General features: G+C 43.9%; 3 protein-coding genes and 1 long non-coding RNA gene across 6 annotated transcripts; all 4 read right to left on the reverse strand.

The window, feature by feature from the left end:
- Positions 1 to 38,762: 38,762 nt before the first annotated feature.
- Positions 38,763 to 72,961, reverse strand: LOC120047143 (myelin-associated glycoprotein-like). The gene is made up of 8 exons (XM_038992677.1): positions 72,646 to 72,961; positions 70,233 to 70,493; positions 41,768 to 42,028; positions 41,329 to 41,631; positions 40,935 to 41,034; positions 40,172 to 40,274; positions 39,725 to 39,778; positions 38,763 to 39,011 (listed from the first exon to the last, which is right to left on the reverse strand). The coding sequence occupies exons 1-8, from the start codon at positions 72,959 to 72,961 to the stop codon at positions 38,850 to 38,852; spliced, it is 1,560 nt and encodes a 519-aa protein (XP_038848605.1). The 3' UTR covers positions 38,763 to 38,849.
- On the reverse strand, positions 68,677 to 69,808 carry LOC120047571. Its single transcript, XR_005476904.1, has 3 exons — positions 69,794 to 69,808; positions 69,400 to 69,499; positions 68,677 to 68,739 (listed from the first exon to the last, which is right to left on the reverse strand). It is a non-coding gene; the product is annotated as an uncharacterized LOC120047571 (long non-coding RNA).
- Positions 72,962 to 94,821: 21,860 nt separating the features above from the next.
- Positions 94,822 to 107,087, reverse strand: LOC120047572 (myelin-associated glycoprotein-like). 2 transcript variants are annotated; one of them, XM_038993103.1, is made up of 10 exons: positions 107,042 to 107,087; positions 104,537 to 104,905; positions 103,931 to 104,227; positions 103,216 to 103,473; positions 97,784 to 98,044; positions 97,345 to 97,647; positions 96,951 to 97,050; positions 96,188 to 96,290; positions 95,741 to 95,794; positions 94,822 to 95,027 (listed from the first exon to the last, which is right to left on the reverse strand). In XM_038993103.1, exons 1-10 carry the CDS (start codon positions 107,085 to 107,087, stop codon positions 94,866 to 94,868), a joined length of 1,953 nt encoding a protein of 650 aa, XP_038849031.1. In that variant the 3' UTR covers positions 94,822 to 94,865. The 2 variants fall into 2 exon arrangements, with proteins under 2 accessions (XP_038849031.1, XP_038849032.1); XM_038993104.1 differs by lacking the exon at positions 95,741 to 95,794 and having other exon boundaries at positions 94,866 to 95,027.
- Positions 107,088 to 126,312: 19,225 nt separating this feature from the next.
- On the reverse strand, positions 126,313 to 135,907 carry lsr (lipolysis stimulated lipoprotein receptor). Of its 2 annotated transcripts, XM_038994259.1 has the most exons (11): positions 135,659 to 135,907; positions 133,973 to 134,302; positions 133,644 to 133,763; positions 133,047 to 133,103; positions 131,544 to 131,690; positions 130,588 to 130,791; positions 130,314 to 130,373; positions 129,870 to 129,998; positions 129,137 to 129,467; positions 128,544 to 129,018; positions 126,313 to 127,275 (listed from the first exon to the last, which is right to left on the reverse strand). In XM_038994259.1, the coding sequence occupies exons 1-11, from the start codon at positions 135,696 to 135,698 to the stop codon at positions 127,240 to 127,242; spliced, it is 1,929 nt and encodes a 642-aa protein (XP_038850187.1). In that variant the 5' UTR covers positions 135,699 to 135,907; the 3' UTR covers positions 126,313 to 127,239. The 2 variants fall into 2 exon arrangements, with proteins under 2 accessions (XP_038850187.1, XP_038850188.1); XM_038994260.1 differs by lacking the exon at positions 133,047 to 133,103.
- Between the last annotated feature and the right edge of the window lie 8,272 nt (positions 135,908 to 144,179).

Below are 144,179 nucleotides of genomic sequence, written 5' to 3' on the forward strand. Positions count from 1 at the left end.
CTGCTACCATCTCTTATGACCGAAAATAGCTTCTGGACATCAGAACAGCGATTACTCACCTTGAACTGGACAAATCATTTTTCTTTAATGAGTCGGACGAGATGGATTTACTCCAGACACCCGAACAGGCCCTCATCCCCGTCATTCGCAGGAGAAAGAGACCGAGATATCGCAGAAGGAGGTCGGGGTGCCTTGTAAGGTTCCGGCGATGAGTGGCTAATCTGCCTTTACCATCGGTACTATTGGCCAACTTACAATTGTTGGATAATAAAGTGGACGAACTATAAGCACGCATATCCTACCAACGGGACATTAAAAAGTGTAATATCGTATGTTCCACCGATTTGTGGCTGAACGACGACATGAATAACATACAGCTGGCGGGTTATACACTATCGGCAGGAAAGAACAGCAGCCTCTGGTAAGACAATGGGTGGCGGTCTATGTATATTTGTAAACAACAGCTGGTGCACGATATCTAAGGAAGTTTCAAGGCTTTGCTCGCCTGAGACCACCTTTAGGCTGTAGACCACCTTTACTCCACACACAGAGACGCGAACAAAGCTCTCCCTCGCCCTCCATTTGGCAAATCTGACAATAATTCTATCTTCCTGATTCCTGCTTACAAGCATAAACTAAAGCAGGAAGCACCAGTGACTCGGTCAATAAAAAAGTGGTCAGATAAAGCAGATGCTAAGCTACAGGACTGTTTTGATAGCACACTGGAATATGTTCCGGGATTCATCCAATGGCATTGAGGTGTACACCACATCAGTCACTGGCTTCATCAATAAGTGCATAGATGACATCGTCCCCACAGGACTAAGATCGAATCGTACTACACCGGCTCCAACGCTCGTCAGATCTGGCAGGGCTTGCAAACTATTACAGACTACAAAGGGAAGCACAGCCGCGAGCTGCCCAGTAACACATGCCTACCAGATGAGCTAAATTACTTCTATATTCGCTTCAAGGCAAGTAACACTGAAACATGCATGAGAGCATCAGCTGTTCCAGATGACTGTGTGATCACACTCTCCCAAGCCGATGTGAGTAGGACATTTAAACAGGTCAACATTCACAAGGCCGCAGGGCCAGACGGATTACCAGGACGTGTTGTCCGAGCATGCGCTGACCAACTGGCAAGTGTCTTCACTGACATTTTCAACCTCTCCCTGTCTGAGTCTGTAATACCAACATGTTTCAAGCAGACCACCATAGTCCCTGTGCCCAAGAACACTAAGGTAACCTGCCTAAACGACTACCGACCCGTAGCACTCACGTCTGTAGCCATGAAGTGCTGTGAAAGGCTGGTCATGGCTCACATCAACACCATTATCCCAGAAACCCTAGACCCACTCTAATTTGCATACCGCCCCAACAGACTCACAGATGATGCAATCTCTATTGCACTCCACACTGCCCTTTCACACATTGACAAAAGGAACACCTATGTGAGAATGCTATTCATTGACTACAGCTCAGCGTTTCACACCATAGTGCCCTCAAAGCTCATCACTAAGCTAAGGACCCTGGGACTAAACACCTCCCTCTGCAACTGGATCCTGAACTTCCTGACGGGCTGCCTCCAGGTGGTAAGGGTAGGTAACAACACATCCGCCATGCTGATCCTCAACACGGGGGCCCCTCAGGGGTGCATGCTCAGTCCCCTCCTGTACTCCCCGTCCACTCATATCTGCATGGCCAGGCACAACTCCAACACCATCATTAAGTTTGCTGATGACACAACAGTGGCAGGCCTCATCACCGACAACGATGTGACAGATTAGAGGGAGGAGGTCAGAGACCTGGCCATGTGGTGCCAGGACAACAACCTCTCCCTCAACGTGATCAAGACAAAGCAGATGATTATGGACTACAGGAAAAGGAGGACCGAGCACACACCCATTATCATTGACTGGGCTGTAGTGGAGCAGGTTTAAATCTTCAAGTTCCTTGGTGTCCTCATAACCAACAAACTAACATGATCCAAGCACACCAAGTCAGTCGTGAAGAGGGCACGACAAAACCTATTTCCCCTCAGAAGACTGAAAAGATTTGGCATGGGTCCTCAGATCCTCAAAAAGTTATACAGCTGCACCATCAAGAGCATCGTAACTGGTTGCATCACTGCCTGGTATGGCAACTGCTTGGCCTCCGACCGCAAGGCACTACAGAGGGTAGTGCGTACGGCCCAGTACATCACTGGGGCAAAGCATCCTGCCATCCAGTACCTCTATACCAGGCAGTATCAGAGAAAGGCCCTAAAAATTGTCATTGACTCTAGCCACCCTAGTCATAGACTGTTCTCTCTGCTACCGCACTGCAAGCGGTACCGGGGTGCCAATCTAGGTCCAAGAGGCTTTTAAACAGCTACTTCTCTCTGTTTATTATCTATGCATAGTCACTTTAATAACTCTACATGTACATATTACCTCGACTAACCGGTGCCCCCGCACATTGACTCTGTACCGGTACCCCCTGTATATAGCCTATTGCTATTGTTATTTTACGGCTGCTCTTTAATTATTTGTTACATTTATTTCTTATTTTTGTAGGTATTTTTCTAAAAACTGCGCTTTTGGTTAAGGGCTTGTAATCATTTCAGTGTAAGGTCCCATGTGACAACTAACATTTGATTTGAACAAAGTACTGAGTAAAGGGTCTGAATGTAATTTAATGTACATTAATGTACATTTACATTTTCCAAAATTTCTAGAAACCTGTTTTTGTTTTGTCAGTATGGGGTATAGTGTGTAGACTGATGGAAAAAAAACGATTTTATATATTTTAGAATAAGGCTGTAATGTACAAAATGTGGAAAAAGTCAAGGGGTCTGAAAACTTTCCGAATGCACTGTATATGTTGTTTATACTCAGTTATTGCAGAGTTTAATAAACTATAGTTTTATAAAATCACCTCTTTATAAAACCCATTGTTTCATGATTCGGACTAGGCCCCTTAGTTCCAGTGAAGGGAAATCTTGAGGCTACGGCATACAATGACATTCTAGACGATTCTGTGCTTCCATCTTTATGGCAACAGTTTGGGGAAGGCCTTTTCCTGTTTCAGCATGACAATGCCCCCGTGCACAATGCCCCCGTGCGAGGTCCAAATAGAAATGATTTGTCGAGATCGGTGTGGAAGAACTTTACTGGCCTGCACAGAGCCCTGACCCTCAACCCCATCGAACACCTTTGGGATGAATTGGAATGCCGACTGTGAAACAGGCCGAATCGCCCAACATCAGTGCCCGTGACCAAATGGAAGCAATCCCCGCAGCAATGTTCCAAAATCTAATAAAAAGCCTTCCCAGAAGTGGAGGCTGTTGTGGAGGCTGTTACAGCAGCAAAAGGGGGACCAACTCCATACTGATTCCCATGATTTTGGAATGAGACGTTTGATGAGCAGGTGTCCACTTACTTTTGGTCATGTAGTGTATTGTCAGTTACCACATTTCCATCCACAACGTTTATGCTGGTAAAGTCATACCGTTTAAAAAAATAATAATGCCAACTGATGGAACCAGGAAGTTTTGATGATACAATTTTATAAATGCAGACAGATCATTTGTACATTCAACATGGTGGGATATCTTTGTGTCGGTAAAAATGTATTATGCGAGAAATAGCAGTGGAAAATAATGCACTGATTATATCTGCAGCAAGTCAGTTTGGTGGAAACGTGTACATTTTATTCCGCATGAAAATCTGTCGCCAATTGGATGGACACCTGGCTAGTGGAGGAAAGAGTAGAGCTAAAGTAGAATAGTGTTGGACCAATTAAACAAAGTGTTTTCCTACCAATTAATTTCTTTACACTTCCCATAGATATCCCTGGGTCAGAGAAGAGTGACGTTGCAGTCTATCCCTTGATAATTGTTGGTCTGTTCCTCATCCTTATTAATGTGGCCCTCCTTGTCTATCTGACCAGTGCTTGTAAATGGTAAGACAACATTACAATCCCACAGTTTCATACATGGGGACATATGGCATAAGGTCAGGTGCCAATGAAATGCTTATCACTGTTATATTTAGATTTTTTTATCAATAAGTTATGCAAGGTAGGACTGTCTGAGCGAGGTAAATTATAGTCAAGGAAAACTTTAAGCTCCGTTTGGCTAACTGAAATTTGCAACCAGAGAATAGCGGTTAGAGAGGCGAACCAGTAACCGGAGGGTTTCCGGTTCGAATTCCAGATCCGATGAGGAAAAAGTCTGGTGTGAAGTGAGCTGGCAACTGGAGGGTTGCTGGTATCAAATATTTGATGCCATTGCGTGCCCTTGAGCAACCCCCCACAACAGCACCCAGTGGCAGGTTAGTGTTTTTGGCCTGAATCTCATTCAGAGTGGTCACCAGCTGAAATGGTCAAAAGTCATAAAATGTGATTTTAAACCGACTTAACCCTAACCTTAACCACACTGCTAACCCTAATGCTTAACCTAACCTTAAATTAAGACTACAAATCTTTGCAGCTGACCCATCTAGTGAAATTTGCTCCATTCTGTAAATGTCAACCTGCCGCAAAGTGTGGCAGCCCCCCCACATCTCTCCAAAATATTTCTGTATGTGTATGTATGTGTGTCTTTCGGAGGGGTTGGGTTAAAAGAGGAAGTCAAATTTCGGTTAGACCTTGTGTGCAACTGACCAATAAAGTGATATTAATCTTAATAAATTGGCTCTAAAATCATGTCAGTTAACAGTGTTTCTGTGACTTAAATAGCAAAAAGGTGAACAGAAGATAGTACCTACATCTCATTGGACAAAGCAGACAGGTGTCCCGAATATGACCTCATCACCCCAAATCCCCAATGATCATCTGCTTGTGATAAACTTCTATTTTATTTTAGCATTTGGTTCAGAGGCTTGATTTAGCTTTTTTATTTCAATTCCAATTATTTTCTATTGCAATACGTTGTTTTTTTGTTTTTTTGTTTTTTACCCCTGAAAGCATTTTTATGTGAATTAATTCAACCACTTTTTCAGAATAATGTCACAGGATTTTTGCACACAAAAAAAAATCTATTATAAACGAATTGTGTAGTATTTTATGTAAAAGCACATAAGGAAGCTACCCGTTTTTATCTTCCTCATGTTCAACTATGTTGCAAATATTATCAAGTGAAATGGAAATGGTTTAAAATAAAGCTTTGTGTGATGTAGCTACTGCAAACAATGAGGGGTGGTGTGGGGGGAATAACTGTTACATACTGTATCAATAAAGTAATACTAATACATGGAGATATAGAATGTATTCAGGGTGTATTTTCCATACTGTTTTGGGTATGAGAGAACAGATAAACTATATAGACAACAAACTGAACTAGTCACATTCTCTGTTGTTTACATTATTTATTTGTTGTTTGGAACCAAAGAAAGATGGCTTTGCTTGAGGCGGGACAGACTTGTAAAATAAAGAGAATGATCAAACATCATCACAGAGCTCTTATTGTCATTAAGTAATAACAGTGCTAATTTGCAGAAGGATTGCAGAATTCTGATCGGAATTATTGTGTCAAAGATATAAAAAAGAAATCATCACAATAATAATAATGAACACCACAAAGTAAAGAAAGTACAAATCTGCTTTACAACACACTATGTGACAAACAAATTAGATAAGACATGAACAACGCTTCTCCATTTTGTTTCCAGGTTTAGAAAGAAATAAACCCCCCATGAGGCGTTCAAGAGAACTGACGACAGTAAGTGTTCCTAACCGGATATCCATATTGGCGTGTTTCAATGTTGGGTAACACATCTTGAACGCTCTGCCATTAGGTCTAGTGACTTAACCATGTCAGAGCAATTACATAAAATATGTTATTAACAGTCATGACAACTGACATAAGCTTGACACTGTCATGGCACAAATCTTTGCTTCAGTCAGTTTATTGGCGTAGCATACCGCTAGCCAACTCATTTACATAAATACCAATTTGTGTCATGACAGTGTAAAGGGTTGTCAGTATTTTGACATCAGTTTTCATGACCGAAAATGACATGTGTTATGTTATGACAGCGTTATGTCACCCTTATGACAGAGAATTAAAGTGTTACTGAACCTGTAACCGACTTGCCTGTCTAAACCATTGTTGTAAAAGTGAGCATGTACATACCGTAGTGTATTTACACATATGGCTGACAGCATAATAGTCATGCAGGGTATTTATTTACAATAAGTATACTGGTATCCTTTTACCCATCCATATGCAGCGTATTAATATTTTATTAACAGTCATTGTTATTTAGTGTTGCCATTAGTGAGCTTGGAGATTACATTACATGAGTTGATCAATTATATTTGAATAGCACAACCAACTGGTATAACAGCTTCAATGATGTGCCACTCAAATGCCTCATCTGATCCAACCCTATAGGATTATTCATCGATTTCACACTTCACAACCATTGAAGAAGACATTTTGTGGGAAGCGGTCTCAGGTAAAGTGATCTTTTGAAACAGCCACAGTGATCAGTGTTCGCTGATCTTTCAGCACTGTTTACATACACACACACATTGTCTCAACGAGATACATTTTTGGCCTGCTGTGCGAGTGTTACAGTGGAGTCATGTATGCCAGATTGATCCAAAAATGTATTCTAACCCATTGGTTCCCATTTAAGGATAAGTTAACACTTCCCCTTAGCAAAACAGAGAAATCGTCCAAAAATACTAGTAATTGAATCATGGGCAACGGCATAAATAGAACATTCTGTGTTACCCCGGCATATTTCCTCAAGAGCAAAACACAATGCAATCAGTGCTTATAATGCATAAAAACAAAAAAATCTGGCCACTTCTTGCACGAGCAGAACCTTGTGTTCGAGGCTCGACAAACCTCTAAGAGTATCCATCTTCTCTCTTTATATAAAATCAAAGAAATATTCATTTCTCATCATCATCAAAAGCCACGGAGTCACAGCACACATCACTATTGAACTATATGTGGGAACAGAATATGTGAGAAGAAGATGACTGGCTTCAATTGGATGTGTACCAGGCCTGACGTTTGTTGAACACTGGTCAGTGTTGACAACCACTGGATCAGGAAGAGAGAAGAGATCCCTCATTTCCTCCAGATCCAGGGTCAGAAATAGAGATAAGAAAAGAAAAAGCACAAAACACACCCCTTTCCCTGACACTTCGACTGGCTGCGGACACAGTGGAGAAGAACTATAATGGACGGATCTAGACAGTTAGTCTGGTATCCAAACTGATTGCGTTGAGTTTAACAGGAAAACTGGTGAGTGCAGCGTTCAATCTGGTTTAACCAGGCTAGCTATGAGTATGATATAGGGTGACATACAGAAGGGGAGCCCCAGAAAAGCAATGCCAACAATTAACGGTGTAGAGATGGAAATAGCAACATTGAATCTAGATGATACAGTACAGTACAGTAACTAACACATTGCACCTGTTGTGAGGGAATTGTTTGACTATGAACAATAGAGTAAGAGCTGGGAGACCGACAGCTGCTGATAATACAAAGATCATTTTACATTGTCCACTGGGCCGTGTTCTGACCCTGCAAGTAGCTACCAGCAGTCCTGGGTGGCGAGATGTAACTGGGGTTCCCCTTGGAGGCTTGGGGGTCGACTAACTTGGACGTCATTTGAGATGATTCAGGGACGGGCGGAGATGATGGGGGTTCTTGGTGTGATGGTGAAGGTTGGTGATGGTGTCTACGGGGGAGGGGGGAAGAAGTTTGAAGAGGGGGCGAATGACGTGAGGAGGGGGGCAACAACATGGCTGCCACTGTGTCCCGCGGTGACGATGGGTCAGGGAAGGATCGCGATTCATTTGGCCTTGATCTCGGTGTAGTCGCTGCCGTCATCCCCCCTCCCTGAGGCCCCCCCATCCCTGGAGCGCCCCCCCAGAAACTGCAGGGCGGCGTAGTTCAGCTCTTGCCTCTCCAGGTCTGCCATAGAGCCCACAGGTTGATAATCCCCGTCTTCTCCCTGTTGAAGGTACGGAAAGAGAGAAGGCCCATTCAGAATCACAGGTTATATCAGCACAGTACCACCAATGCCATTGACACCTCAGAACATTCAGAGTATAAAGGGATAACATGACAGACATTGAGAGAGGAGAAAGGAGGGTTTGTAGTTATTGGTGAGCAGAGGCGTAAAACAAGGAGATTGAGGCGGTTTAGCATATCCTGTTAGTATCGAGGCAGCCGTGCAACAGTAGTCGTGGAAATCAAAGACAATACAGCACATGGAAGCTGATCTCAGACAGCAGACGACTGTGGGCCAGATCTGGTTGTTTTGTGACACATACAATGTGGCTCAGTTCTGGCACCACAATGAGTCATATGGCCCAGATCTGGTCCGAATGTAGGAGATGCGAACTGGGGGAGGGTTGGCACTTTGCTTATGGGCCATCTCTGGCTTGAGTTATGTGGCCCTAACAACTTCCCATAGTTACTTTTGGTCTGAATGTGGGCCACATTGCCAGGCAAGGTCTGGACATTTCATGCTACAGATCCACTTCAGGACCGTAACACCAACCACACCAAGTGGTTAACTGGGTAAAATGGTAAGTCGTAATATTGTAGATTAGAGCCAAATTTGGGCCATCGTATAATTTTGCTGTCTGTGATGTGTGAGGGATGCTGTCTACCACTGGGACTTGGAGTTGGGATTGGGGCTGGGTTGTTTAGGAACCTTACCGTGCTCTCCTCTAGAATGGAGTTAAACTTTGAGCCCAGAAGCTCTGTCTTAAGCTGTGCAAGAGTAAGGGAAGAGAAAACAGAGACAGAAGAACGCAGAGAAGCGATGAAGCAGAAAACAGTGGTTTGGAGAGGCTATGGTCGCAGCTACACCAGTGGTACTGTGATAGATAGCTATAGTGGTACTGGGATTCTCAGGCTAGGCCAGTAGTTGGCTGGGGAAGTTTACATTTTCTCTTTAACATAAGAGGTCATATAGGTTTTTGATTATTTATGAGTATCTCCACGGAATGAACCTGACTTTACATCAAAAATAGGACATGAATTGAACGGGTATAGTATAGTTTCAGTATCAGCAACGGGTAAGCTATCATTCTCCCGTTTAAGACAGATCTGAGAATGGTCATTATCATCATTATAGTCATCATCATCATCAACATGTCTCACCACTTTCTTCCTCAGACATTGTTTGTCCTTCTTGACTGTGCTGTAGTACAGCGCTGGGTTCTCCAGTTTAGAGACCAGGTCCTGCCCAGGGTTGCCATTCTCTCTGGGGGGTGGAGTTACAAGATCAGACTCGGTCTCATGGCCAATAACTCAGGGCGACACTCCAAGCCTGGGCATCCATTTTAAAACAAGGGCCTGTTTCCCAACGCAGTTAATAATCTACAGGCCTATGGTTCATGGTTGTGGTCGACGTTCATGGTTGTGGTTATTGTTTCATGGGTTTAGTTGCGGTTGAGCCGGCACCCTCTCTTGGAGCGACTTTCAGTAAAAGCTTTTGTCGGAATGTGATGTATTGGTATAATGCTGAAGCACCTTAGTTAAGTAGGCTACCGTGGCTGTATTTTTAGCATAGCAGGTCAAGGGTACAAAGCAGTATCAAAGCAGGGAATTGAGCCTGCAAACTATAGGCTACGGTTAGTCTGGCTTGCTAACCCCACTCCACCAGGCAGCCATTTTGGATCTCCATCTCAGAGGATTTCAGAAATGGGACTAGGGATGGCAAATTAATTGAACTCGCTCTGGCGTTAGCATAACTTATGACTATGATTCTCAAGTCCGTTCATCGATCAATCATTCACTCATGAATACACAGAGGTGTTTTAGAATGGATGGCTAGGCTGAAGTGTTTCCTTATCGTCAATTCAAACAGGAAATGACCTGTACCTGTAACTCGCATCGACCCCTGTCACAGTTAGTGAAGGGTGGATACTCACTTCTTGTTGTTATGGCCCACATATCTCACTGCTGCGATGATGAAGGCGATGACAGCCACTCCACCGATGGTGCCAACGATCACTGCCATCATGTACTTCTCTAACATCGGACAAGAACATCATATTGAAGACAGTGTAGAAACATAAAATACTGTTTAGCTAGGTCCTGGTACTATAACTTATTTACATTCAGGATAATGCCATTGCCATACCAAGCCAATGGGGTAGCCAGTTTATGTTCTTACTTATACAGTCAATCTAGATATCATATAAAGTTACTACACTTCTCATTTCAGTTCAATCGCTCATGTATGCTTGGCTATACAACGTATAGCATTTTAATTGTATGGATTTGTTTCTGTGTTTAACCATAAACTTGAACTTGTGTACTCACTCTCCTGCTGTAACTCCAGATGAAAGCTCTCCGACCCGTATATGTTGCTAATGCTGCAGTGCACATTGACAGCACCGTTGCCCAAGCGCTCACCCTTCTCCCGTAGTTTTATCATGCCCGTGGACGTGTGGCCGTCCGTGTGCGTGTAGTAGTTGTAGCGGCCGTCCGTGTCGTTGATGGTGATGTTCTTGTCGGGGAGGTAGAACTCGATGATGGGCTCAGGGTTACCCGTAGCCATGCAAACACACTGGACTCCCTCCCTCACTACCGTGCACTTGGACTCTTCCAGAAGGACAGGGGCATCTAAAGAGAGGGTGGAGGTAGGGGTATGACTGACATGTAGAGTGGGATGACATGGTGTAGCGTGGTGTAATGTAGGTGGTACAATACGATATGATACCATATGTTATGATTCCACATGACATGATGACCCACTCACATTCCACAGTGATGTTGAGGGAGCTGCTGGCTCGTCCGTGTTCGTTCTCTGCCAGGCAGCGGTACTGTCCGTCTCCCTGAGGGGTGAGCTCCAGAAGCTCCAGCACAGACACCTCCTCGGCCGTGATGGTGCCCACCAGCTCCCCGTCCTTCACCCAGGTGAGGGTGGGTGCGGGATTGCCTTTGGTGCTACATTGCAGGGAGATGGAGGAACCTTCCAAAATGGTCAGGGAGCCATTTACCACTGGCTCACTGGGAGGATCTGCAGGGAGGATAGAGAGGGGATGAAAGGTAGAGTTATATGAGGAGAAAGAAAGGAGTTAAAATGTTTTACTGTGTATAAACAAGAGCAAGAAGCTATGGGCCAGGTTTATCACATGACTAATACATCGTTATATACAGTGGGGGGGAAAAGTATTTAGTCAGCCACCAATTGTGCAAGTTCTCCCACTTAAAAAGATGAGAGAGGCCTGTAATTTTCATCATAGGTACACTTCAACTATGACAGACAAAATGAGAAAAAGAAATCCAGAAAATCACATTGTAGGATTTTTAATGAATTTATTTCCCGGACCCGGGTTTGGGAGGAATTAGAGGTTAAACAAAGGAAAATAAGGTCAGGAACGTGACAATAACTAATCGATCATATTTCAACCAGACGGTAAACAATTCAATACAATAGAGAAATAAAATGTTGAGCTACCACTTTTGCGCGCAATAACTAATCAAAGGACACCTGGCTATCCACTGACGCGATTTGATAAATCTCGCTAATTTTTCAGAATAAAAGCTTGAAACTATGTCTAAAGCCTGTTCACAAACTGTGGAAGCCATTGGAAAAGGAATCTGGTTGATATCCCTTTAAATGGAGGATAGGCAGGTAATGGAACAGGGATTTTTCAAAATAAGAGGCACTTCCGGGTTGGATTTCCTCAGGTTTTCGCCTGCAAAATCAGTTCTGTTATACTCACAGACAATATTTTGACCGTTTTGGAAATTTTAGAGTGTTTTCTATCCTAATCTGTCAATTATCAATTATATGCATATTCTAGCATCTGGGCCTGAGAAATAGGCCGTTTACATTGGGAACGTTATTTTTCCAAACATAAAAATTCTGCCTCCTAACGTCAAGAAGTTAAGGGCTCGAAAGTCAATACACGGGCGCAGACCTCCCTCCTTCTTCTTCACAAAAAAGAAGCTTGAGGAAGCAGGTGAAGTGGAGGACCGAATGTACCCCTGACGCAGAGATTCGGAGACTCCTGGGAAGTGCAGCGTCTACCTGGAGGTTTATCGCACAACCCCCCCCCCCCCCCCCCCGACGATGGGGTGGTAATTGAGTTCTTCTCCTAGAAGAAGGCGAGAGCCAAATCGGCATATTCAGGGGGAATGCGCACGGTGGAGACCTGGTCTGGACTTTCCACCGTAGTAGCACCAACGGAATCCCCATAACACCTCCCCAAGCACTCTCGCGACCACCCTGTGAGAGCCCTCCGTTGCCATGAAACAGGCTAACCAGGGTAGGCCTAGCACCACGGGAAATGCAGGAGAGTCAATGAGGAAGAGACTGATTCTCTCCTTGTGACCCCCTGCTTCACCATGCACAGGAGAGTGGTGGCCTCCCTAATTAACCCTGACCCTATTGGACGACTGTCTAAGGTGTGAACTGGGAAGGGCTTAGCCACTGGAACAATGGGGATCCCTAAACTATGGGCAAATGATCTGTCTATGAAATTCCCAGCAGCGCCTGAATCGACGAGCGCCTTATGCTGGGAATCCGGGGAAAACTCAGGAAAGTTAACTTGCAAAAACAGGTGGGCAACAGAGGGCCCTGGATGAGAATGGTGTAGACTCACCTGGGGTGACGCCAGAGGGCCCTGCCTGCTGCCTCAACCCCCAGAGGAACCAACCCGACACCGACCGGCAGTGTGCCCTCTGCAGCCACAGATGGTGCATGTGAAGGCCCCTCCTCCGGCCTCCCTAAGCGCAGCAGCTCCATAGGCACCGGAGCGGTGGTGCTTGGAGAAGGAACCTACAGAGCTGCATCTGAACGTCCGCGGGTGGCCAGCAGGTTATCCAGCCGGATGGACAGGTCCACCAGCTGATCAAACGTGAGGGTGGTGTCCATGCAGGCCAACTACCGACGGACATCCTCGCGCAGGCTGCAGCGATAGTGGTCGATCAGGGCCCTGTAGTTCCATCCCGCTCTGGCGGCCAGGGTCCGAAAGGCCAAGGCGAACTCCTGGGCACTCCTCGTCCCCTGCCTCAGGTGGAAAAGACGTTCACCCGCCGCTCTACCCTCGGGCGGGTGAACTCCTCAAAGTGGTCCAGCACCGCATCTCCTTCTACCCACACGGCGTTGGCCCACTCCAGGGCTTTCCCCGACTGGCACGAGACGAGGGCGGACACCCTCTCACGTCCCGAAGGAGCCGGGTAGACGGTCACCAGATACAGTTTCAGCTGCAGCAGGAACCCCTGGCAGCATTCCGCCGTCCCATCAAACTCCCCGGGAAGGGCGAGACGAATCCCACTGGGACCGGGTGCAGGAGAGGCGAGTAGTGGAGACCCCTGTTGTGCTGGGCAGGGCGCTGGAGGGACTCCCTGTCTCTCCCAGCGGTCCGTTGTCTGGACGACGCGGTCCATGACGGCGCCGAGATGGTGGAGCATCGCCGTATGCTCCCAGACGCGCTCCTCGACCCCTACAACAGGGGCACCTGCTACTGCTGACTCCATAAGCGGTGTGGAATTCTGTCACGATGTGCGCAACTGGTTGCCGGGAAGTCAGGCGCAGGAGAGCAGAGATGGGTGATAACAGGCGCACTTTATTCATGCCCAAGGAAAACAGCAATAACGCCCAAAGTACACAAACGGTACAATTAACAAAACACACGGGTCAAAAACATACCCAGCGCAAACCAGCCTGATACGAACCACACGTAACAAACAAACAATTCCAAACACAGACATGGGGGGAACAGAGGGTAATATACATTTATTCAGATGAGGGAATGTGAACCAGGTGTGCGGAAAACCAAGACAAAACAAATGGAAAATGAAAGGTGGAGCGGCGATGGCTAGAAGACCGGTGACGTCGACGGCCGGAAGTTGTGACAATAGCTGATATGGCTGACTTGCTTAAACAAATGTGGTTTCTACTGATGTACAAACTATGGCATAAGGGAACGATGAGCGGATAAGAGGAAATCCGTTATTTCGATTAAGACATTAATGAGCGAGCTAAGACCGACGTAGTCAATATAACTATGTGTTCAGCACTTTTGAAATGTACAGCAACATAATTCAGAACATGGGTTGTTCTTACAGTATTCTACCTGTACACCAAGTCAGAACTGTAGGATAAATAAAGGGGGCATATAAGCAGACAATGAAAGCTCTCACAATATTCGATAATGACATTTCTCTAAAACAGGCTACAGGCTACATGTGCACCACCAAGTCAGATCAGTAGGCTAAGTTATGAGGGGGAAAGGGAACAAATTATTAGGGTGAGGCACATGGGCTACTAACAGCTTACTACACAACATACACTTAGTATTACTTTCTTAGATACAGTATACAATGCTCCCTGGCATATTACATTATTTATGCAGCAGCATACAATGCATTTTTGGACTCACCTTGTTGTGCTGTGCTCACTTGAATAGGAAGGTGGCACGGTGGTCCTTCTTATGGGAAAATTTTGTCATCAAACTTTGTCACCAAAGTCTGGCATTCTCTGGATTTATGGTGCTTTTCAAGACAACTGGGAACTCTGAAAAAAACAAGGTCGAATCATGATGTCAGTGATCTTCAAGTCGGAGCGCTAGAAAGAGGCCCGAGTTCCCGACTCGTAATTTAGAGTTGGATGACCGTTCAAAATGTATTTTCCCAGTCCGAGTATTTTTCAGAGTTCCCAGTTGTCTAGAACTCACTGAAGTCTGCGATTTCCCAGTTCCGAGTTTCCAGTTGTTTTGAAAGCGTCAGAAGTCATGCTGAATTGACAACATTGCCAATGTTTTCAACCTTTTCTGGCCCATGGTTTTGCATGTGAATGTTTTTCCTTTTAAGCTTGGAAAAAAAGACCCTCAAACCCACACTTGGACCACACACCCACTCCACTGAATAGCAGGCTCGTGATTGCTTTGCAAGTTAGCCACTGATTCCTTCAAACCACTCGCTGTTGAATTTGCAATTTCTAACTTGTTGTGTAACTCTTATGTCCAATGGTCGTGAGTACCGAAATGTTTTATGTATAATTTCTCTTCATATGACAAGGATTGAAAAGGATTGCAAATAAATTGTCAACTTGATTCATGATGATGACGGCTTGTCTAGCTTGCTAGATAAGATTTTGAAAGTATGATTTTGACATGATGTGTCCAATCAAAGCTGATGTCGTGTCTTTGGCTATGCCGGATTAAGTGTTATGACATGCTATTCTATAAAATACTTTCTCCGTAATTAATATTACCTGATTGAACTAATCATGTAAATGTAATTAACTAGAGAGGAGGGGCACCACAAAATAATATTTATAGAGCTGTTATCTCCCGAATAAACTCTTAAAGACCTAGTAATATTTTACATCAATAGCAGTCAATATTAATCGTCACCTTATTTCAGTCTCATCTGAAAGTTGTAAATTCTTGGTTATCTTCACGAACCCTGGTTAACAAGTTGAATCAGCAATACAAAATTGTGTTGAATTATTTATTTACTAAATACCTAACCAATCACACAGAATTACATATACACAGAATGAATCACACCTTGATTACAAATTACGTCATAAAGGAAAACGTCCCTAGCGGGCGGAACAGATATGACAGCTTGTTACACAAAAGAAAAGGGGCTGGGTTTGAGTGAAAGAGCGGGAAGACTGAGGAACAAAGGGCGAAGCTGTGCTATCGTAAATACAATATCTTATGCATTCTAAATTACCGCCCATTTGGAAAAGGAAAATGCAATAAATATTTACTCTGAGCTGCGCTTCGGTAGGTTGGTGGTAGATGGATGGCCGTGTTGCCCAACCGGATCCTTTGTCCTTTGAAGAATGTCTCTGCTGCTGCTGCTGGGTGGTAGACGGGATACTCTGTCTGTCCTAATTTACGTTTGCAGCTGCTGTTGCTAACTCAACGTCTAGGAGGTATCACTTCTATAGTGAATAAGAGTTCAAATTTCATACCATTCGCAACCGAAGCTCATGCTGAGGTTGGCTTAGTTCTGTAGTTGACATGTTATCTGAACCATTCTGACATCTGAATTTTCGTCAATGGCTTATATAGTGGAGGGAGAAGGGTGTGTCTGAAAAGTTTATAACCCATGTCTCTTCACAGGGGCGGGCCACTGGTTGAGCAGAGCCCTAAACTTATGAAAACCCAAATCTCTTATTTGGATGCTAAAATTACATTTAATCTCTTCACTAAAAATGTCATATTCAAACATTTGAATTAAACAACAATTCCATGTGAATCCGATACCTCTGATGTGGAGACTTTCCACAGTAGAGTTTATGTCATTCTATCATTGATGAGAATGTGCCAGATGACAACCGAACTGACCATAATATACCTTAAAAGTACCATCGCATATGTTCACTTGGTCGGATTACCAGAATATAGTTCATTTCCCCCCAACTTCTAATGTTCCCAGAATCTCTATGTTAACCAAAGGGGTTTTCTAATGTCACATCAGTAGAGTAGGAAGAGGAAAGGGGGGGGAAGAGGTATTTATGACTGTCATAAACCTACCCCCAGGCCAACGTCATGACACTGATTTGATATCATTTTATCTGTAGCCAATGACCTTGAGCCTTCTTGGATGGGCATTTCTAATGTAAATCTATGGCAGCACCCAATGGGCTTGAATTTTCGAGCTCTACCCATAGATTTTTCGGTGCCGTAGTGTCCCCATGTGTGACAGAACACTGAGCCAATTGTGGCTTAACTAGAGAACATTACCAAACCCTACGCTCCATATTTTCTGCTGGCTGCCCCACCACCACAGAAAGGACTGAGTTAGACTGAAACACCTGCATTTTGGAGCTGCCTTACTCAAGAAAGCAGAAAAGATGCCATGTTTATTAACTCAATTATCTATTTTTTTTACATTGTTTGCATACTGATATGTGACACGTATTCATGTCAAAATAACATCCAAAACAAATATTTTTTTTTGCTAAACAGGTAAGGCTCTGGCCCACCTGCCTTGAAAGACGGGTCGCCACTGGATAGTGGACTCTAGAGCCCAAAGGCCGGTTGTAGCACAGGCAGAGCCATTGAGGACTTAAACTATTTTGAAGTAGTCAACTGGGTGGGACTTCCTATGGGTTAAAAACTTCTTCAGGATTGGTGGCTCCTCTGCGGGACAGTTGAGCTAACATAGGCTAATGCGATTAGCATGAGGTTGTAAGTAACAAGAACATTTCCCAGGATATAGACATATCTGATATTGGCAGAAAGCTTAAATTCTTGTTAAACTAACTGCACTGTCTAATTTATAGTAGCTATTACAGTGAAATAATACCATGCTATTGCTTGAAGAGAGTGCACAGTTTTGAACATGAAAAGTTATTAATAAAGAAATTAGGTACATTTCGGCAGTCTAGATACAAAATGTTGAACATAACTTTGCACATACACTGCTGCCATCTAGAGGCCAATATCTAAATTGCACCCGGGCTGGAATAATACATTATGACCTTTCTCTTGCATTTCAAAGATGATGGTACAAAAACAAACAAAAAAACGAGTCAGCAAAAAAAAAGATTGGTAAGTTAGTCTAGCGGCCAGCTATCTAAACTTGTAGTTATCATGGTTGAGTTATCGACCGAGGGGGCCCCATTGATTTTGTCAGTCACTCTCACTCAGATATCATATTAAAAGCTGCAAACTTTTCTCTTCACCCTATGGCAAAATGTGTATAATTGCAGGAGGCTAACTATAAAACTGCTAATGTTTCTCTCCGCCCCATGGGAAAATATGTGAATTTGAAGCAAACTTACTTTAAAACTGCAACCTATTCTTTACACCCCATGGCAAAATGTGTAGAAGTGCAGGAAATTAACTCTAAAACCTCATTTTTTTCTCTCCACCCTCAAGAGGGGAGACGTAAAATGTTGTGCTCGCAAGGTGGTGGAAACAACATTTAACTTGGGGCCTCCAAAAGGATAGGGCCAGCTCTGACTTCATGTGTGGGCATGCAGACCTCTGAGCCACTGCGGCCCCCTGTGATGATTTTTTTCTTGTGGCCTCCACCCCCATCAAAGTTGCCCATTCCTGATTTATACAATTGGTAGCCTATAATTACTGTTGAATGAAATATGGTAAGTTGGAAAAAATACTATTTATACATTCTTTTAACAGGTTTCAGAGAACAAACAAATGAAAATACAAAAAAAAGATTAAGTGAGCTAGTGCCTCAATGTAAAACAATACTGCAATAATGCACACATATGAATAGAAAAATAGTCTCATAAACGGGTAAGCTGACAATGTCATTAAAACGATACACACGCTTCAATGGGGCAGAAGGCCGTGTGTTGTCATGATTCTGGATGGCCAGATATCTAGCAACAACGACACGAAGCTGCCATGTGGGGAATTGTAGGTGGCTCGTTTCAGGAGGTTTAATGTTGTTCGTGAAATGTATTTCTTTTGTGTGTTATTTGCTAATTTGGCACAAAATAAAATGCTACCAAGCTAACCAGACAACTAACAATGTATTTGAGAAAAAACATGTGCTCATTGTACAAATGTATTTATATTTTCAAACATTGGAGACTAAATATAGTTTACATGTTGTCAACAATCTAAGCCAACCCAGTTGTACTCCATAGCTGTACACGTGTCTGTTTTGTTGCTAAACAACCAACCCGTCTATAGCACACAACTTTTAAAAGCATAATGTACTATTTTTCTTGATTCATTTCATTTGAGCTCTCTGGCTAGCCCAAAATGAGAATTCTTAAATAACATTTTGCCAACATTTTCGCCAGTGTATCAGTATTCTATTTACAGAAATATATTGATTACATCCACACATACTACCTAATATCCCCACCCACTTGTCAAATCAAAATGCAAAAATGAAAGGAAAGAGGAGAAAAAAAAGAAATGGTTTGACCTCTACTTTTCCAAACCACATCTTTGCCAATCCTTCCTCATGGTGACAAAACACAATCGTTACAAAAGTAAAATGACACTTCCTTGAAAAACTTTACAAAAACATTACCAAAATGTCCTTCTATGTACAACTAGAAAATATTCTTATTGAAAATGGACAACCACCAGATACATACAGTACCATCTGACACAGCGCTGTAAAATAAAGCGTTTACCAAAACTATTAACTACAGTAGTTTCAGTTATTAAACAACATCTCTGTACTATCGTAAAACATTCAAACTGGATTCAGCACATGAGGAAACAACACCAAAACTACAGTAGTTTCAGTTGAACAAAAGTCCCATTATCAACATAAAACTTTCTATCTTGATTCAGGAAATGATATAAGAACACATGGCTATATAATACTGCATGCTATCCCCCACGTTTCTAGCGAAATTGCTGTGTCACTCACCACCACCCATAATAGCCTTGACGTTGGAGTAAAGCGTTGTATCCTCATCTGTCTCTGCTGCTGGCTCGTTCTCCTCCTCGTCCATCACTCCACTACCCTCTCCTCCATCTTCATCCCCTTCTTTCTTCTTCTCTCGTTTGATTTTGGCGTACTCTGACTCTGTGGTGGTGGTCTCCTTCTCTGCCTCCTCAGGAGTCTTCTTCTTCAGTAGGGAGTAGTTGATAGTGGCGTAGTGCACATCCCCTTTGGCAGAGTTTCCTGCAGCTCCACTGGTCTGGGGTTTTGTGTTTTCAGCTCCCTCCATCAGCACCACCTGCAGAGGGGTCTGTTCGCCCCGCACAGCCTGTCCTGCATCCGTCTAGGGAGTCGATTACAGAAAGCACTGTGTTAGGAATCTTGTTAGCTTGGTGGTCCAAGATCTGTTTATGCTGTCAATGCTAACAGAATGTTGGTGAAGCTGAATGAAGAAGGAAACTGGTACTGCACCTGTTGGTCTTCACATGCCACCATCGCCAGGTTCGTTAAAGGGCTTTTGGAGTCTGAGTCCTTTGGGATCCTCTCTTTGCATCTAGGGAAAATATTATAAATAAAATGTCTCAATAACTATATGTTGGAGGATTTAGCAAGCACCTCCATTACAACATGGTGCAATGCATTGTAACTTTTGACATATCTGATACTCTTGATAGGAAATATGAATTTCTAAAGACAATCACCAACACTCATGTAACACTAACTGTACTTCAGTAATAGAATGCATGTACCTTTTACATTTCCCTGTCAAACACAGGAAGATACAACAGATGGTGGCTGAGAAGGCTGCACCAATCGCAAATGCAGCAATCAGTGGTGGGTTCAACAGCATAGCCAAGATGTCTTTAGACACTTCCTCTATGAAGAGAACAAAGCATGTATGTTTTTAGGAGTGGCTCACAATACTTTGTATCCTCTGATTTTCTTTTTAAATGAAATAATAACATTATATTTTCTCACTCTAAGCATATAAATCCTCTATGCTACATACACAATGGGTGGGATTGGGAAGCTGTTGCTCTCTAACAAAGTAACAACTTATACCTTTACCTCCTTGCTTTCCTTGGCTCTCTTTTTGGGTGACTTGCAGCTTCTCTCTCACTCTGCCCACTTCATTTGTGCTGACACACTCCACAGTAGTGTTGGTGTGGTTTCCAACATGCATCCTGATGGTGGTGTTCACTGAGGACCTCAACACTGATTTAGTGAGGGAGTACTCCTCAGTGTTAAGCCAGCCTATGAGAGGTAAGGGGACCCCCTGACTGACACACACACAGGTCATGAACTTGGCCTGGATGACACACCCAGAAGCATTGAGAATCACTGGATGGTCTAAAGAGAGACAGAGGGGGAAGATATATCATGGACAATTTCAAGTAAACATGTTTCAAGCTATTTTTAATCAGGTTTGTACAGTGTTGTTTGTACTCACACATCACAGTGACAACAATGGAAGCTGTCAGAGTCCTGTTGAGGTGTTGAGCTTTACACACATACTCCCCTGCATGTTCTCTTGTCATGTTAGAGATGGTGAGAGCGGCCAGTCCAGAGTTATTCTGTTCCAAAGCTGTTGTCCCATTCTTACTCCAGGTGATAGATGGTTGTGGTGGGTAGCTGTCAACAAAGCAAGACAGATTCAGGGTATCACCCTCTCTCACTGTGTTACTACCAGAGATCTTGGGTTCCTTCACATCTAGAAAAGAAAGTATATAATCAGTTAATCATGGTCATGAAAAATAACTGTTGAAGCACAACAAAAGGTTGGGTTGTTCAAAGTAAGGTCAGATGATGTAGGCTACTTACGAGTCACATTCAAAGTCACTGTCTCCTCAGTGGTGATGTTCCCTTTGAATGTCACTTGGCACGTGACCTTGGTGGTGTGGTGCTCTGCTGAAGGTGTAAAGTTCAAAGTTGAGAAGTGGGTTATTGGGACGCTGGTCAGATCCTCTCTCTTTTGTATAGTGGTGTTGTCTCTGAGCGCAGTGATGTTGTCTCCTGTCCCTCTCCCTCTCCATGTCCATGTGATGTGAGGAGGAGTTCCAGAGCAGATCCCCGGGGCGGTGCAGGTCAGGGTCGCTGGTTCTCCTTCTGTCAGAGGAGGAGTCAACACTGAGGGCTTCTGGGTCAGAGCTGGAGACAGGAAATAGAAACACAGACTGAGGCCTAGATTCAATCAGGATCGTGGAAGATCCGCACAATAGCGTGATTTACATTTAGAGGCAATGCTCCCGTATTAATGGTAAATGCACATGTCGGCTCAATAGGAATTCACCTTTACATTTAAGTCGCGCTATAACATGGATTTTGTATCCATGTAGAAAACAGCAGAAACATATACTCATATAAATTATGAAATCATAGTGCCGGTTTAGAAAATAAACACTTTGAAATGGGAGACTTGGGGAATCTTGGGTTTTGTAAATTGGATCTACGTATGTTGCAGTCAGTGTACATGATTAATTACACTAAAGTAATACTCATGTCACTGTAACTAACAGTAATAGTTATGCTGTACCTTTCACTGCAATTTTCATTTTCTCTGGGGATGTAAATTTACTTCTATTTCCCCTGTTAAATGATCCGGACAGTCTTAATTGATAGTCTCCGTCATCAGTCTTAGTGATGTCGTTGATGATTATACTGCAGTTCTTCTTTGTCAGGTCTGTCTCCAGTAGTGACACTCGACTTCTATAACCCTCCTGAGCTATAGAGGAATTCTTTGAGTGGAAAATAGAGTCCGTTTCGAGTTTAATAGAACATTGTGCATCAGGGCATTTAAACCATATTGCTGTGCGAGCAGTGAAGTTATCAGGGTGAGTGAACGAACATGGAATAACAGCACATAGTCCAGCCTGTGGTGTTATCTCTGCTGGACTGAAGGTGATGTTGATTGGTGCTGGAGGGGCCTTATCTGACGGAGGGAAATTAATACAGTCATGAGTAATACAAGAAGCACTGATACTACTTCACTTGTTCATTAAAAATAAATATGACATAGTATCTGTTGGGATGTATTCCATATGTATACTAACAATAGTAGTGATAAAAGGACCTTACTTTGGCATGTGGTTCTCTCTGTCAGAGAGAGAAGTAGAGCTGCCCAGATTAGGACCCACATCCTGCCTCTACTGCCTCTATGAATCAACCACAACACCGGGGTCTCTCTCCTCTTTCTCTAATGGTCACTATCTCTGCCTCTGTCTACTGGTCTGGAGCAGGAGACAAGTGTGAAATAGAATATGAAATGGTGTTGTGATAATAACAACATATAGCAATACACATCGGATATGAATATTTAATTACACCTTTATGAGTGCTACATTGGCATTCATAACAATCTTCTTAGCACTTTTATTCAACTAAGATGTATTTTGCTGTAATGCATAGAGAGGATGTCAAAGAAACATTTATGGTCACAGTTCATATGAATGCTTTCTTCACAATTGCTCATAAATATATTGAACTACATTCATAAATATTTATTCCTATGCTATTTAAAGCCTTATGAAGCAATGTGTTTTAATTCCATAAATTAATAATATTACCATTACATTACATAGCCATAATCAAGTTTTAACAGTCATTCAATGTAACGAGACAAAAATATATAGTGGTTCATTAGCTTGTCTTTTGATCCATGCAGAGAATAAGACTGAATCAGCACATTACCTCTCTCTGTGTGCTCTCTCTTCCTATTGACTGTGAGCCCTGTGTGAGTCTCTGATGGGTGTGAACTGTCACTTCATGTCCCCAGTCTGTTACTCCTCCCTCTAACCTGGTGCAGCAATCCAGGAAGTCCCTCTGTACTGCATACCACCCAGCCATACTGTACTATATCTAGACCATAATCAACCCAAAGACATCAACTAACCCATCAAACCCCACCAATCCACACCAATCAACCAATCTTGATCAATACTGCAATCCCCTTGCCTTGTATATTCAGATGCAGCTTTATTTCACTATAAGAAAGTTTCTATAAGATTTCTCTTAGAAAATGTGTACATATTTCAAGATTGGCTGTTTGTAACATGTGCATGTGAATTATATGGAGAATGCCTTGCATTGGATAGAGACAAGCTAGCAATAGTCTCACTGTTTTTGATGCCCTCTGTGGCAAAGGGTAAGAATATGCAGGGTAGGGTTAAATGGAGAAGACACATTTTGGTTGAATGCGTTCAGCTGTGCAACTGACTAGGTAATCCCTTTATTATCAACGTTAGAGGCTACTGGATTGTATTCAATATATTTTCATGATGGTTCTATACCACAATCTTTCACGTAAACAGACATCTCAGACCCACTTTTGAAGTGTAACGAGTATTACCGAAGGTGGCTTCCCTTCCTGTTCGAGTGGCGCTCGGCGGTCGTCGTCGCCGGTCTACTAGCTGCCACCGATCCCTTTTTCCTTTTCGTTTGGTTTTGACTAATTGATTTCACATGTTTATTGTTTGGTTGTTAGGGTGGTGCTATTTAAGTTCGTTTAGCCCGTTTCTGTTTGTGCGGGCTTGTCTTTTCTGTTTTGTATGAGGTTGTTCGTGTATGTTGGGGTTTTCCACAGTCTGGATTTATTTTCCAGTGTGTACTTTATTCAAGTCGGATTTTTACGCCAAATGCTTTTGACGTTATCCGTTGTTCATCTGGTTGGACATTAAAGAGTGGTTTTTCCCCATTACCTTTGCTCTCTGCGCCTGACTCCTTACAATTGTCCTCATTGATCACAACATGAAGAGTGATGATTCCTCTTTCACCGTTACATTATGTTGACTTAAGAACAAGAAGACATGGTAATAATGCAGCTGATCACAGCCTGAAATGGAAGAAATGTGTTGCAACAATGCCTGATAAAGTATCAGTAATGTGTAAACTGTCAGATGAATTTCAGTGTCATTGTGTAGTTGTAATAGAAGTGCATGTAGTCATAAACAGTTTAGTTCCTCTTCACACTTTGTGACTGTGATATTTGCTACTTTTGTTAGGTTGGGTGTTACTTCCCCGAAATACTTACATTTAAACTCTACACCATGTTCCTTGAAATATACAGTGCCTTTGGAATGTATTCAGACCCGTTAGCTTTTTCCACATTTTGTTACGTTACAGCCTTATTCTAAAAGGAATTAAATAAATAAAACATCTCATACATCTACACACAATACCCCACAATGACAGGGGCAAAAAAAATGTTTTTATCAATGTTTGCAAATGTATTAAAAACAGAAAACAGAAAACAGGAAACAGAAATACCTTATTTCAATAAGTATTCAGACCCTTTGCTATGAAACTCGAAATTGAGCTCAGGTGCATCCTATTTCCATTGCTCATCCTTGAGATGTTTTTACAACTTGATTGGAGTCCACCTGTAAATAAATTCAATTGATTGGACATGATTTGGAAATGCACACACCTGTCTATGTAAGGTCCCACAGTTGATGGCGCATGTCAGAGCAAAAACTAAGCCATGAGGTCGAAGGAATTGATTGTAGAGCTCCGAGACAGGATTGTTTCAAGGCACAGATCTGGGGAAGGGTACCAAAAGATGTATGCAGCATTGAAGGTCCCAAAGAACACAGTGGCCTACATCAGTCTTAATTGGAAGAAGTTTGGAAACACCATGACTACCTAGAGCTGGCCACCCGGCCAAACTGAGCAATCTGGGGAGAAGGGCAAGATTCTCTAGTCTGATGAAATCAAGATTTAACGTCTGGAGGAAAGCATGGTGGTAAGAGCATCATGCTGTGGTGATGTTTTTTAGCTGCAGGGACTGTGAGAATAGTCAGGATCGAGTGAAAGATGAACGGATCAAACTACAGAGAGATCCTTGATGAAAACCTACTTCAGAGCGCTCAGGACGTCAGACTGGGGGGAAGGTGCACCTTCCAACAGTACAATGACACTGGGCACACAGCCAAGACAACGCAGGAGTGGCTTCGGTACAAGTCTCTGAATGTCCCTGAGTGACCCAGCCAGAGCCCTGACTGGAACCTGATCTAACATCTCTGGAGAGACCCTAAAATAGCTGTGCAGCGACGCTCCCCATCCAACCTGACAGAGCTTGTGAGGCTCTGCAGAGAAGAACGGGAGAAACTCCACATTTACAGATGTGTCAACCTTGTAGCTTCATACCCAAGAAGACTCTAGGCTGTAATCGCTGTAAAAGGTGCTAATCAGATGGCGCCGGAGGGGATGGCTGCCGTTTTATGGACTCTTAACTTCACTAGGCTTCGGGGCAGCATTCGGAATTTTGGATGAAAAGCGTGCCCAAATCAAACTGTCTGCTACTCAGTCCCAGAATATAGGATATGCATATAATTAGTAGATTTGGATAGAAAACACTCTAAAGTTTCCAAAACTGTTAAAATAATGTCTGGGAGTATAACAGAACTGATTTGGCAGGCGAAAACCCGAGGAAAATCCAACCAGGAAGTACTATTATTTTGAAAGGTTGTTTTTCCATTGAAAGCCTATCCACCATACAAAGACTTAGGACCCAGTTCACGGGCTCTGTGCCTTCCTCTACATGTGACCAGTCTTTAGGCATTGTTTCAGGCTTTTACTCTGAAGAATTAGGGAGATACACCACTTTCAATCAGTGACCAGTGGAAATTTCCATTCATCAGCCATGCGCCCTGATCGTGAACGCGCCTTTCTCGTTTCTCCTTTCATATTGACAAAGCTTTTGTCCGGTTGAAATATTATTGATTATTTATGACAAAAACAACCGGAGGATTGATTTTAAACATCATTTGACATGTTTCTACTAACTTTTATTGTACTTCTTTTGACTTTTCGTCCTAGAATTAGTGCACGCGCCTTCTGCATTCGGATTACTGGACAAAACGTGCGAACAACAAGGAGGTTTTTGTACATAAATGATGGACATTATCGAACAAAACAAACATTTATTGTGGAACTGGGATTCCTGGGAGTGCATTCTGATGAAGATCATCAAATGTAAGTGAATATTTATAATGTTATTTCTGACTTCTGTTGACTGCACAATATGGCGGATATCTTTTTGGCTTGATTTGTCGTCTGAGCTCCGTACTCAGATTATTGCATGGTTTGCTTTTTCCGTCAAGTTCTTTTTAAATCTGACACAGCGGTTGCATTAAGGAGAAGTGGATCTAAAATGCCATGCAAGGGGCCTCCCGGGTGGCGCAGTGGTCTAGGGCACTGCATCGCAGTGCTAACTGCGCCACCAGAGTCTCTGGGTTCGCGCCCAGGCTCTGTCGCAGCCGGCCGCGACCGGGAGGTCCGTGGGGCGACGCACAATTGGCATAGCGTCGTCCGGGTTAGGGAGGGTTTGGCCGGTAGGGATATCCTTGTCTCATCGCGCTCCAGCGACTCCTGTGGCGGGCCGGGCGCAGTGCGCGCTAACCAAGGGGGCCAGGTGCACGGTGTTTCCTCCGACACATTGGTGCGGCTGGCTTCCGGGTTGGAGGCGCGCTGTGTTAAGAAGCAGTGCGGCTGCGCTGTGTTAAGAAGCAGTGCGGCTTGGTTGGGTTGTGCTTCGGAGGACGCATGGCTTTCGACCTTCGTCTCTCCCGAGCCCGTACGGGAGTTGTAGCGATGAGACAAGATAGTAATTACTAGCGATTGGATACCACGAAAATTGGGGAGAAAATGGGATAAAAATTTTAGAAAAAAAAGAGAAAAAAAAGCCATGCATAACAGTTATATCTTTTATCAATGTTTATTATGAGTATTTCTGTAAATTGATGTGGCTCTCTGCAAAATCACCGGATATTTTGGAACTACTGAACATAAAGCGCCAATGTAAACTCAGATTTTTGGATATAAAATTAACTTTACCCGAACAAAACATACATCTATTGTGTAACATGAAGTCCTATGAGTGTCATCTGATGAAGATCATCACAGGTTAGTGATTTAATTTTATCTATATTTCTGCTTTTTGTGACTCCTCTCTTTGGCTGGAAAAATGGCTGTGTTTTTCTGTGACTTGGGTCTGACCTAACATAAACTTTTGGTTTGCTTTCGTCGTAAAGCCTTTTTGAAATCGGACACTGTGGCTGGATTTACAACAAGTGTATCTTTAAAATGGTGTAAAATACATGTATGGACGAGGTGAGACGCTACCGTCCCACATACCCTAGAGAGGTTTTAACCAACCATGTTATTTTGTTTGTTTTTTCGCATTGTTTGTAACTTATTTTGTACATAATGTTGCTGCTACCATCTCTTATGACCGAAAATAGCTTCTGGACATCAGAACAGCGATTACTCACCTTGAACTGGACAAATCATTTTTCTTTAATGAGTCGGACGAGATGGATTTACTCCAGACACCCGACAAGGCCCTCATCCCATCATTCGCAGGAGAAAGAGACCGAGATATCGCAGAAGGAGGTCGGGGTGCCTTGTAAGGTTCCGGCGATGAGTGGCTAATCTGCCTTTACCATCGGTACTATTGGCCAACTTACAATTGTTGGATAATAAAGTGGACGAACTATAAGCACGCATATCCTACCAACGGGACATTAAAAAGTGTAATATCGTATGTTCCACCGATTTGTGGCTGAACGATGACATGAATAACATACAGCTGGCGGGTTATACACTATCGGCAGGAAAGAACAGCAGCCTCTGGTAAGACAATGGGTGGCGGTCTATGTATATTTGTAAACAACAGCTGGTGCACGATATCTAAGGAAGTTTCAAGGCTTTGCTCGCCTGAGACCACCTTTAGGCTGTAGACCACCTTTACTCCACACACAGAGACGCGAACAAAGCTCTCCCTCGCCCTCCATTTGGCAAATCTGACAATAATTCTATTTTCCTGATTCCTGCTTACAAGCAAAAACTAAAGCAGGAAGCACCAGTGACTCGGTCAATAAAAAAGTGGTCAGATAAAGCAGATGCTAAGCTACAGGACTGTTTTGATAGCACACTGGAATATGTTCCGGGATTCATCCGATGGCATTGAGGTGTACACCACATCAGTCACTGGCTTCATCAATAAGTGCATAGATGACATCGTACCCACAGGACTAAGATCGAATCGTACTACACCGGCTCCAACGCTCGTCAGATCTGGCAGGGCTTGCAAACTATTACAGACTACAAAGGGAAGCACAGCCGCGAGCTGCCCAGTAACACATGCCTACCAGATGAGCTAAATTACTTCTATATTCGCTTCAAGGCAAGTAACACTGAAACATGCATGAGAGCATCAGCTGTTCCAGATGACTGTGTGATCACGCTCTCCCAAGCCGATGTGAGTAGGACATTTAAACAGGTCAACATTCACAAGGCCGCAGGGCCAGACGGATTACCAGGACGTGTTGTCCGAGCATGCGCTGACCAACTGGCAAGTGTCTTCACTGACATTTTCAACCTCTCCCTGTCTGAGTCTGTAATACCAACATGTTTCAAGCAGACCACCATACTCCCTGTGCCCAAGAACACTAAGGTAACCTGCCTAAACGACTACCGACCCGTAGCACTCACGTCTGTAGCCATGAAGTGCTGTGAAAGGCTGGTCATGGCTCACATCAACACAATTATCCCAGAAACCCTAGACCCACTCTAATTTGCATACCGCCCCAACAGACTCACAGATGATGCGATCTCTATTGCACTCCACACTGCCCTTTCACACATTGACAAAAGGAACACCTATGTGAGAATGCTATTCATTGACTACAGCTCAGCATTTCACACCATAGTGCCCTCAAAGCTCATCACTAAGCTAAGGACCCTGGGACTAAACACCTCCCTCTGCAACTGGATCCTGAACTTCCTGATGGGCTGCCTCCAGGTGGTAAGGGTAGGTAACAACACATCCGCCATGCTGATCCTCAACACGGGGGCCCCTCAGGGGTGCGTGCTCAGTCCCCTCCTGTACTCCCTGTCCACTCATATCTGCATGGCCAGGCACAACTCCATCATCATCATTAAGTTTGCTGATGACACAACAGTGGCAGGCTTCATCACCGACAACGATGTGACAGATTAGAGGGAGGAGGTCAGAGACCTGGCCATGTGGTGCCAGGACAACAACCTCTCCCTCAACGTGATCAAGACAAAGCAGATGATTATGGACTACAGGAAAAGGAGGACCAAGCACACACCCATTATCATCGACTGGGCTGTAGTGGAGCAGGTTTAAATCTTCAAGTTCCTTGGTGTCCTCATAACCAACAAACTACCACGATCCAAGCACACGAAGTCAGTCGTGAAGAGGGCACGACAAAACCTATTTCCCCTCAGAAGACTGAAAATATTTGGCATGGGTCCTCAGATCCTCAAAAGGTTATACAGCTGCACCATCAAGATCATCTTAACTGGTTGCATCACTGCCTGGTAGGGCAACTGCTTGGCCTCCGACCGCAAGGCACTACAGAGGGTAGTGCGTACGGCCCAGTACATCACTGGGGCAAAGCATCCTGCCATCCAGTACCTCTATACCAGGCAGTATCAGAGGAAGGCCCTAAAAATTGTCAATGACTCTAGCCACCTTAGTCATAGACTGTTCTCTCTGCTACCGCACTGCAAGCGGTACCGGAGTGCCAATCTAGGTCCAAGAGGCTTTTAAACAGCTACTTCTCTCTGTTTATTATCTATGCATAGTCACTTTAATAACTCTACCTACATGTACATATTACCTCGACTAACCGGTGCCCCCGCACATTGACTCTGTACCGGTACTGTAACGGCAGTCGTAATCCTCCTCCTCGGACGAGGAGAGGCGAGACGGATCGGACCAATACGCAGAGTGGCTAGTTTCCATAGTGATTTAATAATTAACAAAAACAATATGCGATACAAAATAACTACCGTGACAGTCCTGTGTGGCGGAACACTGACACAAGAACAAACACCCACAAAACACCCGTGAAACCCCAGCTGCCTTAGTATGATTCTCAATCAGGGACAACGATTGACAGCTGCCTCTGATTGAGAATCATACCAGGCCGAACACAAAACCCCAACATAAAAAAATCACACACAGATAGCCCACCCCAACTCACGCCCTGACCAACTAAATAAATACAAGAAAAAGGAAAAACAGGTCAGGAACGTGACAGGTACCCCCTGTATATATTCTCGCTATTGTTATTTTACTGCTGTAACGGTAGTCCTCCTCCTCTTCAACCGAAGAGGAGGAGTAGTGATTGAACCAAGGCGCAGCGTTTTGGAATGACATGATTTAATTAGGACAACGAAAACACGAACTTGACTATAAACTAACAAAACAACAAAACGGAGTAGACAAACCTGGACATGTGAACTTACATAAAACGCAGAACTCACGAACAGGAAAATGACTACACAAAAGACCGAACTCACAAACAAACCGAACAGTCCCGTATGGTGCGACAAACACTGACACAGGAGACAACCACCCACAACGAACACTGTGAAAACGCCTACCTAAATATGACTCTTAATTAGAGGAACGCCAAACACCTGCCTCTAATTAAGAGCCATACCAGGCAACCCAATAAACCAACACAGAAACAGAAAACATAGAATGCCCACCCAAACTCACGTCCTGACCAACTAACACATATAACAAACTAACAGAAATAGGTCAGGAACGTGACATAACCCCCCCCATAAGGTGCGAACTCTGGGCGCACCAGCACAAAGACTAGGGGAGGGTCTGGGTGGGCATCTGACCACGGTGGTGGCTCAGGCTCCGGGCGAGGTCCCCACCCCACCATAGTCAATCCCAGCTTCCATCTCCCCCTAAAAATGTCCACCCACATCTTACCCCCACAAAATCCTCTTGGTAACATCCACGACAGGGGCAGCACCGGGACAGAGGGATAGATCAAGACAGAGAGATCGATCAGGATAAAGAGGTAGCTTAGGATAGAGGGGCAACTCCGGACTGAAGGGCAGCTCCGGACAGAGAGACAGCTCTGGACTGAGGGGCAGTTCTGGATTACTAGCCGCTTCTGGCTGAGGGGCAGCTCATGGCTGACTGACGGCTCTGGACGCTCATGGCAGGCTGACGGCTCTGGACGCTCATGGCAGGCTGACGGCTCTGGACGCTCATGGCAGGCTGACGGCTCTGGACGCTCATGGCAGGCTGACGGCTCTGGACGCTCATGGCTCGCTGGCGGCTCTGGACGCTCATGGCTCGCTGGCGGCTCTGGACGCTCATGGCTCGCTGGCGGCTCTGGCTGCTCATGGCTCGCTGGCGGCTCTGGCTGCTCATGGCTCGCTGGCGGCTCTGGCAGATCCTGTCTGGTTGGCGGCTCTGGCAGATCCTGTCTGGCGGGCGGCTCTAGCGGCTCCTGTCTGGCGGGCGGCTCTAGCGGCTCCTGTCTGGCGGGCGGCTCTAGCGGCTCCTGTCTGGCGGGCGGCTCTAGCGGCTCCTGTCTGGCGGACGGCTCTGTAGGCTCATGGCAGACGGGCGGCTTTGCAGGCTCATGGCAGACGGGCGGCTTTGCAGGCTCATTGCAGACGGATGGCTCAGACGGCGCTGGGGAGACGGATGGCTCAGATGGCGCTGGGGAGACGGATGGCTCAGATGGCGCTGGGGAGACGGATGGCTCAGATGGCGCTGGGGAGACGGATGGCTCAGATGGCGCTGGGGAGACGGATGGCTCAGATGGCGCTGGGGAGACGGATGGCTCTGGCCGGATAAGGCGCACTGTAGACCTGGTGCGTGGTGCCGGAACTGGAGGCACCGGGCTAAGGACACGCACCTTCATGCTAGTGCGGGGAGCAGGGACAGGGCACACTGGACTCTCAAAGCGTACTCTATACCTGGTGCGTGGTACCGGCACTGGTGGCACCGGGCTGAGGGCAAGCACATCAGGATTAGTACGGGGAGAAGAAACAGTGTGTACAGGGCTCTGGAGACGCACAGGTGGCTTAGTGCGTGGTGCCGGAACTGGAGGCACCGAACTGGATACACGCACTACAGGGAGAGTGCGTGGAGGAGGAACAGGGCTCTGGAAACGCACTGGTAGCCTAGTGCGTAGTGTAGGCACTGTAGGTACTAGGCTGGGGCGGGGAGGTGGCGCCGGAAATACCGGACCATGCAGGCATACTGGCTCTCTTGAACATTGAGCCTGCCCAACCTTACCTGGTTGAATGCTCCCGGTCGCCCGACCAGTGCGGGGAGGTGGAATAACCCGCACCGGGCTATGTAGGCGAACCGGGGAAACCATGCGTAAGGCAGGTGCCATGTATGCCGGCCCGAGGAGACGCACTGGAGACCAGACGCGTTGAGCCGGCCTCATGACACCTGGCTCAATGCCCAATCTAGCCCTACCAGTGCGGGGAGGTGGAATAACCCTCACCGGGCTATGCACACGTACAGGAGACACCCTGCGCTCTACTGCGTAACATGGTGTCTGCCCGTACTCCCGCTCTCCACGGTTAGCCTGAGAAGTGGGCGCAGGTCTCCTACCTGCCCTTGGCCCACTACCTCTTAGCCCCCCCCCAAGAAATTTTTGGGTGTTACTCACGGGCTTTTCGGGCTTCCGTGCAAGACGCGTCCCCTCATAACGCCGGTTCCTCTCTCTCTTCTCCTCCGCTCTCCGAACTGCCTCCAGCTGTTCCCATGGACGGTGATTCACTTTAGCCCATGGTCCTTCTCCGTTAAATACCTGCTCCCAACTCCACAAGTCCTGTATACTCTCCCGTTGCTCGACATTATGCTGCTTGGTTCTGGATTGGTGGGTGGTTCTGTAACGGTAGTCCTCCTCCTCTTCAACCGAAGAGGAGGAGTAGTGATTGAACCAAGGCGCAGCGTTTTGGAATGACATGATTTAATTAGGACAACGAAAACACGAACTTGACTATAAACTAACAAAACAACAAAACGGAGTAGACAAACCTGGACATGTGAACTTACATAAAACGCAGAACTCACGAACAGGAAAATGACTACACAAAAGACCGAACTCACAAACAAACCGAACAGTCCCGTATGGTGCGACAAACACTGACACAGGAGACAACCACCCACAACGAACACTGTGAAAACGCCTACCTAAATATGACTCTTAATTAGAGGAATGCCAAACACCTGCCTCTAATTAAGAGCCATACCAGGCAACCCAATAAACCAACACAGAAACAGAAAACATAGAATGCCCACCCAAACTCACGTCCTGACCAACTAACACATATAACAAACTAACAGAAATAGGTCAGGAACGTGACAACTGCTGCTCTTTAATTATTTGTTACATTTATTTCTTATTTTTGTAGGTATTTTTCTAAAAACTGCGCTTTTGGTTAAGGGCTTGTAATCATTTCAGTGTAAGGTCCCATGTGACAACTAACATTTGATTTGAACAAAGTACTGAGTAAAGGGTCTGAATGTAATTTAATGTACATTAATGTACATTTACATTTTCCAAAATTTCTAGAAAGCTGTTTTTGTTTTGTCAGTATGGGGTATAGTGTGTAGACTGATGGAAAAAAAACTATTTTATATATTTTAGAATAAGGCTGTAATGTACAAAATGTGGAAAAAGTCAAGGGGTCTGAAAACTTTCCGAATGCACTGTATATGTTGTTTATACTCAGTTATTGCAGAGTTTAATAAACTATAGTTTTATAAAATCACCTCTTTATAAAACACATTGTTTCATGGTTCGGGCAAGGCCCCTTAGTTCCAGTGAAGGGAAATCTTGAGGCTACGGCATACAATGACATTCTAGACGATTCTGTGCTTCCATCTTTGTGGCAACAGTTTGGGGAAGGCCTTTTCCTGTTTCAGCATGACAATGCCCCCGTGCACAATGCCCCCGTGCGAGGTCCAAATAGAAATGATTTGTCGAGATCGGTGTGGAAGAACTTTACTGGCCTGCACAGAGCCCAGACCCTCAACCCCATCCAACACCTTTGGGATGAATTGGAACGCCAACTGTGAAACAGGCCGAATCGCCCAACATCAGTGCCCGTGACTAAATGGAAGCAATCCCCGCAGCAATGTTCCAAAATCTAGTAAAAAGCCTTCCCAGAAGTGGAGGCTGTTGTGGAGGCTGTTACAGCAGCAAAAGGGGGACCAACTCCATACTGATTCCCATGATTTTGGAATGAGACGTTTGATGAGCAGGTGTCCACTTACTTTTGGTCATGTAGTGTATTGTCAGTTACCACATTTCCATCCACAACGTTTATGCTGGTAAAGTCATACCGTTTAAAAAAATAATAATGCCAACTGATGGAACCAGGAAGTTTTGATGATACAATTTTATAAATGCAGACAGATCATTTGTACGTTCAACATGGTGGGATATCTTTGTGTCGGTAAAAATGTATTATGCGAGAAATAGCAGTGGAAAATCATGCACTGATTATATCTGCAGCAAGTCAGTTTGGTGGAAACGTGTACATTTTATTCCGCATGAAAATCTGTCGCCAATTGGATGGAAACCTGGCTAGTGGGGGAAAGAGTAGAGCTAAAGTAGAATAGTGTTGGACCAATTAAACAAAGTGTTTTCCTACCAATTAATTTTTTTACACTTCCCATAGATATCCCTGGGTCAGAGAAGAGTGACGTTGCAGTCTATCCCTTGATAATTGTTGGTCTGTTCCTCAGCCTTAATGTGGCCCTCCTTGTCTATCTGACCAGTGCTTGTAAATGGTAAGACAACATTACAATCCCACAGTTTCATACATGGGGACATATGGCATAAGGTCAGGTGCCAATGAAATGCTTATCACTGTTATATTAAGAATTTTTTATCAATAAGTTATCCAAGGTAGGACTGTCTGAGCGAGGTAAATTATAATCAAGGAAAACTTTAAGCTCCGTTTGGCTAACTGAAATTTGCAACCAGAGAATGTAGCCTAGCGGTTAGAGAGGCAAACCAGGAGGGTTTCCGGTTCGAATTCCAGATCCGATGAGGAAAAAGTCTGGTGTGAAGTGAGCTGGCAACTGGAGGGTTGCTGGTATCAAATATTTGATGCCATTGCGTGCCCTTGACCAACCCCCCACAACAGCACCCAGTGGCAGGTTAGTGTTTTTGGCCTGAATCTCATTCTCGAGGCAGCTCTGCAGAGTGGTCACCAGCTGAAATGGCCAAAAGTAATAAAATGTGATTTTAAACCGACTTAACCCTAACGTTAACCACACAGCTAACCCTAATGCTTAACCTAACCTTAAATTAAGACTACAAATCTTTGCAGCTGACCCATCTAGCGAAATTCACTCCATTCTGTAAATGTCAACCTGCCGCAAAGTGTGGCAGCCCCCCACATCTCTCCAAAATATTTCTGTATGTGTATGTATGTGTGTCTTTCGGAGGGTTTGGGTTAAAAGAGGAAGTCAAATTTCGGTTAGACCTTGTGTGCAACTGACCAATAAAGTGATATTAATCTTAATAAAGAGGTTGCAACATACTGTACAGTAGCTGTTCCCTTTATGCTACTACTTTCAGTACTGAAAAAAATTGGCTCTAAAATCATGTCAGTTAACAGTGTTTCTGTGACTTAAATAGCAAAAAGGTGAAGAGAAGATACTACCTACATCTCATTGGACAAAGCAAACATGTCTCCCGAATATGACCTCATCACCCCAAATCCCCAATGATCCTCTGCTTGTGATAAACTTCTATTTTATTTTAGCATTTGGTTCAGAGGCTTGATTTAGCTTTTTTATTTCAATTCCAATTATTTTCTATTGCAATACGTTGTTTTTTTTGTTTGTTTTTTTACCCCTGAAAGCATTTTTATGTGAATTAATTCAACCACTTTTTCAGAATAATGTCACAGGATTTTTGCACAAAAAAAAAATCTATTCTAACGAATTGTGTAGTATTTTATGTAAAAGCACATAAGGAAGCTACCCGTTTTTATCTTCCTCATGTTCAACTATGTTGCAAATATTATCAAGTGAAATGGAAATGGTTTAAAATAAAGCTTTGTGTGATGTAGCTACTGCAAACAATGAGGGGTGGTGTGGGGGGAATAACTGTTACATACTGTATCAATAAAGTAATACTAATACATGGAGATATATAATGTATTCAGGGTGTATTTTCCATACTGTTTTGGGTATGAGAGAACAGATAAACTATATAGACAACAAACTGAACTAGTCACATTCTCTGTTGTTTACATTATTTATTTGTTGTTTGGAACCAAAGAAAGATGGCTTTGCTTGAGGCGGGACAGACTTGTAAAATAAAGAGAATGATCAAACATCATCACAGAGCTCTTATTGTCATTAAGTAATAACAGTGCTAATTTGCAGAAGGATTGCAGAATTCTGATCGGAATTATTGTGTCAAAGATATAAAAAAGAAATCATCACAATAATAATAATGAACACCACAAAGTAAAGAAAGTACAAATCTGCTTTACAACACACTATGTGACAAACAAATTAGATAAGACATGAACATCGCTTCTCCATTTTGTTTCCAGGTTTAGAAAGAAATAAACCCCCCATGAGGCGTTCAAGAGAACTGACGACAGTAAGTCTTCCTAACCGGATGTCCATATTGGCGTGTCTCAATGTTGGGTAACACATCTTGAACGCTCTGCCATTAGGTCTAGTGACTTAACCATGTCAGAGCAATTACATAAAATATGTTATTAACAGTTATGACAACTGACATAAGCTTGACAATGTCATGGCACAAATCTTTGCTTCAGTCAGTTTATTGGCGTAGCATACCGCTAGCCAACTCATTTACATAAATACCAATTTGTGTCATGGCAGTGTAAAGGGTTGTCAGTATTTTGACATCAGTTTTCATGACCGAAAATGACATGTGTTATGTTATGACAGCGTTATGTCACCCTTATGACAGAGAATTAAAGTGTTACTGAACCTGTAACCGACTTGCCTGTGTAAACCATTGTTGTAAAAGTGAGCATGTACATACCGTAGTGTATTTACACATATGGCTGACAGCATAATAGTCATGCAGGGTATTTATTTACAATAAGTATACTGGTATCCTTTTACCCATCCATATGCAGCGTATTAATATTTTATTAACAGTCATTGTTATTTAGTGTTGCCATTAGTGAGCTTGGAGATTACATTACATGAGTTGATCAATTATATTTGAATAGCACAACCAACTGGTATAACAGCTTCAATGATGTGCCACTCAAATGCCTCATCTGATCCAACCCTATAGGATTATTCATCGATTTCACACTTCACAACCATTGAAGAAGACATTTTGTGGGAAGCGGTCTCAGGTAAAGTGATCTTTTGAAACAGCCACAGTGATCAGTGTTCGCTGATCTTTCAGCACTGTTTACATACACACACACATTGTCTCAACGAGATACATTTTTGGCCTGCTGTGCGAGTGTTACAGTGGAGTCATGTATGCCAGATTGATCCCAAAATGTATTCTAACCCATTGGTTCCCATTTAAGGATAAGTTAACACTTCCCCTTAGCAAAACAGAGAAATCGTCCAAAAATACTAGTAATTGAATCATGGGCAACGGCATAAATAGAACATTCTGTGTTACCCCGGCATATTTCCTCAAGAGCAAAACACAATGCAATCAGTGCTTATAATGCATAAAAACAAAAAAATCAGGCCACTTCTTGCACGAGCAGAACCTTGTGTTCGAGGCTCGACAAACCTCTAAGAGTATCCATCTTCTCTCTTTATATAAAATCAAAGAAATATTCATTTCTCATCATCATCAAAAGCCACGGAGTCACAGCACACATCACTATTGAACTATATGTGGGAACAGAATATGTGAGAAGAAGATGACTGGCTTCAATTGGATGTGTACCAGGCCCGACGTTTGTTGAACACTGGTCAGTGTTGACAACCACTGGATCAGGAAGAGAGAAGAGATCCCTCATTTCCTCCAGATCCAGGGTCAGAAATAGAGATAAGAAAAGAAAAAGCACAAAACACACCCCTTTCCCTGACACTTCGACTGGCAGCGGACACAGTGGAGAAGAACTATAATGGACGGATCTAGACAGTTAGTCTGGTATCCAAACTGATTGCGCTGCGTTTAACAGGAAAACTGGTGAGCGCAGCGTTCAATCTGGTTTAACCAGGCTAGCTATGAGTATGATATAGGGTGACATACAGAAGGGGAGCCCCAGAAAAGCAATGCCAACAATTAACGGTGTAGAGATGGAAATAGCAACATTGAATCTAGATGATACAGTACAGTACAGTAACTAACACATTGCACCTGTTGTGAGGGAATTGTTTGACTATGAACAATAGAGTAAGAGCTGGGAGACCGACAGCTGCTGATAATACAAAGATCATTTTACATTGTCCACTGGGCCGTGTTCTGACCCTGCAAGTAGCTACCAGCAGTCCTGGGTGGCGAGATGTAACTGGGGTTCCCCTTGGAGGCTTGGGGGTTCGACTAACTTGGACGTCATTTGAGATGATTCAGGGACGGGCGGAGATGATGGGGGTTCTTGGTGTGATGGTGAAGGTTGGTGATGGTGTCTACGGGGGAGGGGGGAAGAAGTTTGAAGAGGGGGCGAATGACGTGAGGAGGGGGGCAACAACATGGCTGCCACTGTGTCCCGCGGTGACGATGGGTCAGGGAAGGATCGCGATTCATTTGGCCTTGATCTCGGTGTAGTCGCTGCCGTCATCCCCCCTCCCTGAGGCCCCCCCATCCCTGGAGCGCCCCCCCAGAAACTGCAGGGCGGCGTAGTTCAGCTCTTGCCTCTCCAGGTCTGCCATAGAGCCCACAGGTTGATAATCCCCGTCTTCTCCCTGTTGAAGGTACGGAAAGAGAGAAGGCCCATTCAGAATCACAGGTTATATCAGCACAGTACCACCAATGCCATTGACACCTCAGAACATTCAGAGTATAAAGGGATAACATGACAGACATTGAGAGAGGAGAAAGGAGGGTTTGTAGTTATTGGTGAGCAGAGGCGTAAAACAAGGAGATTGAGGCGGTTTAGCATATCCTGTTAGTATCGAGGCAGCCGTGCAACAGTAGTCGTGGAAATCAAAGACAATACAGCACATGGAAGCTGATCTCAGACAGCAGACGACTGTGGGCCAGATCTGGTTGTTTTGTGACACATACAATGTGGCTCAGTTCTGGCACCACAATGAGTCATATGGCCCAGATCTGGTCCGAATGTAGGAGATGCGAACTGGGGGAGGGTTGGCACTTTGCTTATGGGCCATCTCTGGCTTGAGTTATGTGGCCCTAACAACTTCCCATAGTTACTTTTGGTCTGAATGTGGGCCACATTGCCAGGCAAGGTCTGGACATTTCATGCTACAGATCCACTTCAGGACCGTAACACCAACCACACCAAGTGGTTAACTGGGTAAAATGGTAAGTCGTAATATTGTAGATTAGAGCCAAATTTGGGCCATCGTATAATTTTGCTGTCTGTGATGTGTGAGGGATGCTGTCTACCACTGGGACTTGGAGTTGGGATTGGGGCTGGGTTGTTTAGGAACCTTACCGTGCTCTCCTCTAGAATGGAGTTAAACTTTGAGCCCAGAAGCTCTGTCTTAAGCTGTGCAAGAGTAAGGGAAGAGAAAACAGAGACAGAAGAACGCAGAGAAGCGATGAAGCAGAAAACAGTGGTTTGGAGAGGCTATGGTCGCAGCTACACCAGTGGTACTGTGATAGATAGCTATAGTGGTACTGGGATTCTCAGGCTAGGCCAGTAGTTGGCTGGGGAAGTTTACATTTTCTCTTTAACATAAGAGGTCATATAGGTTTTTGATTATTTATGAGTATCTCCACGGAATGAACCTGACTTTACATCAAAAATAGGACATGAATTGAACGGGTATAGTATAGTTTCAGTATCAGCAACGGGTAAGCTATCATTCTCCCGTTTAAGACAGATCTGAGAATGGTCATTATCATCATTATAGTCATCATCATCATCAACATGTCTCACCACTTTCTTCCTCAGACATTGTTTGTCCTTCTTGACTGTGCTGTAGTACAGCGCTGGGTTCTCCAGTTTAGAGACCAGGTCCTGCCCAGGGTTGCCATTCTCTCTGGGGGGTGGAGTTACAAGATCAGACTCGGTCTCATGGCCAATAACTCAGGGCGACACTCCAAGCCTGGGCATCCATTTTAAAACAAGGGCCTGTTTCCCAACGCAGTTAATAATCTACAGGCCTATGGTTCATGGTTGTGGTCGACGTTCATGGTTGTGGTTATTGTTTCATGGGTTTAGTTGCGGTTGAGCCGGCACCCTCTCTTGGAGCGACTTTCAGTAAAAGCTTTTGTCGGAATGTGATGTATTGGTATAATGCTGAAGCACCTTAGTTAAGTAGGCTACCGTGGCTGTATTTTTAGCATAGCAGGTCAAGGGTACAAAGCAGTATCAAAGCAGGGAATTGAGCCTGCAAACTATAGGCTACGGTTAGTCTGGCTTGCTAACCCCACTCCACCAGGCAGCCATTTTGGATCTCCATCTCAGAAATGGGACTAGGGATGGCAAATTAATTGAACTCGCTCTGGCGTTAGCATAACTTATGACTATGATTCTCAAGTCCGTTCATCGATCAATCATTCACTCATGAATACACAGAGGTGTTTTAGAATGGATGGCTAGGCTGAAGTGTTTCCTTATCGTCAATTCAAACAGGAAATGACCTGTACCTGTAACTCGCATTGACCCCTGTCACAGTTAGTGAAGGGTGGATACTCACTTCTTGTTGTTATGGCCCACATATCTCACTGCTGCGATGATGAAGGCGATGACAGCCACTCCACCGATGGTGCCAACGATCACTGCCATCATGTACTTCTCTAACATCGGACAAGAACATCATATTGAAGACAGTGTAGAAACATAAAATACTGTTTAGCTAGGTCCTGGTACTATAACTTATTTACATTCATGATAATGCCATTGCCATACCAAGCCAATGGGGTAGCCAGTTTATGCGCTTACTTATACAGTCAATCTAGATATCATATAAAGTTACTACACTTCTCATTTCAGTTCAATCGCTCATGTATGCTTGGCTATACAACGTATAGCATTTTAATTGTATGGATTTGTTTCTGTGTTTAACCATAAACTTGAACTTGTGTACTCACTCTCCTGCTGTAACTCCAGATGAAAGCTCTCCGACCCGTATATGTTGCTAATGCTGCAGTGCACATTGACAGCACCGTTGCCCAAGCGCTCACCCTTCTCCCGTAGTTTTATCATGCCCGTGGACGTGTGGCCGTCCGTGTGCGTGTAGTAGTTGTAGCGGCCGTCCGTGTCGTTGATGGTGATGTTCTTGTCGGGGAGGTAGAACTCGATGATGGGCTCAGGGTTACCCGTAGCCATGCAAACACACTGGACTCCCTCCCTCACTACCGTGCACTTGGACTCTTCCAGAAGGACAGGGGCATCTAAAGAGAGGGTGGAGGTAGGGGTATGACTGACATGTAGAGTGGGATGACATGGTGTAGCGTGGTGTAATGTAGGTGGTACAATACGATATGATACCATATGTTATGATTCCACATGACATGATGACCCACTCACATTCCACAGTGATGTTGAGGGAGCTGCTGGCTCGTCCGTGTTCGTTCTCTGCCAGGCAGCGGTACTGTCCGTCTCCCTGAGGGGTGAGCTCCAGAAGCTCCAGCACAGACACCTCCTCGGCCGTGATGGTGCCCACCAGCTCCCCGTCCTTCACCCAGGTGAGGGTGGGTGCGGGATTGCCTTTGGTGCTACATTGCAGGGAGATGGAGGAACCTTCCAAAATGGTCAGGGAGCCATTTACCACTGGCTCACTGGGAGGATCTGCAGGGAGGATAGAGAGGGGATGAAAGGTAGAGTTATATGAGGAGAAAGAAAGGAGTTAAAATGTTTTACTGTGTATAAACAAGAGCAAGAAGCTATGGGCCAGGTTTATCACATGACTAATACATCGTTATATACAGTGGGGGGGAAAAGTATTTAGTCAGCCACCAATTGTGCAAGTTCTCCCACTTAAAAAGATGAGAGAGGCCTGTAATTTTCATCATAGGTACACTTCAACTATGACAGACAAAATGAGAAAAAGAAATCCAGAAAATCACATTGTAGGATTTTTAATGAATTTATTTCCCGGACCCGGGTTTGGGAGGAATTAGAGGTTAAACAAAGGAAAATAAGGTCAGGAACGTGACAATAACTAATCGATCATATTTCAACCAGACGGTAAACAATTCAATACAATAGAGAAATAAAATGTTGAGCTACCACTTTTGCGCGCAATAACTAATCAAAGGACACCTGGCTATCCACTGACGCGATTTGATAAATCTCGCTAATTTTTCAGAATAAAAGCTTGAAACTATGTCTAAAGCCTGTTCACAAACTGTGGAAGCCATTGGAAAAGGAATCTGGTTGATATCCCTTTAAATGGAGGATAGGCAGGTAATGGAACAGGGATTTTTCAAAATAAGAGGCACTTCCGGGTTGGATTTCCTCAGGTTTTCGCCTGCAAAATCAGTTCTGTTATACTCACAGACAATATTTTGACCGTTTTGGAAATTTTAGAGTGTTTTCTATCCTAATCTGTCAATTATCAATTATATGCATATTCTAGCATCTGGGCCTGAGAAATAGGCCGTTTACATTGGGAACGTTATTTTTCCAAACATAAAAATTCTGCCTCCTAACGTCAAGAAGTTAAGGGCTCGAAAGTCAATACACGGGCGCAGACCTCCCTCCTTCTTCTTCACAAAAAAGAAGCTTGAGGAAGCAGGTGAAGTGGAGGACCGAATGTACCCCTGACGCAGAGATTCGGAGACTCCTGGGAAGTGCAGCGTCTACCTGGAGGTTTATCGCACAACCCCCCCCCCCCCCCCCCGACGATGGGGTGGTAATTGAGTTCTTCTCCTAGAAGAAGGCGAGAGCCAAATCGGCATATTCAGGGGGAATGCGCACGGTGGAGACCTGGTCTGGACTTTCCACCGTAGTAGCACCAACGGAATCCCCATAACACCTCCCCAAGCACTCTCGCGACCACCCTGTGAGAGCCCTCCGTTGCCATGAAACAGGCTAACCAGGGTAGGCCTAGCACCACGGGAAATGCAGGAGAGTCAATGAGGAAGAGACTGATTCTCTCCTTGTGACCCCCTGCTTCACCATGCACAGGAGAGTGGTGGCCTCCCTAATTAACCCTGACCCTATTGGACGACTGTCTAAGGTGTGAACTGGGAAGGGCTTAGCCACTGGAACAATGGGGATCCCTAAACTATGGGCAAATGATCTGTCTATGAAATTCCCAGCAGCGCCTGAATCGACGAGCGCCTTATGCTGGGAATCCGGGGAAAACTCAGGAAAGTTAACTTGCAAAAACAGGTGGGCAACAGAGGGCCCTGGATGAGAATGGTGTAGACTCACCTGGGGTGACGCCAGAGGGCCCTGCCTGCTGCCTCAACCCCCAGAGGAACCAACCCGACACCGACCGGCAGTGTGCCCTCTGCAGCCACAGATGGTGCATGTGAAGGCCCCTCCTCCGGCCTCCCTAAGCGCAGCAGCTCCATAGGCACCGGAGCGGTGGTGCTTGGAGAAGGAACCTACAGAGCTGCATCTGAACGTCCGCGGGTGGCCAGCAGGTTATCCAGCCGGATGGACAGGTCCACCAGCTGATCAAACGTGAGGGTGGTGTCCATGCAGGCCAACTACCGACGGACATCCTCGCGCAGGCTGCAGCGATAGTGGTCGATCAGGGCCCTGTAGTTCCATCCCGCTCTGGCGGCCAGGGTCCGAAAGGCCAAGGCGAACTCCTGGGCACTCCTCGTCCCCTGCCTCAGGTGGAAAAGACGTTCACCCGCCGCTCTACCCTCGGGCGGGTGAACTCCTCAAAGTGGTCCAGCACCGCATCTCCTTCTACCCACACGGCGTTGGCCCACTCCAGGGCTTTCCCCGACTGGCACGAGACGAGGGCGGACACCCTCTCACGTCCCGAAGGAGCCGGGTAGACGGTCACCAGATACAGTTTCAGCTGCAGCAGGAACCCCTGGCAGCATTCCGCCGTCCCATCAAACTCCCCGGGAAGGGCGAGACGAATCCCACTGGGACCGGGTGCAGGAGAGGCGAGTAGTGGAGACCCCTGTTGTGCTGGGCAGGGCGCTGGAGGGACTCCCTGTCTCTCCCAGCGGTCCGTTGTCTGGACGACGCGGTCCATGACGGCGCCGAGATGGTGGAGCATCGCCGTATGCTCCCAGACGCGCTCCTCGACCCCTACAACAGGGGCACCTGCTACTGCTGACTCCATAAGCGGTGTGGAATTCTGTCACGATGTGCGCAACTGGTTGCCGGGAAGTCAGGCGCAGGAGAGCAGAGATGGGTGATAACAGGCGCACTTTATTCATGCCCAAGGAAAACAGCAATAACGCCCAAAGTACACAAACGGTACAATTAACAAAACACACGGGTCAAAAACATACCCAGCGCAAACCAGCCTGATACGAACCACACGTAACAAACAAACAATTCCAAACACAGACATGGGGGGAACAGAGGGTAATATACATTTATTCAGATGAGGGAATGTGAACCAGGTGTGCGGAAAACCAAGACAAAACAAATGGAAAATGAAAGGTGGAGCGGCGATGGCTAGAAGACCGGTGACGTCGACGGCCGGAAGTTGTGACAATAGCTGATATGGCTGACTTGCTTAAACAAATGTGGTTTCTACTGATGTACAAACTATGGCATAAGGGAACGATGAGCGGATAAGAGGAAATCCGTTATTTCGATTAAGACATTAATGAGCGAGCTAAGACCGACGTAGTCAATATAACTATGTGTTCAGCACTTTTGAAATGTACAGCAACATAATTCAGAACATGGGTTGTTCTTACAGTATTCTACCTGTACACCAAGTCAGAACTGTAGGATAAATAAAGGGGGCATATAAGCAGACAATGAAAGCTCTCACAATATTCGATAATGACATTTCTCTAAAACAGGCTACAGGCTACATGTGCACCACCAAGTCAGATCAGTAGGCTAAGTTATGAGGGGGAAAGGGAACAAATTATTAGGGTGAGGCACATGGGCTACTAACAGCTTACTACACAACATACACTTAGTATTACTTTCTTAGATACAGTATACAATGCTCCCTGGCATATTACATTATTTATGCAGCAGCATACAATGCATTTTTGGACTCACCTTGTTGTGCTGTGCTCACTTGAATAGGAAGGTGGCACGGTGGTCCTTCTTATGGGAAAATTTTGTCATCAAACTTTGTCACCAAAGTCTGGCATTCTCTGGATTTATGGTGCTTTTCAAGACAACTGGGAACTCTGAAAAAAACAAGGTCGAATCATGATGTCAGTGATCTTCAAGTCGGAGCGCTAGAAAGAGGCCCGAGTTCCCGACTCGTAATTTAGAGTTGGATGACCGTTCAAAATGTATTTTCCCAGTCCGAGTATTTTTCAGAGTTCCCAGTTGTCTAGAACTCACTGAAGTCTGCGATTTCCCAGTTCCGAGTTTCCAGTTGTTTTGAAAGCGTCAGAAGTCATGCTGAATTGACAACATGGCCAATGTTTTCAACCTTTTCTGGCCCATGGTTTTGCATGTGAATGTTTATCCTTTTAAGCTTGGAAAAAAAGACCCTCAAACCCACACTTGGACCACACACCCACTCCACTGAATAGCAGGCTCGTGATTGCTTTGCAAGTTAGCCACTGATTCCTTCAAACCACTCGCTGTTGAATTTGCAATTTCTAACTTGTTGTGTAACTCTTATGTCCAATGGTCGTGAGTACCGAAATGTTTTATGTATAATTTCTCTTCATATGACAAGGATTGAAAAGGATTGCAAATAAATTGTCAACTTGATTCATGATGATGACGGCTTGTCTAGCTTGCTAGATAAGATTTTGAAAGTATGATTTTGACATGATGTGTCCAATCAAAGCTGATGTCGTGTCTTTGGCTATGCCGGATTAAGTGTTATGACATGCTATTCTATAAAATACTTTCTCCGTAATTAATATTACCTGATTGAACTAATCATGTAAATGTAATTAACTAGAGAGGAGGGGCACCACAAAATAATATTTATAGAGCTGTTATCTCCCGAATAAACTCTTAAAGACCTAGTAATATTTTACATCAATAGCAGTCAATATTAATCGTCACCTTATTTCAGTCTCATCTGAAAGTTGTAAATTCTTGGTTATCTTCACGAACCCTGGTTAACAAGTTGAATCAGCAATACAAAATTGTGTTGAATTATTTATTTACTAAATACCTAACCAATCACACAGAATTACATATACACAGAATGAATCACACCTTGATTACAAATTACGTCATAAAGGAAAACGTCCCTAGCGGGCGGAACAGATATGACAGCTTGTTACACAAAAGAAAAGGGGCTGGGTTTGAGTGAAAGAGCGGGAAGACTGAGGAACAAAGGGCGAAGCTGTGCTATCGTAAATACAATATCTTATGCATTCTAAATTACCGCCCATTTGGAAAAGGAAAATGCAATAAATATTTACTCTGAGCTGCGCTTCGGTAGGTTGGTGGTAGATGGATGGCCGTGTTGCCCAACCGGATCCTTTGTCCTTTGAAGAATGTCTCTGCTGCTGCTGCTGGGTGGTAGACGGGATACTCTGTCTGTCCTAATTTACGTTTGCAGCTGCTGTTGCTAACTCAACGTCTAGGAGGTATCACTTCTATAGTGAATAAGAGTTCAAATTTCATACCATTCGCAACCGAAGCTCATGCTGAGGTTGGCTTAGTTCTGTAGTTGACATGTTATCTGAACCATTCTGACATCTGAATTTTCGTCAATGGCTTATATAGTGGAGGGAGAAGGGTGTGTCTGAAAAGTTTATAACCCATGTCTCTTCACAGGGGCGGGCCACTGGTTGAGCAGAGCCCTAAACTTATGAAAACCCAAATCTCTTATTTGGATGCTAAAATTACATTTAATCTCTTCACTAAAAATGTCATATTCAAACATTTGAATTAAACAACAATTCCATGTGAATCCGATACCTCTGATGTGGAGACTTTCCACAGTAGAGTTTATGTCATTCTATCATTGATGAGAATGTGCCAGATGACAACCGAACTGACCATAATATACCTTAAAAGTACCATCGCATATGTTCACTTGGTCGGATTACCAGAATATAGTTCATTTCCCCCCAACTTCTGATGTTCCCAGAATCTCTATGTTAACCAAAGGGGTTTTCTAATGTCACATCAGTAGAGTAGGAAGAGGAAAGGGGGGGGAAGAGGTATTTATGACTGTCATAAACCTACCCCCAGGCCAACGTCATGACACTGATTTGATATCATTTTATCTGTAGCCAATGACCTTGAGCCTTCTTGGATGGGCATTTCTAATGTAAATCTATGGCAGCACCCAATGGGCTTGAATTTTCGAGCTCTACCCATAGATTTTTCGGTGCCGTAGTGTCCCCATGTGTGACAGAACACTGAGCCAATTGTGGCTTAACTAGAGAACATTACCAAACCCTACGCTCCATATTTTCTGCTGGCTGCCCCACCACCACAGAAAGGACTGAGTTAGACTGAAACACCTGCATTTTGGAGCTGCCTTACTCAAGAAAGCAGAAAAGATGCCATGTTTATTAACTCAATTATCTATTTTTTTTACATTGTTTGCATACTGATATGTGACACGTATTCATGTCAAAATAACATCCAAAACAAATATTTTTTTTTGCTAAACAGGTAAGGCTCTGGCCCACCTGCCTTGAAAGACGGGTCGCCACTGGATAGTGGACTCTAGAGCCCAAAGGCCGGTTGTAGCACAGGCAGAGCCATTGAGGACTTAAACTATTTTGAAGTAGTCAACTGGGTGGGACTTCCTATGGGTTAAAAACTTCTTCAGGATTGGTGGCTCCTCTGCGGGACAGTTGAGCTAACATAGGCTAATGCGATTAGCATGAGGTTGTAAGTAACAAGAACATTTCCCAGGATATAGACATATCTGATATTGGCAGAAAGCTTAAATTCTTGTTAAACTAACTGCACTGTCTAATTTATAGTAGCTATTACAGTGAAATAATACCATGCTATTGCTTGAAGAGAGTGCACAGTTTTGAACATGAAAAGTTATTAATAAAGAAATTAGGTACATTTCGGCAGTCTAGATACAAAATGTTGAACATAACTTTGCACATACACTGCTGCCATCTAGAGGCCAATATCTAAATTGCACCCGGGCTGGAATAATACATTATGACCTTTCTCTTGCATTTCAAAGATGATGGTACAAAAACAAACAAAAAAACGAGTCAGCAAAAAAAAAGATTGGTAAGTTAGTCTAGCGGCCAGCTATCTAAACTTGTAGTTATCATGGTTGAGTTATCGACCGAGGGGGCCCCATTGATTTTGTTAGTCACTCTCACTCAGATATCATATTAAAAGCTGCAAACTTTTCTCTTCACCCTATGGCAAAATGTGTATAATTGCAGGAGGCTAACTATAAAACTGCTAATGTTTCTCTCCGCCCCATGGGAAAATATGTGAATTTGAAGCAAACTTACTTTAAAACTGCAACCTATTCTTTACACCCCATGGCAAAATGTGTAGAAGTGCAGGAAATTAACTCTAAAACCTCATTTTTTTCTCTCCACCCTCAAGAGGGGAGACGTAAAATGTTGTGCTCGCAAGGTGGTGGAAACAACATTTAACTTGGGGCCTCCAAAAGGATAGGGCCAGCTCTGACTTCATGTGTGGGCATGCAGACCTCTGAGCCACTGCGGCCCCCTGTGATGATTTTTTTCTTGTGGCCTCCACCCCCATCAAAGTTGCCCATTCCTGATTTATACAATTGGTAGCCTATAATTACTGTTGAATGAAATATGGTAAGTTGGAAAAAATACTATTTATACATTCTTTTAACAGGTTTCAGAGAACAAACAAATGAAAATACAAAAAAAAGATTAAGTGAGCTAGTGCCTCAATGTAAAACAATACTGCAATAATGCACACATATGAATAGAAAAATAGTCTCATAAACGGGTAAGCTGACAATGTCATTAAAACGATACACACGCTTCAATGGGGCAGAAGGCCGTGTGTTGTCATGATTCTGGATGGCCAGATATCTAGCAACAACGACACGAAGCTGCCATGTGGGGAATTGTAGGTGGCTCGTTTCAGGAGGTTTAATGTTGTTCGTGAAATGTATTTCTTTTGTGTGTTATTTGCTAATTTGGCACAAAATAAAATGCTACCAAGCTAACCAGACAACTAACAATGTATTTGAGAAAAAACATGTGCTCATTGTACAAATGTATTTATATTTTCAAACATTGGAGACTAAATATAGTTTACATGTTGTCAACAATCTAAGCCAACCCAGTTGTACTCCATAGCTGTACACGTGTCTGTTTTGTTGCTAAACAACCAACCCGTCTATAGCACACAACTTTTAAAAGCATAATGTACTATTTTTCTTGATTCATTTCATTTGAGCTCTCTGGCTAGCCCAAAATGAGAATTCTTAAATAACATTTTGCCAACATTTTCGCCAGTGTATCAGTATTCTATTTACAGAAATATATTGATTACATCCACACATACTACCTAATATCCCCACCCACTTGTCAAATCAAAATGCAAAAATGAAAGGAAAGAGGAGAAAAAAAAGAAATGGTTTGACCTCTACTTTTCCAAACCACATCTTTGCCAATCCTTCCTCATGGTGACAAAACACAATCGTTACAAAAGTAAAATGACACTTCCTTGAAAAACTTTACAAAAACATTACCAAAATGTCCTTCTATGTACAACTAGAAAATATTCTTATTGAAAATGGACAACCACCAGATACATACAGTACCATCTGACACAGCGCTGTAAAATAAAGCGTTTACCAAAACTATTAACTACAGTAGTTTCAGTTATTAAACAACATCTCTGTACTATCGTAAAACATTCAAACTGGATTCAGCACATGAGGAAACAACACCAAAACTACAGTAGTTTCAGTTGAACAAAAGTCCCATTATCAACATAAAACTTTCTATCTTGATTCAGGAAATGATATAAGAACACATGGCTATATAATACTGCATGCTATCCCCCACGTTTCTAGCGAAATTGCTGTGTCACTCACCACCACCCATAATAGCCTTGACGTTGGAGTAAAGCGTTGTATCCTCATCTGTCTCTGCTGCTGGCTCGTTCTCCTCCTCGTCCATCACTCCACTACCCTCTCCTCCATCTTCATCCCCTTCTTTCTTCTTCTCTCGTTTGATTTTGGCGTACTCTGACTCTGTGGTGGTGGTCTCCTTCTCTGCCTCCTCAGGAGTCTTCTTCTTCAGTAGGGAGTAGTTGATAGTGGCGTAGTGCACATCCCCTTTGGCAGAGTTTCCTGCAGCTCCACTGGTCTGGGGTTTTGTGTTTTCAGCTCCCTCCATCAGCACCACCTGCAGAGGGGTCTGTTCGCCCCGCACAGCCTGTCCTGCATCCGTCTAGGGAGTCGATTACAGAAAGCACTGTGTTAGGAATCTTGTTAGCTTGGTGGTCCAAGATCTGTTTATGCTGTCAATGCTAACAGAATGTTGGTGAAGCTGAATGAAGAAGGAAACTGGTACTGCACCTGTTGGTCTTCACATGCCACCATCGCCAGGTTCGTTAAAGGGCTTTTGGAGTCTGAGTCCTTTGGGATCCTCTCTTTGCATCTAGGGAAAATATTATAAATAAAATGTCTCAATAACTATATGTTGGAGGATTTAGCAAGCACCTCCATTACAACATGGTGCAATGCATTGTAACTTTTGACATATCTGATACTCTTGATAGGAAATATGAATTTCTAAAGACAATCACCAACACTCATGTAACACTAACTGTACTTCAGTAATAGAATGCATGTACCTTTTACATTTCCCTGTCAAACACAGGAAGATACAACAGATGGTGGCTGAGAAGGCTGCACCAATCGCAAATGCAGCAATCAGTGGTGGGTTCAACAGCATAGCCAAGATGTCTTTAGACACTTCCTCTATGAAGAGAACAAAGCATGTATGTTTTTAGGAGTGGCTCACAATACTTTGTATCCTCTGATTTTCTTTTTAAATGAAATAATAACATTATATTTTCTCACTCTAAGCATATAAATCCTCTATGCTACATACACAATGGGTGGGATTGGGAAGCTGTTGCTCTCTAACAAAGTAACAACTTATACCTTTACCTCCTTGCTTTCCTTGGCTCTCTTTTTGGGTGACTTGCAGCTTCTCTCTCACTCTGCCCACTTCATTTGTGCTGACACACTCCACAGTAGTGTTGGTGTGGTTTCCAACATGCATCCTGATGGTGGTGTTCACTGAGGACCTCAACACTGATTTAGTGAGGGAGTACTCCTCAGTGTTAAGCCAGCCTATGAGAGGTAAGGGGACCCCCTGACTGACACACACACAGGTCATGAACTTGGCCTGGATGACACACCCAGAAGCATTGAGAATCACTGGATGGTCTAAAGAGAGACAGAGGGGGAAGATATATCATGGACAATTTCAAGTAAACATGTTTCAAGCTATTTTTAATCAGGTTTGTACAGTGTTGTTTGTACTCACACATCACAGTGACAACAATGGAAGCTGTCAGAGTCCTGTTGAGGTGTTGAGCTTTACACACATACTCCCCTGCATGTTCTCTTGTCATGTTAGAGATGGTGAGAGCGGCCAGTCCAGAGTTATTCTGTTCCAAAGCTGTTGTCCCATTCTTACTCCAGGTGATAGATGGTTGTGGTGGGTAGCTGTCAACAAAGCAAGACAGATTCAGGGTATCACCCTCTCTCACTGTGTTACTACCAGAGATCTTGGGTTCCTTCACATCTAGAAAAGAAAGTATATAATCAGTTAATCATGGTCATGAAAAATAACTGTTGAAGCACAACAAAAGGTTGGGTTGTTCAAAGTAAGGTCAGATGATGTAGGCTACTTACGAGTCACATTCAAAGTCACTGTCTCCTCAGTGGTGATGTTCCCTTTGAATGTCACTTGGCACGTGACCTTGGTGGTGTGGTGCTCTGCTGAAGGTGTAAAGTTCAAAGTTGAGAAGTGGGTTATTGGGACGCTGGTCAGATCCTCTCTCTTTTGTATAGTGGTGTTGTCTCTGAGCGCAGTGATGTTGTCTCCTGTCCCTCTCCCTCTCCATGTCCATGTGATGTGAGGAGGAGTTCCAGAGCAGATCCCCGGGGCGGTGCAGGTCAGGGTCGCTGGTTCTCCTTCTGTCAGAGGAGGAGTCAACACTGAGGGCTTCTGGGTCAGAGCTGGAGACAGGAAATAGAAACACAGACTGAGGCCTAGATTCAATCAGGATCGTGGAAGATCCGCACAATAGCGTGATTTACATTTAGAGGCAATGCTCCCGTATTAATGGTAAATGCACATGTCGGCTCAATAGGAATTCACCTTTACATTTAAGTCGCGCTATAACATGGATTTTGTATCCATGTAGAAAACAGCAGAAACATATACTCATATAAATTATGAAATCATAGTGCCGGTTTAGAAAATAAACACTTTGAAATGGGAGACTTGGGGAATCTTGGGTTTTGTAAATTGGATCTACGTATGTTGCAGTCAGTGTACATGATTAATTACACTAAAGTAATACTCATGTCACTGTAACTAACAGTAATAGTTATGCTGTACCTTTCACTGCAATTTTCATTTTCTCTGGGGATGTAAATTTACTTCTATTTCCCCTGTTAAATGATCCGGACAGTCTTAATTGATAGTCTCCGTCATCAGTCTTAGTGATGTCGTTGATGATTATACTGCAGTTCTTCTTTGTCAGGTCTGTCTCCAGTAGTGACACTCGACTTCTATAACCCTCCTGAGCTATAGAGGAATTCTTTGAGTGGAAAATAGAGTCCGTTTCGAGTTTAATAGAACATTGTGCATCAGGGCATTTAAACCATATTGCTGTGCGAGCAGTGAAGTTATCAGGGTGAGTGAACGAACATGGAATAACAGCACATAGTCCAGCCTGTGGTGTTATCTCTGCTGGACTGAAGGTGATGTTGATTGGTGCTGGAGGGGCCTTATCTGACGGAGGGAAATTAATACAGTCATGAGTAATACAAGAAGCACTGATACTACTTCACTTGTTCATTAAAAATAAATATGACATAGTATCTGTTGGGATGTATTCCATATGTATACTAACAATAGTAGTGATAAAAGGACCTTACTTTGGCATGTGGTTCTCTCTGTCAGAGAGAGAAGTAGAGCTGCCCAGATTAGGACCCACATCCTGCCTCTACTGCCTCTATGAATCAACCACAACACCGGGGTCTCTCTCCTCTTTCTCTAATGGTCACTATCTCTGCCTCTGTCTACTGGTCTGGAGCAGGAGACAAGTGTGAAATAGAATATGAAATGGTGTTGTGATAATAACAACATATAGCAATACACATCGGATATGAATATTTAATTACACCTTTATGAGTGCTACATTGGCATTCATAACAATCTTCTTAGCACTTTTATTCAACTAAGATGTATTTTGCTGTAATGCATAGAGAGGATGTCAAAGAAACATTTATGGTCACAGTTCATATGAATGCTTTCTTCACAATTGCTCATAAATATATTGAACTACATTCATAAATATTTATTCCTATGCTATTTAAAGCCTTATGAAGCAATGTGTTTTAATTCCATAAATTAATAATATTACCATTACATTACATAGCCATAATCAAGTTTTAACAGTCATTCAATGTAACGAGACAAAAATATATAGTGGTTCATTAGCTTGTCTTTTGATCCATGCAGAGAATAAGACTGAATCAGCACATTACCTCTCTCTGTGTGCTCTCTCTTCCTATTGACTGTGAGCCCTGTGTGAGTCTCTGATGGGTGTGAACTGTCACTTCATGTCCCCAGTCTGTTACTCCTCCCTCTAACCTGGTGCAGCAATCCAGGAAGTCCCTCTGTACTGCATACCACCCAGCCATACTGTACTATATCTAGACCATAATCAACCCAAAGACATCAACTAACCCATCAAACCCCACCAATCCACACCAATCAACCAATCTTGATCAATACTGCAATCCCCTTGCCTTGTATATTCAGATGCAGCTTTATTTCACTATAAGAAAGTTTCTATAAGATTTCTCTTAGAAAATGTGTACATATTTCAAGATTGGCTGTTTGTAACATGTGCATGTGAATTATATGGAGAATGCCTTGCATTGGATAGAGACAAGCTAGCAATAGTCTCACTGTTTTTGATGCCCTCTGTGGCAAAGGGTAAGAATATGCAGGGTAGGGTTAAATGGAGAAGACACATTTTGGTTGAATGCGTTCAGCTGTGCAACTGACTAGGTAATCCCTTTATTATCAACGTTAGAGGCTACTGGATTGTATTCAATATATTTTCATGATGGTTCTATACCACAATCTTTCACGTAAACAGACATCTCAGACCCACTTTTGAAGTGTAACGAGTATTACCGAAGGTGGCTTCCCTTCCTGTTCGAGTGGCGCTCGGCGGTCGTCGTCGCCGGTCTACTAGCTGCCACCGATCCCTTTTTCCTTTTCGTTTGGTTTTGACTAATTGATTTCACATGTTTATTGTTTGGTTGTTAGGGTGGTGCTATTTAAGTTCGTTTAGCCCGTTTCTGTTTGTGCGGGCTTGTCTTTTCTGTTTTGTATGAGGTTGTTCGTGTATGTTGGGGTTTTCCACAGTCTGGATTTATTTTCCAGTGTGTACTTTATTCAAGTCGGATTTTTACGCCAAATGCTTTTGACGTTATCCGTTGTTCATCTGGTTGGACATTAAAGAGTGGTTTTTCCCCATTACCTTTGCTCTCTGCGCCTGACTCCTTACAATTGTCCTCATTGATCACAACATGAAGAGTGATGATTCCTCTTTCACCGTTACATTATGTTGACTTAAGAACAAGAAGACATGGTAATAATGCAGCTGATCACAGCCTGAAATGGAAGAAATGTGTTGCAACAATGCCTGATAAAGTATCAGTAATGTGTAAACTGTCAGATGAATTTCAGTGTCATTGTGTAGTTGTAATAGAAGTGCATGTAGTCATAAACAGTTTAGTTCCTCTTCACACTTTGTGACTGTGATATTTGCTACTTTTGTTAGGTTGGGTGTTACTTCCCCGAAATACTTACATTTAAACTCTACACCATGTTCCTTGAAATATACAGTGCCTTTGGAATGTATTCAGACCCGTTAGCTTTTTCCACATTTTGTTACGTTACAGCCTTATTCTAAAAGGAATTAAATAAATAAAACATCTCATACATCTACACACAATACCCCACAATGACAGGGGCAAAAAAAATGTTTTTATCAATGTTTGCAAATGTATTAAAAACAGAAAACAGAAAACAGGAAACAGAAATACCTTATTTCAATAAGTATTCAGACCCTTTGCTATGAAACTCGAAATTGAGCTCAGGTGCATCCTATTTCCATTGCTCATCCTTGAGATGTTTTTACAACTTGATTGGAGTCCACCTGTAAATAAATTCAATTGATTGGACATGATTTGGAAATGCACACACCTGTCTATGTAAGGTCCCACAGTTGATGGCGCATGTCAGAGCAAAAACTAAGCCATGAGGTCGAAGGAATTGATTGTAGAGCTCCGAGACAGGATTGTTTCAAGGCACAGATCTGGGGAAGGGTACCAAAAGATGTATGCAGCATTGAAGGTCCCAAAGAACACAGTGGCCTACATCAGTCTTAATTGGAAGAAGTTTGGAAACACCATGACTACCTAGAGCTGGCCACCCGGCCAAACTGAGCAATCTGGGGAGAAGGGCAAGATTCTCTAGTCTGATGAAATCAAGATTTAACGTCTGGAGGAAAGCATGGTGGTAAGAGCATCATGCTGTGGTGATGTTTTTTAGCTGCAGGGACTGTGAGAATAGTCAGGATCGAGTGAAAGATGAACGGATCAAACTACAGAGAGATCCTTGATGAAAACCTACTTCAGAGCGCTCAGGACGTCAGACTGGGGGGAAGGTGCACCTTCCAACAGTACAATGACACTGGGCACACAGCCAAGACAACGCAGGAGTGGCTTCGGTACAAGTCTCTGAATGTCCCTGAGTGACCCAGCCAGAGCCCTGACTGGAACCTGATCTAACATCTCTGGAGAGACCCTAAAATAGCTGTGCAGCGACGCTCCCCATCCAACCTGACAGAGCTTGTGAGGCTCTGCAGAGAAGAACGGGAGAAACTCCACATTTACAGATGTGTCAACCTTGTAGCTTCATACCCAAGAAGACTCTAGGCTGTAATCGCTGTAAAAGGTGCTAATCAGATGGCGCCGGAGGGGATGGCTGCCGTTTTATGGACTCTTAACTTCACTAGGCTTCGGGGCAGCATTCGGAATTTTGGATGAAAAGCGTGCCCAAATCAAACTGTCTGCTACTCAGTCCCAGAATATAGGATATGCATATAATTAGTAGATTTGGATAGAAAACACTCTAAAGTTTCCAAAACTGTTAAAATAATGTCTGGGAGTATAACAGAACTGATTTGGCAGGCGAAAACCCGAGGAAAATCCAACCAGGAAGTACTATTATTTTGAAAGGTTGTTTTTCCATTGAAAGCCTATCCACCATACAAAGACTTAGGACCCAGTTCACGGGCTCTGTGCCTTCCTCTACATGTGACCAGTCTTTAGGCATTGTTTCAGGCTTTTACTCTGAAGAATTAGGGAGATACACCACTTTCAATCAGTGACCAGTGGAAATTTCCATTCATCAGCCATGCGCCCTGATCGTGAACGCGCCTTTCTCGTTTCTCCTTTCATATTGACAAAGCTTTTGTCCGGTTGAAATATTATTGATTATTTATGACAAAAACAACCGGAGGATTGATTTTAAACATCATTTGACATGTTTCTACTAACTTTTATTGTACTTCTTTTGACTTTTCGTCCTAGAATTAGTGCACGCGCCTTCTGCATTCGGATTACTGGACAAAACGTGCGAACAACAAGGAGGTTTTTGTACATAAATGATGGACATTATCGAACAAAACAAACATTTATTGTGGAACTGGGATTCCTGGGAGTGCATTCTGATGAAGATCATCAAATGTAAGTGAATATTTATAATGTTATTTCTGACTTCTGTTGACTGCACAATATGGCGGATATCTTTTTGGCTTGATTTGTCGTCTGAGCTCCGTACTCAGATTATTGCATGGTTTGCTTTTTCCGTCAAGTTCTTTTTAAATCTGACACAGCGGTTGCATTAAGGAGAAGTGGATCTAAAATGCCATGCAAGGGGCCTCCCGGGTGGCGCAGTGGTCTAGGGCACTGCATCGCAGTGCTAACTGCGCCACCAGAGTCTCTGGGTTCGCGCCCAGGCTCTGTCGCAGCCGGCCGCGACCGGGAGGTCCGTGGGGCGACGCACAATTGGCATAGCGTCGTCCGGGTTAGGGAGGGTTTGGCCGGTAGGGATATCCTTGTCTCATCGCGCTCCAGCGACTCCTGTGGCGGGCCGGGCGCAGTGCGCGCTAACCAAGGGGGCCAGGTGCACGGTGTTTCCTCCGACACATTGGTGCGGCTGGCTTCCGGGTTGGAGGCGCGCTGTGTTAAGAAGCAGTGCGGCTGCGCTGTGTTAAGAAGCAGTGCGGCTTGGTTGGGTTGTGCTTCGGAGGACGCATGGCTTTCGACCTTCGTCTCTCCCGAGCCCGTACGGGAGTTGTAGCGATGAGACAAGATAGTAATTACTAGCGATTGGATACCACGAAAATTGGGGAGAAAATGGGATAAAAATTTTAGAAAAAAAAGAGAAAAAAAAGCCATGCATAACAGTTATATCTTTTATCAATGTTTATTATGAGTATTTCTGTAAATTGATGTGGCTCTCTGCAAAATCACCGGATATTTTGGAACTACTGAACATAAAGCGCCAATGTAAACTCAGATTTTTGGATATAAAATTAACTTTACCCGAACAAAACATACATCTATTGTGTAACATGAAGTCCTATGAGTGTCATCTGATGAAGATCATCACAGGTTAGTGATTTAATTTTATCTATATTTCTGCTTTTTGTGACTCCTCTCTTTGGCTGGAAAAATGGCTGTGTTTTTCTGTGACTTGGGTCTGACCTAACATAAACTTTTGGTTTGCTTTCGTCGTAAAGCCTTTTTGAAATCGGACACTGTGGCTGGATTTACAACAAGTGTATCTTTAAAATGGTGTAAAATACATGTATGGACGAGGTGAGACGCTACCGTCCCACATACCCTAGAGAGGTTTTAACCAACCATGTTATTTTGTTTGTTTTTTCGCATTGTTTGTAACTTATTTTGTACATAATGTTGCTGCTACCATCTCTTATGACCGAAAATAGCTTCTGGACATCAGAACAGCGATTACTCACCTTGAACTGGACAAATCATTTTTCTTTAATGAGTCGGACGAGATGGATTTACTCCAGACACCCGACAAGGCCCTCATCCCATCATTCGCAGGAGAAAGAGACCGAGATATCGCAGAAGGAGGTCGGGGTGCCTTGTAAGGTTCCGGCGATGAGTGGCTAATCTGCCTTTACCATCGGTACTATTGGCCAACTTACAATTGTTGGATAATAAAGTGGACGAACTATAAGCACGCATATCCTACCAACGGGACATTAAAAAGTGTAATATCGTATGTTCCACCGATTTGTGGCTGAACGATGACATGAATAACATACAGCTGGCGGGTTATACACTATCGGCAGGAAAGAACAGCAGCCTCTGGTAAGACAATGGGTGGCGGTCTATGTATATTTGTAAACAACAGCTGGTGCACGATATCTAAGGAAGTTTCAAGGCTTTGCTCGCCTGAGACCACCTTTAGGCTGTAGACCACCTTTACTCCACACACAGAGACGCGAACAAAGCTCTCCCTCGCCCTCCATTTGGCAAATCTGACAATAATTCTATTTTCCTGATTCCTGCTTACAAGCAAAAACTAAAGCAGGAAGCACCAGTGACTCGGTCAATAAAAAAGTGGTCAGATAAAGCAGATGCTAAGCTACAGGACTGTTTTGATAGCACACTGGAATATGTTCCGGGATTCATCCGATGGCATTGAGGTGTACACCACATCAGTCACTGGCTTCATCAATAAGTGCATAGATGACATCGTACCCACAGGACTAAGATCGAATCGTACTACACCGGCTCCAACGCTCGTCAGATCTGGCAGGGCTTGCAAACTATTACAGACTACAAAGGGAAGCACAGCCGCGAGCTGCCCAGTAACACATGCCTACCAGATGAGCTAAATTACTTCTATATTCGCTTCAAGGCAAGTAACACTGAAACATGCATGAGAGCATCAGCTGTTCCAGATGACTGTGTGATCACGCTCTCCCAAGCCGATGTGAGTAGGACATTTAAACAGGTCAACATTCACAAGGCCGCAGGGCCAGACGGATTACCAGGACGTGTTGTCCGAGCATGCGCTGACCAACTGGCAAGTGTCTTCACTGACATTTTCAACCTCTCCCTGTCTGAGTCTGTAATACCAACATGTTTCAAGCAGACCACCATACTCCCTGTGCCCAAGAACACTAAGGTAACCTGCCTAAACGACTACCGACCCGTAGCACTCACGTCTGTAGCCATGAAGTGCTGTGAAAGGCTGGTCATGGCTCACATCAACACAATTATCCCAGAAACCCTAGACCCACTCTAATTTGCATACCGCCCCAACAGACTCACAGATGATGCGATCTCTATTGCACTCCACACTGCCCTTTCACACATTGACAAAAGGAACACCTATGTGAGAATGCTATTCATTGACTACAGCTCAGCATTTCACACCATAGTGCCCTCAAAGCTCATCACTAAGCTAAGGACCCTGGGACTAAACACCTCCCTCTGCAACTGGATCCTGAACTTCCTGATGGGCTGCCTCCAGGTGGTAAGGGTAGGTAACAACACATCCGCCATGCTGATCCTCAACACGGGGGCCCCTCAGGGGTGCGTGCTCAGTCCCCTCCTGTACTCCCTGTCCACTCATATCTGCATGGCCAGGCACAACTCCATCATCATCATTAAGTTTGCTGATGACACAACAGTGGCAGGCTTCATCACCGACAACGATGTGACAGATTAGAGGGAGGAGGTCAGAGACCTGGCCATGTGGTGCCAGGACAACAACCTCTCCCTCAACGTGATCAAGACAAAGCAGATGATTATGGACTACAGGAAAAGGAGGACCAAGCACACACCCATTATCATCGACTGGGCTGTAGTGGAGCAGGTTTAAATCTTCAAGTTCCTTGGTGTCCTCATAACCAACAAACTAACACGATCCAAGCACACGAAGTCAGTCGTGAAGAGGGCACGACAAAACCTATTTCCCCTCAGAAGACTGAAAATATTTGGCATGGGTCCTCAGATCCTCAAAAGGTTATACAGCTGCACCATCAAGATCATCTTAACTGGTTGCATCACTGCCTGGTAGGGCAACTGCTTGGCCTCCGACCGCAAGGCACTACAGAGGGTAGTGCGTACGGCCCAGTACATCACTGGGGCAAAGCATCCTGCCATCCAGTACCTCTATACCAGGCAGTATCAGAGGAAGGCCCTAAAAATTGTCAATGACTCTAGCCACCTTAGTCATAGACTGTTCTCTCTGCTACCGCACTGCAAGCGGTACCGGAGTGCCAATCTAGGTCCAAGAGGCTTTTAAACAGCTACTTCTCTGTTTATTATCTATGCATAGTCACTTTAATAACTCTACCTACATGTACATATTACCTCGACTAACCGGTGCCCCCGCACATTGACTCTGTACCGGTACTGTAACGGCAGTCGTAATCCTCCTCCTCGGACGAGGAGAGGCGAGACGGATCGGACCAATACGCAGAGTGGCTAGTTTCCATAGTGATTTAATAATTAACAAAAACAATATGCGATACAAAATAACTACCGTGACAGTCCTGTGTGGCGGAACACTGACACAAGAACAAACACCCACAAAACACCCGTGAAACCCCAGCTGCCTTAGTATGATTCTCAATCAGGGACAACGATTGACAGCTGCCTCTGATTGAGAATCATACCAGGCCGAACACAAAACCCCAACATAAAAAAATCACACACAGATAGCCCACCCCAACTCACGCCCTGACCAACTAAATAAATACAAGAAAAAGGAAAAACAGGTCAGGAACGTGACAGGTACCCCCTGTATATATTCTCGCTATTGTTATTTTACTGCTGTAACGGTAGTCCTCCTCCTCTTCAACCGAAGAGGAGGAGTAGTGATTGAACCAAGGCGCAGCGTTTTGGAATGACATGATTTAATTAGGACAACGAAAACACGAACTTGACTATAAACTAACAAAACAACAAAACGGAGTAGACAAACCTGGACATGTGAACTTACATAAAACGCAGAACTCACGAACAGGAAAATGACTACACAAAAGACCGAACTCACAAACAAACCGAACAGTCCCGTATGGTGCGACAAACACTGACACAGGAGACAACCACCCACAACGAACACTGTGAAAACGCCTACCTAAATATGACTCTTAATTAGAGGAATGCCAAACACCTGCCTCTAATTAAGAGCCATACCAGGCAACCCAATAAACCAACACAGAAACAGAAAACATAGAATGCCCACCCAAACTCACGTCCTGACCAACTAACACATATAACAAACTAACAGAAATAGGTCAGGAACGTGACAACTGCTGCTCTTTAATTATTTGTTACATTTATTTCTTATTTTTGTAGGTATTTTTCTAAAAACTGCGCTTTTGGTTAAGGGCTTGTAATCATTTCAGTGTAAGGTCCCATGTGACAACTAACATTTGATTTGAACAAAGTACTGAGTAAAGGGTCTGAATGTAATTTAATGTACATTAATGTACATTTACATTTTCCAAAATTTCTAGAAAGCTGTTTTTGTTTTGTCAGTATGGGGTATAGTGTGTAGACTGATGGAAAAAAAACTATTTTATATATTTTAGAATAAGGCTGTAATGTACAAAATGTGGAAAAAGTCAAGGGGTCTGAAAACTTTCCGAATGCACTGTATATGTTGTTTATACTCAGTTATTGCAGAGTTTAATAAACTATAGTTTTATAAAATCACCTCTTTATAAAACACATTGTTTCATGGTTCGGGCAAGGCCCCTTAGTTCCAGTGAAGGGAAATCTTGAGGCTACGGCATACAATGACATTCTAGACGATTCTGTGCTTCCATCTTTGTGGCAACAGTTTGGGGAAGGCCTTTTCCTGTTTCAGCATGACAATGCCCCCGTGCACAATGCCCCCGTGCGAGGTCCAAATAGAAATGATTTGTCGAGATCGGTGTGGAAGAACTTTACTGGCCTGCACAGAGCCCAGACCCTCAACCCCATCCAACACCTTTGGGATGAATTGGAACGCCAACTGTGAAACAGGCCGAATCGCCCAACATCAGTGCCCGTGACTAAATGGAAGCAATCCCCGCAGCAATGTTCCAAAATCTAGTAAAAAGCCTTCCCAGAAGTGGAGGCTGTTGTGGAGGCTGTTACAGCAGCAAAAGGGGGACCAACTCCATACTGATTCCCATGATTTTGGAATGAGACGTTTGATGAGCAGGTGTCCACTTACTTTTGGTCATGTAGTGTATTGTCAGTTACCACATTTCCATCCACAACGTTTATGCTGGTAAAGTCATACCGTTTAAAAAAATAATAATGCCAACTGATGGAACCAGGAAGTTTTGATGATACAATTTTATAAATGCAGACAGATCATTTGTACGTTCAACATGGTGGGATATCTTTGTGTCGGTAAAAATGTATTATGCGAGAAATAGCAGTGGAAAATCATGCACTGATTATATCTGCAGCAAGTCAGTTTGGTGGAAACGTGTACATTTTATTCCGCATGAAAATCTGTCGCCAATTGGATGGAAACCTGGCTAGTGGGGGAAAGAGTAGAGCTAAAGTAGAATAGTGTTGGACCAATTAAACAAAGTGTTTTCCTACCAATTAATTTTTTTACACTTCCCATAGATATCCCTGGGTCAGAGAAGAGTGACGTTGCAGTCTATCCCTTGATAATTGTTGGTCTGTTCCTCAGCCTTAATGTGGCCCTCCTTGTCTATCTGACCAGTGCTTGTAAATGGTAAGACAACATTACAATCCCACAGTTTCATACATGGGGACATATGGCATAAGGTCAGGTGCCAATGAAATGCTTATCACTGTTATATTAAGAATTTTTTATCAATAAGTTATCCAAGGTAGGACTGTCTGAGCGAGGTAAATTATAATCAAGGAAAACTTTAAGCTCCGTTTGGCTAACTGAAATTTGCAACCAGAGAATGTAGCCTAGCGGTTAGAGAGGCAAACCAGGAGGGTTTCCGGTTCGAATTCCAGATCCGATGAGGAAAAAGTCTGGTGTGAAGTGAGCTGGCAACTGGAGGGTTGCTGGTATCAAATATTTGATGCCATTGCGTGCCCTTGACCAACCCCCCACAACAGCACCCAGTGGCAGGTTAGTGTTTTTGGCCTGAATCTCATTCTCGAGGCAGCTCTGCAGAGTGGTCACCAGCTGAAATGGCCAAAAGTAATAAAATGTGATTTTAAACCGACTTAACCCTAACGTTAACCACACAGCTAACCCTAATGCTTAACCTAACCTTAAATTAAGACTACAAATCTTTGCAGCTGACCCATCTAGCGAAATTCACTCCATTCTGTAAATGTCAACCTGCCGCAAAGTGTGGCAGCCCCCCACATCTCTCCAAAATATTTCTGTATGTGTATGTATGTGTGTCTTTCGGAGGGTTTGGGTTAAAAGAGGAAGTCAAATTTCGGTTAGACCTTGTGTGCAACTGACCAATAAAGTGATATTAATCTTAATAAAGAGGTTGCAACATACTGTACAGTAGCTGTTCCCTTTATGCTACTACTTTCAGTACTGAAAAAAATTGGCTCTAAAATCATGTCAGTTAACAGTGTTTCTGTGACTTAAATAGCAAAAAGGTGAAGAGAAGATACTACCTACATCTCATTGGACAAAGCAAACATGTCTCCCGAATATGACCTCATCACCCCAAATCCCCAATGATCCTCTGCTTGTGATAAACTTCTATTTTATTTTAGCATTTGGTTCAGAGGCTTGATTTAGCTTTTTTATTTCAATTCCAATTATTTTCTATTGCAATACGTTGTTTTTTTTGTTTGTTTTTTTACCCCTGAAAGCATTTTTATGTGAATTAATTCAACCACTTTTTCAGAATAATGTCACAGGATTTTTGCACAAAAAAAAAATCTATTCTAACGAATTGTGTAGTATTTTATGTAAAAGCACATAAGGAAGCTACCCGTTTTTATCTTCCTCATGTTCAACTATGTTGCAAATATTATCAAGTGAAATGGAAATGGTTTAAAATAAAGCTTTGTGTGATGTAGCTACTGCAAACAATGAGGGGTGGTGTGGGGGGAATAACTGTTACATACTGTATCAATAAAGTAATACTAATACATGGAGATATATAATGTATTCAGGGTGTATTTTCCATACTGTTTTGGGTATGAGAGAAGAGATAAACTATATAGACAACAAACTGAACTAGTCACATTCTCTGTTGTTTACATTATTTATTTGTTGTTTGGAACCAAAGAAAGATGGCTTTGCTTGAGGCGGGACAGACTTGTAAAATAAAGAGAATGATCAAACATCATCACAGAGCTCTTATTGTCATTAAGTAATAACAGTGCTAATTTGCAGAAGGATTGCAGAATTCTGATCGGAATTATTGTGTCAAAGATATAAAAAAGAAATCATCACAATAATAATAATGAACACCACAAAGTAAAGAAAGTACAAATCTGCTTTACAACACACTATGTGACAAACAAATTAGATAAGACATGAACATCGCTTCTCCATTTTGTTTCCAGGTTTAGAAAGAAATAAACCCCCCATGAGGCGTTCAAGAGAACTGACGACAGTAAGTCTTCCTAACCGGATGTCCATATTGGCGTGTCTCAATGTTGGGTAACACATCTTGAACGCTCTGCCATTAGGTCTAGTGACTTAACCATGTCAGAGCAATTACATAAAATATGTTATTAACAGTTATGACAACTGACATAAGCTTGACAATGTCATGGCACAAATCTTTGCTTCAGTCAGTTTATTGGCGTAGCATACCGCTAGCCAACTCATTTACATAAATACCAATTTGTGTCATGGCAGTGTAAAGGGTTGTCAGTATTTTGACATCAGTTTTCATGACCGAAAATGACATGTGTTATGTTATGACAGCGTTATGTCACCCTTATGACAGAGAATTAAAGTGTTACTGAACCTGTAACCGACTTGCCTGTGTAAACCATTGTTGTAAAAGTGAGCATGTACATACCGTAGTGTATTTACACATATGGCTGACAGCATAATAGTCATGCAGGGTATTTATTTACAATAAGTATACTGGTATCCTTTTACCCATCCATATGCAGCGTATTAATATTTTATTAACAGTCATTGTTATTTAGTGTTGCCATTAGTGAGCTTGGAGATTACATTACATGAGTTGATCAATTATATTTGAATAGCACAACCAACTGGTATAACAGCTTCAATGATGTGCCACTCAAATGCCTCATCTGATCCAACCCTATAGGATTATTCATTGAAATCGATGAATTCACACTTCACAACCATTGAAGAAGACATTTTGTGGGAAGCGGTCTCAGGTAAAGTGATCTTTTGAAACAGCAACAGTGATCAGTGTTCGCTGATCTTTCAGCACTGTTTACATACACACACACATTGTCTCAACGAGATACATTTTTGGCCTGCTGTGCGAGTGTTACAGTGGAGTCATGTATGCCAGATTGATCCAAAAATGTATTCTAACCCATTGGTTCCCATTTAAGGATAAGTTAACACTTCCCCTTAGCAAAACAGAGAAATCGTCCAAAAATACTAGTAATTGAATCATGGGCAACGGCATAAATAGAACATTCTGTGTTACCCCGGCATATTTCCTCAAGAGCAAAACACAATGCAATCAGTGCTTATAATGCATAAAAACAAAAAAATCTGGCCACTTCTTGCACGAGCAGAACCTTGTGTTCGAGGCTCGACAAACCTCTAAGAGTATCCATCTTCTCTCTTTATATAAAATCAAAGAAATATTCATTTCTCATCATCATCAAAAGCCACGGAGTCACAGCACACATCACTATTGAACTATATGTGGGAACAGAATATGTGAGAAGAAGATGACTGGCTTCAATTGGATGTGTACCAGGCCTGACGTTTGTTGAACACTGGTCAGTGTTGACAACCACTGGATCAGGAAGAGAGAAGAGATCCCTCATTTCCTCCAGATCCAGGGTCAGAAATAGAGATAAGAAAAGAAAAAGCACAAAACACACCCCTTTCCCTGACACTTCGACTGGCAGCGGACACAGTGGAGAAGAACTATAATGGGCGGATCTAGACAGTTAGTCTGGTATCCAAACTGATTGCGTTGAGTTTAACAGGAAAACTGGTGAGCGCAGCGTTCAATCTGGTTTAACCAGGCTAGCTATGAGTATGATATAGGGTGACATACAGAAGGGGAGCCCCAGAAAAGCAATGCCAACAATTAACGGTGTAGAGATGGAAATAGCAACATTGAATCTAGATGATACAGTACAGTACAGTAACTAACACATTGCACCTGTTGTGAGGGAATTGTTTGACTATGAACAATAGAGTAAGAGCTGGGAGACCGACAGCTGCTGATAATACAAAGATCATTTTACATTGTCCACTGGGCCGTGTTCTGACCCTGCAAGTAGCTACCAGCAGTCCTGGGTGGCGAGATGTAACTGGGGTTCCCCTTGGAGGCTTGGGGGTTCGACTAACTTGGACGTCATTTGAGATGATTCAGGGACGGGCGGAGATGATGGGGGTTCTTGGTGTGATGGTGAAGGTTGGTGATGGTGTCTACGGGGGAGGGGGGAAGAAGTTTGAAGAGGGGGCGAATGACGTGAGGAGGGGGGCAACAACATGGCTGCCACTGTGTCCCGCGGTGACGATGGGTCAGGGAAGGATCGCGATTCATTTGGCCTTGATCTCGGTGTAGTCGCTGCCGTCATCCCCCCTCCCTGAGGCCCCCCCATCCCTGGAGCGCCCCCCCAGAAACTGCAGGGCGGCGTAGTTCAGCTCTTGCCTCTCCAGGTCTGCCATAGAGCCCACAGGTTGATAATCCCCGTCTTCTCCCTGTTGAAGGTACGGAAAGAGAGAAGGCCCATTCAGAATCACAGGTTATATCAGCACAGTACCACCAATGCCATTGACACCTCAGAACATTCAGAGTATAAAGGGATAACATGACAGACATTGAGAGAGGAGAAAGGAGGGTTTGTAGTTATTGGTGAGCAGAGGCGTAAAACAAGGAGATTGAGGCGGTTTAGCATATCCTGTTAGTATCGAGGCAGCCGTGCAACAGTAGTCGTGGAAATCAAAGACAATACAGCACATGGAAGCTGATCTCAGACAGCAGACGACTGTGGGCCAGATCTGGTTGTTTTGTGACACATACAATGTGGCTCAGTTCTGGCACCACAATGAGTCATATGGCCCAGATCTGGTCCGAATGTAGGAGATGCGAACTGGGGGAGGGTTGGCACTTTGCTTATGGGCCATCTCTGGCTTGAGTTATGTGGCCCTAACAACTTCCCATAGTTACTTTTGGTCTGAATGTGGGCCACATTGCCAGGCAAGGTCTGGACATTTCATGCTACAGATCCACTTCAGGACCGTAACACCAACCACACCAAGTGGTTAACTGGGTAAAATGGTAAGTCGTAATATTGTAGATTAGAGCCAAATTTGGGCCATCGTATAATTTTGCTGTCTGTGATGTGTGAGGGATGCTGTCTACCACTGGGACTTGGAGTTGGGATTGGGGCTGGGTTGTTTAGGAACCTTACCGTGCTCTCCTCTAGAATGGAGTTAAACTTTGAGCCCAGAAGCTCTGTCTTAAGCTGTACAAGAGTAAGGGAAGAGAAAACAGAGACAGAAGAACGCAGAGAAGCGATGAAGCAGAAAACAGTGGTTTGGAGAGGCTATGGTCGCAGCTACACCAGTGGTACTGTGATAGATAGCTATAGTGGTACTGGGATTCTCAGGCTAGGCCAGTAGTTGGCTGGGGAAGTTTACATTTTCTCTTTAACATAAGAGGTCATATAGGTTTTTGATTATTTATGAGTATCTCCACGGAATGAACCTGACTTTACATCAAAAATAGGACATGAATTGAACGGGTATAGTATAGTTTCAGTATCAGCAACGGGTAAGCTATCATTCTCCCGTTTAAGACAGATCTGAGAATGGTCATTATCATCATTATAGTCATCATCATCATCAACATGTCTCACCACTTTCTTCCTCAGACATTGTTTGTCCTTCTTGACTGTGCTGTAGTACAGCGCTGGGTTCTCCAGTTTAGAGACCAGGTCCTGCCCAGGGTTGCCATTCTCTCTGGGGGGTGGAGTTACAAGATCAGACTCGGTCTCATGGCCAATAACTCAGGGCGACACTCCAAGCCTGGGCATCCATTTTAAAACAAGGGCCTGTTTCCCAACGCAGTTAATAATCTACAGGCCTATGGTTCATGGTTGTGGTCGACGTTCATGGTTGTGGTTATTGTTTCATGGGTTTAGTTGCGGTTGAGCCGGCACCCTCTCTTGGAGCGACTTTCAGTAAAAGCTTTTGTCGGAATGTGATGTATTGGTATAATGCTGAAGCACCTTAGTTAAGTAGGCTACCGTGGCTGTATTTTTAGCATAGCAGGTCAAGGGTACAAAGCAGTATCAAAGCAGGGAATTGAGCCTGCAAACTATAGGCTACGGTTAGTCTGGCTTGCTAACCCCACTCCACCAGGCAGCCATTTTGGATCTCCATCTCAGAAATGGGACTAGGGATGGCAAATTAATTGAACTCGCTCTGGCGTTAGCATAACTTATGACTATGATTCTCAAGTCCGTTCATCGATCAATCATTCACTCATGAATACACAGAGGTGTTTTAGAATGGATGGCTAGGCTGAAGTGTTTCCTTATCGTCAATTCAAACAGGAAATGACCTGTACCTGTAACTCGCATTGACCCCTGTCACAGTTAGTGAAGGGTGGATACTCACTTCTTGTTGTTATGGCCCACATATCTCACTGCTGCGATGATGAAGGCGATGACAGCCACTCCACCGATGGTGCCAACGATCACTGCCATCATGTACTTCTCTAACATCGGACAAGAACATCATATTGAAGACAGTGTAGAAACATAAAATACTGTTTAGCTAGGTCCTGGTACTATAACTTATTTACATTCATGATAATGCCATTGCCATACCAAGCCAATGGGGTAGCCAGTTTATGCGCTTACTTATACAGTCAATCTAGATATCATATAAAGTTACTACACTTCTCATTTCAGTTCAATCGCTCATGTATGCTTGGCTATACAACGTATAGCATTTTAATTGTATGGATTTGTTTCTGTGTTTAACCATAAACTTGAACTTGTGTACTCACTCTCCTGCTGTAACTCCAGATGAAAGCTCTCCGACCCGTATATGTTGCTAATGCTGCAGTGCACATTGACAGCACCGTTGCCCAAGCGCTCACCCTTCTCCCGTAGTTTTATCATGCCCGTGGACGTGTGGCCGTCCGTGTGCGTGTAGTAGTTGTAGCGGCCGTCCGTGTCGTTGATGGTGATGTTCTTGTCGGGGAGGTAGAACTCGATGATGGGCTCAGGGTTACCCGTAGCCATGCAAACACACTGGACTCCCTCCCTCACTACCGTGCACTTGGACTCTTCCAGAAGGACAGGGGCATCTAAAGAGAGGGTGGAGGTAGGGGTATGACTGACATGTAGAGTGGGATGACATGGTGTAGCGTGGTGTAATGTAGGTGGTACAATACGATATGATACCATATGTTATGATTCCACATGACATGATGACCCACTCACATTCCACAGTGATGTTGAGGGAGCTGCTGGCTCGTCCGTGTTCGTTCTCTGCCAGGCAGCGGTACTGTCCGTCTCCCTGAGGGGTGAGCTCCAGAAGCTCCAGCACAGACACCTCCTCGGCCGTGATGGTGCCCACCAGCTCCCCGTCCTTCACCCAGGTGAGGGTGGGTGCGGGATTGCCTTTGGTGCTACATTGCAGGGAGATGGAGGAACCTTCCAAAATGGTCAGGGAGCCATTTACCACTGGCTCACTGGGAGGATCTGCAGGGAGGATAGAGAGGGGATGAAAGGTAGAGTTATATGAGGAGAAAGAAAGGAGTTAAAATGTTTTACTGTGTATAAACAAGAGCAAGAAGCTATGGGCCAGGTTTATCACATGACTAATACATCGTTATATACAGTGGGGGGGAAAAGTATTTAGTCAGCCACCAATTGTGCAAGTTCTCCCACTTAAAAAGATGAGAGAGGCCTGTAATTTTCATCATAGGTACACTTCAACTATGACAGACAAAATGAGAAAAAGAAATCCAGAAAATCACATTGTAGGATTTTTAATGAATTTATTTCCCGGACCCGGGTTTGGGAGGAATTAGAGGTTAAACAAAGGAAAATAAGGTCAGGAACGTGACAATAACTAATCGATCATATTTCAACCAGACGGTAAACAATTCAATACAATAGAGAAATAAAATGTTGAGCTACCACTTTTGCGCGCAATAACTAATCAAAGGACACCTGGCTATCCACTGACGCGATTTGATAAATCTCGCTAATTTTTCAGAATAAAAGCTTGAAACTATGTCTAAAGCCTGTTCACAAACTGTGGAAGCCATTGGAAAAGGAATCTGGTTGATATCCCTTTAAATGGAGGATAGGCAGGTAATGGAACAGGGATTTTTCAAAATAAGAGGCACTTCCGGGTTGGATTTCCTCAGGTTTTCGCCTGCAAAATCAGTTCTGTTATACTCACAGACAATATTTTGACCGTTTTGGAAATTTTAGAGTGTTTTCTATCCTAATCTGTCAATTATCAATTATATGCATATTCTAGCATCTGGGCCTGAGAAATAGGCCGTTTACATTGGGAACGTTATTTTTCCAAACATAAAAATTCTGCCTCCTAACGTCAAGAAGTTAAGGGCTCGAAAGTCAATACACGGGCGCAGACCTCCCTCCTTCTTCTTCACAAAAAAGAAGCTTGAGGAAGCAGGTGAAGTGGAGGACCGAATGTACCCCTGACGCAGAGATTCGGAGACTCCTGGGAAGTGCAGCGTCTACCTGGAGGTTTATCGCACAACCCCCCCCCCCCCCCCCCCGACGATGGGGTGGTAATTGAGTTCTTCTCCTAGAAGAAGGCGAGAGCCAAATCGGCATATTCAGGGGGAATGCGCACGGTGGAGACCTGGTCTGGACTTTCCACCGTAGTAGCACCAACGGAATCCCCATAACACCTCCCCAAGCACTCTCGCGACCACCCTGTGAGAGCCCTCCGTTGCCATGAAACAGGCTAACCAGGGTAGGCCTAGCACCACGGGAAATGCAGGAGAGTCAATGAGGAAGAGACTGATTCTCTCCTTGTGACCCCCTGCTTCACCATGCACAGGAGAGTGGTGGCCTCCCTAATTAACCCTGACCCTATTGGACGACTGTCTAAGGTGTGAACTGGGAAGGGCTTAGCCACTGGAACAATGGGGATCCCTAAACTATGGGCAAATGATCTGTCTATGAAATTCCCAGCAGCGCCTGAATCGACGAGCGCCTTATGCTGGGAATCCGGGGAAAACTCAGGAAAGTTAACTTGCAAAAACAGGTGGGCAACAGAGGGCCCTGGATGAGAATGGTGTAGACTCACCTGGGGTGACGCCAGAGGGCCCTGCCTGCTGCCTCAACCCCCAGAGGAACCAACCCGACACCGACCGGCAGTGTGCCCTCTGCAGCCACAGATGGTGCATGTGAAGGCCCCTCCTCCGGCCTCCCTAAGCGCAGCAGCTCCATAGGCACCGGAGCGGTGGTGCTTGGAGAAGGAACCTACAGAGCTGCATCTGAACGTCCGCGGGTGGCCAGCAGGTTATCCAGCCGGATGGACAGGTCCACCAGCTGATCAAACGTGAGGGTGGTGTCCATGCAGGCCAACTACCGACGGACATCCTCGCGCAGGCTGCAGCGATAGTGGTCGATCAGGGCCCTGTAGTTCCATCCCGCTCTGGCGGCCAGGGTCCGAAAGGCCAAGGCGAACTCCTGGGCACTCCTCGTCCCCTGCCTCAGGTGGAAAAGACGTTCACCCGCCGCTCTACCCTCGGGCGGGTGAACTCCTCAAAGTGGTCCAGCACCGCATCTCCTTCTACCCACACGGCGTTGGCCCACTCCAGGGCTTTCCCCGACTGGCACGAGACGAGGGCGGACACCCTCTCACGTCCCGAAGGAGCCGGGTAGACGGTCACCAGATACAGTTTCAGCTGCAGCAGGAACCCCTGGCAGCATTCCGCCGTCCCATCAAACTCCCCGGGAAGGGCGAGACGAATCCCACTGGGACCGGGTGCAGGAGAGGCGAGTAGTGGAGACCCCTGTTGTGCTGGGCAGGGCGCTGGAGGGACTCCCTGTCTCTCCCAGCGGTCCGTTGTCTGGACGACGCGGTCCATGACGGCGCCGAGATGGTGGAGCATCGCCGTATGCTCCCAGACGCGCTCCTCGACCCCTACAACAGGGGCACCTGCTACTGCTGACTCCATAAGCGGTGTGGAATTCTGTCACGATGTGCGCAACTGGTTGCCGGGAAGTCAGGCGCAGGAGAGCAGAGATGGGTGATAACAGGCGCACTTTATTCATGCCCAAGGAAAACAGCAATAACGCCCAAAGTACACAAACGGTACAATTAACAAAACACACGGGTCAAAAACATACCCAGCGCAAACCAGCCTGATACGAACCACACGTAACAAACAAACAATTCCAAACACAGACATGGGGGGAACAGAGGGTAATATACATTTATTCAGATGAGGGAATGTGAACCAGGTGTGCGGAAAACCAAGACAAAACAAATGGAAAATGAAAGGTGGAGCGGCGATGGCTAGAAGACCGGTGACGTCGACGGCCGGAAGTTGTGACAATAGCTGATATGGCTGACTTGCTTAAACAAATGTGGTTTCTACTGATGTACAAACTATGGCATAAGGGAACGATGAGCGGATAAGAGGAAATCCATTATTTCGATTAAGACATTAATGAGCGAGCTAAGACCGACGTAGTCAATATAACTATGTGTTCAGCACTTTTGAAATGTACAGCAACATAATTCAGAACATGGGTTGTTCTTACAGTATTCTACCTGTACACCAAGTCAGAACTGTAGGATAAATAAAGGGGGCATATAAGCAGACAATGAAAGCTCTCACAATATTCGATAATGACATTTCTCTAAAACAGGCTACAGGCTACATGTGCACCACCAAGTCAGATCAGTAGGCTAAGTTATGAGGGGGAAAGGGAACAAATTATTAGGGTGAGGCACATGGGCTACTAACAGCTTACTACACAACATACACTTAGTATTACTTTCTTAGATACAGTATACAATGCTCCCTGGCATATTACATTATTTATGCAGCAGCATACAATGCATTTTTGGACTCACCTTGTTGTGCTGTGCTCACTTGAATAGGAAGGTGGCACGGTGGTCCTTCTTATGGGAAAATTTTGTCATCAAACTTTGTCACCAAAGTCTGGCATTCTCTGGATTTATGGTGCTTTTCAAGACAACTGGGAACTCTGAAAAAAACAAGGTCGAATCATGATGTCAGTGATCTTCAAGTCGGAGCGCTAGAAAGAGGCCCGAGTTCCCGACTCGTAATTTAGAGTTGGATGACCGTTCAAAATGTATTTTCCCAGTCCGAGTATTTTTCAGAGTTCCCAGTTGTCTAGAACTCACTGAAGTCTGCGATTTCCCAGTTCCGAGTTTCCAGTTGTTTTGAAAGCGTCAGAAGTCATGCTGAATTGACAACATGGCCAATGTTTTCAACCTTTTCTGGCCCATGGTTTTGCATGTGAATGTTTATCCTTTTAAGCTTGGAAAAAAAGACCCTCAAACCCACACTTGGACCACACACCCACTCCACTGAATAGCAGGCTCGTGATTGCTTTGCAAGTTAGCCACTGATTCCTTCAAACCACTCGCTGTTGAATTTGCAATTTCTAACTTGTTGTGTAACTCTTATGTCCAATGGTCGTGAGTACCGAAATGTTTTATGTATAATTTCTCTTCATATGACAAGGATTGAAAAGGATTGCAAATAAATTGTCAACTTGATTCATGATGATGACGGCTTGTCTAGCTTGCTAGATAAGATTTTGAAAGTATGATTTTGACATGATGTGTCCAATCAAAGCTGATGTCGTGTCTTTGGCTATGCCGGATTAAGTGTTATGACATGCTATTCTATAAAATACTTTCTCCGTAATTAATATTACCTGATTGAACTAATCATGTAAATGTAATTAACTAGAGAGGAGGGGCACCACAAAATAATATTTATAGAGCTGTTATCTCCCGAATAAACTCTTAAAGACCTAGTAATATTTTACATCAATAGCAGTCAATATTAATCGTCACCTTATTTCAGTCTCATCTGAAAGTTGTAAATTCTTGGTTATCTTCACGAACCCTGGTTAACAAGTTGAATCAGCAATACAAAATTGTGTTGAATTATTTATTTACTAAATACCTAACCAATCACACAGAATTACATATACACAGAATGAATCACACCTTGATTACAAATTACGTCATAAAGGAAAACGTCCCTAGCGGGCGGAACAGATATGACAGCTTGTTACACAAAAGAAAAGGGGCTGGGTTTGAGTGAAAGAGCGGGAAGACTGAGGAACAAAGGGCGAAGCTGTGCTATCGTAAATACAATATCTTATGCATTCTAAATTACCGCCCATTTGGAAAAGGAAAATGCAATAAATATTTACTCTGAGCTGCGCTTCGGTAGGTTGGTGGTAGATGGATGGCCGTGTTGCCCAACCGGATCCTTTGTCCTTTGAAGAATGTCTCTGCTGCTGCTGCTGGGTGGTAGACGGGATACTCTGTCTGTCCTAATTTACGTTTGCAGCTGCTGTTGCTAACTCAACGTCTAGGAGGTATCACTTCTATAGTGAATAAGAGTTCAAATTTCATACCATTCGCAACCGAAGCTCATGCTGAGGTTGGCTTAGTTCTGTAGTTGACATGTTATCTGAACCATTCTGACATCTGAATTTTCGTCAATGGCTTATATAGTGGAGGGAGAAGGGTGTGTCTGAAAAGTTTATAACCCATGTCTCTTCACAGGGGCGGGCCACTGGTTGAGCAGAGCCCTAAACTTATGAAAACCCAAATCTCTTATTTGGATGCTAAAATTACATTTAATCTCTTCACTAAAAATGTCATATTCAAACATTTGAATTAAACAACAATTCCATGTGAATCCGATACCTCTGATGTGGAGACTTTCCACAGTAGAGTTTATGTCATTCTATCATTGATGAGAATGTGCCAGATGACAACCGAACTGACCATAATATACCTTAAAAGTACCATCGCATATGTTCACTTGGTCGGATTACCAGAATATAGTTCATTTCCCCCCAACTTCTGATGTTCCCAGAATCTCTATGTTAACCAAAGGGGTTTTCTAATGTCACATCAGTAGAGTAGGAAGAGGAAAGGGGGGGGAAGAGGTATTTATGACTGTCATAAACCTACCCCCAGGCCAACGTCATGACACTGATTTGATATCATTTTATCTGTAGCCAATGACCTTGAGCCTTCTTGGATGGGCATTTCTAATGTAAATCTATGGCAGCACCCAATGGGCTTGAATTTTCGAGCTCTACCCATAGATTTTTCGGTGCCGTAGTGTCCCCATGTGTGACAGAACACTGAGCCAATTGTGGCTTAACTAGAGAACATTACCAAACCCTACGCTCCATATTTTCTGCTGGCTGCCCCACCACCACAGAAAGGACTGAGTTAGACTGAAACACCTGCATTTTGGAGCTGCCTTACTCAAGAAAGCAGAAAAGATGCCATGTTTATTAACTCAATTATCTATTTTTTTTACATTGTTTGCATACTGATATGTGACACGTATTCATGTCAAAATAACATCCAAAACAAATATTTTTTTTTGCTAAACAGGTAAGGCTCTGGCCCACCTGCCTTGAAAGACGGGTCGCCACTGGATAGTGGACTCTAGAGCCCAAAGGCCGGTTGTAGCACAGGCAGAGCCATTGAGGACTTAAACTATTTTGAAGTAGTCAACTGGGTGGGACTTCCTATGGGTTAAAAACTTCTTCAGGATTGGTGGCTCCTCTGCGGGACAGTTGAGCTAACATAGGCTAATGCGATTAGCATGAGGTTGTAAGTAACAAGAACATTTCCCAGGATATAGACATATCTGATATTGGCAGAAAGCTTAAATTCTTGTTAAACTAACTGCACTGTCTAATTTATAGTAGCTATTACAGTGAAATAATACCATGCTATTGCTTGAAGAGAGTGCACAGTTTTGAACATGAAAAGTTATTAATAAAGAAATTAGGTACATTTCGGCAGTCTAGATACAAAATGTTGAACATAACTTTGCACATACACTGCTGCCATCTAGAGGCCAATATCTAAATTGCACCCGGGCTGGAATAATACATTATGACCTTTCTCTTGCATTTCAAAGATGATGGTACAAAAACAAACAAAAAAACGAGTCAGCAAAAAAAAAGATTGGTAAGTTAGTCTAGCGGCCAGCTATCTAAACTTGTAGTTATCATGGTTGAGTTATCGACCGAGGGGGCCCCATTGATTTTGTTAGTCACTCTCACTCAGATATCATATTAAAAGCTGCAAACTTTTCTCTTCACCCTATGGCAAAATGTGTATAATTGCAGGAGGCTAACTATAAAACTGCTAATGTTTCTCTCCGCCCCATGGGAAAATATGTGAATTTGAAGCAAACTTACTTTAAAACTGCAACCTATTCTTTACACCCCATGGCAAAATGTGTAGAAGTGCAGGAAATTAACTCTAAAACCTCATTTTTTTCTCTCCACCCTCAAGAGGGGAGACGTAAAATGTTGTGCTCGCAAGGTGGTGGAAACAACATTTAACTTGGGGCCTCCAAAAGGATAGGGCCAGCTCTGACTTCATGTGTGGGCATGCAGACCTCTGAGCCACTGCGGCCCCCTGTGATGATTTTTTTCTTGTGGCCTCCACCCCCATCAAAGTTGCCCATTCCTGATTTATACAATTGGTAGCCTATAATTACTGTTGAATGAAATATGGTAAGTTGGAAAAAATACTATTTATACATTCTTTTAACAGGTTTCAGAGAACAAACAAATGAAAATACAAAAAAAAGATTAAGTGAGCTAGTGCCTCAATGTAAAACAATACTGCAATAATGCACACATATGAATAGAAAAATAGTCTCATAAACGGGTAAGCTGACAATGTCATTAAAACGATACACACGCTTCAATGGGGCAGAAGGCCGTGTGTTGTCATGATTCTGGATGGCCAGATATCTAGCAACAACGACACGAAGCTGCCATGTGGGGAATTGTAGGTGGCTCGTTTCAGGAGGTTTAATGTTGTTCGTGAAATGTATTTCTTTTGTGTGTTATTTGCTAATTTGGCACAAAATAAAATGCTACCAAGCTAACCAGACAACTAACAATGTATTTGAGAAAAAACATGTGCTCATTGTACAAATGTATTTATATTTTCAAACATTGGAGACTAAATATAGTTTACATGTTGTCAACAATCTAAGCCAACCCAGTTGTACTCCATAGCTGTACACGTGTCTGTTTTGTTGCTAAACAACCAACCCGTCTATAGCACACAACTTTTAAAAGCATAATGTACTATTTTTCTTGATTCATTTCATTTGAGCTCTCTGGCTAGCCCAAAATGAGAATTCTTAAATAACATTTTGCCAACATTTTCGCCAGTGTATCAGTATTCTATTTACAGAAATATATTGATTACATCCACACATACTACCTAATATCCCCACCCACTTGTCAAATCAAAATGCAAAAATGAAAGGAAAGAGGAGAAAAAAAAGAAATGGTTTGACCTCTACTTTTCCAAACCACATCTTTGCCAATCCTTCCTCATGGTGACAAAACACAATCGTTACAAAAGTAAAATGACACTTCCTTGAAAAACTTTACAAAAACATTACCAAAATGTCCTTCTATGTACAACTAGAAAATATTCTTATTGAAAATGGACAACCACCAGATACATACAGTACCATCTGACACAGCGCTGTAAAATAAAGCGTTTACCAAAACTATTAACTACAGTAGTTTCAGTTATTAAACAACATCTCTGTACTATCGTAAAACATTCAAACTGGATTCAGCACATGAGGAAACAACACCAAAACTACAGTAGTTTCAGTTGAACAAAAGTCCCATTATCAACATAAAACTTTCTATCTTGATTCAGGAAATGATATAAGAACACATGGCTATATAATACTGCATGCTATCCCCCACGTTTCTAGCGAAATTGCTGTGTCACTCACCACCACCCATAATAGCCTTGACGTTGGAGTAAAGCGTTGTATCCTCATCTGTCTCTGCTGCTGGCTCGTTCTCCTCCTCGTCCATCACTCCACTACCCTCTCCTCCATCTTCATCCCCTTCTTTCTTCTTCTCTCGTTTGATTTTGGCGTACTCTGACTCTGTGGTGGTGGTCTCCTTCTCTGCCTCCTCAGGAGTCTTCTTCTTCAGTAGGGAGTAGTTGATAGTGGCGTAGTGCACATCCCCTTTGGCAGAGTTTCCTGCAGCTCCACTGGTCTGGGGTTTTGTGTTTTCAGCTCCCTCCATCAGCACCACCTGCAGAGGGGTCTGTTCGCCCCGCACAGCCTGTCCTGCATCCGTCTAGGGAGTCGATTACAGAAAGCACTGTGTTAGGAATCTTGTTAGCTTGGTGGTCCAAGATCTGTTTATGCTGTCAATGCTAACAGAATGTTGGTGAAGCTGAATGAAGAAGGAAACTGGTACTGCACCTGTTGGTCTTCACATGCCACCATCGCCAGGTTCGTTAAAGGGCTTTTGGAGTCTGAGTCCTTTGGGATCTTCTCTTTGCATCTAGGGAAAATATTATAAATAAAATGTCTCAATAACTATATGTTGGAGGATTTAGCAAGCACCTCCATTACAACATGGTGCAATGCATTGTAACTTTTGACATATCTGATACTCTTGATAGGAAATATGAATTTCTAAAGACAATCACCAACACTCATGTAACACTAACTGTACTTCAGTAATAGAATGCATGTACCTTTTACATTTCCCTGTCAAACACAGGAAGATACAACAGATGGTGGCTGAGAAGGCTGCACCAATCGCAAATGCAGCAATCAGTGGTGGGTTCAACAGCATAGCCAAGATGTCTTTAGACACTTCCTCTATGAAGAGAACAAAGCATGTATGTTTTTAGGAGTGGCTCACAATACTTTGTATCCTCTGATTTTCTTTTTAAATGAAATAATAACATTATATTTTCTCACTCTAAGCATATAAATCCTCTATGCTACATACACAATGGGTGGGATTGGGAAGCTGTTGCTCTCTAACAAAGTAACAACTTATACCTTTACCACCTTGCTTTCCTTGGCTCTCTTTTTGGGTGACTTGCAGCTTCTCTCACTCTGCCCACTTCATTTGTGCTGACACACTCCACAGTAGTGTTGGTGTGGTTTCCGACATGCATCCTGATGGTGGTGTTCACTGAGGACCTCAACACTGATTTAGTGAGACAGTACTCCTCAGTGTTAAGCCAGCCTATGAGAGGTAAGGGGACCCCCTGACTGACACACACACAGGTCATGAACTTGGCCTGGATGACACACCCAGAAGCATTGAGAATCACTGGATGGTCTAAAGAGAGACAGAGGGGGAAGATATATCATGGACAATTTCAAGTAAACATGTTTCAAGCTATTTTTAATCAGGTTTGTACAGTGTTGTTTGTACTCACACATCACAGTGACAACAATGGAAGCTGTCAGAGTCCTGTTGAGGTGTTGAGCTTTACACACATACTCCCCTGCATGTTCTCTTGTCATGTTAGAGATGGTGAGAGCGGCCAGTCCAGAGTTATTCTGTTCCAAAGCTGTTGTCCCATTCTTACTCCAGGTGATAGATGGTTGTGGTGGGTAGCTGTCAACAAAGCAAGACAGATTCAGGGTATCACCCTCTCTCACTGTGTTACTACCAGAGATCTTGGGTTCCTTCACATCTAGAAAAGAAAGTATATAATCAGTTAATCATGGTCATGAAAAATAACTGTTGAAGCACAACAAAAGGTTGGGTTGTTCAAAGTAAGGTCAGATGATGTAGGCTACTTACGAGTCACATTCAAAGTCACTGTCTCCTCAGTGGTGATGTTCCCTTTGAATGTCACTTGGCACGTGACCTTGGTGGTGTGGTGCTCTGCTGAAGGTGTAAAGTTCAAAGTTGAGAAGTGGGTTATTGGGACGCTGGTCAGATCCTCTCTCTTTTGTATAGTGGTGTTGTCTCTGAGCGCAGTGATGTTGTCTCCTGTCCCTCTCCCTCTCCATGTCCATGTGATGTGAGGAGGAGTTCCAGAGCAGATCCCCGGGGCGGTGCAGGTCAGGGTCGCTGGTTCTCCTTCTGTCAGAGGAGGAGTCAACACTGAGGGCTTCTGGGTCAGAGCTGGAGACAGGAAATAGAAACACAGACTGAGGCCTAGATTCAATCAGGATCGTGGAAGATCCGCACAATAGCGTGATTTACATTTAGAGGCAATGCTCCCGTATTAATGGTAAATGCACATGTCGGCTCAATAGGAATTCACCTTTACATTTAAGTCGCGCTATAACATGGATTTTGTATCCATGTAGAAAACAGCAGAAACATATACTCATATAAATTATGAAATCATAGTGCCGGTTTAGAAAATAAACACTTTGAAATGGGAGACTTGGGGAATCTTGGGTTTTGTAAATTGGATCTACGTATGTTGCAGTCAGTGTACATGATTAATTACACTAAAGTAATACTCATGTCACTGTAACTAACAGTAATAGTTATGCTGTACCTTTCACTGCAATTTTCATTTTCTCTGGGGATGTAAATTTACTTCTATTTCCCCTGTTAAATGATCCGGACAGTCTTAATTGATAGTCTCCGTCATCAGTCTTAGTGATGTCGTTGATGATTATACTGCAGTTCTTCTTTGTCAGGTCTGTCTCCAGTAGTGACACTCGACTTCTATAACCCTCCTGAGCTATAGAGGAATTCTTTGAGTGGAAAATAGAGTCCGTTTCGAGTTTAATAGAACATTGTGCATCAGGGCATTTAAACCATATTGCTGTGCGAGCAGTGAAGTTATCAGGGTGAGTGAACGAACATGGAATAACAGCACATAGTCCAGCCTGTGGTGTTATCTCTGCTGGACTGAAGGTGATGTTGATTGGTGCTGGAGGGGCCTTATCTGACGGAGGGAAATTAATACAGTCATGAGTAATACAAGAAGCACTGATACTACTTCACTTGTTCATTAAAAATAAATATGACATAGTATCTGTTGGGATGTATTCCATATGTATACTAACAATAGTAGTGATAAAAGGACCTTACTTTGGCATGTGGTTCTCTCTGTCAGAGAGAGAAGTAGAGCTGCCCAGATTAGGACCCACATCCTGCCTCTACTGCCTCTATGAATCAACCACAACACCGGGGTCTCTCTCCTCTTTCTCTAATGGTCACTATCTCTGCCTCTGTCTACTGGTCTGGAGCAGGAGACAAGTGTGAAATAGAATATGAAATGGTGTTGTGATAATAACAACATATAGCAATACACATCGGATATGAATATTTAATTACACCTTTATGAGTGCTACATTGGCATTCATAACAATCTTCTTAGCACTTTTATTCAACTAAGATGTATTTTGCTGTAATGCATAGAGAGGATGTCAAAGAAACATTTATGGTCACAGTTCATATGAATGCTTTCTTCACAATTGCTCATAAATATATTGAACTACATTCATAAATATTTATTCCTATGCTATTTAAAGCCTTATGAAGCAATGTGTTTTAATTCCATAAATTAATAATATTACCATTACATTACATAGCCATAATCAAGTTTTAACAGTCATTCAATGTAACGAGACAAAAATATATAGTGGTTCATTAGCTTGTCTTTTGATCCATGCAGAGAATAAGACTGAATCAGCACATTACCTCTCTCTGTGTGCTCTCTCTTCCTATTGACTGTGAGCCCTGTGTGAGTCTCTGATGGGTGTGAACTGTCACCTCATGTCCCCAGTCTGTTACTCCTCCCTCTAACCTGGTGCAGCAATCCAGGAAGTCCCTCTGTACTGCATACCACCCAGCCATACTGTACTATATCTAGACCATAATCAACCCAAAGACATCAACTAACCAATCAAACCCCACCAATCCACACCAATCAACCAATCTTGATCAATACTGCAATCCCCTTGCCTTGTATATTCAGATGCAGCTTTATTTCACTATAAGAAAGTTTCTATAAGATTTCTATTAGAAAATGTGTACATATTTCAAGATTGGCTGTTTGTAACATGTGCATGTGAATTATATGGAGAATGCCTTGCATTGGATAGAGACAAGCTAGCAATAGTCTCACTGTTTTTGATGCCCTCTGTGGCAAAGGGTAGGAATCTGCAGGGTAGGGTTAAATGGAGAAGACACATTTCGGTTGAATGCGTTCAGCTGTGCAACTGACTAGGTAATCCCTTTATTATCAACGTTAGAGGCTACTGGGTTGTATTCAATATATTTTTGTGATGGTTTTATACCACAATCTTTCACGTATACAGACATATCAGACCCACTTTTGAAGAGTGATGATTCCTCTTTCACCGTTACATTATGTTGACTTAAGAACAAGAAGACATGGTAATAATGCAGCTGATCACAGCCTGAAATGGAAGAAATGTGTTGCAACAATGCCTGATAAAGTATCAGTAATGTGTAAACTGTCAGATGAATTTCAGTGTCATTGTGTAGTTGTAATAGAAGTGCATGTAGTCATAAACAGTTTAGTTCCTCTTTACACTTTGTGACTGTGATATTTGCTACTTTTGTTAGGTTGGGTGTTACTTCCCCGAAATACTTACATTTAAACTCTACACCATGTTCCTTGAAATATACAGTGCCTTCGGAATGTATTCAGACCCCTTAGCTTTTTCCACATTTTGTTACGTTACAGCCTTATTCTAAAAGGAATTAAATAAATAAAACATCTCATACATCTACACACAATACCCCACAATGACAAGGGCAAAACAATGTTTTTAGCAATGTTTGCAAATGTATTAAAAACAGAAAACAGAAAACAGGAAACAGAAATACCTTATTTCAATAAGTATTCAGACCCTTTGCTATGAAACTCGAAATTGAGCTCAGGTGCATCCTATTTCCATTGCTCATCCTTGAGATGTTTTTACAACTTGATTGGAGTCCACCTGTAAATAAATTCAATTGATTGGACATGATTTGGAAATGCACACACCTGTCTATGTAAGGTCCCACAGTTGATGGCGCATGTCAGAGCAAAAACTAAGCCATGAGGTCGAAGGAATTGATTGTAGAGCTCCGAGACAGGATTGTTTCAAGGCACAGATCTGGGGAAGGGTACCAAAAGATGTATGCAGCATTGAAGGTCCCAAAGAACACAGTGGCCTACATCAGTCTTAATTGGAAGAAGTTTGGAAACACCATGACTACCTAGAGCTGGCCACCCGGCCAAACTGAGCAATCTGGGGAGAAGGGCAAGATTCTCTAGTCTGATGAAATCAAGATTTAACGTCTGGAGGAAAGCATGGTGGTAAGAGCATCATGCTGTGGTGATGTTTTTTAGCTGCAGGGACTGTGAGAATAGTCAGGATCGAGTGAAAGATGAACGGATCAAACTACAGAGAGATCCTTGATGAAAACCTACTTCAGAGCGCTCAGGACGTCAGACTGGGGGGAAGGTGCACCTTCCAACAGTACAATGACACTGGGCACACAGCCAAGACAACGCAGGAGTGGCTTCGGTACAAGTCTCTGAATGTCCCTGAGTGACCCAGCCAGAGCCCTGACTGGAACCTGATCTAACATCTCTGGAGAGACCCTAAAATAGCTGTGCAGCGACGCTCCCCATCCAACCTGACAGAGCTTGTGAGGCTCTGCAGAGAAGAACGGGAGAAACTCCACATTTACAGATGTGTCAACCTTGTAGCTTCATACCCAAGAAGACTCTAGGCTGTAATCGCTGTAAAAGGTGCTAATCAGATGGCGCCGGAGGGGATGGCTGCCGTTTTATGGACTCTTAACTTCACTAGGCTTCGGGGCAGCATTCGGAATTTTGGATGAAAAGCGTGCCCAAATCAAACTGTCTGCTACTCAGTCCCAGAATATAGGATATGCATATAATTAGTAGATTTGGATAGAAAACACTCTAAAGTTTCCAAAACTGTTAAAATAATGTCTGGGAGTATAACAGAACTGATTTGGCAGGTGAAAACCCGAGGAAAATCCAACCAGGAAGTACTATTATTTTGAAAGGTTGTTTTTCCATTGAAAGCCTATCCACCATACAAAGACTTAGGACCCAGTTCATGAGCTCTGTGCCTTCCTCTACATGTGACCAGTCTTTAGGCATTGTTTCAGGCTTTTACTCTGAAGAATTAGGGAGATACACCACTTTCAATCAGTGACCAGTGGAAATTTCCATTCATCAGCCATGCGCCCTGATCGTGAACGCGCCTTTCTCGTTTCTCCTTTCATATTGACAAAGCTTTTGTCCGGTTGAAATATTATTGATTATTTATGACAAAAACAACCGGAGGGTTGATTTTAAACATCATTTGACATGTTTCTACTAACTTTTATTGTACTTCTTTTGACTTTTCGTCCTAGAATTAGTGCACGCGCCTTCTGCATTCGGATTACTGGACAAAACGTGCGAACAACAAGGAGGTTTTTGTACATAAATGATGGACATTATCGAACAAAACAAACATTTATTGTGGAACTGGGATTCCTGGGAGTGCATTCTGATGAAGATCATCAAATGTAAGTGAATATTTATAATGTTATTTCTGACTTCTGTTGACTGCACAATATGGCGGATATCTTTTTGGCTTGATTTGTCGTCTGAGCTCCGTACTCAGATTATTGCATGGTTTGCTTTTTCCGTCAAGTTCTTTTTAAATCTGACACAGCGGTTGCATTAAGGAGAAGTGGATCTAAAATGCCATGCAAGGGGCCTCCCGGGTGGCGCAGTGGTCTAGGGCACTGCATCGCAGTGCTAACTGCGCCACCAGAGTCTCTGGGTTCGCGCCCAGGCTCTGTCGCAGCCGGCCGCGACCGGGAGGTCCGTGGGGCGACGCACAATTGGCATAGCGTCGTCCGGGTTAGGGAGGGTTTGGCCGGTAGGGATATCCTTGTCTCATCGCGCTCCAGCGACTCCTGTGGCGGGCCGGGCGCAGTGCGCGCTAACCAAGGGGGCCAGGTGCACGGTGTTTCCTCCGACACATTGGTGCGGCTGGCTTCCGGGTTGGAGGCGCGCTGTGTTAAGAAGCAGTGCGGCTGCGCTGTGTTAAGAAGCAGTGCGGCTTGGTTGGGTTGTGCTTCGGAGGACGCATGGCTTTCGACCTTCGTCTCTCCCGAGCCCGTACGGGAGTTGTAGCGATGAGACAAGATAGTAATTACTAGCGATTGGATACCACGAAAATTGGGGAGAAAATGGGATAAAAATTTTAGAAAAAAAAGAAGAAAAAAAGCCATGCATAACAGTTATATCTTTTATCAATGTTTATTATGAGTATTTCTGTAAATTGATGTGGCTCTCTGCAAAATCACCGGATATTTTGGAACTACTGAACATAAAGCGCCAATGTAAACTCAGATTTTTGGATATAAAATTAACTTTACCCGAACAAAACATACATCTATTGTGTAACATGAAGTCCTATGAGTGTCATCTGATGAAGATCATCACAGGTTAGTGATTTAATTTTATCTATATTTCTGCTTTTTGTGACTCCTCTCTTTGGCTGGAAAAATGGCTGTGTTTTTCTGTGACTTGGGTCTGACCTAACATAAACTTTTGGTTTGCTTTCGTCGTAAAGCCTTTTTGAAATCGGACACTGTGGCTGGATTTACAACAAGTGTATCTTTAAAATGGTGTAAAATACATGTATGGACGAGGTGAGACGCTACCGTCCCACATACCCTAGAGAGGTTTTAACCAACCATGTTATTTTGTTTGTTTTTTCGCATTGTTTGTAACTTATTTTGTACATAATGTTGCTGCTACCATCTCTTATGACCGAAAATAGCTTCTGGACATCAGAACAGCGATTACTCACCTTGAACTGGACAAATCATTTTTCTTTAATGAGTCGGACGAGATGGATTTACTCCAGACACCCGACAAGGCCCTCATCCCATCATTCGCAGGAGAAAGAGACCGAGATATCGCAGAAGGAGGTCGGGGTGCCTTGTAAGGTTCCGGCGATGAGTGGCTAATCTGCCTTTACCATCGGTACTATTGGCCAACTTACAATTGTTGGATAATAAAGTGGACGAACTATAAGCACGCATATCCTACCAACGGGACATTAAAAAGTGTAATATCGTATGTTCCACCGATTTGTGGCTGAACGATGACATGAATAACATACAGCTGGCGGGTTATACACTATCGGCAGGAAAGAACAGCAGCCTCTGGTAAGACAATGGGTGGCGGTCTATGTATATTTGTAAACAACAGCTGGTGCACGATATCTAAGGAAGTTTCAAGGCTTTGCTCGCCTGAGACCACCTTTAGGCTGTAGACCACCTTTACTCCACACACAGAGACGCGAACAAAGCTCTCCCTCGCCCTCCATTTGGCAAATCTGACAATAATTCTATTTTCCTGATTCCTGCTTACAAGCAATAACTAAAGCAGGAAGCACCAGTGACTCGGTCAATAAAAAAGTGGTCAGATAAAGCAGATGCTAAGCTACAGGACTGTTTTGATAGCACACTGGAATATGTTCCGGGATTCATCCGATGGCATTGAGGTGTACACCACATCAGTCACTGGCTTCATCAATAAGTGCATAGATGACATCGTCCCCACAGGACTAAGATCGAATCGTACTACACCGGCTCCAACGCTCGTCAGATCTGGCAGGGCTTGCAAACTATTACAGACTACAAAGGGAAGCACAGCCGCGAGCTGCCCAGTAACACATGCCTACCAGATGAGCTAAATTACTTCTATATTCGCTTCAAGGCAAGTAACACTGAAACATGCATGAGAACATCAGCTGTTCCAGATGACTGTGTGATCACGCTCTCCCAAGCCGATGTGAGTAGGACATTTAAACAGGTCAACATTCACAAGGCCGCAGGGCCAGACGGATTACCAGGACGTGTTGTCCGAGCATGCGCTGACCAACTGGCAAGTGTCTTCACTGACATTTTCAACCTCTCCCTGTCTGAGTCTGTAATACCAACATGTTTCAAGCAGACCACCATACTCCCTGTGCCCAAGAACACTAAGGTAACCTGCCTAAACGACTACCGACCCGTAGCACTCACGTCTGTAGCCATGAAGTGCTGTGAAAGGCTGGTCATGGCTCACATCAACACAATTATCCCAGAAACCCTAGACCCACTCTAATTTGCATACCGCCCCAACAGACTCACAGATGATGCGATCTCTATTGCACTCCACACTGCCCTTTCACACATTGACAAAAGGAACACCTATGTGAGAATGCTATTCATTGACTACAGCTCAGCATTTCACACCATAGTGCCCTCAAAGCTCATCACTAAGCTAAGGACCCTGGGACTAAACACCTCCCTCTGCAACTGGATCCTGAACTTCCTGATGGGCTGCCTCCAGGTGGTAAGGGTAGGTAACAACACATCCGCCATGCTGATCCTCAACACGGGGGCCCCTCAGGGGTGCGTGCTCAGTCCCCTCCTGTACTCCCTGTCCACTCATATCTGCATGGCCAGGCACAACTCCATCATCATCATTAAGTTTGCTGATGACACAACAGTGGCAGGCTTCATCACCGACAACGATGTGACAGATTAGAGGGAGGAGGTCAGAGACCTGGCCATGTGGTGCCAGGACAACAACCTCTCCCTCAACGTGATCAAGACAAAGCAGATGATTATGGACTACAGGAAAAGGAGGACCAAGCACACACCCATTATCATCGACTGGGCTGTAGTGGAGCAGGTTTAAATCTTCAAGTTCCTTGGTGTCCTCATAACCAACAAACTAACACGATCCAAGCACACGAAGTCAGTCGTGAAGAGGGCACGACAAAACCTATTTCCCCTCAGAAGACTGAAAATATTTGGCATGGGTCCTCAGATCCTCAAAAGGTTATACAGCTGCACCATCAAGATCATCTTAACTGGTTGCATCACTGCCTGGTAGGGCAACTGCTTGGCCTCCGACCGCAAGGCACTACAGAGGGTAGTGCGTACGGCCCAGTACATCACTGGGGCAAAGCATCCTGCCATCCAGTACCTCTATACCAGGCAGTATCAGAGGAAGGCCCTAAAAATTGTCAATGACTCTAGCCACCTTAGTCATAGACTGTTCTCTCTGCTACCGCACTGCAAGCGGTACCGGAGTGCCAATCTAGGTCCAAGAGGCTTTTAAACAGCTACTTCTCTCTGTTTATTATCTATGCATAGTCAATTTAATAACTCTACCTACATGTACATATTACCTCGACTAACCGGTGCCCCCGCACATTGACTCTGTACCGGTACTGTAACGGCAGTCGTAATCCTCCTCCTCGGACGAGGAGAGGCGAGACGGATCGGACCAATACGCAGAGTGGCTAGTTTCCATAGTGATTTAATAATTAACAAAAACAATATGCGATACAAAATAACTACCGTGACAGTCCTGTGTGGCGGAACACTGACACAAGAACAAACACCCACAAAACACCCGTGAAACCCCGGCTGCCTTAGTATGATTCTCAATCAGGGACAACGATTGACAGCTGCCTCTGATTGAGAATCATACCAGGCCGAACACAAAACCCCATCATAGAAAATCACACATAGATAGCCCACCCCAACTCACGCCCTGACCAACTAAATAAATACAAGAAAAAGGAAAAACAGGTCAGGAACGTGACAGGTACCCCCTGTATATATTCTCGCTATTGTTATTTTACTGCTGCTCTTTAATTATTTGTTACATTTATTTCTTATTTTTGTAGGTATTTTTCTAAAAACTGCGCTTTTGGTTAAGGGCTTGTAATCATTTCAGTGTAAGGTCCCATGTGACAACTAACATTTGATTTGAACAAAGTACTGAGTAAAGGGTCTGAATGTAATTTAATGTACATTAATGTACATTTACATTTTCCAAAATTTCTAGAAACCTGTTTTTGTTTTGTCAGTATGGGGTATAGTGTGTAGACTGATGGAAAAAAAACTATTTTATATATTTTAGAATAAGGCTGTAATGTACAAAATGTGGAAAAAGTCAAGGGGTCTGAAAACTTTCCGAATGCACTGTATATGTTGTTTATACTCAGTTATTGCAGAGTTTAATAAACTATAGTTTTATAAAATCACCTCTTTATAAAACACATTGTTTCATGATTCGGACTAGGCCCCTTAGTTCCAGTGAAGGGAAATCTTGAGGCTACGGCATACAATGACATTCTAGACGATTCTGTGCTTCCATCTTTGTGGCAACAGTTTGGGGAAGGCCTTTTCCTGTTTCAGCATGACAATGCCCCCATGCACAATGCCCCCGTGCGAGGTCCAAATAGAAATGATTTGTCGAGATCGGTGTGGAAGAACTTTACTGGCCTGCACAGAGCCCAGACCCTCAACCCCATCCAACACCTTTGGGATGAATTGGAACGCCAACTGTGAAACAGGCCGAATCGCCCAACATCAGTGCCCGTGACTAAATGGAAGCAATCCCCGCAGCAATGTTCCAAAATCTAGTAAAAAGCCTTCCCAGAAGTGGAGGCTGTTGTGGAGGCTGTTACAGCAGCAAAAGGGGGACCAACTCCATACTGATTCCCATGATTTTGGAATGAGACGTTTGATGAGCAGGTGTCCACTTACTTTTGGTCATGTAGTGTATTGTCAGTTACCACATTTCCATCCACAACGTTTATGCTGGTAAAGTCATACCGTTTAAAAAAATAATAATGCCAACTGATGGAACCAGGAAGTTTTGATGATACAATTTTATAAATGCAGACAGATCATTTGTACGTTCAACATGGTGGGATATCTTTGTGTCGGTAAAAATGTATTATGCGAGAAATAGCAGTGGAAAATCATGCACTGATTATATCTGCAGCAAGTCAGTTTGGTGGAAACGTGTACATTTTATTCCGCATGAAAATCTGTCGCCAATTGGATGGAAACCTGGCTAGTGGGGGAAAGAGTAGAGCTAAAGTAGAATAGTGTTGGACCAATTAAACAAAGTGTTTTCCTACCAATTAATTTTTTTACACTTCCCATAGATATCCCTGGGTCAGAGAAGAGTGACGTTGCAGTCTATCCCTTGATAATTGTTGGTCTGTTCCTCAGCCTTAATGTGGCCCTCCTTGTCTATCTGACCAGTGCTTGTAAATGGTAAGACAACATTACAATCCCACAGTTTCATACATGGGGACATATGGCATAAGGTCAGGTGCCAATGAAATGCTTATCACTGTTATATTAAGAATTTTTTATCAATAAGTTATCCAAGGTAGGACTGTCTGAGCGAGGTAAATTATAATCAAGGAAAACTTTAAGCTCCGTTTGGCTAACTGAAATTTGCAACCAGAGAATGTAGCCTAGCGGTTAGAGAGGCAAACCAGGAGGGTTTCCGGTTCGAATTCCAGATCCGATGAGGAAAAAGTCTGGTGTGAAGTGAGCTGGCAACTGGAGGGTTGCTGGTATCAAATATTTGATGCCATTGCGTGCCCTTGACCAACCCCCCACAACAGCACCCAGTGGCAGGTTAGTGTTTTTGGCCTGAATCTCATTCTCGAGGCAGCTCTGCAGAGTGGTCACCAGCTGAAATGGCCAAAAGTAATAAAATGTGATTTTAAACCGACTTAACCCTAACGTTAACCACACAGCTAACCCTAATGCTTAACCTAACCTTAAATTAAGACTACAAATCTTTGCAGCTGACCCATCTAGCGAAATTCACTCCATTCTGTAAATCTTAACCTGCCGCAAAGTGTGGCAGCCCCCCACATCTCTCCAAAATATTTCTGTATGTGTATGTATGTGTGTCTTTCGGAGGGTTTGGGTTAAAAGAGGAAGTCAAATTTCGGTTAGACCTTGTGTGCAACTGACCAATAAAGTGATATTAATCTTAATAAAGAGGTTGCAACATACTGTACAGTAGCTGTTCCCTTTATGCTACTACTTTCAGTACTGAAAAAAATTGGCTCTAAAATCATGTCAGTTAACAGTGTTTCTGTGACTTAAATAGCAAAAAGGTGAAGAGAAGATACTACCTACATCTCATTGGACAAAGCAAACATGTCTCCCGAATATGACCTCATCACCCCAAATCCCCAATGATCCTCTGCTTGTGATAAACTTCTATTTTATTTTAGCATTTGGTTCAGAGGCTTGATTTAGCTTTTTTATTTCAATTCCAATTATTTTCTATTGCAATACGTTGTTTTTTTTTGTTTGTTTTTTTACCCCTGAAAGCATTTTTATGTGAATTAATTCAACCACTTTTTCAGAATAATGTCACAGGATTTTTGCACAAAAAAAAAATCTATTCTAACGAATTGTGTAGTATTTTATGTAAAAGCACATAAGGAAGCTACCCGTTTTTATCTTCCTCATGTTCAACTATGTTGCAAATATTATCAAGTGAAATGGAAATGGTTTAAAATAAAGCTTTGTGTGATGTAGCTACTGCAAACAATGAGGGGTGGTGTGGGGGGAATAACTGTTACATACTGTATCAATAAAGTAATACTAATACATGGAGATATATAATGTATTCAGGGTGTATTTTCCATACTGTTTTGGGTATGAGAGAAGAGATAAACTATATAGACAACAAACTGAACTAGTCACATTCTCTGTTGTTTACATTATTTATTTGTTGTTTGGAACCAAAGAAAGATGGCTTTGCTTGAGGCGGGACAGACTTGTAAAATAAAGAGAATGATCAAACATCATCACAGAGCTCTTATTGTCATTAAGTAATAACAGTGCTAATTTGCAGAAGGATTGCAGAATTCTGATCGGAATTATTGTGTCAAAGATATAAAAAAGAAATCATCACAATAATAATAATGAACACCACAAAGTAAAGAAAGTACAAATCTGCTTTACAACACACTATGTGACAAACAAATTAGATAAGACATGAACATCGCTTCTCCATTTTGTTTCCAGGTTTAGAAAGAAATAAACCCCCCATGAGGCGTTCAAGAGAACTGACGACAGTAAGTGTTCCTAACCGGATGTCCATATTGGCGTGTCTCAATGTTTGGTAACACATCTTGACCGCTCTGCCATTAGGTCTAGTGACTTAACCATGTCAGAGCAATTACATAAAATATGTTATTAACAGTCATGACAACTGACATAAGCTTGACACTGTCATGGCACAAATCTTTGCTTCAGTCAGTTTATTGGCGTAGCATACCGCTAGCCAACTCATTTACATAAATACAAATTTGTGTCATGGCAGTGTAAAGGGTTGTCAGTATTTTGACATCAGTTTTCATGACCGAAAATGACATGTGTTATGTTATGACAGCGTTATGTCACCCTTATGACAGAGAATTAAAGTGTTACTGAACCTGTAACCGACTTGCCTGTGTAAACCATTGTTGTAAAAGTGAGCATGTACATACCGTAGTGTATTTACACATATGGCTGACAGCATAATAGTCATGCAGGGTATTTATTTACAATAAGTATACTGGTATCCTTTTACCCATCCATATGCAGCGTATTAATATTTTATTAACAGTCATTGTTATTTAGTGTTGCCATTAGTGAGCTTGGAGATTACATTACATGAGTTGATCAATTATATTTGAATAGCACAACCAACTGGTATAACAGCTTCAATGATGTGCCACTCAAATGCCTCATCTGATCCAACCCTATAGGATTATTCATCGATTTCACACTTCACAACCATTGAAGAAGACATTTTGTGGGAAGCGGTCTCAGGTAAAGTGATCTTTTGAAACAGCCACAGTGATCAGTGTTCGCTGATCTTTCAGCACTGTTTACATACACACACACATTGTCTCAACGAGATACATTTTTGGCCTGCTGTGCGAGTGTTACAGTGGAGTCATGTATGCCAGATTGATCCCAAAATGTATTCTAACCCATTGGTTCCCATTTAAGGATAAGTTAACACTTCCCCTTAGCAAAACAGAGAAATCGTCCAAAAATACTAGTAATTGAATCATGGGCAACGGCATAAATAGAACATTCTGTGTTACCCCGGCATATTTCCTCAAGAGCAAAACACAATGCAATCAGTGCTTATAATGCATAAAAACAAAAAAATCAGGCCACTTCTTGCACGAGCAGAACCTTGTGTTCGAGGCTCGACAAACCTCTAAGAGTATCCATCTTCTCTCTTTATATAAAATCAAAGAAATATTCATTTCTCATCATCATCAAAAGCCACGGAGTCACAGCACACATCACTATTGAACTATATGTGGGAACAGAATATGTGAGAAGAAGATGACTGGCTTCAATTGGATGTGTACCAGGCCCGACGTTTGTTGAACACTGGTCAGTGTTGACAACCACTGGATCAGGAAGAGAGAAGAGATCCCTCATTTCCTCCAGATCCAGGGTCAGAAATAGAGATAAGAAAAGAAAAAGCACAAAACACACCCCTTTCCCTGACACTTCGACTGGCAGCGGACACAGTGGAGAAGAACTATAATGGACGGATCTAGACAGTTAGTCTGGTATCCAAACTGATTGCGCTGCGTTTAACAGGAAAACTGGTGAGCGCAGCGTTCAATCTGGTTTAACCAGGCTAGCTATGAGTATGATATAGGGTGACATACAGAAGGGGAGCCCCAGAAAAGCAATGCCAACAATTAACGGTGTAGAGATGGAAATAGCAACATTGAATCTAGATGATACAGTACAGTACAGTAACTAACACATTGCACCTGTTGTGAGGGAATTGTTTGACTATGAACAATAGAGTAAGAGCTGGGAGACCGACAGCTGCTGATAATACAAAGATCATTTTACATTGTCCACTGGGCCGTGTTCTGACCCTGCAAGTAGCTACCAGCAGTCCTGGGTGGCGAGATGTAACTGGGGTTCCCCTTGGAGGCTTGGGGGTCGACTAACGGGGACGTCATTTGAGATGATTCAGGGACGGGCGGAGATGATGGGGGTTCTTGGTGTGATGGTGAAGGTTGGTGATGGTGTCTACGGGGGAGGGGGGAAGAAGTTTGAAGAGGGGGCGAATGACGTGAGGAGGGGGTCAACAACATGGCTGCCACTGTGTCCCGCGGTGACGATGGGTCAGGGAAGGATCGCGATTCATTTGGCCTTGATCTCGGTGTAGTCGCTGCCGTCATCCCCCCTCCCTGAGGCCCCCCCATCCCTGGAGCGCCCCCCCAGAAACTGCAGGGCGGCGTAGTTCAGCTCTTGCCTCTCCAGGTCTGCCATAGAGCCCACAGGTTGATAATCCCCGTCTTCTCCCTGTTGAAGGTACGGAAAGAGAGAAGGCCCATTCAGAATCACAGGTTATATCAGCACAGTGCCACCAATGCCATTGACACCTCAGAACATTCAGAGTATAAAGGGATAACATGACAGACATTGAGAGAGGAGAAAGGAGGGTTTGTAGTTATTGGTGAGCAGAGGCGTAAAACAAGGAGATTGAGGCGGTTTAGCATATCCTGTTAGTATCGAGGCAGCCGTGCAACAGTAGTCGTGGAAATCAAAGGCAATACAGCACATGGAAGCTGATCTCAGACAGCAGACGACTGTGGGCCAGATCTGGTTGTTTTGTGACACATACAATGTGGCTCAGTTCTGGCACCACAATGAGTCATATGGCCCAGATCTGGTCCGAATGTAGGAGATGCGAACTGGGGGAGGGTTGGCACTTTGCTTATGGGCCATCTCTGGCTTGAGTTATGTGGCCCTAACAACTTCCCATAGTTACTTTTGGTCTGAATGTGGGCCACATTGCCAGGCAAGGTCTGGACATTTCATGCTACAGATCCACTTCAGGACCGTAACACCAACCACACCAAGTGGTTAACTGGGTAAAATGGTAAGTCGTAATATTGTAGATTAGAGCCAAATTTGGGCCATCGTATAATTTTGCTGTCTGTGATGTGTGAGGGATGCTGTCTACCACTGGGACTTGGAGTTGGGATTGGGGCTGGGTTGTTTAGGAACCTTACCGTGCTCTCCTCTAGAATGGAGTTAAACTTTGAGCCCAGAAGCTCTGTCTTAAGCTGTGCAAGAGTAAGGGAAGAGAAAACAGAGACAGAAGAACGCAGAGAAGCGATGAAGCAGAAAACAGTGGTTTGGAGAGGCTATGGTCGCAGCTACACCAGTGGTACTGTGATAGATAGCTATAGTGGTACTGGGATTCTCAGGCTAGGCCAGTAGTTGGCTGGGGAAGTTTACATTTTCTCTTTAACATAAGAGGTCATATAGGTTTTTGATTATTTATGAGTATCTCCACGGAATGAACCTGACTTTACATCAAAAATAGGACATGAATTGAACGGGTATAGTATAGTTTCAGTATCAGCAACGGGTAAGCTATCATTCTCCCGTTTAAGACAGATCTGAGAATGGTCATTATCATCATTATAGTCATCATCATCATCAACATGTCTCACCACTTTCTTCCTCAGACATTGTTTGTCCTTCTTGACTGTGCTGTAGTACAGCGCTGGGTTCTCCAGTTTAGAGACCAGGTCCTGCCCAGGGTTGCCATTCTCTCTGGGGGGTGGAGTTACAAGATCAGACTCGGTCTCATGGCCAATAACTCAGGGCGACACTCCAAGCCTGGGCATCCATTTTAAAACAAGGGCCTGTTTCCCAACGCAGTTAATAATCTACAGGCCTATGGTTCATGGTTGTGGTCGACGTTCATGGTTGTGGTTATTGTTTCATGGGTTTAGTTGCGGTTGAGCCGGCACCCTCTCTTGGAGCGACTTTCAGTAAAAGCTTTTGTCGGAATGTGATGTATTGGTATAATGCTGAAGCACCTTAGTTAAGTAGGCTACCGTGGCTGTATTTTTAGCATAGCAGGTCAAGGGTACAAAGCAGTATCAAAGCAGGGAATTGAGCCTGCAAACTATAGGCTACGGTTAGTCTGGCTTGCTAACCCCACTCCACCAGGCAGCCATTTTGGATCTCCATCTCAGAAATGGGACTAGGGATGGCAAATTAATTGAACTCGCTCTGGCGTTAGCATAACTTATGACTATGATTCTCAAGTCCGTTCATCGATCAATCATTCACTCATGAATACACAGAGGTGTTTTAGAATGGATGGCTAGGCTGAAGTGTTTCCTTATCGTCAATTCAAACAGGAAATGACCTGTACCTGTAACTCGCATTGACCCCTGTCACAGTTAGTGAAGGGTGGATACTCACTTCTTGTTGTTATGGCCCACATATCTCACTGCTGCGATGATGAAGGCGATGACAGCCACTCCACCGATGGTGCCAACGATCACTGCCATCATGTACTTCTCTAACATCGGACAAGAACATCATATTGAAGACAGTGTAGAAACATAAAATACTGTTTAGCTAGGTCCTGGTACTATAACTTATTTACATTCATGATAATGCCATTGCCATACCAAGCCAATGGGGTAGCCAGTTTATGCGCTTACTTATACAGTCAATCTAGATATCATATAAAGTTACTACACTTCTCATTTCAGTTCAATCGCTCATGTATGCTTGGCTATACAACGTATAGCATTTTAATTGTATGGATTTGTTTCTGTGTTTAACCATAAACTTGAACTTGTGTACTCACTCTCCTGCTGTAACTCCAGATGAAAGCTCTCCGACCCGTATATGTTGCTAATGCTGCAGTGCACATTGACAGCACCGTTGCCCAAGCGCTCACCCTTCTCCCGTAGTTTTATCATGCCCGTGGACGTGTGGCCGTCCGTGTGCGTGTAGTAGTTGTAGCGGCCGTCCGTGTCGTTGATGGTGATGTTCTTGTCGGGGAGGTAGAACTCGATGATGGGCTCAGGGTTACCCGTAGCCATGCAAACACACTGGACTCCCTCCCTCACCACCGTGCACTTGGACTCTTCCAGAAGGACAGGGGCATCTAAAGAGAGGGTGGAGGTAGGGGTATGACTGACATGTAGAGTGGGATGACATGGTGTAGCGTGGTGTAATGTAGGTGGTACAATACGATATGATACCATATGTTATGATTCCACATGACATGATGACCCACTCACATTCCACAGTGATGTTGAGGGAGCTGCTGGCTCGTCCGTGTTCGTTCTCTGCCAGGCAGCGGTACTGTCCGTCTCCCTGAGGGGTGAGCTCCAGAAGCTCCAGCACAGACACCTCCTCGGCCGTGATGGTGCCCACCAGCTCCCCGTCCTTCACCCAGGTGAGGGTGGGTGCGGGATTGCCTTTGGTGCTACATTGCAGGGAGATGGAGGAACCTTCCAAAATGGTCAGGGAGCCATTTACCACTGGCTCACTGGGAGGATCTGCAGGGAGGATAGAGAGGGGATGAAAGGTAGAGTTATATGAGGAGAAAGAAAGGAGTTAAAATGTTTTACTTTGTATAAACAAGAGCAAGAAGCTATGGGCCAGGTTTATCACATGACTAATACATCGTTATATACAGTGGGGGGGGGGAGTATTTAATCAGCCACCAATTGTGCAAGTTCTCCCACTTAAAAAGATGAGAGAGGCCTGTAATTTTCATCATAGGTACACTTCAACTATGACAGACAAAATGAGAAAAAGAAATCCAGAAAATCACATTGTAGGATTTTTAATGAATTTATTTGCAAATTATGGTGGAAAATAAGTATTTGGTCACCTACAAACAAGCAAGATTTCTGGCTCTCACAGACCTGTAACTTCTTCTTTAAGAGGCTCCTCTGTCCTCCACTCGTTACCTGTATTAATGGCACCTGTTTGAACTTGTTATCAGTATAAAAGACACCTGTCCACAACCTCAAACAGTCACATGCCAAACTCCACTATGGCCAAGACCAAAGAGCTGTCAAAAGACACCAGAAACAAAATTGTAGACCTGCACCAGGCTGGGAAGACTGAATCTGCAATAGGTAAGCAGCTTGGTTTGAAGAAATCAACTGTGGGAGCAATTATTAGGAAATGGAAGACATACAAGACCACTGATAATCTCCCTCAATCTGGGGCTCCACGCAGATCTCACCCCGTGGGGTCAAAATGATCACAAGAACGGTGAGCAAAAATCCCAGAACCACACGGGGGGACCTAGTGAATGACCTGCAGAGAGCTGGGACCAAAGTAACAAAGCCTACCATCAGTAACACACTACGCCACCAGGGACTCAAATCCTGCAGTGCCAGACGTGTCCCCCTGCTTAAGCCAGTACATGTCCAGGCCCGTCTGAAGTTTGCTAGAGAGCATTTGGATGATCCAGAAGAAGATTGGGAGAATGTCATATGGTCAGATGAAACCAAAATAGAACTTTTTGGTAAAAACTCAACTCGTCGTGTTTGGAGGACAAAGAATGCTGAGTTGCATCCAAAGAACACCATACCTACTGTGAAGCATGGGGGTGGAAACATCATGCTTTGGGGCTGTTTTTCTGCAAAGGGACCAGGACGACTGATCCGTGTAAAGGACAGAATGAATGGGGCCATGTATCGTGAGATTTTGAGTGAAAACCTCCTTCCATCAGCAAGGGCATTGAAGATGAAACGTGGCTGGGTCTTTCAGCATGACAATGATCCCAAACACACCGCCCGGGCAACAAAGGAGTGGCTTCGTAAGAAGCATTTCAAGGTCCTGGAGTGGCCTAGCCAGTCACCAGATCTCAACCCCATAGAAAATCTTTGGAGGGAGTTGAAAGTCCGTGTTGCCCAGCAACAGCCCCAAAACATCACTGCTCTAGAGGAGATCTGCATGGAGGAATTGGCCAAAATACCAGCAACAGTGTGTGAAAACCTTGTGAAGACTTACAGAAAACGTTTGACCTCTGTCATTGCCAACAAAGGGTATATAACAAAGTATTGAGATAAACTTTTGTAATTGACCAAATACTTATTTTCCACCATAATTTGCAAATAAATTCATTAAAAATCCTACAATGTGATTTTCTGGATTTTTTTATTTATTTTGTCTGTCATAGTTGAAGTGTACCTATGATGAAAATTACAGGCCTCTCTCATCTTTTTAAGTGGGAGAACTTGCACAATTGGTGGCTGACTAAATACTTTTTTTGCCCCACTGTATATTGCGTGTCACTACTTCACAGGAGAGGCATTTGACTGCAAACATTTAATTTTTTTCATCAAAATAAGTTTTGGGGTAGAAATGCCTTCTGGATCATGTGAACTTTCATGTGCCTTAATAACAAACATGTATGCCATCTGTAAATATGAATACAATTGTTAAATTACGAGCCTAGTTGGTTTAGCCACGGATAAAGTCAGGAACCTTCCCACTAGCCATGATTGGCTGAGATAATGGATGGGCTGGACATGCCGAGAGATGAGTTCGGATTGGTCTGCCATGTAGCATGCTTCTGTCTATAATGAGCTGCTCAGTATGTCTAGGGAATCCTTTCTTACGCAGATTTTTGGGGGAAAGATAGTTTTCCACTTTCTGGAGGACTGAGTTTTGAAATCAGTGGAATTCCCGGTGGAAGCAGAGTATGATAGCTAAGGAGATGGAGAACATTCAGGCGTTTGATAGCAAATGCGGAGGGAGTCGAAAAGAAAACACAGAAGTCTGTTGTGTAAAACACCTGTCTCTGGATTACATCTTCAAAACTAAGGGCAACCATGTCATCCGTGACAGAGAGGAAAAAGCGTTCATCCATGTACTGTATACAGGTAAGAGAGTATAGCTAGCTACATTTTCAGATATTATACATTTCTAATTTTGTCAGAAAGTCGTTTTCATTGCAAGTTAAAGCGTACTGTTAGCTGTGTAGTAATATTATTCGTATCTCAGAGCCATTTGCTAGTTTAGCTATCTGTAGATTCATGCAGGGTACTAATGCTATGAGTTGGGATAATGTTTCATTGTTTAGCTAGCTAGCTAGTTATCTACATGTCTAAACAAAAGACTCCACTATGCAAGTAACCATTTCACTGTACAGTTTACACCTTCTGTATCCTTTGATTTACTTTGATTTTATTTGATAAAGTGTGTGTTTACCAGAGACTGTAAGGTGAAGAACAGCATGAACTGCACCAAAGTCAGATATAACGTTAGACCAACGAGACAGTGTCCAAGTTCTAAAATTCTCTGATAGAATGCCCTGCTTTTACACTCACAACCACAAGCTATTTTCTGTAATTAGCGAACCCGTTAACTTCTTGTCAATAGGGGGTGCTGTTAGCACTTTGTAATAATTACGTTCCCAAATTAAACTGCCTCGTACTCAATTCTTGCTCGTACAATATGCATATTATTATTACTATTGGATAGAAAACACTCTCTAGTTTCTAAAACCGTTTGAATTATATCTGTGAGTGAAACAGAACTGGACTTAGAGCAATTTTCCTATGTGGATGTGAGAATGCAAAATTTTGCTGGCTGTTCTCAGATCTGTTTATAAATCTGCCTGTCTTCTATTGGTTGAGATGCACTGCATACGCCTTCCCCTGGTTGTTAGCGAATAGTGAGACTTGAAATGGAGTCTCTAGTCAGATCTGAAAGGTTATAAATGGCTTGGGAAGAAAAGTACTGGTCTTTTCCCTCTTCGCTCTGGCGCAGGAAGGAGCTTGGCATATCGTACTAGAACCTTCGGTTATAACTCTTAGAAATATCCGGCTGTGTTTTTATTCGATATAGGTGTTAAAGACATCATAATGTTGTTATTTTAAACCGAATTATATCAGTTTATGTCAGTATATTGCGATTTTCTGATATTTATTAGTGTTGCGTTCTAGGGAGTTGGTGATGTCTGGACCCCATGGCTAATGTTTACTGCTAATTGCAACGTTGAAGAGGACATTCTACAACCGAGCAACGATTCTTTTGGACAAAGGACACCTTTCCCAAGATTCTGATGGGAGTTCATCAAAAAGTAAGAACTATTTATGCTGATAATTCGTTGTTCTGTTGAAAAATGTTAAATGCATAAGCCGCCATTAATTTCAGTGTAGCCTCGCTTTAACGCACACTGTATGTTGTAGTAACGTTAATTTAAAAAATGTAACACAGCGATTGCATTAAGAACTAATTTGTCTTTCATTTGCTGTCCAACCTGTATTTTTTAGTCAAGTTTATGATTATTTATTGATTAGAATAGGTGCCTCTCCAAAGATTTCTCCCGACATTTTCTGGGCAGCTTGGCAACTTTTCTCATTGTATAACCACGATTTGTGCCGCTAAATATGCACATTTTCGAACAAACTCTATATGCATTGTGTAATATGATGTTATAGGACTGTCATCTGAAGAATTCTGAGAAGGTTAGTGAAAAAATTTATATATTTTGGTGGTTTATACGTTATCGCTATTTTTGGCTTGAATCAATGCTGTTGTGATGTTTGCTATTGTGGTAAGCTAATATAACGCTATATTGTGTTTTCGCTGTAAAACACTTAGAAAATCTGAAATATTGTCTGGATTCACAAGATCTGTGTCTTTCATTTGCTGTACGCTGTGTATTTTTAAGAAATGTTTTATGATGAGTAATTAGGTAATACACGATGGTCTCTGTAGTTATTCTAGTTGCTTTGGTGAGAGTTGTGATGGTGGCTGCAATGGTAAACTATGATTTATACCTGAAATATGCACATTTTTCTAACAAAACATATGCTATACAATAAATATGTTATCAGACTGTCATCTGATGAAGTTGTTTCTTGGTTAGTGGCTATTTATATCTTTATTTGGTCGAATTTGTGATAGCTACTGATGGAGTAAAAAACTGGTGGAGTAAAAAAAGTGGTGTCTTTTGCTAACGTGGTTTAGCTAATAGATTTACATATTGTGTCTTCCCTGTAAAACATTTTAAAAATCAGAAATGATGGCTGGATTCACAAGATGTGTATCTTTCATCTGGTGTCTTGGACTTGTGATTTAATGATATTTAGATGCTAGTATTTACTTGTGACGCTATGCTAGGCTATGCTAGTCAGCTTTTTTACTGATGGGGGTGCTCCCGGATCCGGGTTTGGGAGGAATTAGAAGTTAACTTGTAAATAATGATCTTGTTGTGAGTTTATTTTCCTGGAATAATTAATTGATAACTGTTTACAGACATGTTGATAGACCAGCCTTTAGTCTTGAAATCTTGTTTAGTACATGACCATACTCACTGTTTAGCACATTGCCTCACATGTGAATCCTTAAAGAGATGGGTGGGGCTATGTCTTAAGAGGGTGTGAACAATGCTTAATGAGTGTAGACAAAGAAGAGCTCTCCAGTAGGTCTACCAAAACATTCAAGTGTAATTTTCTTAAAAGTGGGGTTACAAGTTTATCAACTTTTAAAGCAGAATTACTTTCCCATTGTTCCTCATCTGCAGTGTGTGATATACTATTTTCTAGCTCTGAGTCTTTACTTTTCGGTCGGTCACATATGTCACTGCAAATGACATAAACTAAAATGTCAGCTTGGTTGACATACTGTATAACTACAATGGTTAAATGTAACTATTTTTGATTATTCCAGAAACACCATGTTGCACAATGACACTTACACAAGACGGCCAGGTACATGGATGCGTTCATGACGCCGTAGACATTTTCCCCCACGCAGGTGTAGATGCCCTCCTCAGAGGGGGTTAAGTCCTCCAGGGAGAGCGAGGCGTTGGAAGCCGTGTCCCACTGCAGCTCCTGGTCCCCAAACAGCCAGGAGATCCTGGGAGGAGGGTTACTGTCCACCTCGCAGTGCAGCGTTACCGAGCTGCCCTCCATCACCTCCGCAGACACGTTCACCCACACCGAGCGAGGGGCATCTGGGGTGAGAGGAAGGGGAAGGTGGGGTTAGACGTGTAAAAGTGACAAGTGTATAACCTGGTTAAACCCGACCCAACACTGCACTCATCATTGTTTCAAAGAAAAACAAAAGGTGAAATGTAGAAAAACAGGTTTGGATGCCAGGCTAACATACCCAATGCGTAGCATGTCACAATCATGCAATATATTTCTAAATCATGTTACTATCCTTCTACTTTAGATGAAGAATAATGGATGACTGTAGATATTGACAATGGTTCTACAATGTGTATATCAGAAATATGTGTAACACTGCTCATTTGCATTTGGCGTAGTCGGCAAGATTAGTTTTCCGATATTAATATAATCCCCCACATTACATAATGTGTGCCCTGTTGTGTCCCAATGACACGCTTCTCACAGAATTTGAGGATTCAAAGCTACAGGTTCGGTGACAACAGTCAGTTGGTCACTTACACTTGACATCCAGAGAGATGAGTCTCTCGTAGACCAGGGTGGTGTTGGGATAGTAGACCCTGCAGCCCAGCAGCTGACCGTTGTGTATGGGCCTGGGGGTGAAGATGAGCGTGCTGGACAGCACGGCTGTGTTGCTCTCTTCCACGTAGTCTGAGGTATACTCGGGTTCAGGCAGGTAATCTGTGTACATCCATTGGATCTCTGGGCTATTCTCTGGACAGTTGTCTGGAGCATAGCACGTCAACTCCAGATTCTCGTCAGCGACTATCTCCTCAGGGATGTCAATGTTGGGCTGGTCTGGGGGACAGAGACGACATAAGCGAACGAGTGAAGATTCACCAATTCACAATATTTACCCATTCTCATTAAAACTATAATAATTATAATCCCAGCTAGGGCAATCCTAGCCTGGTCCCAGATATATTTGGGCTTGCCGACTCCTACTGTCATTGTCATGCCTTGTCATGCAAAACAGTGTCCACAGTCGTTGGCAAGACAGCACAAACAGATATGGTACCAGGCAAGGGCAATCCAGCCCATAAATGTGACACATTCAATTGTAAACAATTGTAAACATAACCTCTCAGGGTCTCTCAGCAGGCTTACCCAGCACCTTGAGCTCAGAGAAGTCTGGGTAGGTGTAGATGTTTGCACCGCCCAGGTCGGCACGAAAGTAGTACCTCCCTGAGTGCTCTGTACCTATATTACTGATAAGCAGGGTGCAGTTTCTCTGTTGCAGGTCCCCAATGAGCTTGGTACGCCCTTTGTAACTTTCATGTACGATTTCTGTGCGCGTCTTGATCACCACAGGTGGGAAGAGCTGGGGGTAGGGCTGACCAAAGTACCAGATGCCGTGGGTGCCGCGGTACGGCCTGATACCAGACGGGTACATGAATGTGCAGGGGATGACCACGCAGGAGTTGGTCATGGCCGAGATGTCCCTGGGTATCCATACGTTCCACTGGCCACTGACATCTGAGGGAGGGAAGGGGGGATATGGGACGAAGATTGGAAATGGGAATATTGAGAGCGAAACTGTACACTGAATCAATGACCAATCAATCTACAATACATCCACAGTTTCAAATGGAATCACTGAGAAAAGATGAACAGATAGAGAGAACAGAGGATGATATCATGATGTTCTCCCTGGTTGAGATGGTAAGAGCAGTGACCCTATGTGGAGGAAGCATACGGCACCACTGGCACCACTGTTTAAGTGAGAGGGACAAGTTTGAGTCAAGTTGGGCGCCAGCCAGTCATCAGAGAGCACTGGAACAGTAGGCTGATTCCCTGCTGCCATGTGTGGCAGGACCCTGTGTCTACTCTGTACCCTTATGTTTTAGTATTGTTTGCTGTAAGTTTGACACACTCTAAAAGTCAACTGGGTCAGTACAGTTAAACCACCAAATCGGTTTTACAGTGCAATTGCATACAGTTGAAGTCGGAAGTTTACATACACTTATGTTGGAGTCATTAAAGCTCGTTTTTCAACCACTCCACCAATGTCTTGTTAACAAACTATAGTTTTGGCAAGTCGGTTAGGACATGTACTGTGTTCATGACACAAGTCATTTTTCCCAACAATTGTTTACAGACAGCTTATTTCACTTATCATTCACTGTATCACAATTCCAGTGGGTCAGAAGTTTACATACACTGACTGTGCCTTCAAACAGCTTGGAAAATTCCAGAAAATGATGTCATGGCTTTAGAAGCTTCTGATAGGCTAACTGACATCATTTGAGTCAATTGGAGGTGTACCTGTGGATGTATTTCAAGGCCTACCTCCAAACTCAGTGCCTCTTTGCTTTACATCACGGGAAAATCAAAAGAAATCAGCCAAGAACTCAGATTGTTTTTTAGACCTCCACAAGTCTGGTTCATCGTTGGGAGCAATTTCCCAATGCCTGAAGGAACCACGTTCATCTGTACAAACAATAGTACACAAGTATAAACACCAATGGGACCAGGCAGTCGTCATACTGCTCAGGAAGGAGACGCGTTCTGTCTCCTAGAGATGAACGTACTTTGGTGCGAAAAGTGCAAATCAATCCCAGGACAACAGCAACGGACCTTGTGAAGATGCTGAAGGAAACAGGTACAAAAGTATCTATATCCACAGTAAAACGAGTCCTATATCAACATAACCTGAAAGGTCGCTCAGCAAGGAAGAAGCCACTGCTCCAAAACCACCATAAAAAAGACGGTTTGCAACTGCACATGGGGACAAAGATCGTACTTTTTGGAGAAATGTCCTCTGGTCTGATGAAACAAAAATAAAACTGTTTGGCCATAATGACCATCATTATGTTTGGAGGAAAAAGGGGGAGGCTTGCAAGCCAAAGAACACCATCCCAACTGTGAAGCACGGGGGTGGCATCATCATGTTGTGGGGGTGCTTTCCTGCAGGAGGGACTGGTGCACTTCACAAAATAGATGGCATCATGGAAAATGATGTGGATATATTGAAGCAACATCTCAAGACATCAGTCAGGAAGTTAAAGCTTGGTCGCAAAGGGGGATTCCAAATGGACAGTGACCCCAAGCATACTTCCAAAGTTGTGGCAAAATGGCTTAAGGACAACAAAGTCAAGGTATTGGAGTGGCCATCACAAAGCCCTGACCTCAATCCAAAATTCACCCAACTTATTGTGGGAAGCTTGTGGAAGGCTACCCTAAATGTTTGACCAAAGTTAAACAATTTAAAGGCAATGCTACCAAATACTAATTGAGTGTATGTAAACTTCTGACCCACTGGGAATGTGATGAAAGAAATAAAAGCTGAAATAAATCATTCTCTCTGCTTTTATTCTGACATTTCACATTCTTAAAATAAAGTGGTGATCCTAACTGACCTAAGACAGGGAATGTTTACTAGGATTAAATGTCAGGAATTGTGAAAGACTGAGTTTAAATGCAATTGGCTAAGGTGTATGTAAACTTCCGACTTCAACTGTATGTAAACTTCCGACTTCAACTGTATCTAGATTACTTTGTTTCTAGTATTACATTTGTAGTCTTGAAATGAATTTCCCCAGTCTGAGTTATTGTGGTGTAATCGAGTAGTTATTCACACTGAATAGGGAATGAGAAACATAAGAGTTTTACCTTTGATGATTAGCAACACTGGCAGAAGCAGCTCCAAACACCACATGGCGTCTATTTAACCCTGAACCGGAGACCTCTGCAACAGACATCAGACCTCAATTACACAGCCACAACTTCACCCTTTACCATTCTGTTCTGGACCAATGGAGCCCAATGCTATGTGATATACACTGCTCAAAAAAATAAAGGGAACACTTAAACAACACAATGTAACTCCAAGTCAATCACACTTCTGTGAAATCAAACTAAGTGGTTAGGAAGCAACACTGATTGACAATAAATTTCACATGCTGTTGTGCAAATGGAATAGACAAAAGGTGGAAATTATAGGCAATTAGCAAGACACCCCCAAAAAAGGAATGGTTCTGCAGGTGGTGACCACACACCACTTCTCAGTTCCTATGCTTCCTGGCTGATGTTTTGGTCACTTTTGAATGCTGGCGGTGCTTTCACTCTAGTGGTAGCATGAGACGGAGTCTACAACCCACACAAGTGGCTCAGGTAGTGCAGCTCATCCAGGATGGCACATCAATGCGAGCTGTGGCAAAAAGGTTTGCTGTGTCTGTCAGCGTAGTGTCCAGAGCATGGAGGCGCTACCAGGAGACAGGCCAGTACATCAGGAGACGTGGAGGAGGCCGTAGGAGGGCAACAACCCAGCAGCAGGACCGCTACCTCCGCCTTTGTGCAAGGAGGTGCACTGCCAGAGCCCTGCAAAATGACCTCCAGCAGGCCACACATGTGCATGTGTCTGCTCAAACGGTCAGAAACAGACTCCATGAGGGTGGTATGAGGGCCCGACGTCCACAGGTGGGGGTTGTGCTTACAGCCCAACACCGTGCAGGTGTGACCAAAACATCAGCCAGGAAGCATAGGAACTGAGAAGTGGTGTGTGGTCACCACCTGCAGAACCATTCCTTTTTTGGGGGTGTCTTACTAATTGCCTATAATTTCCACCTTTTGTCTATTCCATTTGCACAACAGCATGTGAAATTTATTGTCAATCAGTGTTGCTTCCGAAGTGGACAGTTTGATTTAACAGAAGTGTGATTGACTTGGAGTTACATTGTGTTGTTTAAGTGTTCCCTTTATTTTTTTGAGCAGTGTATATTGAATATGCCAATATAGTGACATATAACTGATGTCAATAGTGGTGACATATAAATGCAATGGTTGCAAATGATTTTTTTTTTTTTTTTACATATTCTAATTAGCCTATGTTGCTTTTATCTCAGGTAACAATGGCAAAAGTCAATATGATTGTGTGTAAAAAGACAGTAGACATTACTGACTATTACCTTGAATTGCTCAATGGGCGAAAAGTAGCCAAGACAGAAAATGTCTGATTCCTCAGCTTGGTGGTCGCAGTAGTAGTCGTAGGAATGTTCACTAGAGGGCGCCCAATCACACCCAGACACCTCAACAGCCCTCTCCCTTATCTTCTCTGTAAAAAAAAAAAAAAAAACACACACACAACAATTGACATGAGCATCAGGCGATGACATCAGCCCTGCTGCTTGAGACGGACTCTTCAGGTTCTTCACAGGCACTGGCACATAGACATGGTGACGCACACTCTCTCTTTCTCTCTCGCGTTCTCACTCAGAAGGCACCTGTTCGGGCGCCGTAGTGTGAGTGCTAGTAGAGTCACTCATTAAGGCTATTCATATGTAAGTCCCAGGTCTTTGACAGACAGTCACTGTTGGGCCCTGATCAGAACCATGACTCACTACCCTAGTCCCTAGGCCCCTATCCACTACATCACATCATGGCGTCAACCATCATCATTTGGTCCGTTGGTTGTTTGGACCATTTAGTCTGTATCTACCAGTCTGTGTCTCCCCCTGTATGTCATCCATGATGCTATGGAGGCAACGACTTGTCTTTAGCCTCCCTCCGAGCAGCCGGTGGCTGCAGATGGTGGGCCTAAGAGTGGATTGTGTTGGAGAGCTCCATGATTAACACATCACTACGTCCCCAGACAGTCTATAGGCTGATAAGCTGTGTTCCTACGGAAAATAAGGGCATATTCTGTTGGTTTTATGCAGTTTGGCAACAACAGGGAGAGGGTATTCTGGGCTGAGGGACACAAACATCCCGTTCTCAAACAAGCGATTGTACGCACACAAACAGCATGCTCGTGCGTATTTCCAAACTGTGTCATAACACTTACACACACACACACACACACACACACACACACACACACACACACACACACACACACACACACACACACACACACACACACACACACACACACACACACACACACACACACACACACACACATTTCAAATCCAAAGTAAAATGTACGGTCCACATACAGATCATTTATAAAGTTGACTTGGACCCCTTTAAACCTGTACCATCTGCATTAGACAAAACCCCAAGAGAGGGACTGTGTCTGAGCTGAGAGTCAACACATCAGCCATGTCAGGAGGAACAGAATAGCCCGGAGAGCAGGGCACTGACACCACCAGCAACAACAACGAGAGCCATTGATTGGCAGACAAACGGCCAGCACAGAGACCAGCCACAGACCACTTGCCTCATACCAGCTTCAGCACCAGGCTCCGGCTCCCTCTCGGTTCCTTCCCTCGGTTCTACGTTCTCCCCGAGCGTGTGGTTCCCTTGTGGGTCTCCACAAGGTTGAAAAATCCTGTCTGTCGGGTTCTATGGATTCTAGGACAGGGGACGAGCAGAGAAAGAGGGACAGAGGCAGAGAGAGAGAGAGAGAGAGAGATAGAAAGAGGGGAAGAGAGACTGTGTGAGCTGCAGGCTGTGGTGAATGTGTGTGGTGGGTAGTTTTGAATATGAATTCAAACATTTCTCTGCCTTTTCCTAGGCCCACTCCACGCATTCCTCTCCTCTATCGCCCTCTCTGCTATTGCCTGTCTCTCTGTCTCAGACCATGGACCAGGCTTTTGACTCTCACAACCAGGTCAAATGAACCCTGCTAGCATTAGATAACTTCCCTGCTAGGACCTAAGGTATCCACAAAGAGCCAGTGACCTCAGGGTGAATGTAAGTTGAGTCATAATATCACTATGACTAGTGAGTATGACTAGATAAGTATGGCTGGGTTTAGACCCATACAGATGAGAATATTCTCAATTTCCAAACAGTTCCATTGGAATCATACATCCCCACAGTTAGAGGCTTTAGTTATTGTACGGTGCCCACGTTGACTACCGTTTGCAACCAAAATGAGTAAATATTTTAAAAACTAAGCCGAAAGATGCAAACCTGGGATTCTGATCTAGAAATGAACAACAATGGTTCTTATTTTATTAGAAAAAAATAAGAATTTTGGTGTTGTAAAATTTTTGGAGCATTCCCTTGGACTCACCACACACCAAATATCTTCCTACATAAGGTATGTTTGTGGATGTGGGATGACAATGTGGTCCAGCAAGCAACTAGAAGGACCCCCTACTTTACATATCAACGCAACAAAGAATACTTCTATTTCAAGGTGGAACGGTTATGACAGTTTAAGTGGCGTGAGTCACTGTCTCCATGAGCCATTATAGGCCAAATGATGACATCCACCAAGCCATGGATGTTTTCAAGGGAATCCCTACACAAACACACTTGAGGATGGGCTGAGTAGGCCTGGGTGGGGGAAGGTTGGTAGACTCAGAGTGAATACCTCATTCACAGACTGGAGGCTGTACAAACGAATGTGCAGCATGCCACAGCCCCCTACACACGAGGCACACGGCGTGCCAACATACTTCTCACTGTGGTCCTTACAGCGACAGAACAGCTATGTGACCTTCCTCCCCGCCTCTCTCCTTCCCCCATCCCCTCATCCTCCTCCACGCACTGTCGTTCCGTTGGGACAAAGCAGTGTTTCCCTGCGCCATGGTCATTGTGTGTGTGTGTGTGCCTGTGTGTGTGTATGTACGTGTCCACTTGGGGGAGATTTCCTCCTAAGTCATGTCAAACATTTACAGAGCTGAGAGTATACAGTCGTGGCCAAAAGTTTTGAGAATGACACAAATATTAATTTCCACAAAGTTTGCTGCTTCAGTGTCTTTAGATATTTTTGTCAGATGTTACTATGGAATACTGAAGTATAATTACAAGCATTTCATAAGTGTCAAAGGTTTTTATTGACAATTACATGAAGTTGATGCAAAGAGTCAATATTTGCAGTGTTGACCCTTCTTTTTCAAGACCTCTGCAATCCGCCTTGGCATGCTGTCAATTAACTTCTGGGCCGCATCCTGACTGATGGCAGCCCATTCTTGCATAATCATTGCTTGGAGTTTGTCAGAATTTGTGGGGTTTTGTTTGTCCACCCGCCTCTTGAGGATTGACCACAAGTTCTCAATGGGATTAAGGTCTGGGGAGTTTCCTGGCCATGGACCCAAAATATCAATGTTTTGTTCCCCGAGCCACTTAGTTATCACTTTTGCCTTATGGCAAGGTGCTCCATCATGCTGGAAAAGGCATTGTTTGTCACCAAACTGTTCCTGGATGGTTGGGAGAAGTTGCTCTCATGTTGGTACCATTCTTTATTCATGGCTGTGTTCTTAGTCAAAATTGTGATTGAGCCCACTCCCTTGGCTGAGAAGTAATTCCACACATGAATGGTGTCAGGGTGCTTTACTGTTGGCATGACACAGGACTGATGGTAGCGCTCACCTTGTCTTCTCCGGACAAGCTTTTTTCCGGATGCCCCAAACAATCGGAAAGGGGATTCATCAGAGGAAATGACTTTACCCCAGTCCTCAGCAGTCCAATCCCTGTACCTTTTGCAGAATATCATGTCTGTCCCTGATGTTTTTCCTGGAGAGAAGTGGCTTCTTTGCTGCCGTTCTTGACACCAGGCCATCCTCCAAAAGTCTTCGCCTCCCTGTGCGTGCAGATGCACTCACACCTGCCTGCTGCCATTCCTGAGCAAGCGCTATACTGTTGGTGCCCGAATCCGGCAGCTGAATCAACTTTAGGAGATGGTCCTGGCGCTTGCTGGACTTTCTTGGGCGCCCTGAAGCCTTCTTCACAACAATTGAACCGCTCTCCTTGAAGTTCTTGATGATCTGATAAATGGTTGATTTAGGTGCAATCTTACTGGCAGCAATATCCTTGCCTGTGAAGCCCTTATTGTGCAAAGCAATGATGACGGCACGTGTTTCCTTTCAGGTAACCATGGTTGACAGAGGAATAACAATGATTCTAAGCACCACCCTCCTTATTGAAGCTTCCAGTCTGTTATTCAAACTCAATCAGCATGACAGAGTGATCTCCAGCCTTGTCCTCGTCAACACTCACACCTGTGTTAACGAGAGAATCACTGACATGATGTCAGCTGGTCCTTTGGTGGCAGGGCTGAAATGCAGTGGAAATGTTTTTGGGGGATTCAGTTTATTTGCATGGCAAAGAGGAACTTTGCAATTAATTGCAATTCATCTGAATACTCTTCATAATATTCTGGAGTATATGCAAATTGCCATCATACAAAATGAGGTAGCAGACTTTGTGAAAATTAATATTTTTGTCATACTCAAAACTTTGGCCACGACTGTATGCATGCTCATCTGCTAATCTGACCACTATCGCATTGTCATTGTTAGCAATGTTGGCACAGCAACATTTCCAAACTGCTATACTTCAGTTAATGGTATTGAGACAAAAATAACACGTTGATGAAATATTTTTATAAAGTTGTTTCTTACTCATGATTGTTGGTTTCTATGTGTTATACAGTAATAACAACATTACACTGCTACAGGTCACAGTTCTGTATTGTGATAAATACTGTAGGTGAAATGTACACACTAAGGTCATCCACACTAAATGACCTTAGTGTGGACCTTCACTCTTGAAACATTCACATTGTAAAAATGACTGCAACACAAATTCCCCTTTAGGAGTCTATGGGAGAATTTCAATTGGTTTTGCTCGCCTCCTGCATCCTCTCCTCTGTCCAGGGAATCTGGAAACAAATGCGCTTGTATGAAATGACACTCCCCTTCTCCACTTGCGCGTTATCAGGCAAATTACGTTTCTAGGGGTGGAATCCCCAAATAATGTGTAAAGTGATAAAAAACAAATGTAGCTAGTTGTGCAAGACATTTTAAAGGTAAAAGGATAAGGGGTGTATCGTTTTTAAATGTGTGCATGCTTTTCTCCTTTGAGAAAACAACAGCTGATTCAAAGGAGGTGTGGCGGACGTTAAAACCCTTCCGTGCTAGCCGCCATTGGGACGCTCTTGTGCGTCCTCTGCTGAAGTAGATAATCGAGGAGAGGAGGACACTTCTTCATTCGCCAACTAACGAATTGACGCTCTCCTCCACCACTTATCGGTTTCCAGGTCACGGAGGAGAGGAGGACGGAGGAGTCGAGGAGAGGGCGTACTTTTTATCAATTGAGAATCTCCCTAGGCGTACACTCCACCACTCTTCCTGTTCTTCATAGTGTTTCACACAGCCTGTGGGGGCTGTATTATCCCAGCGCCAACACAGTAGTTAATAGGCAGAATAATCACAGGCATCTTTATCCCTATAATTTCATTCTAACAATTATTCTTCAAAGGGAAAATCATAGTGCACACTGCATATGGCCTAGTGTAGGCTATGTTCATGATGTCTAGTGCAACAATGAGACGATCGACACAGAATCAGTAAGGCCTAAACAGGCCATGACACCTTGACATATTACCATGACTCATATTCCATACTCCAAATGATCAACCAATAACAAATGGCCCCACTGTCCTCAAGAGAAGGAGCCAGCTCAGCCAAGATCATTTGTATTCTTAATATTATATACTGTATGTATGTGAAGCTCGCTGGTGGCTCATATGAATAAAGGAAACACTGTACGCGGAACACTGCCCATTGTGAGGCAGAAACTGGAGGAATTTTCCGGAACAGGCCAGCTCACAGCTTGCGTTGCTGTTCGCCTGTGACGCGCACTGGTCCACAAGCTCTGGTCCCCACTAAAATACTCCAAGGAGCAGATGGTCTTAAAGCACACCCGGCTCCCCCTCCCATACACACAGCACTCGTAGCTGCCTGTGAGAAGCCCACCCCTCCACCGTCACTCCACATGACACAGTCTGTGTGAGGTAGAGTACTGCTTATAAGGCCACAACTACAAACTGTAAAATGATGACAAAATGTAGGTGTGACATGTACAGTGCCTGTACAGTATCTATGTGTGCATGCACAGTACCAGTCAAAAGTTTGGACACACCGACTAATTCTAGGTTTTTACTATTTTTACTATTTTCTACATTGTAAAATAATAGTGACGACATCAAAACTATGAAATAACACATATGGAATCATGTAGTAACCAAAAAAGTGTTAAACAAATCAAAATCTATTTTATATTTGAGAATCTTCAAAGTAGCAACCCTTTGCCTTGATGACAGCTTTAGCTGGCATTCTCTCAACCAGCTTCATGAGATAGTCTCCTGGAATGCATTTCAATTAACAGGTGTGCCTTGTTAAAAGTTAATTTGTGGAATTTCTTTCCTTCTTAATGCGTTTGAGCCAATCAGTTGTGTTGTGACAAGGTAGGGGTGGTATACAGAAGATAGCCCTATTTGGTAAAAGACCAAGTCCATATTATGGCAAGAACAGCTCAAACAAGCAAATAGAAACGACAGTCCATCATTACTTTAAGACATAAAGGTCAGTCAATCCGGAACATTTCAAGAACTTTGAACATTTCTTCAAGTGCTGTCGCAAAAACCATCAAACGCTATGATGAAACTGGCTATCATGAGGACCGCCACAGGAAAGGAAGACCCAGAGTTACATCTGCTGCAGAGGATACGTTCATTAGAGTTACCAGCCTCAGAAATTGCATCCCAAATAAATGCTTGACAGAGTTCAAGTAACAGACACATCTCAACTTCAACTGTTCAGAGGAGACTGTGTGAATCAGGCCTTCATGGTCGAATTGCTGCAAAGAAACCACTACTAAAGGTTTGGTTTCAACCACCGTGTCTTTGTGAGACGCAGAGTAGGTGAATGGCTGATCGCCGCATGTGTGGTTTCACCCATGAAGCATGGAGGAGGAGGTGTGATGGTGCTTTGCTGGTGACACAGTATGTGATTTATTTAGAATTCAAGGCACACTTTTCATTTTACCTTTATTTAACTAGGCAAGTCAGTTAAGAACAAATTCTTATTTTCAATGATGGCCTAGGATCATTTTACTGCCTTGTTCAGGGGCAGAACGACAGATTTGTACCTTGTCAGCTCGGGGATTCGAACTTGCAACCTTTCGGTTACTAGTCCAACGCTCTAACCACTAGGCTTCCCTGCCGCCCCCACTTAACCAGCATGGCTACGACATCATTCTGCAGCAATACTCCATCCCATCTGGTTTGCGCTTAGTGGGACTATCATTTGTTTTTCAACAGGACAATGGCACAAAACACACCTCCAGGCTGTGTAAGGGCTATTTGACCAAGGAGAGTGATGGAGTGCTGCATCAGATGACCTGGCCTCCACAATCATCCGACCTCAACCCACTTGAGATGGTTTGGGATGAGTTGGACTGCGGAGTGAAGGAAAAGCAGCCAACAAGTGCTCAGCACAAGACTGTTGAAAAAACATTCCTCATGAAGCTGGTTGAGAGAATGCCAAGATTGTGCAAAGCTGTCATCAAGGGAAAGGGTGGCTACTTTGAAGAATCTCAAATATAAAATAGATTTCGATTTGTTTGACACTTTTTTGGTTACTACATGATTCCATATGTTATTTCATAGTTTTGATGTCTTCACTTATATTCTACAATGTAGAAAATAGTAAAAATAGAGAAAAACCCTTGAATGTGTGTCCAAACTTTTGACTGGTACTATATGTGTGCATACGGCCCAGTACATCACTGGGGCCAAGTTTCCCAGGACCTCTATACCAGGCGGTGTCAGAGGAAGGCCCTAAAAATTGTCAAAGACTCCAACCATCCTACTCGTAGACTGTTCTCTCTGCTACCGCACAGCAAGTGGTACCGGAGCGCCAAGTACAGGTCCAAGAGGCATCTAAACAGCTTCTACCTCCATAAGACTACTGAACATCTAATTAAATGGCTACCCAGACTATTTGCACTGCCCCCCACCCCCACCCCCCACCCACCCACTCTTTTTACGTTGCTGCTACTCTCTGTTATTATCTAAGCATGGTCACATTAATAACTCTTCCTACATGTATATATTACCTAAATTACCTCGACTAACCGGTGCCCCCACACATTGACTCTGTACCGGTACCCCCTGTATATAGCCTCGCTATTGTTATTTTACTGCTGCTCATAATTATTTGTTACTATTATTTCTTATTTTTTAGGTATTTTTCGTAAAACTGCATTGTTGGTTAAGGGCTTGTAAGTAAGCATTTCACTGTAAGGTTGTATTTGGCGCATGTGACAAATAACATTTGATTTGCATGTGGGGGTTGTATTTTCTGAGTGCATTTGTGTGTGTGTGTGTGTGTGTGTGTGTGTGTGTGTGTGTGTGTGTGTGTGTGTGTGTGTGTGTGTGTGTGCACCTGCATGCATTCAAGAGTGCATTTCTGTGTGTGTTTACTAATGTGTGTATCCTCTACCTGGCAGCCGTGTGTCTCTGGACCAGTATCCAGTAAAGTGCTGCCAAATGCAGTCCCAGCACAGTGGGCAGATGGTGAGCCACAGGCCTCCTCGCTCATTAGAGTGCTCTCTCTTCCGCCCTGCCCAGTAGGGGGCGACAAACAGAGCAGTCACCTGCATAGCCCCACAGGCAGGAGGCCAAGACCTACTGCGGAAAGATATGATTCGCCATTTTCAATTCTCCCCCAAACCTTCCCATTGTCCGAATCCCTAGCCTTCGGATAACCTTCCCACACTGGTATTATATTCCTTTTGTACAACATATAGACTGAAGGAGTGTGTCAGTTAATACCATGTTCCTCACTCCTATAAAGTATTTTTTCGCATCAGCGGTCACGCAGGAGAAGAGCCAAAGAAAGGACACATGGACCTTATGGCACAATAAGCTCAAAACAGTCCGTCCGAATTTAGATTTGGAATCTTCATCTGCTGTTGTATCTGCTTTCAGAATTCTAAGTAATTGTGGTGAGACACTGGCAAAAGCTCTGGTAAATGTAGGAACTGTTCATTTCTGTGTGGTACTTGGAGGAAAATCTGTCCTGTGACTATTGCATGGCTTTCACTAGCCCCCACTCACGCAAATGCAAACACACACACACACACACAAATGCAGATACACACAAACTCACACAATACTCAATCACTTGATCACTCACTTGCTCATTTGCCACTTCACTTACACACTCACCTTAGAATACATGTTGAAAGACGTATTTTCTATTTTTGTTTACTGCATATGAAAATCAAGAAGAGAAGCATTCTCGTTTCACTCTCAATGTCTTACCAATTTCAAGTCATGCCGCTGAGTATTAAATGAAAAACAACTGAAATCCAATACATTTGCTGTATGACTGTATTCATGAGGACACATTGAACCATCACACAGACACTGCTCCTCATACCTTCAATATCACTGTCGAGAAGCAAGAGTCGTTCAGGTGTAACGACTCATCCAGTCAGCACCTAGACCAGTGGTTCCCAAACTTTTATGAACACACCTTCATGTGATAAACATTTCTACAGAACACCTAACATTTCCCTATTAATTTATTTAGTGGTAATGACCTCCATCTAATCTGATCCATACTACAAATCTTCTATTTTCAGTGACAATTTTTAAAAAATAGATTAAATAGGGTTTATTTGAACTATTTTAATAGTTTGCATAGTTCCTTACTCATTATGAATCACTTGAGTGTAAGCTACCCCTTTAAGAGCGTCCAAGAATCCACGGCAGAATTTTTGTTTAATGTGCTCAGGTAAAATAGGTCTTTAGTTGTATTAGCTGAGCACACTGGTGCTCCCAAGTCAAAATTCCATGTGCATTCCACAGGTCAGGTCACCTTAAAAGAAATTCTGCACACCGGTTGAAAACCACTGACCTAGACATCTCTAACAAAAGGTATGACACACAGAGAGGCCAAGAAGCACTGAGCAACCAAGTCAATAGCTTCCATTAATCTGAGTAAATAATCTTGGCCATGAAACCAACTAACTCCATGGACCAACTGACTCCAACTATCTCCATGGACCAATTAACTCCAACTAACTCCATGAAAATGATATTGTCCAGAGCTTTTACTCACCTGTGCAGTCAGGTGAGTGTCACAGGCGTTTCTCTCTCTCTCTTGGGCTTCTAGCCTCAGTGCCAACAAGCCCGTCCCCAACAACAAGCACATGTACTACTAACCTCTAACCATCACGCCACCGCTCATGCTGCCATCAAGAGACCTCTCGCCCCTCTCTGTACCATGCCCCATCAAGAGGGGAGGAATAAACTGCCCTCCCTCCTTCTCTCCCATATGGAAATCAGTCTCCTCAGTGTACCAGCATTGTTCCGTGCCTTCGCCTCGAGGCCCAGCCATTCATAAATGTACACCCCGCACCGCCCTGGCCACAATGACCTCCACTGTTCCCACTCATCCCAACACATGTGGGTGAGACTTTGAGCTCCAAGACCCTTTCCATCCAACACAGCCATTAGTTTAACATTGGATGGGTCCGAGCATATTCGTTTGTTTTGGATTGATGGAGTGCAATGTCCTTGTTTGAGATCACTACTACGCCAAAGGGGGTGGAAGAAGGGACGCCAGAGAAGGGGGACAAACAGGGTTAAGATAGAGATGGGAATTAAAATAGCAATGTCATTGTATGGAAATGGTTGTTGTTTTGTGGTAGAAGACCTCTCAGAGGCTAATATAGTATATGCCACTCATGTCCATATGTAATCTATAGAGCTTTGTGAACTATAGCTACGGTACTTGTAGCTGCCACCTACCCTGACCAATAGAGGGCTTGACCAATACATTTGCCACCACAATCTTCTAAACGGGTGGATATTGAGAATAATGAAAGTTACTAAACTTCTCCTGTTAGCTGAACCATACTGAACTGGTTTTGAGGGCACAGTGAGGAGCATGTGACCTCAAACTGCATCACTTCCTTTGTGACCAGATCATAAACCATGAATGCATTGTCAAAAATTCCCTTACAGTTCTCAAGAGGCCCTATCCTTCCCTACAGCTCTATTTTCTATGACCTTGTCCAAGATTGAAGGTTGACAACTCAAATGTACTATAAAGGAAGGTCAGGCAATATATTTACTGAACAAAAATATAAATGCAACATGTAAAGTTGGTCCCATGTTTCATGAGCTAAAATAAAAGATTTGCCAAGACATTCCATCCACCTGTAGCATATCAAGAAGCTGATTAAACAGCATGATCATTACACAGTTGAATCTTGTGCTGGCGACAATAAAAGGTCACTCTAAATGTGCAGTTGTCAGACAACACAATGACAGAGATTTCTCAAGTTTTGAGAGAGCATGCAATTGGCATGCTGACTGCAGGAATGTCCACTAGAGCTGTTGCCAGATAATTTTATGTTAATTTCTCTACCATAAGCCACCTCCAACATCGTTTTAGAGAATTTGGCAGTATGTCCAACCGGTCTCACAACCACAGACAACGTGTAACCTCGCAGGATTGTCTGAGACCAGCCATCTGGACAACTGACCAGCCACCCGGACAACTGACCAGCCACCCGGACAACTGATGAAACTCAGGACTATTTATGTCTGTAATAAAGCCCTTTGGGGGGAAAACATAGGTCCTGGCTCCCCAGTGGGGGGGGCCTATACCCTCCCAGGCCCACCCATGGCTGCGCCCCTGCCTAGTCATGTGAAATCCATAGATTAGGGCCGAATGTATTTATTTAAATTGACTGATTTCCTTATATGAACTGTAACTCAGTAAAATTGTTGAAATTGTTGCGTTTATACTGTTGTTCAGTATATTTACAAACATTTATTTCACGATAAAAACAATTACAACAATAACGATGTGACGGATGATATGACCACTTAAATTAAGAAATTGGACAAATCTATTGGGGCAAGTTCAGGTGGCACATCTGAAAATGTTTGATTCATTTGGAGCCCTCTGAACATGACCCATTGACTACAGTGACTGTAACTGCAGTATGAGAACATTCACAAGTGTTTTGAGGGCCAGAGGAAAGGTCTAAATATGGTTAAACGCTGAAAACCAATCATATGCACATGGCATATATCCACATCCTGATAATAATACTGCAATATGAATTATGATATTGCGATATACACTGAGTGTATACAATATTAGGCACACCTTCCTAATATTGAGTTGCACACAGTTTTGCCTTCAGAACAGCCTCAATTCGTCGGGGAATGGACTCTACGAGGTGTCGAAAGCATTCCACAGGGATGCTGGCCCATGTTGACTCCAATGCTTCCCACAGTTGTGTCAAGTTGGCTGATGTCCTTTGGGTGGTGGACCATTCTTGATATACACAAACTGTTGAGGTTGAAAAACCCAGCAGCGTTGCAGTTCTTGACACAAACCACAGCGACTGGTACTTACTACCATACCCCGTTCAAAGACACTTACATTTTTTTGTTTTGCCCATTCACCCTTTGAATGGCACACATACACAAACGTGTCTCAATGTGACAAGGCTTAAAAATCCTTCTTTAACCTGGCTCCTCCCCTTCATCTACACTGATTGAAGTGGATTTAACAAGTGACATCAATAAGGGATCATAGCTTTCTCCTGGATTTACCTGGTCAGTCTATGTCATAGAAAGAGCAGGTGTTCCTAATGTTTTTCAGACTCAGTATACACTATATTGCTCAGACCTTAGAAAATAGAGCATGAAAACACAATGGTGAGGGGAGCTGCTCCCTGCGCCCCTTGACTGAACCTCTCTCCATCCAAGACTCCTCCACCCCCCCACCCCTTCAACCCACCCTGCTACCACCCCCTCCTGTCCTGACACAGTAGCCATTGTCTCCCAGGTCCTGCTGGGAGAAAAGAACAGCACAGCTCGAGCCTGACACCGCACAACACTGGGAAGTCGATGTGCACAGATAATTGTCTTTTAATCACAACAATCGTCTTTTCTCTCTGCTCTCGCTCCTCTCTCTCTCTCTCTCTCTCTCTCGTTGGATTTTTCTCTCTTCTGGTGGCATTAGCTAATTCGACCCATCGCCCTTCTTGTTCTACGATTTCTCACATTAGTCTTCCATTGTTTGGTCATGGCAGCATTCAAGTGAATCATGTTTCTTCTTCTGCTTCTTCTAGTTCACCATCATCACCCACCACCATCATCACCCACTACCATCGCCAAACACACACTTACCCACTTACTCTCTCTCACACACACACACACACACACACACACACACACACACACACACACACACACACACACACACACACACACACACACACACACACACACACACACACACACACACTTACTTACTCTCACACACACTCTCTATCTCTCTCTCACAAACACACACACTCTCTCTTTCTTTCTCTCTCTCTCTCTCACACACACACACACACACACACACACACACACACACACACACACACACACACACACACACACACACACACACACACACACACACACACACAAACACACACACACACACACACACACGCACACACACACTTACTCTCTCTCACACACACACACTTACTCTCTCTCTCACACACACACACACACACTATCCCCCTGTTTGTAGTGTATGATGTATGCGTGTTTGGGGGGTTTGGGCTCTTGCTGGACAGAGATGGAGAGAAGGTGAGAGGGCAGAGCACACACTGAGAAAGGATCCATACCTACCCATCCATCTTTGGTGGACAGGAGAGATGCATGGTTGTCATTTGTGACCTCCCAAGTGGAGCAGCAGTCTAACAGTGCTGGAGGCGTCACTAAAGATGTGGGTTGGATCCCGGGCAGTATCACAACCGGCCGTGATCGGAAGTCCCATAGGGCGGCGCACAATTGGCCCAGCGTCGTCCGGGTTAGGGGAGGGTTTGGCCGGGGGGGCTTTACAATTAAGCTGTCATTGTAAATAAGAATTGCCTACTTAAATAAAGGTTACATTTTTTTTTATGTTATTGGTACACATAGACACAGGGTGTCAGTAGAGACATCAATCAATCAAATGTATTTATAAAGCCCTTTTTACATCAGCCGATGTCACAAAGTGCTATACAGAAACTCAGCCTAAAACCCCAAAAGGCAGATGTAGAAGCACGGTGGCTAGGAAAAACTCCCTAGAAAGGCAGGAACCCAGGAAGAAACCTAGAGAGGAACCAGGCTCTGAGGGGTGGCCAGCCCTCTTCTGGCTGTGCCGGGTGGAGATTATAACAGAACAACGGTCAGATACTTAAGCTCTGAGGGTACTACTCTCACTGATACATTCCTTTCTGTTTTTAAGAACTGTAAACTCATTATTTTCTCTCTCTTTGATTAACATTTCTCATCATCTTCTGACACTACTAGCTTGCTATCTTGATACATTCCAGACCTGGGTTCAAAAACTGTTTGAAATCAAATACTTTATCTGGTGCTTTATTGAAGTTGCCTGGCTTAATGGATCAATAGAATAATCAAAACAATACAAACCCCATCTGGCACTTTATGCAGGCTTGAGCAAACACTCAAAGTATTTGAAAGATTTCAAATAGTATTTGAACCCAGGTCTGGAACCTTCCGCTACATTGTGCCATCATTGAAGTCTCATGACATTATGATGACATAGAAATGAACATGTTGTCATTATGTCCATCTGTTCCAGCCATTGTTGGGTCCAAAGGAATCAGGTCACTAGATTATTGGATGTGTCTGTTGTACACCCACTATCACTACTGGCTTGTGTCCCTGTGGAATGGAGGATTTACTCCCCAAGGCATATTTGTTCCCCAATCTGTGCCCTACTTTGCCTCATACCCAATTCTGGCTTTATCTTGGGAATTAAGTAAACTATACTGAGATATAATGCCAAGATCAACTGAATTGTATTTGTTTAAACTGATTGTCCCAATGGACCCTTCTCCTGAGGCACCTCATCATATTATCTAAAAGCTCAAATGGGATCACCCTCTCGAATAAGAACAGAATAAGAGAACAAAACTTTGTTGGGATAAGAAACAGCACTCATACCCATCTAACTATCCTAGATGTTCTGTTACACTGCTGCATATAGACCCAAGACAACATACTGTACACCCCTTAGCATTAATGAATTGGTGTGAGTCATGTTGTTTTCAGCCTTAAAAAAATACCACGGATGAGGAGAGAAGCTCTGTTGCTATATCAAGGCTTCTAAAGCCTTACTGGTACCAAACCTCTACAGCTTTCACATGAAAACAACTCTTATGTTATAAAAGGTCACCAACTCACACTCACAATGCCACACTCATCCTGTCACCAAAGCCTGAACGTGACTGCCAACAACCATGTGCTAAAACACTTGAGACACGAGGCTGAACTCGCAAACCATACCTTGTGAACTCGTTTGTGATAACCAATGAATTGTAATGGTACCCTGATACAGAGCATGCACTACAGTGTGAGGTATTAAAGGCAAACACAATGGAATACAATGGAAGCGTTTCAGCCGACTATCAAATAAAGTAGGATTACGCAAGAATACCATTATTGCTCTCAATAGGTATTACAGCCCTGAACAGACTGATGCAATTAACAATAGTAATCAAAATCAATAAAAGTCCATTAACTTAATTGCAATAAAATCGAGATTAGTAACCTAAAGCTAAAAGCAAACAAAAGAACACAAGTCCCGTACATTTAGTATGTCTCTTACCTTATCAGTTGATATGCACCCAGTGAAGCACTCTAATGCCCAGCAGATAGGAACCAGCAAGTACTCCTCTCCTATGGCATCTGCCTTCTCTGCTACTCCCTCCCTCCTCTCTCATTTTCTCCCTCTCTCTCTCTCTCCATTGGTGAATCAATCAAAGAAAACTAAGGGAAAACACAATTCTGTATCAGTTGTATTACTTGTAATATGTATTCATACCCATAGGGTAAATCTGTCATAAACCACTTTCTTTATATAGGCAAAACATGACATTGTAGTGTCAGGCAGGTTGTAGTGAGTGAATAACATTGATTAAAAGACAGTTTGGCTTTCTTTGTGAAACACGTTTCAATATATACACCACGGCTTTCAGTCAATCAGCATAAAGGGCTCGAACCACTCGGTTTATAATTATCTATATAAAACTCTTAAAGCTTGTGTCATGACGTTGGCAGTGGGGGTAGGTTTATGACAGTCATGAATACCTCTTTCCCCCTTTTTCTCTTCCCTACTGATGTGACATAAGAAAACCCCTTGGTTAACATAGAGATTCTGGGGACATCAGAAAGTGGGGGGGAATTAACTATATTCTGGTAATCCGACCAACTGAACATATGCGGTGGTACTTAAGGTATATTATGTCAGTTCGGTTGCCCTCTGACACATTCTCATCAATGATAGAATGACATAAACTCTACTGTGGAAAGTCTAAATGTCAGAGGTATCGGATTTACATGGAATTGTTGTTTAATTCAAATGTTTGAATATGAAATTATTTGTGAAGAGATTAAATGTAATTTTAGCTTCCAAATGAGAGATTTGGATTTTCATAAATTTGGGCTTCTGCTCAACTAGGGGCCCGCCCCTGTGAAGAGACATGGGTGATAAACTTTTCAGACACACCCCTCTCCCTCCACTATAAAAGCCATTGACAAAAATATAACTTCCTGTTCCGGGGACACTAGGATGACGATCCGGTGTCAGAATGGTTCAGATAATAACTACAGAACTAAGCCAACAGCAGCATGGACTTTGGTTGTAAATGGTATGAACTTTGAACTCGTATTCACTACAGAAGGGATACCTCCTAGCCGTTGAGTTAGCAACAGCTGCTACAAACGTAGGTTAGGAAGGACAGTCAGAGTATCCCGTCTACTACACACAACGTTACTCCAACGTATCCAGTGATCACCAGAGACATTCTTCAAAGGACAGAGGACTCGGGTTGGCGATACGGTCTTCCATCTACCACCAACCTACTGAAGCGCAGCTCAGAGTAAATATTTATTGCATTTTCCTTTTTCAAATGGGCGGTAATTTAGAATGCATAAGATACTGTATTTACGATAACACAGCTTCAGCCCTGTCCCAGTCTCCCGCTCTTTCACTAAAATCCCGCCCCTTTTCTTTGTGTAACAAGCTGTCATATCTATTCCGCCCGCTAGGGACGTTTTTCTGTAGGACGTAATTTGTGATCAAGTTATGATTTTATTGTGTATGTGTGATTCTGTGTGATTAGTTAGGTATTTAGTAAATAAATAATTAAACCCAATTTTGTATTGCTGATTCAACTTGTTAGCCAGGATTCTTGCAGATAACAAGGATTTACCACTTTCAGATGAGACTGAATAAAATGATGATTAAGGTGACTGCTATGGATGTAAAATATTACAAAATCTTTAAGAGTTTATTCGGAAGATAACAGCTCTATAAATATTCTTTCGTGGTGTCCCTCTCTAGTTAATTAATATTTACATGATTAGTTCAATCAGGTAATATTAATTACAGAGGAATTATTTTATACAATAGCATGTCATAGCAATTAATCTGGCATAGTCAAAGACACGACACTTGCATATTTGATTTCATATCATTAGATCTATCCAAAAGCAGGGTGACACAGCACAATCTGGTGTGCTGGTGGAGCTGATGTACCAAGCAGGTGGCAGCAGGGGTCTTACCTTGTACAGTACCAATCCTCATGACTTGCCATAACAAAATGTGGCAACAATTCAAATCCTGAACATATTTCAATAACAGGTATAAACAGAGGGCACCGTTCAGTCAGACACAGTGTTACACCACATCCATCATGTATACATATTGGCAGATGTTGAACGTGGAAATTGGACAAGCAATGGGAAAGGCCTTAAGATTTCAATCTATGAAAATAGGAAAGACAACGTATGGTAATGATGTTCATGAGGTCAAATAGTAGATACCCATAAAGACAAAAACAAATACTGAAATACTAGCGTGCCTTCTGTATGTCATACAGTATTCTCTGCATGATACTCCCTCAGCGAACAGCTCTTCTTCATGCCACAGAAACAAGACAGTGACATCCGGTGGTATCTCCTAGAACAGCATGTCAAATAGCCTATTATTGAATTTTCACTTAGTTTCCAATTGACATCAATGCATGACTAAGTGATTATTTGACTTAAGTAGAAGTTCGCCCCATAGACTGAATATTATAGAGAAAAAAGCACTGAGCATTTTGAAAAAGATTTATTGTAAAATGACGCCTGTTGTAAATCACAGTAAACACAGCACACGGACAGTGGGTATGACAAGTAGACTGTACAACAATGCAGTAAGTTCATTTTTCATAGCAATGTAAAAAATATATATATAATCTGCCTATGGCTGACATTATTCATGACAAATACATGCTGGACAGACAGTTAAAACTAATCCAAAACTCTAAATACGATGATAAACGCAATGTAAAAATAACATGGCTATTATTCGATGTTAGTCATTTAGTAGACGCTCTTATACAGAGCAATTAAGGTAAAGTGCCTTGCTCAAGGGTACATTGGCAAATTTTTCACTTAGTCGGCGACTAAGTGAAGAACGCTCTTACCCGCTAGGCTACCTCCCGCCCCTAATAAAATCTATTCCATTTCAAATGTACAGCATGATCTAATTTTCAATAAAAAAAATCCATGACTTCTCACAGTAAATAATTAAAAGTTCAAATGAATACTTGCTTTAGAATCTTAAAGCTCCGGGTTACTCACATTCATACTCACATTGACTGTAAGATGACAGTAAGGTGAAAATGAATGGTTAAAAAGAGTGAATGAAAACCCTTTTTGGTTTACTTTGGCTACTGCCATTCCAGCGTAGGCTACTTTAATTAAGCCTCGGTATGTTCAACCACACACTACACTTACCACTTCAGTTAAAGCTACTCTGTACATTAAAAAGAATTGAGAGGACATAAGGCTGACAATGTTTTCAGTAAATATGAAGCACGCATTTGTACATAAATATCCAGCGTCAAATTTTGATATCTGTGTTTAGGCATTGAATATAAAATCACTGTAGCAAGTTTGCAACATTAGTACTATTTACATAGACAACTGGTAATTGTGTTACGGGACAGATTAGTTACGCTGGGGGATATTGAACGTCTCACACCACCAGACTCTCCCGACTCACGGCTCCATTCTGTCAGAAAAGAAAGAGTTGAAACAAACAGAATGGTGAGTTGGCCTGGTACTGTACTATAAAGCATTACTATCAGTCTAGAGACAACAAGCTAAAAACATGCTAAAACATACCACCACAATTCTGGCAAAACTAGGATCTGGATTTTTTTCTTTTTCTGCTAAATATGATTATACAATTTTTTTAACTAGCATTAAAGGGATACTTGGGGATTTTGGCAATGACGCCCTTTATCTACCTCCCCAGAGTCAGAGGAACTCGTTGAAGCCTCTACGAATCCGAGAGTGGAAGACTCTTCTCTCGTCTCTAACATATCAGGCTCCCTTTTGTGAACAGTCCCATCCCAAGTCAGAATGCTGAATAAACTTCATTTGAACGTACTTGACCTTAATCTGACACAAAATACCCAGAGTATTGTTATTAACCCGACTTTCAGTATGCTGGTCTGCATATCGGTTTGTAGTTTCAATAATGATGCAATTCGCACGCTACTTGCACAATATGTCAACAATGGCCGAGCTTAACCGAAGCACAGACCAAACGTTATCGCACGAAATCAGCTAGCAGATTTCACAAGCACTTCCAAATGATTGTGAGGGAATGTACTTCAGTCGACAACGTTCGGTTAAATTCGGCTATTCTTTACATATTGTGCATCACGTGAACTGCATCAGGAAATGGAAAATACATGCGACATAAACCTACCGGCGCCGCAAAAAGTTGGGGAAACAATACTTTACTGTGCACATTTGATCTCCACTACCTTCCGGCAAAAGGACCAATAGCACGGACAACCACTTTAGTCAACATTCTGGCTTGTAGAGACTATTGCGTCTTTTTACAGTGACTTCTTTGACTGATTATCCATGGAATAACCACCGTAACAGTCTGATGTTTAGGTAAAACTCGTGGATAACATTTTTATGTCTCGACATCCTGTATGAACGAAGTTTGTGGTATTTTCGCGAGCAAATGCTAACTAGCTTTAGCGCAATGACTGACATGCTGTGGGAACAGCATGCTAGCTTTCCCTTCAAGCTGCACGCAGAGACATAAAAAAGGGAAGCACTAGTTCATCTGAATCTGGGGAAGTAGATAAAGGGCTTCATTGGCAAAATCCCGAGGTATCCCTTTAACTATGCTGATGAAAGTAGTTCTATGAATGAAACAATCAATGAGGCATTTTGGCAATGCAGTAAATAACGATGTGGCCTTGAGTGGCACCCTGAATGCTCAATGCCCATATGCAAAACTCTGTGATGACTGACCTTGCGCAGGTTGCTCTTCTTGCAGGACGTCAAGCTCTCGTCATCGCTAATGTAGGGAGGCGGGGGAGGGGCTGGGTAGTTGTCATCGTAGCGACGGTCGGGGTAGGCGGAGGGCGGGGACATAGGGAGTGGAGGGGGTCCGCGGGGGGCCCTGCCTCGGTCCGAGCGCTCGCTGTCGCTGTCCAGGCGCTCGCGGCTCCTCGCCCTCTGCTGCTCTCCTAGACGCTTCTTCTCCATGGCTTCCCGCAGAAAGCTATCATCGTAGGCGTCCCGCCTACCGCCACGGCCGCCACCGCGCTCCCGATCACGTTCGACGGCCATCAGGTCGTCACGGCTACGGCTGCGTCTCCCCTGGAGACCGCTGGCCGGGCTGCCTCCGCGGCGACGGTCATCAGGGGAGGGCTCGCGCCGTCTGCGGTCGTCAAAGTCACGGCCGCGGTCGTAGCCTCCGCGGCTGCTAAAGTCATCATCCGAGCTGAGAGGAGAAAAAACAGTGGGTCGAACCATTATCTTCCCCAGATTTGACCTCTGAGAGGTAAGGCTCATGCACTAGAAGGAGAAAGAGTGAGAGAGGCGCCAAATAAGAGCCTCACCCTCTCCGGTCTCTGGCTCCTCCGTCACGGCGGTGGGGAGGGTAGTCGTCACGGGAATCCCGGGGGTCTCTGGGGTAGCGGTCTCGGCGGGCGATGTCATCCAGATTGTCCATGGAGCGGGCGCGTCCCTGGGACCCCATGTGGGGGGAGGGCCCACCTCTCCGCGGGTAGTCGTCACGCCCCCGCTGGCCGTGCGTGGACACGCTGCTGATGGTGCTCATGGCCTCGTCCTGGTCGTACACGGTGGCGAGGGGCGGGGCCTGGGAGCGGCCGCCGCCACGGCCCCGGGGGTCATCGTGTAGGGAGCTCATCTCGCTCATCCCCCCATCCACTGAGAAAGAGCGAGAGAGAGAGAAAGATAGGGGGAGAGGAGAAGGAAAAAGGAAGAGGATGGGGAAAAGCCCAAGAAAGACAGACAGAGATCAAGCACAAGTCAGTTAAAAAGCCCTATCAAAGGACATTACAACACATTAAAGTTGATGAAGCCAGTTGAAGGCTCCATGTGAAATGAACGAAAACGTGACCCTTTCAATTGAACAACAACCACAAAACACAACATTGATTAAGAGACGAGCCTAGGGACCATAATCAAAAAGCGTCTCCTATGATCTAAAAGTTTCAACTGATCCTAGAACAGCACTCCTACTCTGAGACTCTTTGTGATTACAGGCCCCGAACTCTGCAGTACAGTACAGTTGACATGGGTGTGTTTATGTGTAGATGTAAGACTCACAGCGGTTGTACTTCCCAGCGGCATCACCAGGCCGTGTGGGGTCCAGGTTGGCTAGCTGTCTCTCCATGTAGTAGATGGCCCGCGTTGCATTCCCATCTGGGTCCACCTGGATACGGTAGCCACTCCGAGCTGAGGAGGAGGGAGTAAATCATGAGACATTGTGACAAGCAGGGTTGGTGTCAATTCCATTTCAATTCAGGAAGTAAACTAAAATTCCTTTGAAAAGCAATGAGGACAATTTGAATGGGAACTTCAGTTTACTTTGTGAATTAACTGAATGGAAATGGTACTGAGCCCAACCCTAGTGACAAGATGAAATATTCTGACATTTCTCAGACCCCCGAGATGACTCGGGGGCTGAGCTATAGCTCTGGTTAGACTCATGTATTATCACAAATAATCAAACAGACTCAGGATTTTGTAGTAACCATTTTAACGACTCACTTTGGTCTCCTGCGCCACTGTCCTGGTCATGCAGCAAAGGCACCTGGGAGCCTTGTCCAACTACAAACAGAAAACAAAAACAGAGATTTATCAACAAAAAGGTTCCTCACACCAGCGAATAAAAACCACATTGCTGCGAAAACGTGCAGTAGTGAGATCTGAGAGCAAGACGAGCATCAGTCCAAACAAAACTGAGAAACGAAAGTCACACATCAAGTCCTTGCTTTTATCTAGCTAGTTGTCACGTTAAAACTGGAGGGGGGCTGTAAGTCACCTGAGCTGGCTCCGTCGTACTCCCGTCCGTAGCCGTTGGGGTGCAGTGGGGGGCCGCCCATCCCCTGGGGCAGGGGCAGCATGGGTATGCCGGGCTGTTGCATGCCCCCTCCGTAGGGTGGCTGGGCGTACATACCGGGAGCGTAGAGCGTGGGGGCGTAGTGGCTGGGGATGCCCGACTTCACCGCCTTGCCTGCTTCGTACACTGAATTGAGAGGAGTCAGTTCAATCAATCAATCAAGTTTATTTTATATAGCCCTTCGTACATCAGCTAATATCTCGAAGTGCTGTACAGAAACCCAGCCTAAAACCCCAAACAGCAAGCAATGCAGGTGTAGAAGCACGGTGGCTAGGAAAAACTCCCTAGAAAGGCCAAAACCTAGGAAGAAACCTAGAGAGGAACCAGGCTATGAGGGGTGGCCAGTCCTCTTCTGGCTGTGCTGGGTGGAGATTATAACAGAACTATTCAGTTCTAACTAACAGTTCACAGTGTTATGACACATTAATGTTGTAGTTAGGTCGTAGTTAGGTCGCATACTGTAAATGCATATTCTGGAGGCCTCACTTCATTTGCCGGGGTTTACTTTAATGGTCTGTTAAAATGTGTTTAATTGTAAGTCATGATGAAATTCAATACAACTAGTGTGTTGTGAGCAAAACCTTATGTCTTTCTATGAACTGTATTTTACTGCTGCGCCACTTGGGAGCCCCAAGAAGATAAGAGTAGCAGCACATACTGTATAAATAATATGTACATGAGAATGTCAAATGAAAGGTAAACAGTGCCAGGGTCACAAACTGGCAAAGTGAAACTGAATGAGAAAAAGGAGTTTGGTTGAATGGAATGGGCATACTAATGTGAAGGTGGCATGGAAGCAGGATGCTCTGTGCCCAGTGGAAGAGGAACATGTAGGGCTGGTGGTGGCTGGGTTTTTCTACAGAGCGGTGGAGACTTACGTGCCCGGGGGCAGCAGCATTTCTCAGGGCAGCAGGGGCAGCTGATGTAGCAGCAGCAGGTGTGGGGGCAGCACTGGCACCAGCAGATCGCTATGAGGAGCAACAGCAGCAGGAAGCCAAACACTACCAGTACCACCAACAACCAGTCTGTAGACAGAGAAAGAGTAGAGAGCGAGATATTATAATTATGTATGTATGGGCAAGCTAATGTGTGTGCCATTCAGTCAAAATGAAACATCTCTGCGTTCTCTGGGTGACTATCAGCGTGGTTGAATATTAACGTTTCTGTATTTACATAGCACTTGTTCATGCAGTTCTAGGTTTCCCTTGGCTCTGTTTAAACCAGAGAAGTGGAGGACGTCTACTGTTCAAATGCCAACTTGACAAAGCTAATTTCTTCAAAAATGTGGACCAGAAAATGACAATTTCCAAGTCTATCAAGAACACTGGAGAACAGAGCCTTAGTATAGAAAAATAAACATTTGTATTATAACCTGTAGCTTGGCTATTCCAATGGTCAGTCTAGTATGCAAAGGCCACAGTATGTATTGTGTGAAAAGTCACAATGACAAGCAGTAAACATTGGAGCATCTACACGAGAGGATCATTTCAGACATCAGAGAAACCAGATAACACGGTGAGTCATTCTGTCAGATGAGGGAGCTAGCTGCACGGGAAAGAAAAATATATGCCAATATAGTGAAAGAGGACATACTCACTTCAACCACACATCGCCTATAAATGTCATAGGCTGCAGTCTGACTGAAAAAGTTCATTTGCGGTTAGAGCCGACACAAAACAGACCAGAGCTATGTGCTGAGTGGCCCCATATTGCAACAATGTCACAGCCTTTAGGGCTATAGTTATGTTCTGCTGAGAGTTTTGCGGTCTCGACCATGAAAGAGAGAAAAAGCAAGTTAGAGTTGAATATAACTTTTTAATCAATGCAACCAACTAATTTTCTATTTCAAGGGTTAACAATCAGTTTTTTAAGTTGTTGTGGGGAGACTTCCCATGCAAGGACAAGTCAAAACAAGATAATTGTAAAGAGGTGTGTTTTTTTTTTAGCTTTTTAGCTGTCTGTTGAGCATTACTTTGAGATGTTAAGCAATGTGGCTCCTCATACTAAAAAGTAGACCTTGAAGGTGTTGTAATGTTTAAAAATGTACAAAACAGAGGCTTGATTCAGTACAGCCAAAATCGTTGCACGAACTACCTTCATAAAAACATTAACAAGCTTGTTAAAGTAAACCATGCTTGATAAATCAAACCAGCAAAACATTAGTTTTTGTCAGCCATTCTCAAGGGAGGCTGCTTCTCAGACTACATTTTCTAACCACACTGACCATATGTTGTCCCATTCAAAGCTGTGGGTTCAGGCCACATGTTATTCACCGGAAACTGAACATAAACCAGTGGCATAGATTACATATTATCTTAAAAAACAGGGCTCTTAGGCTAGGGTTAGTCTCTACTGATTATAAAGGGCAAATTGGAAAGTACCTTCCATAACCAGTAAGTCAATCTCAGGCAGGAGATCAGTGGTATTTGACTTTCTCTCTGTGAAAGAAAGAAAGCCACAATTATTTTAAAAAGCCCCAACTATCTTTCTAATAAATGACTACACCTTTGCCCTCTTGAGTCTCCCTCACAACAACTTGTCCTTCTTGGAAGTCCCTGCTAAAGTGGTTCATGATTCACGAATCACTTCAAAAAATAAGTCATAGATCCTTCCGAAGAAACGTCACTGAGCAGTCTCATTAAGCACAACCAGGAATCAAATAGCAAATTTGGAAATTGTGGAACTGCCTGAAAATTGGATTTGGCTTTTCAAGATCTTTTACATTTGATTGCTACTGCTATCAGATGTTGTGTTGCTCCACACGGTGTCCAGCTAACTCAACAAATAAACCCAAGCGAACTAAGGGGAAACTAGCACAGAGAAAATGGGTGATTGTTCCTCAAAAGGACACACAGTTCTGTGAGGAGCAGTGGTATAGGACTTGGTAGAGAGATGGAGGGGTGGTGGTGGAAGGGTGGATAGATGACAGCAGGTCAGGGGAGCTCTAAAAAGGGTCTATTAGGATAGGAGCCACTCACCCAGCACTATGAGCTCAGTGTAGTCCTCGCTGTTCCCTGTCAGATCCTGAGAAGACACCACAGAGCACACGTACACGCCGCTGTCTCCCCACGCCGTCTGGGCAAGGTTCAGGTCTGCGTCTAAAGAGACAAGTAGGGTGGGTTTGAGGTGGGGACACTGGCAACAGACAAGACTCCTTGTGGTATAGGAGTCTTGTAATGGAAGTAACATGCAGACAGAGAGAGACAGGCACACATACACACACACCGGTGCGCTTGCCCGCCCCCCCCCCCCCCCCCCACACACACACACACACATCACATTTTAAATCACTAAAAGCCGAACTCACTGTTCAAGATGCTGACTTTGCGCCCCTGGTACTCCTGGCCCAGAGTAACAGCACTGCCCTGCTTGGAGGCCACGATGCGCACCGTCCGCAGGCTGTCGGCACACTCAATGTTGGCGTTGTAGTTAGGGTTGTTCTGGGACAGGATGTTGTCAGCACTGCTGGGGTTCAGGGCTGCCTGGATGGGGTCTCTGCAGTAGGACTTGTACCTCCAGGTGATGACGGGCGGCTGCGTGGAAGACGTCTGGAAGTTGCAGGTGAGCGTGACCGGCTGGAACAGGATGACCACGTACCTCTTGACAGGACACTGGACAGAGATGGCCATAGTGGAGCCTGGAGAGAGAATAGGGGGTCTTTAAAGAGGATAGTTTGTCTCAATACATGCAGGTAGAGATAGATATCTTCACCACCCATAACAGTGCGCAAGAAAGTGTTTGTTGTTAACTGAAGGCAGCTAACTTTTCTTGTGAGTACATTAATTGTTACATTTTCTAATTTAGTTTGTAATTCAGCAGCTCTGTTTGAGTGAGATTTAAGGTACTCTGGGTGTGGCAGGAAGTTGACCTGTCTGTAAGTGACAGTCACAAAGGTCTTTCATAACTAAAGACTGGTATAGAGAGTAGATGCAATGAGTCACCAAGACCTTCAGCTGGGCATGTTTCATCAACAAAACTCCACATTTGAGTAATAGCCTAGCCCTAGATGCTGACTCCATGGTCAAGACTCAGTGAGATGATGTCATAGTTCAGCCTTAATTATACATTTCATAGGGGGTAAAATTGTATCAAATGTATAAGGCAGACATAGGCATTTGGCATGAACATATTAGATGCTGTTACTTGGCTCCATCAGAAACTTCATCTTGCTAAGATTGCTTCACCGTTCTTCAATTGTCAAAAAGGTACCATACCTTTGGAATTCCTACTAGATAGACTAATCTGTTGAGCTACAGTTTCATATCATTTTTTGAGTAGGGAGGTAGTCTGACTACTATCATTCATGTGATATTATCAAAAGTACACCCCTTCATCTTATTCCAGGCCATGTGTGCGTACAAAAAATGTCAGGAGACAAAAAATAGCAACGATATGATGAATACTTGATCTGAAAGTAAAGCCTTTTTTTAAAAGGCTTTGACTATGATTCCGGCTTAAAAATGAAAGTCTGTAGTAATCCTTAATGTATTATATTCTGACATGTAAATATACTGAAGAACTGGAAATCTGTGATTTAACTAATAAATCACAAAATCACTCATTATTATCTGAATAATACATAGGGCTATTTTCTTTCTTTAGGAAAAACACTCAACATTTCTTATAGGTGGTGATTCTACAAAGCCTACACAAAACTGTAAAAAAATACATAAACATAGTATTTCGGGCACGTCATGAAGCCAACAGATGAATAGCATTTATAGACGTTCAATGAATACAGATTTAACCATTTGGTGGCCAACACCTGATAAAACAACGAACTCCAGAGATCCATGTTACCTCTTACGATAACAAAAACAATCGAGCACAAGGCTACTTTTCCCAACGAATTCGACATCAAAATAAGTCAACATTAGATAATACAAACTGTTTAAAATAAGGAGTATTAATAAATACGCACATCAGTAACTAACTTATTGATTAAATTGGGCCCTGACCCTGCCTTGAAAAATATTCAATTTCCTCTCCCTACCTGTTGCCATAAGGACCGTCACGACGAAAGTCAGGAACATTTTTCGATCCGAAGTGACTATATTTTAGTCTCAATTTAAAAGCCTCAATTTAAAAACGATGTATAGTAATGAATTCAAGACCTGCATAAAAGCCATTAGAAACCTTGTAAAACCACAACCATGTATTAGTTTTTTTCTTAACTAGCTAGGCCTACTTCCGACATTTTGTCTCATGGTGTAGGTATGCGAGTTGGAGGCGGACCTGACAGGTGAGATTGCCAAGCCTCTGGCACAATAGGGGGACGTTCGATGTGAATCCTAGGGGTGGCCATTGTAAACTAGTTTTCATTGGCCACCCCTAAGATTTGAATGTGAATCGTGTTGGGGAAAAAAACATTAATACTTTTTTTTCAATTACAGTTTATCGCCCTCTGCATTGATAATGTACCTTTGAACGTGACCTGGGATACACCCGTTCCACTTCAAACTACCGGGAGTGATAGTTGGTATTGCCCAGCTCGAAACTAGTTCTTATTCCCCCTCAATAATAAGCATTAGAAATGTGGCGATCTCAAGCTTCTGGCCTAGTAAAACACTGTTTTAAGGGAAAGGGGGATACCTAGTCAGTGTACAACTGAATGCGTTCAACTGAAATGTGTCTTCCGCATTTAACCCAACCTCTCTGAATCAGAGAGGTGCGGGGGCTGCCATAATCGACATCCACGTCTTCGGCGCCCGGGAACAGTGGGTTAACTGCCTTGCTCAGGGGCAGAACGACAGATGTTTACCTTGTCAGCTTGGGGATTCGATATGAGGATGGTTTGTTGATAAGCAATTGACCCTATGCGTGAAATGCCAGTAAAAGCGGACTTTCAATTGTGGGTTTCAATTATTAAGCCATAATGCCCGAGGAGGGTGGCCAATATACCGCGGCTAAGGGCTGTTCTTAGTCACGATGCAACGCGGAGTGCCTGGACACAGCCCTTAGCTGTGGTATATTAGCCATATACCAACTTATTGCTATTATAAACTGTAGAGCTGTCAAAATACATATTTTGTCGTACCCATGGTATATGGTCTGATATACCATGGCTGTCAGCCAATCAGCATTCAGGGCTCGAACCACCCAGTTTATTTCTATTTGAGTTGGTTTCTATTTGAGTTTGATTTGTGGACTTCCAAGTATTGCATTTTCCTTGAAGAAAGTTTGTTTTACATAGTTTTCACTCTGAATATCCTTAGCGATGGTATCCTACACGTTTCACATTGTTTTGATTGGGATTCCTAAATCCACTTCCTACAGATGCTTACATCAGTGTTTTAACAGATGTTTACCTGTTGCACGAGGGACAGTCTTCATGGCTGGGCAGTCTGTCATTAAAACAGTTCATGATTATAAACATCAATTGAGGGAAGGGTATTTGAATTACTTGTTTATAGAATAACAAATCACATTTTAAAAACAAAAGACAATTTGCAACTTTGAAGATAGATTTCCCATCCTGACGTTTGAATGTTATATCAAAATCTGTTTTGTCACATTGCTTTAATTCACTATTAAGTCCTATTTCAGCCATATGTTATACTTACCAACCATAGAGATGTTTTTCAATCGGACGCCATCAACCTCCCAGTCGAGTGGCCCAGCTGCTTCCCTGCTGTCTGAGCAAAAGAGGACCATAGCTCTGGTATCAGCAAGACACACAACGCATCTCTGACTCTGAGGAGGTGGTGCAGAGGTGGTGGAACAACTTGTGAGGTTTTCCATAGGGTTACTTCTCTGATACAATAGGGTGTCATTCGATCCATATATTGTCTGCACTTTTGCACATCCGTCGTCATTGCAGGCTGAACAGCTTCCTGAGATAACACAAAAAGGAGGCATGGATGAACACAAAGGCAGCAAGTAGGAACATTAAAATTAACACATTTGGAATAAAAAAGAAACGTCCCTTTTTCAGGACCCTGTCTTTCAAAGATAATTCGTAAAAATCCAAATAACTTCACAGATCTTCATTAAACCAAAAACAATGAATGAACATGCACCTGTGGAATGGTCGTTAAGACACTAACAGCTTACAGACGGTAAGCAATTAAGGTCACAGTTATGAAAACTTATGACATTAAAGAGGCCTTTCTCCTGACTCTGAAAAACACCAAAAGAAAGATGCCCAGGGTCCCTGCTCATCTGCGTGAACGTGCCTTAGGCATGCTGCAAGGAGGCATGAGGACTGCAGATGTGGCCAGGGCAATAAATTGCAATGTCTGTACTGTGAGACGCCTAAGACAGCATTACAGGGAGACAGGACGGACAGCTGATCGTCCTCACAGTGGCAGACCACGTGTAACAAAACCTGCAGAGGATCGGTACATCCGAACATCACACCTGCGGGACAGGTACAGGATGGCAACAACAACTGCCCGAGTTACACCAAGACGCACAATCCCTCCATCAGTGCTCAGACTGTTCGCAATAAGCTGAGAGAGGCTGGACTGAGGGCTTGTAGGCCTGTTGTAAGGCAGGTCCTCACCAGACATCACCGGCAACAACATCGCCTATGAGCACAAACCCACCGTCGCTTGACCAGACAGGACTGGCAAAAAGTTCTCTTCCCTGACGAGTCGCGGTTTTGTCTCACCAGGGGTGATGGTCGGATTCGCGTTCATCGTCGAAGGAATGAGCGTTACACCGAGGCCTGTACACTGGAGTGGGAACGATTTGGAGGTGGAGGGTCCGTCATGGTCTAGGGCGGTGTGTCACAGCATCATCGGACTGAGCTTGTTGTCATTGCAGGCGATCTCAATGCTGTGCGTTACAGGGAAGACATCCTCCTCCCTCGTGTGGTACCCTTCCTGCAGACTCATCCTGACATGACCCTCCAGCATGACAATGCCACCAGCCATACTGCTCATTCTCTGCTTTATTTCCTGCAAGACAGGAATGTCAGTGTTCTGCCATGGCCAGCGAAGAGCTCGGATCTCAATCCCATTGAGCCCGTCTGGGACCTGTTAGATCGGAGGGTGAGGGCTAGAAATGTCAGGGAACTTGCAGGTGCCTTGGTGGAAGAGTGGGGTAACATCTCACAGCAAGAACTGGCAAATCTGGTGCAGTCCATGAGGAGGAGATGCACTGCAGAACTTAATTAATGCAGCTGGTGGCCACACCAGATACTGACTGTTACTTTTGATTTTGACCCCCCCTTTGTTCAGGGACACATTCCATTTCTATTAGTCGCATGTCTGTGGAACTTGTTCAGTTTATGTCTGTTGTTGAATCTTGTTATGTTCATACAAATATTTACACATGTTACGTTTGCTGAAGATATACGCAGTTGACAGTGAGAGGACATTTATTTTTTTGCTGAGTTTAGATGGATTTAACGTTTTTTAATCTCCATGACATTTTTATTGGTGGATCCAAAAATAATAGTTAAATGCCACACAACTAAACATCTGTGGTTGATTAGTTGTTTAAAGCAATACACATCTCACACAGAGTGGGAGAGAGAGAGAAGGAAAGAGACATAGGGAGAGAGAAAATCCCTCTACTGGTTTAAACTGATCACACAGCCTCTCTTACAGGAGTGTTCCTAAGAGTGTTCCACTTCCTGCATGTGTGTCAGTCAAGTAGAGCTCTTGACATGACTGACTGCTCTATCAATTTAAACACGCATCAGAACGTATCGAGCTTTTCATTCCAAAAAGATTCTCAAAACGTTTAAAGAGCAAACATAGACAAAAAGGCAGCCTATGTCTTGAATTAGTGCACTGATGATTAAGAACTGGAGAAACACTGGAAACACAGGAAATTGTGGTTATTTTTCGTTTTAACAAGCACCAAAAGCACCTATTTTGTTCAAAGTTATTGATTCCAGAAGTACTGCAAACACAGTGCACTGTATGACAGAGTGATACTGTTTCAACATGAAAGAGAGGAGGATGGCATTGGTGTTTCTCTACAAGTAGGGTGAGTCAACATGTATTTTTCTACTTGCACGAACGCGCACCTTCGGACACACACACAGAAATCAGAACCATGGACAGCCACATGATATTTAGTTTACATTGATTGGACTAAATTGTTTTTGCTATCTTTTAGTTGTCACTGTATTAGACTAAGCATAGGTGATTTGATGAGGTTGAAGTTGAAATAGTGCTGGAAGAGTGGAGGCAGCTCCTGTTTTCTTTGCAATTTGCAGTAACTCTTCTTGGTTCTAAATCAATAGTGGTTTAGTGGTCAGAAAATTTCGGAAACGTTAACTTGCTTGACCATGCTGTAGGTCATGTAACTGTTTGTTACATGCAATATGCTTGCTATGTGGACTTCACCGGACAGAGGTTGCTCTCTGGTTTTGTGACGAAACAAAGGTGTGGTTGAATTTATTCTGCCACTGTCTTCTTATTGTCTCGGCCTTAGGCCTATATATCACTGTCGCAAGGCATATGAACTAACAGGTTATAGAGCAAACAACACAATTATCACAATACATGGCTTGGCTTCCCCAGTGATTTTACCCACGCACCGCCAATGGTGGAAAAAGTACCCAATTGTCATACTTGAGTAAAAGTAAAGATACCGTAATAGAAAATGACTCAAGTGAAAGTCAACCAGTAAAATACTACTTGAGTAAAAGTATTTGGTTTTAAACATACTTAAGTATCAAAAGTAAATGTAATTGCTAAAATATACTTAAATGTACTTTACACCACTGCACACTGCTACAGCAAACGCATAACAATGCAAGTTCAAATTAAAATAAATACCAGTATATTTCACATGCTCCATCCCAGCCCCTCTTCTGTAAAATGTTGTTTTATTTCGTTGACGAGGAGCTTGTTCACTCACACCCTGGGTAACAGGAAGTCCCTGGGTGACAGGAAGTGTGAGGCCTTTGGGTTCCTCCTGACCTTGAGCCATGTTAGATTTAAGATTTGGAGACTCTTCATCTCTTCTGTAGGTAACAATGGTCCATTTTGCATCTCTCTTGTACCCTGTTGCACCATCCATTATTGCTGGGGTTTTCTTTGGTACCAGAGCTAGATCCAGAGCCTCATTGTATGATGGTCGGGATGGACTACCTCAGCATCTTTTCCAGGGTTGGTTTCTGGTTCAAAGGCGGACATGGGTTTGCTAATGTGAGGTGCCATCAGAGGTATCAAGGGGGGCACCCCCATTTCGGACTGGTGATCCCCTGACACTCATTCTTCACCACTGTAGAGACACCAACTGGGTGGGTGGATCTCTGGTCAGTCCCATGAGTGGAGAAATCATCCACTTGACCATTCTTCTTATTATGACCAGATAACTCGATGATCCTCTGGACTTTCAGACACTTGCACGAGTAGATTAGCAGGCACTCCTGGTGTCCTGTAGCTGTAACGTCCTGACCAGAGTTCTTATGTGTTTTGCTTGTTTAGTGTTGGTCAGGACGTGAGCTGGGTGGGAATTCTATGTTGTGTGTCTAGTTCGTCTGTTTCTGTGTTCAGCCTAATATGGTTCTCAATCAGAGACAGCTGTCAATCGTTGTCCCTGATTGAGAATCATATATAGGTGGCTTGTTTTGTGTTGGGGATTGTGGGTGGTTGTTTCCTGTCTTTGTGTTTTGTCTGCACCAGCAAGGACTGTGACGGTTAGTTTGTTTGTTATTTTGTATAGTGTCTATGTCTAACGCTAGTAGCTTGTGTATTGCACTTTCGTTTGTAGCTTCACGGTCGTTTGTTGTTTTGTATTAGTTTGTCAGTATCTTGTCTTTGTGTTAATTAAATTCATGGAAAATTACCACGCTGCACATTGGTCCTCCGATCCTTCTCTCCTCTCCTCGTCCGAGGAGGAGGAAGAGCTAGACTGCCGTTACAGAACCACCCACCAAACTCGGACCAAGCAGCGTGAGTACGAGCAGCAGCGGCCCACTACACAGGAATCCTGGACATGGGAGGAAATTCTGGAGGGTAAAGGACACTGGGCTCACATTGGAGAATATCGCCGCTCTCGGGAAGAGATGGATGCAGCTAAAGCCCAGGAGCGGTGGTATGAGGAGGCAGCACGGAAGCGTGGCTGGAAGCCCGTGAAGAAACCCCAAAAATTTCTTGTTGGGGGGCTAAAGGGTAGTGTGGCGAAGGTAGGTAGGAAACCTGCGCCCACTTCCCATGCTTACCGTGGAGAGCGGGAGTACGGGCAGACACCGTGTTATGCGGAAGAGCGCACGGTGTCTCCTGTACGTGTGCATAGCCCGGTGCGGGTTATTCCACCTCCCCGCACTGGGCGGGCTAGATTGAGCATTGAGCCAAGTGCCATGAAGCCGGCTCTACATATCTGGCCTCCAGTACGTCTCCTTGGGCCGGTGTACATGGCACCAGCCTTACGCATGGTGTCCCCGGTTCGCCTACACAGCCCAGTGCGGGTTATTCCACCTCCCCGCATTGGTCGGGCTACGGGGAGCATTCAACCAGGTAAGGTTGGGCAGGCTCAGTGCTCAAGGGAGCCAGTACGCCTGCACGGTCCGGTATATCCGGCGCCACCTTCCCGCCCCAGCCCAGTACCACCAGTGCCTACACCACGCACCAGGCTTCCAGTGCGTCTCCAGAGCCCTGTTCCTCCTCCACGCACTCTCCCTGTGGTGCGTGTCTCCAGCCCAGTACCTCCAGTTCCGGCACCACGCACCAAGCCTCCTGTGCGTCTCCAGAGCCCTGTACGCACTGTTCCTTCTCCCCGCACTCGCCCTGAGGTGCGTGCCCTCAGCCCGGTACCACCAGTTCCGGCACCACGCACCAGGCCTACTGTGCGCCTCAGCAGGTCAGAGTCGGCCGTCTGCCCAACGCCGCCTGCACTGCTCGTCTGCCCAGCGCCGTCTGAGCTGCCTGCCTGCCCAGCACCATCTGAGCCATCCGTCTGCCCAGCGCCGTCTGAGCCATCCGTCTGCCCAGCGCCGTCTGAGCCATCCGTCTGCCCAGCGCCGTCTGAGCCGTCCGTCTGCCCAGCGCCGTCTGAGCCGTCCGTCTGCCCAGCGCCGTCTGAGCCGTCCGTCTGCCCAGCGCCGTCTGAGCCGTCCGTCTGCCCAGCGCCGTCTGAGCCGTCCGTCTGCCACGAGCCTTCAGAGCCGCCCGTCTGTCCCGAGCCATTAGAGCCGCCAGCCAGTCAGGAGCCGCTAGAGCCGTCCGTCAGTCAGGAGCCGCCAGAGCCGCCAGCCAGTCAGGAGCCGCCAGAGCCGCCAGCCAGTCAGGAGCCGCCAGAGCCGCCAGCCAGTCAGGAGCCGCCAGAGCCGCCAGCCAGTCAGGAGCCGCCAGAGCCGCCAGCCAGTCAGGAGCCGCCAGAGCCGCCAGCCAGTCAGGAGCCGCCAGAGCCGCCAGCCAGTCAGGAGCCGCCAGAGCCGCCAGCCAGTCAGGAGCCGCCAGAGCCGCCAGCCAGTCAGGAGCCGCCAGAGCCGCCAGCCAGTCAGGAGCCGCCAGAGCCGCCAGCCAGTCAGGAGCCGCCAGAGCCGCCAGCCAGTCAGGAGCCGCCAGAGCTGCCCTCCAGTCGTGAGCTGCCCTCCAGTCGTGAGCTGCCTTCCAGTCGTGAGCTGCCCTCCAGTCGTGAGCTGCCCTCCAGTCGTGAGCTGCCCTCCAGTCGTGAGCTGCCCTACAGTCATGAGCTGCCCTACAGTCATGAGCTGCCCTACAGTCATGAGCTGCCCTACAGTCATGAGCTGCCACTCAGTCATGAGCTGCCACTCAGTCCGGAGCTGCCACTCAGTCCGGAGCTGCCATTCAGTCCGGAGCTGCCATTCAGTCCGGAGCTGCCATTCAGTCCGGAGCTGCCATTCAGTCCGGAGCTGCCATTCGTCCTGAGCTGCCTCTCTGTCTTGAGCTACCTCTCTGTCCTGAGCTACCGCTCTGTCTTGAGCTACTTCTCTGTCCTGAGCTACCTCTCTGTCCTGAGCTACCTCCTAAATCATGTGGGGGCCTTGGGGAGGATTCTTAGGCCAAGGTCGTGGGCGAGGGTCGCCACTCAAAGGACGCTAAGGAGGGGGACAAAGACAGTGGTGGAGTGGTGTCCTCGTCCACCGCCGGAGCCGCCACCGCGGACAGATGCCCACCCAGACCCTCCCCTTGAGTTTTAGGGGTGCGTTCGGAGTCCGCACCTCAGGGGGGGGGGGGGGGGGTACTGTAACGTCCTGACCAGAGTTCTTATGTGTTTTGCTTGTTTAGTGTTGGTCAGGACGTGAGCTGGGTGGGAATTCTATGTTGTGTGTCTAGTTTGTCTGTTTCTGTGTTCAGCCTAATATGGTTCTCAATCAGAGACAGCTGTCAATCATTGTCCCTGATTGAGAATCATATATAGGTGGCTTGTTTTGTGTTGGGGATTGTGGGTGGTTGTTTCCTGTCTTTGTGTTTTGTCTGCACCAGCAAGGACTGTGACGGTTAGTTCGTTTGTTATTTTGTATAGTGTCTATGTCTAACGCTAGTAGCTTGTGTATTGCACTTTCGTTTGTAGCTTCACGGTCGTTTGTTGTTTTGTATTAGTTTGTCAGTATCTTGTCTTTGTGTTAATTAAATTCATGGAAA

This window comes from Salvelinus namaycush, chromosome 5, assembly GCF_016432855.1.
Source record: "Salvelinus namaycush isolate Seneca chromosome 5, SaNama_1.0, whole genome shotgun sequence".
In the NCBI taxonomy this organism is placed as follows: Eukaryota; Metazoa; Chordata; class Actinopteri; order Salmoniformes; family Salmonidae; genus Salvelinus; species Salvelinus namaycush.

What these genes read in the sequence shown, in the direction of transcription:
- LOC120047143 (XM_038992677.1), bottom strand. Translation starts at nt 72,961, where the DNA reads ATGGAGTCAGCAGTAGCAGGTGCCCCTGTTGTAGGGGTCGAGGAGCGC. An exon ending in AATGTCTGAGGAAGAAAGTG is followed by an intron (nt 39,779 to 40,171) that starts GTGAGACATGTT and finishes ACTCTTGCACAG; the next exon opens with CTTAAGACAGAGCTTCTGGG. An exon ending in CCATTCTAGAGGAGAGCACG is followed by an intron (nt 39,012 to 39,724) that starts GTAAGGTTCCTA and finishes TACCTTCAACAG; the next exon opens with GGAGAAGACGGGGATTATCA.
- LOC120047572 (XM_038993103.1), bottom strand. Translation starts at nt 107,087, where the DNA reads ATGTGGTGTTTGGAGCTGCTTCTGCCAGTGTTGCTAATCATCAAAG. An exon ending in TCTGGAGTTACAGCAGGAGA is followed by an intron (nt 97,051 to 97,344) that starts GTGAGTACACAA and finishes GTCCGATGTTAG; the next exon opens with AGAAGTACATGATGGCAGTG. An exon ending in AATGTCTGAGGAAGAAAGTG is followed by an intron (nt 95,795 to 96,187) that starts GTGAGACATGTT and finishes ACTCTTGCACAG; the next exon opens with CTTAAGACAGAGCTTCTGGG.
- lsr (XM_038994259.1), bottom strand. Translation starts at nt 135,698, where the DNA reads ATGTTCCTGACTTTCGTCGTGACGGTCCTTATGGCAACAG. An exon ending in GACGGTCCTTATGGCAACAG is followed by an intron (nt 134,303 to 135,658) that starts GTAGGGAGAGGA and finishes TTCTCTCTCCAG; the next exon opens with GCTCCACTATGGCCATCTCT. An exon ending in CAAAGTCAGCATCTTGAACA is followed by an intron (nt 133,764 to 133,972) that starts GTGAGTTCGGCT and finishes TTGTCTCTTTAG; the next exon opens with ACGCAGACCTGAACCTTGCC.